The following is a 144,179-nucleotide window of genomic DNA, read 5'->3' as shown; positions in this document are numbered from 1 at the left end:
CAGTGCATTGATCATGCATGTTGTTACTCTCAGAGACTAAATTTAACTTGATATGCTCTTGTCGACAATACACTAGATAAGATCATTACATCTGGCTAGTATATTTGGGACACGGTGTGGAAAAATACATTATTTATCATAAGTAGCATGTGGAAAAAGCATATTAGTGTGGCTAGAGTTTGAGTCTCTTTTAACTCGTAGTGTCTGTAACCGCTTTAGGCTTAGATTTTATGTATCCCTGACTGATCAAATAAGATTTCTTTTTCATCGATTTTTTATTTTTTTTTTAAATTTCATTGAAATGGAGTAAAATTACAAAACATGATAATCTACCGTCTCAAGATGCTAGAAAGAGTTAGTACTTGGACAATTTCAGTTGATATTATTGGTCATAACACACTAAAAAACAAAAATACATAATAATAAGGTAGGGTGCGGCAATGAATGAAACTATGCCGAAATAAGAATCATAATAATGAACATGTGGTATGGCAATAAAGGAAATGATTCAAAATATGATTTTCCATACATTTACTGAGACAAGTGAAACTTCAATGTGGACTTCACGTTTAAAAATAAGTAAATTCTGTCATTTCTATCTGGATTTGTTCATGCAGAGATTCAAATTCTCATTTCTTTCTCATTCATCACGAGAATTTAGTATTTTATTAAAGATAATAGTTTATTATAAATAAAATTATACATCAATTTGTTTTTTTCCTTATATCTTCTTATGAACCCTAGCAGAGCGTCCAGCCGCCGTGGCCGTCGTTGTGAAAACTAGCCACCGCTACGCAGTGATTTCCGACGTCTTTTGGAGTGAATATGGCATACCAGACTTTAGTTTGGAATTGCAATGGGATTGCAAACAATGTTACTCGTCAAACCGTGCTAGATGTGGTCCGTAAAGAACGACCTAGACTGATTTTCCTTGCTGAAACCCTACGTACGTACTCAAGAGCAAATAGATATTTTGAAGACCAAAGTGGGTTTCGACCACGCTGTTTGTAGGGAGAAGGGAAAGTTTAGCCAGGGCTTGGCTCTTTTGTGGATGAATGATGTGCCGGTCCACCTATATCACTCTTCGGCCTGGCATATTGACGCATGGATTGGGACACCTGGAAATCTGGATTGGGGCACCTGGAAATCCGGATTATGGCATTTCACAGGCATATATGGTTATGCTTCGACTCAATGTCGAAACATCACATGGAATCTTATGCGGTATTTGCGTTCTGAATCTACGTTACCGTGGCTACTAGTGGGGGATTTTAATTAGATTCTTATTTCTTGGGAGAAAACAGGAGGAGTATCTCGGAGGATATCATATATGAATTAATTTAGGGTAGCTGTTTCAGACTGTTCTTTGACAGACATGGGTTTTTGGGACAGTTCATATACTTGGTGAGACAACCAGACTAAGGAGCGATTGGATAGGAGTTTGTAGACACTATCCCTTAGAGCGATGTTTCCTCATTCTCGTACCATCCATCTTATACCAGGTGACTCAGATCATGTACCTTTGCTGGTGGAGCTAGGTAGGATGCCATTCCTCCCAAGACAACAGTGGAAAAAGGGGTTTAGGTTTGAGGAGTTATGGTCAAGACATGGTGAGTGTGCTGACATAGTAACGAAAGGTTGGGCAGTTTCAGTAACGGATGATCCAATGCGACAAGTGTGTTTGAAGATACACTCAACCAGTAAGTTCTTACAGTCATGGCAAGTTAGTGTTTTTCAGCATTGCCATGAAGAAATGCAAGCAGTACGACAGCGCTTGCAGGTGCTGCTTAGTACTCCTTTTTCGGCGAACAGGTGGACAAAAAGAAAATGCTTGCTGCTCTGTTCTAGGAGCTACAGAATATGGAAGATATTTATTGGCGTCAAAAGAGTACGGTTGATTGCTTAAGAGATGGGTATAGGAATACTGCCTATTTCCATCATCGAGCTTCTAATAAAAAACATCGTAATGCCATTATAGGTCTAAATAATGAGGAAGGCCAGTGGGTTACGAATTCGGGTGATGTAGAAAGGGTTGTTACAAATTAGTACAATGATTTTTTCACCTCACAAGGAGTAAATAAGGAGGCTCTGAGTATCATTTTGGCCACTGTTCCACATCGGGTTACAGCTGCTATGAACTTGAAACTACGAGCAGGATATACGGATGAAGAGGTACATAAAGTTGTTTTCCAGATGCACCCATCTAAAGCCTCGGGCCAGATGACATGTCGCCTTTCTTCTACCATAAATATTGGAAGATAGTTAGTCCAGATGTCTGTTTTGCAGTAAGGGAGGCTTTAAAATCCAGCTCAATGCTTTGGGAGATAAATTATACACATGTTAGTCTCATTCCTAAAGTGGAGAATCCAGTGGATATGACTTAATTGAGGCCAATTTCTCTATGCAATGTTATATACAAAATTTCTTCCAAGGTCTTGGAAAATCGTTTAAAGAAAATTTTGGGGGATATTATCTCGCCTTTACAAAGCGCCTTTGTTCTGGGCCGACTTATTTCAAAGAACACCTTAATGGTCAATGAGGTGGCACATCAAATGCATATTAATAGAAGAGCGAGAGATGGTACTTTTTCATTCAAACTGGACATTAGTAAGGCTTATGACCAGCTTAAATGGGAATTTCTTAAACTCATGTTACTCAAGCTAGGTTTTGAAGAGTCTTGGGTGGAACTTGTGATGTCTTGCTTAACAACGTTCAGGTATTCGTTCAACCTCACTGGTGAAACTCGTGGATATGTTGTTCCTTCCAGGGGCATTAAACAGGGAAACCCCTCTCCCCATATCTATTTATTTTATGTGCAGAGGGACTCTCTTCATTAATATCACATTTTGTGCAGTAGAATTAGTTACAGGGAGTTCAGTTAGCTCCAACAACACCTAAATTGCATCATCTGCTATATGCTGATGATTCTTTTCTGTTTGGTATGGCTACATTGACTAAATGTCAACATATTCGAAATATTTTGTACACATATGAAGTTGCTTCAGCACAACAGGTGAACCTAGATAAAAGCAGTGTAGCTTTTTCTAAGAATGTTAGATTACATGAGCAAGAGCAATTGGCTAATCTGTTAGGGGTTAAACGAGTTGATAAGCATGACCACTATCTAGGGCTACCTACACATGTGGGGAGGTCTAAAACTGAAGCTTTTGAGTATTTGAAGGAGAAGCTATCCAAGAAACTTATAAGCTGGCGTTGTAAATTGCTTAGTAGAGGAGGCAAAGATATTCTTATTAAAGCAGTTGCACAAGCAGTACCTATGTAGATGATGAATTGCTATTTGTTATTGCAGGAGCTTTGTTCTAATCTTCATCAACTTTGTGCTCAATTTTGGTGGGGTGATACTGACACCAAAAAGAAAATACATTGGCAATCCTAGGTGAGGTTATGTATCCCAAAGAATAAAGGTAGTATGGGATTTAAAGATCTACATTTGTTCAATTTGGAAATGTTAGCCAAGCAAGGTTGGAGGCTGCTTCGAAACCCAACATCTCTTATTGCTAAGCAATAAAAGGCCTTATATTTTCCAAATAATTCATTTTGGGATGCAGAGTTAGGGTAGCAACCTTCCTTCCCTTGGAGAAGCATCCTTGAGGCAGGTGAAGTTTTACAAGTGGGAACTAGATGGATGGTAGGAAACGGAGCTGATATTAGAATTTGGGGACACAGATGGTTCCCTGCTGACCGCTATGCTCTTAAGCCTTGGTCGAGTTCGCCCATACAAGGTCTAGTTTTGTATCAGAGCTTATTCATCAAGGGACTGCTACATGGAATGAGGCATTGATCAATGACTTTTCTTCTCCTGCAGAAGCAAGTTTAATCAAGGCTATTCTTTTGAGTACCAGATTACCTCGGGACAAGCTTGCATGGCATCTAAATAAGAAAGGCTTATTCACAACCAATTCTGCTTATTTTGAATCTCGTGACATAGCCATGAACCAAGTTGTACACTGGCCTCCAATTGATGCATTTCAGCAGCTCTGGAAGACCATATGGAAAGCAACAGTACCCAAGAAAGTGGTCACTAGTGTTTGGCGTGCATGCCAGAACATCCTCCCTACCCGAGAGAGATTAGTGACTAAAGGATATGAAGGTGAGACATTGTGTTTGCTATGTGACTAACATGTTGAATCTGTAAGTCATATGTTAGCAAATTGTCAAGTGCGGGAGCTGTTGGGAATGGTGTCTTTACATATTACTTGTCCAATTACCCTCATCTTTGTGTTCAAAGAATGGATGTTGGAGTGTGCTTCTCAAGTATCATTGCAGCAGTTTGAGAAATTTATGATGTTTCTGTGGGCTCTCTAGAATAACAGAAACGCTGCATTCTGGGAGGAAAAGCCTAAGCTCCCAGCTGATATTGCTATTACCATGTTGGGTTGGTTTGAGGAGTATAAGTTGGTGCATGCTTTTGAGATTCCTGGTGTAAGAGTTATACAAATGTGGACTTGCCCCACTGATAATATGATAAAATGCAATGTTGATGGTTGTTTTAATTATACAAATATGAAGGGTGGTGTAAGCTGTGTTTTACGAAACCATGAAGGCAAGTTCTAGGCTGCGTTGACTCAGTATATAGGATAGTTTCGTCCGCCTTCCACGTTGAACTAATGGCACTTCAGACAGCGCTGCATTTTGCTATTTCTCTACATTATGAGCACGTTCTTTTCGAATCAGATTGCTTACAGTTAGTTCAGGCCATAAATGATACTAGTAAGGATGCTACTATATGTGGTAATGTCATAGATGAAGTCAGGTTAGTCTTTAGAAACTATCCACATTTTTCTTTATCACTTGTAAACCGTCAAGCAAATAGTGTATCTCACACTCTTGCTCAGACGGCTTTAATTTCTGAATTGTCTCATTTGTGGCTTTTGTATGCTCTCGATTTTATCCGGGATGCCCTTTTAAGCGATTCAAATCGCTAGTCCAATGAAATTTATGTTTTTGTCAAAAAAACAAAAAAAAATTGCATATCATGGCCGACCTATCTATTACAACGTAAGTAATATTTACATGTTTTTTTTTTTTTATCCTTTTTAATGTGGCGTATGTTTTCTCAAGATGACAACATTGTGGTAACCCAAATGCCTTATTGTTAAGAAGATAAGATAAGCATATGTCAAAAAGTCCAAATTTATTTCATATATTAACACTATACCACAAAGTTAAACAAATGACAGTTCATTAACTGTCGTCTGAATGAAAAAGCTAATGTTGTCTAGTAGTCTGTCGTCTGATTGACCTCATTCAGACGACAGTTAAAAACCATTGTCTGTTCAAAATTCACACAACATATATAGCTAAGTATGTGTCGTCTGAATATTTTCAAATTAAAATAATTATGTTTAACTATTGTCTGTTACAAACTCACACAACAGTTCTTTTATTAACTGTTGAGAAAAGTTATATTACCTCAATAGTTTTAGGAAAACTGTGTTGTGTGTGATGAATCTCAGACAACAGCAGCACAACTACATGATGTCTTAAATGAATTTCACACGACACAGTTATAATGACACTGTTGTCTGAAATGAATCTCCAACAAGCGTCATTGTTGTTTTAGTTGTGTCTTATGCAAATAAAACATCAGAAGATTTAGGAATCTATCGTCTGATAGAAACTCAGACAACAGTTAGTAATCTGTTTGTGTTGTAGGATTTGCATAAGGTATAACAGTCCACTGATGGGATATGTGGTCTAATAGGAACTCAGACCACAGTTTTTATTATATTTAGTTGTGGTTTATGAATCTTAGTCAATATATTATTGTTATATCTGTTGTCTGATTTAATATCAGACGACAGTAACTTTATTATACATGTTACCAGAATGGAGATCACACAACATCAATTTGTTATTTCTGTTGTCTGAAATCAAGTTCAGACAACATGTATTATTTGTTATTTTTAGATGTGATATGTAAGTGGATCTCAGACAATGGTTTTGTGAACCCTTCTATTGTGTTATACCTTTGGAAACTACAGTTATCTTTGCATAATGGTTGCAAATATGAATGTTCAATCATATCCTAAACAAATCCAAAATAAAACATTGTCATATATCAATTACATATGTTTCATACATTGTCAATCCAAAACATTTCCAAAAGTACATATCCATATCCATATATGATCAAATCCAGCAATCGTAACTAAAAACAACCTCAATCTAGCAAGTAATAATATTGTCTATCTTGTAAAATCCAGGTTACCAAAATAAGTCACCAACCACTAACTAGATGCGATACTACTGCTTACATATATGTTTTAACAACAAATTTTGCCTACTCATTTCCTACTTCATCAATGTGTTGCTGGGTACATGCCACTATGAATGCATATACTAGGCAATCCTCAATTAAGATATAGCCTCCAGGATACTGCTGCAAAAAAGTGAATAAATACCAAAAGCCACTCTTTTATCTGTTAATCATATAATGTTGCACCAATAAGAATAAATACCAAATTTATAGGTAAAGATGCTCACATCATGCCTTATAATTTTGTAAAGCACTATGCAGAAGGGCAGCTTAAGCATTATAAACTTACACCATATATAAGATCAATACACTATACAACATATAGTAATTTGATGGCTTGGTGCATATTGTACAAGAAATTCCAACTAAAGAGTGTGAAAATGCTATACAAGTGTTCATCTCATTATTAAAAAGGTGACATAATTGATTTAACTATTCAAGGTTATAGAAATGAGAATGAGTAAGATGGAACGTATTAACAGGGGGAGTTGAATGTGATGAACTCACTGATGGCAGGCACGTACCCTCTACTAACAAGGAAGACACTACGATCCATGGAGTAATTGAAACTGGTCAAGGCATCCTTGGGCTATTGAATTGCTGCACTGTACAAGTTATCTTCATGCCACAGTAGAAAGTGATGAACAAATTAGCCTTTTCACCTCTGATACAAATCTAGCACACCTTCAAAGCTATCAATGCCACTCAAACCTGGTTCCTCAGAGGGGTGCTTTACATGCATTTAAGTAGCAAGAACAAGAACAATTGTGATTCTTGAAATGGGCAGTATGGCTTACAACATTTTTTGAGCTTGGCACTGAGTTCTGATCAGATCTATTAACTTATAATAGAAAATGCCCATTGAAATTAAAAAACCAGACATTCAAGTCTAACTTGTAAACAACTTATAAGGGGAAGACTAGGAAATCAACCTTTATCAGAGAAACACACACATATATGGATAGGTCAATGCACTGCCGTAAATAGATTAAAAACTTTAATCTACAAGCTTAAAAATATATAGCAGCAAAAACAGACATGAAATAGGCAACGACTCTCGTCTAAGAAGTAGTAGAGCTCTTAAGTCTTAACTACTTAATCTGAAACAACGGAAATAAAATAAAAAAAAAAGGAGTGAACAAGGAACAAAGCAAGTATTTTATTTTACCTAATCCATTTGCAAACATGCCGACTGGGAGCAATGGCAAGCCTGCAATCCATCTTTCAAGCATCATTCTCACCACTAAGACTTCAAGTTATACCACCAATGCTGTGCGTATAGCCCGTAACTCTTGATCTACTAATAAGATCCCAATGGCCATATGCAAAGTTCAGCTACAGCTTTGTATATCAAAGCCTCAGAATTGTATGAACGTGTAGCCCAATTATGTAAGATGAAAAAAAAGGGGGGAACAAAGTGAAAGACGAAAAATCCTCGACCACCCAAAAGTCGATGGTTCAAAGTATATCACGGCTTAGCACAATTGCATCGACTCATTTTGACATAGTAGGTTTCAACCCCATGAATTCAAAAACAATAACTGATAAGGAAGAATATCACCTTATATTGGCTCAAACATACTCATTACACTTACAACAGTAAAAAATAAAATTGCTAAATGTTGCATCACACTTCTAACTATCAAACATAGACTAATAACACTGAGTCTACGATTCAACTTTCATTCAAACCAAAAGCTGAAAGATAAGCCATAAATATGCATAAAATGAAATGGTATCGAATCAAATTGTGTTCAGATCTAAATATGATGGTAGTGGCATTCAAGCTTACCCAGAAAAGCAAAACTGTGTGATCTTTTAAAAGCACTATAATGCTTGCGAAAGCGTTTGGTGTGTGCCTTTTGAGAGAAATATTTAAATTAGCTGGAGCCTGGATTTGCTGCCTACATAAAACACATTCAATCTAATTTAAATCAGAGAACACATTCAGCCCAGCACACTTTGCAACAATAATGAGCGCCTATATATACACTCAGAAACCAGTTCAATACATTCAATTCCAATTCCAACCAAGTGAACCTAGAAACTAATTCAACACACTCAATCGAACCAAATATTACAAATCACACAGACACCATCTTATATTATCAAATACCCAGCTATAAATCCTAAGCTTCAGATAGGCCTGGTTCAGTTTTGATGTAAAAACCTAAACAAATTTACCAAAATCTATATGAATCCACAATACCATATGGTCATACCTGAATTTTGTGATTAAAAATCACAATCTGAGTCGCTCATCTTTGTCCTCAACCAAACACACAAAGCCGGTGCACCCAACCCATGTCATGAAATCCGATAGCCCAAGAGAAGAACACGAGGAAGAGTTGAGAATTTTTGCAGTAGATTTTTGCAATAAACCTAATTATATCAGTAAACCCAATCACCCAATGAACAAAGGAAGAACTGAACTGAATCTGAAAGAGAACAACTTACAAGGAGAGAGAGATGGAGGCTGAAGAGTGAACCCATTGATCCTCAGAGAGAGAGAGAGAGAGAGAGAGAGAGAGAGAGAGAGAGAGAGAGAGAGAGAGAGAGAGAGAGAGAGAGAGAGAGAGAGAGAGAGAGAGAGAGAGAGAGAGAGAGAGAGATGGAGTCGCGACCAATAGAGACAGATGGAGAAAGAACTCATAGAGGAGAGACTGAAGGCGCGCATGACGGAGAGAGACGCGGTCGACGAGCCTAAGTGAGAGCGAGGCTGAGAGGCTCGACGAGGGTGAGGGGGAGAGAGGCTGAGAGCGAAGGAGGGAGAGTGACCTAATTTTTTTAGCCAAGGGAGGGAACACGGGCTAGGTTTGGAGTGTTTTGAGTGGAAAAAATAAATGTAAATTAATTATTATTTTTTTTCAGACAACATATGTTCTTGTTAGTGTTGTTTGAAATCTTTCAAATTTACCAAATGACGATGTGTTGGCTGAATAGAGATGAAACGACCGATTTAAAAAATCTGTCGTCTGACTAACTCAGACGACAGCAAAAACTCATGTGTCGTGTAATGAGTGTCGTATGATTAACTTTTTCTTGTAGTGTAAGTAGTTCTGATTTTCACATTTTATTGTGGGGTGAGGTCCCCGTAGTAAAATTTCTTAATTTTGAGAGTTGTGTATTAGGTTAGCCAACTGTTGATGTAGGTCATTCACTACATAATATCTTCTTTAAATGGTTTGACATGTACTAGTGGAGGGAAATATAAACAGCTAGCATGGATCTTTCATTTGGGGGGGAGAGAGGACCACATAGTTGGGCACTTGGGGGCAATGTGGTCTAAAATATGAACATCAAACGTTTAAGTGTCATTTGCAGAAAATGAGATAAACTGATTTATCAGTTCAGTATTGACCGAAAACACTGTTCATTTACTGATTTAAGAGAGAGAGAGAGAGAGAGAGAGAGAGAGAGAGAGGACCACATAGTTGGGCACTTGGGGGCAATGTGGTCTAAAATATGAACACCAAACGTTTAAGTATCATTTGCAGAAAATGAGATAAACTGATTTATCAGTTCAGTATTGACCGAAAACACTGTTCATTTGCTGATTTAACTACAGTTAGATGCTTAAATGAGATTACGAAGTTTTTTTTTTTTAGAGAAAGAGATTACGAAGTTACAGAGCGGAGGATTGGATGATCATGTAGTAAGCCCCACTTGTCCCCATTATTTTCTCAAAAATATGGACACCTGGTTTAAGGGTTTCCCCGTATGTATGTACATATAATAGCTATGTGACTGAAAGACTAAAAGCTTCAGTGAAAATTGAAGTTTTTTTTTTTATACTAAAAGACTATAATTAATTAAATATGGAAGCCTCTAGGGAAAATTGAAGTTTCAGAGCAAACTGTCCTCTATATATTGAACGCCCAGTTTCTCAACTTGGAGTCCACAGATGAAAAACTAAAACTTTCAGAAATATATACCACATCATGAAGAGTTTAAGTTATGCAATATCTATGGCAGCTGAGAAGCATAAAGTCTATATTGCAATGATCTTCATACAATTCGTGTATGCTGGCATGGCCTTGTTTTCTAAGGCAGCAGTTTCTAAAGGAATGAACCCTTTTGTCTTTGTGGTCTATCGCCAAGCTTTCGCCTTCCTTGCCTTGGCTCCATTTGCTTTCTTCTTTGAAAGGTTGAACATCAATATTCATTATAGGCTTTCATTTGAAGAACTTTATATCCTACTGTCTCAATTTATTAGAATTTAACTTAATTTTACTCAATTCTCAATCTGCAGTTCAAAAGAAGTTCCTCTTTCCTATACCTTACTCATCAAGATTTTCTTTATTTCCTTATTTGGGTAATGAACTTTTCTATGCTTCTCAGACCGACTGTATAATTTCAGTTCTAACTATATATGATTCAATGTTACAAATTTGTAGGATTACACTGAGTTTAAATCTGTACTATGTTGCAATCAACTACACCTCTGCAACTTTTGCTGCAGCCACCACCACTGCAATTCCTGCAATTACTTTTGTTATGGCAGTTTTATTAAGGTACTTGGTACTGATTTTATTTTGACATGGGTTGACTTAATTGTCAATCAATTTTAAGGACCATTGATTGTTCTTCTTTTTGTTCAAGCAGTGAATATGATACCTGAGTTTTCTTTTTGATTTTTTTAAGGATGGAAAGCATTTCGATAAAGCATTTGCATGGTGTGGCCAAGGTGTTGGGTTCTGTCACCAGCCTTTCAGGGGCTGTGGTATATGCTTTAATCAAGGGGCCTCCATTAAAGTTCATGAACTGGTTTCCAGAAAATCTAGACCACCAAATCCATCCAAAGAGTTCCCGCAGAGGGGAGTGGATTAAAGGTTCCCTCATTATGCTCTCAGCCAACACTGCTTGGTCTTTGTGGCTAATTTTGCAGGTTATAGTTCATCAAATTATACCATCTTTTAGTTTCTGCAATTTGATCAATGATTTTAATTTCACTTACCATTATTTATTTACAATGTTCTAGGGTCCAATTGTGAAGGAATATCCAGCAAAGTTGAGGCTTACTGCTCTGCAGTGCTTCTTTAGCTGCATGCAGTCTGCTTTCTGGACAATTGCGATTGAGAGAAGGCCTTCAGCTTGGAAGATTGGATGGGACATTCATCTTCTAGCTGTGGTCTACTGTGTGAGTCATTTGTATTTTTCGAGCCAGAAAATATTCTTTGCATACAACCGATGTATACAACATTCATCTCACAAGTTATTTCATCCGTCCGTTGTCTGCAAAACTATTCTCTATTGAAGAACAATTAGAAACTAGCAGCTTTGAAAGAAAGGAAGAAAGTGAAAATTTAATTTTCAATATTGTAAGGACCTTAATTTAATTTCAATTAACCATGTCTTTTAAGAAGCAAATAGGCCACTGATCATGTTGCAGACAGTTAGACAAATGAGATCTTCATGCCCTGCTAATATATGTCGGCTACAGGGACTGGTAATTATAAAGCCATTTAAGTTATTTGGAAATATGTATGGGGTGTTCATTTACATATATGGTGCCTATTCCCTCCAAAGAGATAGGATAATGACTCACTTTTTGACTTACTACTACAGTAGCTACAGACATAGTGTGTTGCATCTTCCAGTGAATATTATCAGATAGAGATCTACTATATTGCTCCTGCATCACATCATTGATCACACTACTTGATAGATTTCTTAGGTCTATGTAAATTCTACACTCGACGGTTAATTTGTATCTTATCTATATATCTAATGTATCGATTTGTATCACATATCATTAAATTGCATTGCACACTGGACACAAAAGAGAGAAATGTGCAAAAAAAATGTCCTTTTGCGGGAATCCAGTCAAACCCCGGGGCCGTATGTATGTGTATACAATTACAGTACAGATGCAAATAGGTACATGTTTTTCCTTGAAATGACTAATTTTTACCATATATGGGCCCTGGCAGGGTGTAATTGTAACCGGGATTACTTACTGGCTACAAGTTTGGGCCATACAGAAGAAAGGTCCAGTTTTCACAGCAATGTTCACTCCTTTAGCACTAATTATAACAGCAATATTCTCAGCAATCCTGTGGAAAGAAGCCATCTACTGGGGAAGGTCCATACTTATCCATACCTTCATCCATCATTTCTCTTACTTTTGCTACTCATACATCCCAACTTTTTCTTCAATTTTTTTGACCCATTTGTATGGTATATAGTATGCATACAACATTTATCGCATTACAAATACGAAAAATCATTCGTATATATGTATAGGCGGTATAGCATTGTTCGTTTTCGTTAACGACTTCATTTTGTTGCAGTATTGGTGGAGGCGTATTGCTGGTTGCTGGTCTCTATAGCGTGTTGTGGGGAAAGAAAAAGGAGGACCAGAAAAGTAGAGAAAATGAGCAAAAACAAGAAAACAAGGAGGAAGTACTCATCGTATAAGTGACGGAGCAGCTAGTAGTCAATAAAATGGATTAGTAATCCCACGATGAGATAAAGTTCACATGGAGACTAATTTTAGAGCGGCTAGTGACTGCCATCTCTCAGTGTGATCATAGTTAACTACTCTCTTTTCACATTTTTCTTTTGCGTTTTTGAGGTTTCTAAGTTTGCAGTGTAATTTTTGTATATATAGAAGGAAAATGATTGTTGGCCACGATGAGGCCTAAGATTTGTTACGTCAGTTTCAAATATCATGTCATGTCACATTGTCACCTACGTGCATCACATATTTGTCAAATTATGCCACATAATTCTTATACAAAAAAAAATAAAAAAAATTAAAACGTCATCCTCTATCTAAAATCTAATGAGTCTAAATTATTTTGAAAAAAAAAAAATTAATGCCTATTTCCTGTCACCTAATTCAATTTATTAATGCTATTTGAAAAGAAACTTATAGAAAATAATTTAATTAAATGAAGAAAAATATTAATTGGTGAAAGAATCTATAGACATCTCCCTTAAATTTTTTGAATCAAAGAAATATATCATTCTTCTCAAGCCAGAAAGGTCATTACATACATTTCCGCTGTCGGACACACAAGAAGATGTGTTAGTACCCACAATGGTACATAGGATTAGACCACTCATTAGACATTCAAATACATCGAAAAGCAAATCTCTTCTTCTAGTATTGCTCCAGAAAATTTGCTAAAAGGCACATAAAGTGCATAGCTCCCTAAAAAACTTAGGAAATTTATAGAAAGTAAACAAAGCTACTAACAAAATGCAAGCCTAAAACCACCAGGCCCAAGAGAGCAGCCCAAGGCCAGTCGGGCCCAAACCCGACTCAAGTCTCTATCCTCGTCGCAAGTTCAGCCGCCCAACGCCGTGAAACAATCCCGCACTGCAACAACCTCAAATCCACTGATCTCAAACGCCGTCAACGAAGCAAAACCCTAACCATAAGGCCAGCGCCGTCGCCACACTTCAGAATCAAAGCAATCAAACCACGAACCCAGGGAAGTGACACCAAAATCGTTGTCGAGGCACAATCTGCAGACTTCGAGCAAAAACCACACAAAAACTGCTGCACCAGAGCCTAACCTTAAATCACCTAGCAGCACCAAGATGCCAGCAGAGCAAGGAGGCCTGCTTGATATTGTGCGCCGTCGGACGTGCGTGAATTTGCAGATGTCCAGATGAAGCCAATACAGAAAGAGAAGTTCTCTACCGCTCTCTCTCTTCAGGGTTTTCTTATAATTGAATGACATCTCCCTTAAATTAATACATAATTAATAGTTGCTGCAACACGCAATATTTTTTTGTGTCACCCAATCAAATTCCATTAGTTTCATTGATTCACCCATTAAAAATCTAAAAGGAAACATAAAAGGGTAAAGTTATTTTCAAGGTTCTAAAAGTCGCTCTAGGCAGGTGCCACCTCGCCTAGGCACTAGAAGGTGCAAGACCACCCGGATTAATGCATAATCGTTGAGCAAATCGTTTTGGAATTTAGGCAGGTGCCTAGGCAGGTCAGACTGGTGCTAGGCACTCTGGGCGGCTACGCTCTCTTTTCCGGTGCCGATTGATGCCATTATAGTGTCAATGCCGAAGGTCCTCTCTCTCCTCGACTCTCATCTCCTTCTCATTTTTTTTTGTTTCTGGTTTTTTTTTATATTTGGGTTTACTTTTTATCTGGAGGAGAAGGGAAGAAATGACAAAGACAGGGGTCACTGCAATCTGAAAGAGAAGAATCACAGAGGAGACAGAAGAGAAACGCAGATAGAGGTTTGAGAAGACGAAGGTTATCCCATTGTTTTTGCTGTGGCATTATGTTGTTTGAATGTTGACCACATCCAACAATAATCAGTTTTTGAGGTAAGGTTTGGATCTTTGGGATAAGTTTTACGTAGATTCACAATTACCCATTCACATTATCATATTATTTAACATTGATTTTACTGTTTTACATATAATACACCAATAAATTATGATATTATTTAACTCATTGATTTGTATTTATGAAAAAACTATAAAAAAAAAAAAAAAACTTCTAAGCCCATACTTTGTGCAAAGACTCCAAAAAGATGTTTTGCCCAATTACTGAATCATCACTTTCTTCCATAGATTTTAATGTATATTTTAGGGTTTACGTTAGAGGAGAAGGTTTTCTCCAAGTTGAAGACTACATACTGTTCGTGGAGGTAAGAAGATAATTTTTTTTCTTCCTCTTTTGTGTCCTTATTGGTAATTTGACATGAGTTGACAAAGTCAACCATCATTTAGAAAAAGGAAGAGGTCCAAATGCCGATTATGGAGGTATGAATAGAAGCTCCCTTCTAAAAATCGCTAGGCGCTAGTCGAGCGGTGGCCAATAGCTTAGCGCCTAGGGGCCTAGGAGGGGACTTCTCCTCAAGCTTTGCAGCTCCTTCCTCTTCCTCCGCTCATCCTCTGTCTCCATTGGAAGCGAGCAAGTCCTCATCTTCTTTTTTTACTATCTTAATTACAAATCTGCTCTAAGAAGATCCAAGTAAATATCTCAAAGATCAACTGAGAAAATTTAATCCCTGCAAATTTACTGAAATATTTGATGTTGAAAAGTTGAGGTATTATGTGTTGCTTTTCAGCAAGAGGGAGAGGGAAAGGAAAAAAAAAAGAACTAAGGTATGCTTGCATAATAGAAAGTGAGTAACGGAGAGTGTCAGATAAGAAAACAAAACAGTAAAGATAGTAAAACCATTGGAAACATGTTTATGTTCTTAGTATAATTGGACTGATGCATTAATACTACATTCATATGTGAATTGTTTATGCTTTCTCGATTGTCATGGTTTCTACTTGAATTTTTTATTTTTTTTATATATGAAGAGTGCTCCAACAACCATGGGGAAAAGAGCCTAGATCATAAACTCTAGTCCACAAATACTATCATAAGTTGTGAAAAGCATTTGGAATAAAAACCCTAGACATTTGATTATGAAGATAGGGGGGAGGCGGAGGAAGTGGAGGAAGTAGATGATTGATTGAAAAATTCAAAGATTAGAGTGGCCTATGGGTATTGCCTAGAATTTTTCAGTTAATTTACCTTATCCATGAAAATCACTTTATTTCATTAGAAAACCTTTGAAATTTTTCTTTCTATCAAAGTTTATTTAGTTTCAATATAACAAATAGGCTTTTATTGATTTTATTGGACGAGGCGTATTATGGAAAAATTAGGAGGTGTAGATAGCAAATTGGTTATTTATAAAGATAAGTTTGAGGTCTATTAAGTGGAGAGGTCCAAATACCATTTAGAGGTATGAATAGAACCTCTCTTTTTAGAACCATGGTTATTTTCAAAAAAAAAAAAAAAAAAAGAGGGTAAAGTTAGTGTTGCGAGATTATGATTGACAGGACCCACCCCGAATTTCACCCTGAAACCCGAGGTGGCCCTGTGGGGCCCACCTTAGGAATAACTTTACCAAAAATTCGGCAGAGTCACCTCTAAAATGGACTACCCAAAAACCTGTAAAACACACTAAACACTTCAAGCAAACCAACCTTATGCTCCTGGAGCCACCCTGCTCCCAATTACCAACAACTCCACTTTCACAAAACACAAAACTCAAAAATACAAATCCCAAGGTTATGCAGAGCAATACTACTATACACAGGGATATAACAGAGGAGTAAAGGATCAAGTGATCCTACACTGTGGAAGTAGTGACAACTATGCCTCAAATGTCATGTACGCCCGACCTCCACTAATTCGCCTGCAAACTGGGCATTAGAAACCGAAAGGCCCAGGGGAAAGTAGACGAAAAACGTTAGCGTGAGTGGACAAAAATAAACAATTTAAAGGAAAAAGGATTTCATACTTTCCCACATTTATTCTCTTTAATAACCGATGCATGCAACAATTAGAAAAATACATTTAGCTTTAAATCCAAGAATTCCAAAACGATAAATCGACTAGCCTCGCTAGTCACCACATTCGAAAACTATATCGTAAAACCGAAATCTCATTTCTCAGAAAAATAAGACCAGCCCCGCTGGCTACAGTGAAAATCGGACTAGCCCCGCTAGTCAAGCAACGATAAAATATGGGGAAGAAGTTTCACCATACAAAAGAAGGGAGCCTTATTGGCTCGGGTCGGAGTGTCCCACACTCTAGAGCATCCCATGCTCTCCTCTACTCGCCTACGAACACATAGTAAGTAGGGAGGAGTACTAATAGGCTAGCCAGTAATATAATATGTATATATAACGACCCTGGGTATGGTGGTTAAAAAAACCGATAACTCAATAAAGCTTCCCCATGTCCCACGTATAAAGAAAACACGGGTACGATTCCCAACCGTACTCGGAAATACTCAAAGAGTCGTATAAATTAACAGCGTGTCCCACACGCTAAAGAAATAAGTAGATTGTCAATGAGGCATTCCCAATGCCAAAAATCGAATAAATAAACAAGAATTTATTCCATCGAAATCCCATTTCGAAAATCTTTCAGAAATCTCAAATCGACGATTATAAAGATAATATAAACAGTATAAATCTCGAAAATCACATCGAAAATCAATTCGTCGAAAATCAACATCATTTATAATTTCGAATCCGAGCATAACAACTTAATAACCGAAACTCACAACCGGTATAAATCATAATTACTCGTGAGAATCATTACTTAAAAGCAAATCCATGAGATAATTCGCAATCAACTTTATATGCTCGGAAAATATGTTAATAAAATAGAACATGCTTTAATAAATAAATGCATGCATCACTTATTTAAAACAAACGTCCACTCACAGTACTATTGGGCAACCACGCAAACGAGTTCTTTCATCTAGCCGTAGCTCGCGACATTGCCCTGTACACAATTATATTTTCATAAACGGTAATCCGATAAAATAATTACGAACTTAAACGAAATCCGAAAATCCCTATCTCCAATACTTCTCAAATTCAACCCAAATCTCTTCCACAATTCCAATTCCTCAATTTACATATTCCATAATGAAAACGAGGGAAATCCGACCGTCGGATTTCCCATAATTCCACCACAAAACTCCAAACTTCAACAATTCACAAACAATTCCAAACTCCTCCAAAATTCACCAAACTTCACATATATGCTCTATGATAATTATAGAATTTAACTAGCCAGAAATTGAAATTAAAAAGCTACCCTAGCCGCCGCTACCGCCGCCCACAGTGGCGGCGCCGCCGCCACCATCTCCGATGGCCACCAAAATTTGACAGTAGCACCTTCTCAACACACTGATTCAACTTCATAACTACAACAATTCCAAATAACAACTAGAAACAGTCGAAATCAATCCAAGAACACAAACCCAGAAAATTTCAAGAACCCTAATTCGATCCGGCCTCTACACTTCAAATCGCGTTACAAGACCATAGGGGAAATGATCAGTGGTAAAAACCAAACCTTCGACGAAGAAATGGGGACCGGAGGTGGCCGAAATCGCCGGGAATCGGCAAAAGTCCCAAACTGCAGCCGGAGTGGTTTAGGCTTCGATCCGTGGTTTTCCGGCCAAATCGTGGAAAACCAAGGCTGCTGGGGTGCTCAGAGGGAGGAGGCGCTCCTCTGGTGACCGGTGGCACGCCCTGTGGTGGCCGGAATCGCCGGAAATCGGAGGGGGGAGGAGGAGGCCGAACCGGAGAAGAGAGAGCTCGGGGGGGGGGGAGGAGAGAGAAAGAGCTGGGGTGGTTTCCGGAAATGGAAACCTACCCGGGTAACTTTCCATTTTTATCAAAAGTTACCATGAACAGTAACTTTACAATTTTGGTCATAACTCTCACATACGAAGTCCGATTTTTACGTACCACATATGCACGCGCTCGGTTAAACGTCTTCTACAACTTCCATGAAGAACATTTTCTCAAATTTTGACCCGAACAAAAAGTCAACTTTTAGGGCCACTAAAAGTACTAAACCGAAAGTAAAAGTGAAAGTAAATGTCGTTTACCGTCCAAATGACTAGTAAACACATGGATTTAGGTTCGGGACGTTACAATCTCCCCTCCTTATAATAATTTCGTCCTCGAAATTTCATACTGTTAAAGTAGAGGTAGCACACATGTACTAATCTGCAATGCAACATCCTCAACGAAGGTAGTACTCAGATCATAACAAAGTGGGGATGATATCGCACGATCGATATGCAAGTCTGCTCAACTCATGCAGAAACTAACTTTAGATCTAGTCCAAGAGGTGGCCAAATAAAATAAGGGAATCGACATATAAAAAGGAACAGTCCTCAAGTAGAAATATGACCAGTCACTGTAATCTTGAATACTGCATAAGGAATAATCGTCTCGCCCGTCAAGAAAACCAAGATGTGGAAATAACGATATAACCCACAACCAGAATGAACTTCTTTTCATAGTCTCCCAAAAGACTAATCAAAACAATATCTCATCCAATGTTTCCAAAACCTTGAAGCTTGTCGACTTATCCTTGGTCAAATTTTTCTCTTACAATCACAAGTCAACTACTTTGACAACCCCAAAGATTTTCCTATAATTCCAACTACTCAAGCAAATCAAAACATGCTTATAGTTCAGATAGCACGAGGTATTGACATCACTAACCATTCGATCGAAATAGTAGCATTCGTAACCTCTTCAATTACGTCACACAGTGAAGATCCACCCCGTTCTCCAATAATATTGTGATAGTATATCAATTCCATACTTAATACCTTTCCCTTCGTACGTGCGTTCATGGGGGTAACCCAACCGCTACTAATATGCCACAAAATAGTCACTGTTAACCAACAAGTCCAAAACAATTAACTTAGCTACCCCAAAACAACACTTCCTCTTTTGCCTGTTGTGCACAGATTATTGATCAAATATCATTCACATAAAGATCCCACAATTGTCAAATATAACAAAGGTAGCTTCGAACAACCTATAAGTTCTTAATCATGTAGTTATGGGGCCACTACACATCCACTGCGTTACCCTGATACCTGACTAAAAATCATTGATCCAGCCTTGAATTTATGTTCCAAGTCGACTACGAAAACTCAATTGATAGTTGCCCTGCTGGCCACACCTATAGTATCTCAAACTGGTTAACTAACATTGTCTCTTGAAAACTTCTTATAAAAATAATGTGGTGGAAAACTTTTCTGACTCAATGTGTTTCAAGGAATCTACTAATTACCAACGTCCCCAATCAAAACTGCTAAAATTCCTCACATGATAGTACTTACGGTACGCAACGAGTACCCAGTCGTTCGAAACTCGGTGCAAAGCAAAAACCATTACTACTCACTCTACTCCAGCCCAAAAACTCAAATCCAGGAGGAGATGCATCACTAAAATTGTTCTTAACAAAGGATACACTTCTTTAATAATCATATGTCAGAAATCTGATTAAATTCATTTCGTTCTCACTGTCCTCTAATGCCACAATTGATAATTCTACTTCATATGCCAATGTAATTCTCACAACCAAAACACCACAATCTGTATTATAAGATACTTCACTAGAATTCTGATTAAACTTAAGTAAAATAGGATCCTTAGATAACTAGAAAAACTCTCTCTCATAATTGCTCCACCTGATCCAAGTAGAACATTTCCAACCATCTGTCCGACATCACCTCATAACAATTCTACTTCAGGTATGACATTATAGAAAAGTTCTAAATTCTGTATGTGTCAAATCCTCTAATGGACACATACCTCTAATGGACTATCCAACAACACTAGAAATTTCTCCAAATCTGATCCAAATCTTGACCAACAGGAAAAGAAATTCAACATTTAAAAAGGAAAAATCCTCAGGCTGGAATCTAGTCAAAGGCAACAATCCCAACAAAATTCACAGCATCCCTTGTTGACTCAATAGTTTTAAAGTATAGATATGCCCTCAAGCATTACCAAAAACTCTTAGCCACTGCTAAGCAAAAATTCGTAAAAACTCTTTTGCTCAAAACAACCTGGAGAGAAAGTCGAATAAGAGCCCAAATAGAAAAAACTCAAAGTCACTTAATTAAACAAATAACACTTTGTGTACCACAGAAACGGAGTCTACTTCTCAAGATAGGAAAATATGATATCGAAGAGGTTCATTGTCTGATGTTACAAGAATCAATGGAAATCAGTTATGTCAAACCACGTTGAACTTGCAAGTACTAGAATATAGCCAACTCCTTTTATTTAACTTAAGGCCAAAACTGATAAACAACAATTGCCCTTACCAAAAAGAGGATAAGATAACCACAAATCCACTCCTCAATCGACACTTGACTTCTAAAATTTTAGTTACAACAAGGATCTCAATGACTTTCTTGTGCTAACCAAAATTGTACCAAAAACTTTCCAAATCTTTTCACCAAGAATTAATTCAATAACATAACCATAGTAGCTCAACAATTAGTACTTAAATATCTATTGAACCCTTGATAGAACATAAGCCCAATCAATTTATTTCAACTCACCTCCTACTTCCTGTTCAAGTTGTCTTAACTTTAGATAAGTAGTGACCGGATTTCACTCATACCAACAACTTCCTATACATTTCCAATTAAAGGTCACCAGGGTGGCAAAGTTCGCTCAATTCCTCCAAAGAAATCCCTTACACATAATCGATTCAAGCAATAATCAATCCCCCAAGGTAGCTAACACAATTCACAAGATCTTTCCTTTATATAATTCATAGGACACCCGTCCAACATCTTGTAGCACACCAAGCGATATCCGGATCCGAACGTGGTCCCACCACAATAATGATCCAATTTCCTCAAAGTAATCATCACTGAAGTACATCACTTAAAACAGACTACAATACCTTCCACCCAAGATAACAAGAGTCTTGGTCAAGCCTTAACTTAAAATATTTCCAGAGCCAACAGAAAACTTATTTCCTTTAAGTTATTCCACCATCCACTAATATCATATCACAACCCATTCGTCCGGCAAACTTCCACTAAGAGTCTATCACAATTCAACCTTCAAGGCTCCGTGATTTAAAATTCGAATCAGATTCCGTATCACAAAGTAATTCCGTTTGAACTTCTAAGAACACCGAACTATGTCACTATCACTATTCCCCAGATTACGTACAACCGTTTCACTCATAAATGGATAAACAAAGGAATCCGTTTGAATAATACCACATACGAAGAGTTGATTCCAACTCTCCCAATTATTTTCCGACCAAAGTCGTAACTCTATTATAAAACCTTAAGCATTCTTCCGATTCTTGCACTTCAAGCACATATCAACTGTAAAAGCCCATTCTTGTTAATCTCCCTACTCGTTACCATCCAAGACTCAGGTAGACAAAACTAAAAGTCATGGTATCAAAAATCAATCTCTTTTATTCCGAGCAAAACTATGCTCATACACCTTGGTTAGGTCAACGACCCAAATCGACAATTGTTAAAAAATCTCATTCTACTTACAAGTCTCATTTACTATTATCACTTCTCACTTACCAACATCAGTGACCATAGCCGCTTGAAAACACAACCTCTAGACATAACAACCCAGAATAATTATTTAATTTTCTCTATAAATGGTTTCCAACACTGAGGTTCCCAAAGAACCACCAAAAATTTCCAATAATATTTCAAATGCTACTTAACAACCAATCACATCACAAAACATCTTTCCCGAAACTTGGTTCAAAGTCAGAACCACCATTATTACCAAGTCCATTTCCACCCACAATCCTGATTTCCGAAGCAATCATATCATCTAGAGACAGCCCAAAGCTATTGTCGCTCGTCTCAAACACTCAAACACAACTCTAACTCTGATTTCCGCACCTTAATCCCTGCCCCAACAAACTTGTTGGCATCAAAGAAAAGACAACCACAACATTTTCCTCAAATCACATTTCGTAGCACAATTCGAAACTGTAGAGTAGTTTTACTCTACCATCACCAGGGATAGGCGCAAGATAGTTAACCAATTGAATACGCAAAGAAAGTCCTAGGAGGTCGGCGTACAAGAGGCATAGCACCAGAAGAAAACCAACTGACTTTGTACCTTACACACTTGATGAATACCACAGCACCGAAGAGTACATGATGGGGAACCGCTGCAGTCGGGCCATCACTCGAGAGGTACTGGGCAACACCAAGCATATAAGGTAACAGAATAGAAACGAGTCTACAGAACCTAACAACCTAATGCTCTGATACCAAATTGACAGGACCCACCCCGAATTTCACCCTGAAACCCGAGGTGGCCCTGTGGGGCCCACCTTAGGAATAACTCTACCAAAAATTCGGCAGAGTCACCTCTAAAATGGACTACCCAAAAACCTGTAAAACACACTAAACACTTCAAGCAAACCAACCTTATGCTCCTGGAGCCACCCTGCTCCCAATTACCAACAACTCCACTTTCACAAAACACAAAACTCAAAAATACAAATCCCAAGGTTATGCAGAGCAATACTACTATACACAGGGATATAACAGAGGAGTAAAGGATCAAGTGATCCTACACTGCGGAAGTAGTGACAACTATGCCTCAAATGTCATGTACGCCCGACCTCCACTAATTCGCCTGCAAACTGGGCATTAGAAACCGAAAGGCCCAGGGGAAAGTAGACGAAAAACGTTAGCGTGAGTGGACAAAAATAAACAATTTAAAGGAAAAAGGATTTCATACTTTCCCACATTTATTCTCTTTAATAACCGATGCATGCAACAATTAGAAAAATACATTTAGCTTTAAATCCAAGAATTCCAAAACGATAAATCGACTAGCCTCGCTAGTCACCACATTCGAAAACAATATCGTAAAACCGAAATCTCATTTCTCAGAAAAATAAGACCAGCCCCGCTGGCTACAGTGAAAATCGGACTAGCCCCGCTAGTCAAGCAACGATAAAATATGGGGAAGAAGTTTCACCATACAAAAGAAGGGAGCCTTATTGGCTCGGGTCGGAGTGTCCCACACTCTAGAGCATCCCATGCTCTCCTCTACTCGCCTACGAACACATAGTAAGTAGGGAGGAGTACTAATAGGCTAGCCAGTAATATAATATGTATATATAACGACCCTGGGTATGGTGGTTAAAAAAACCGATAACTCAATAAAGCTTCCCCATGTCCCACGTATAAAGAAAACACGGGTACGATTCCCAACCGTACTCGGAAATACTCAAAGAGTCGTATAAATTAACAGCGTGTCCCACACGCTAAAGAAATAAGTAGATTGTCAATGAGGCATTCCCAATGCCAAAAATCGAATAAATAAACAAGAATTTATTCCATCGAAATCCCATTTCGAAAATCTTTCAGAAATCTCAAATCGACGATTATAAAGATAATATAAACAGTATAAATCTCGAAAATCACATCGAAAATCAATTCGTCGAAAATCAACATCATTTATAATTTCGAATCCGAGCATAACAACTTAATAACCGAAACTCACAACCGGTATAAATCATAATTACTCGTGAGAATCATTACTTAAAAGCAAATCCATGAGATAATTCGCAATCAACTTTATATGCTCGGAAAATATGTTAATAAAATAGAACATGCTTTAATAAATAAATGCATGCATCACTTATTTAAAACAAACGTCCACTCACAGTACTATTGGGCAACCACGCAAACGAGTTCCTTCATCTAGCCGTAGCTCGCGACATTGCCCTGTACACAATTATATTTTCATAAACGGTAATCCGATAAAATAATTACGAACTTAAACGAAATCCGAAAATCCCTATCTCCAATACTTCTCAAATTCAACCCAAATCTCTTCCACAATTCCAATTCCTCAATTTACATATTCCATAATGAAAACGAGGGAAATCCGACCGTCGGATTTCCCATAATTCCACCACAAAACTCCAAACTTCAACAATTCACAAACAATTCCAAACTCCTCCAAAATTCACCAAACTTCACATATATGCTCTATGATAATTATAGAATTTAACTAGCCAGAAATTGAAATTAAAAAGCTACCCTAGCCGCCGCTACCGCCGCCCACAGTGGCGGCGCCGCCGCCACCATCTCCGATGGCCACCAAAATTTGACAGTAGCACCTTCTCAACACACTGATTCAACTTCATAACTACAACAATTCCAAATAACAACTAGAAACAGTCGAAATCAATCCAAGAACACAAACCCAGAAAATTTCAAGAACCCTAATTCGATCCGGCCTCTACACTTCAAATCGCGTTACAAGACCATAGGGGAAATGATCAGTGGTAAAAACCAAACCTTCGACGAAGAAATGGGGACCGGAGGTGGCCGAAATCGCCGGGAATCGGCAAAAGTCCCAAACTGCAGCCGGAGTGGTTTAGGCTTCGATCCGTGGTTTTCCGGCCAAATCGTAGAAAACCAAGGCTGCTGGGGTGCTCAGAGGGAGGAGGCGCTCCTCTGGTGACCGGTGGCACGCCCTGTGGTGGCCGGAATCGCCGGAAATCGGAGGGGGGGAGGAGGAGGCCGAACCGGAGAAGAGAGAGCTCGGGGGGGGGGAGGAGAGAGAAAGAGCTGGGGTGGTTTCCGGAAATGGAAACCTACCCGGGTAACTTTCCATTTTTATCAAAAGTTACCATGAACAGTAACTTTACAATTTTGGTCATAACTCTCACATACGAAGTCCGATTTTTACGTACCACATATGCACGCGCTCGGTTAAACGTCTTCTACAACTTCCATGAAGAACATTTTCTCAAATTTTGACCCGAACAAAAAGTCAACTTTTAGGGCCACTAAAAGTACTAAACCGAAAGTAAAAGTGAAAGTAAATGTCGTTTACCGTCCAAATGACTAGTAAACACATGGATTTAGGTTCGGGACGTTACAATGATGTGGCAAGATATATTGTGTTGAATTGAAAATAAAATTTGTATTTGCTTACATGACATGAAACCTAGGATTTAAGGCCTCGTGATAGGACCTACCTCAGATTTCACCTGAAATACGAGGTGACTCTGTGGGATGCACTTTAGGAATAACTCTACCAAAACTTCAGCAGAATCACCCTTAAAGATATACTACCCAAAACCTATAGAAAACAACTTACACTTCTAAAATCATCCACCATCCTCAACTCTTGAAGTCTACATATTCCCCAAAATCATGATTAACTTCACAACACACCAACTCCATAACAAGTATGACAAGTCCAACACTTCCATAGTAGTCAACTGAATACCCGATATCTAACATATCTCCAAATACACAAATATAATCTCAAACTTAAACGCATTAATTCCACAGGCTATCAAAGAAATCTAGAGGAAGAAAATGAAATCAAAGTACACATAGGTCAAATAAGTAATCTACAATCAAAAATACAACAGCGGCTGATGTTATGCCTCAACTCCTACCATGCCGAACCAACTAATTTGCAGATTGGGCATTGAAACTGAAGAGCCCCAGTGGAAAGTAATTAAAATTGTTAGCGTGAGTTGACGAAAATAAATAATGGGAATAAAACGAAAACAAGAAGTTAATACTCTCCCACTTATACGTTTATAAATTCAACGATACATTCAAGTGTTTAAGAAAATATTCGAAAGAATAATACTGACTTAGCCCCGCTAGTCAGAAACAGCAAAGCATAAATAGGGGAAGACAACAGCCATACAAGTGAGCCTCTCAGGCTAAAAGTACTCCCATACCTTTACCCTTACAGAGGTGGATGGGACATTGGCCTTTCGTGAAACCACCACTAAGGCAGTACCACATCACCACAAAAGCGAAAAGAGCTTTAGTTACTCTACCACGAAGGTAGTAATATCGCCTAAAAAGGCGGGACTAGTACAACATGCTAGTATGGTAATAATATCACAACAAGTATGACAAAGAAAAACATATGAAACCGAAATCAGTAAACCTTCCCCAAAATCTCTCAACAAGTAATAATCGCAATCAATTACCTGAGTACGGTTCCCAACCGCACTCGAGAATTCTTAAGTGAGATCAATCTCATAAAAGATAGCAAAGAAAACTGCGATTAAGAAATATAACACGGTCTCCCAAATCATTAAATAAGAAAACGTGAGATTAACGAATATCATAAATTAAGCAATAACAGGTTTTAGAATTCTCTCTAGAAATCACAATGTAATCACAAGTAATAGAGTAAGACCATTTTTAAAAATCATAAACATTATCCAAAAACAATAGCAATCTCAAATCATTTTTTGAAATAAAGTCATAATTTGAAATCATATTATAACCTCAATAACAAAAACGATATTATGAAAAATCATGCATGCATATTTATTTACAAAAACAAAATGTCCACTCATAGTATAAGGCTAATGTAGCCAAGCATAGGGGTTCTCGTCGAGCAATGGCTCCATACGTCGTCTTATAAACAATTATAATTCGTAAACAATAATCCGAAGATTCGAAGGTTAAATACGATTCTAGAATGAAACCCGAAAACCCCTCACACAAAATAATTTGTTGAACATCTGAAATCACATCAGATTTGACTCAAACTTCAAGAGTTTTTTTCATCGTAATTATTTTAACATCCTAATGAAAAATAAAGAAGATCTAACGGTCAGATTTCCTCGAATCATAACCTGAAAATCCAAAACATTGAAATTTTTGATAGATTTCAAAATTTCTCCAAACACAACAAGAATCATATCGACACGTTCGTATCACCAAACTCTATATAAGAGCCAAGATAGAAGACCAGAAGTGGCCTCACGCACCCCCACGATCCTTCACAATTGGCTGCACGTGGGCCCACTCATCGCCAACTCTGACCCTAAATTGAGTCATGAAAATGCATCACCGTGTTTCTCTCATCAACCCTAACAACTTTCTCAACTAACACAAAGTCAGAAACTTAACCATTTAGCCGGAATTTTCTCGAAAAGAAATTGGGGTCGAATTCAATAAACTCTTGATTCTCCCTCCGCGCTATGAATCGTCCAAAGCAGTTTGAAGTGCGTCTCGTGCGCTTCAAAACCAAACTGGTCTCACCGGAAATGGTGGCTGGAATCACAAGTTTTGACTAGGTAACCAAAACTGATTTGCTGATGTTGACTTTGGCTTGCTACTCTTCCCACACCTCAAATCGTACCACACCACCTCTACATATCGAAAGAGGGAGGGAAGAGGGTTCGAATGGGACTGGTAGAGTTCGATTTGGTCGTTGGCCGGCAGAGTTCTGGCAGCATAAAGATTTCGGGTCGGGTCAAATAGCCAGGTCCCGGCGAGAGAGAATTGAATCAGGGTTTTGGGTTTTCTAAAATGGAAATCACCCAAAATGGTAAGTTTCCCTATCTATACCCAAGTTTGGAAATGGTAACTTGGGATTTTTAGATCATAACTTTCGCATATGAACTCTAATTTGAGCGCGCCACATGTCCATAGATTCAGTTTAACGTCCTCTACAACTTTTGCGAATGAAATTTTCTCAAAATATGAACGAAATAAAAATTCAACTTTTTAATCCACTAAAAGTTCGAAACATAAGTAAAAAGTAATGATAGTTGTCGTTTACTGTCCAAATGACTAGTAAACCGGTAAATTAAAATATATGACGTAACACCCCCTATCATTTACCTATATACCAATGCTTTGCCAAAGTTCATTTATGTAATTTAATTGATTCAAGCTAAACTTTGCGAATAGATTTGGGCTTGTAAAGAGTTACCCACTTTCTATGGTCGATTTTTCGTTTGCTTCTCATGCCCCACACTTATTTTATGTTCTTGTCATTTGCAGGGGAAAAAAATTAAATTATTTGTAATGAAAATTTTATTCACAAATGATAAACCAATTTAGAAACCTTTTTAAAAATAAAAAATAAAAATAGTTGGTGCAGCTGTCCTCAAGTCTAATTAAACTAATGAATATAATGTGGGGGACGCATAACCTAAACCCCAAACAATTTGTAACAAGAACATCCCGAAAAATAATAAGAGCATCCACTAATCATATGTATGTATTCAAACATGTGCCAACTATCAAGGGTTAACATACCAGACATCTGAACAACTCTATTTGCTTCACAATGATGGCATATCGAAAAGAAAAAACTCATGTCAAGCCATAAAATGATTAAACTTGCTTTCCCACTATGCTGCCAAGACCATAACAACCTCTGGAGACACTTCATTTTATCCTACCACTAGGAGGTTGCATCCATTTGATTTTGTCTCGTGACGAGGTTTTCTCAAGGATAGACAAGACACTTTGAATGCACACATAGACATTCAGCTTGACTCTTCCTACAATAACTTGATAGGGCTTTGTTCACGGCCTAAGACTACTAATTCCCAAACATTAAGGTAAAAACAAAAACAAAGCAACAAACTGGCCAGCAGAATCCTAAAAAGCTTAGCCCAGATCCAAAGACCCCTAATCCATTAAGGAAGCCAAACGAAAACAAAAAGTCAGACCAACACTGTTGCGATCTCCTTAGTATTGTTGCACCACCATCCACCCACTAGCCATGGAACCTAGCTCTCGCTATCTATTAGGCTGCAATCCAAGCTCCATTTTTGCTCCATAACCATATCGAGGAAGACTCGATTAGATCTGGGTCAACTACACATGGCGGCCTTTGTAGCCAACATGGATTTAAGGCGAAATCTTGCCTAAGCAACAGTTAACTATAAGAAAATCTAGCCTCCTTCCCAGGAATGATAGCACCGTACCTTTAACCCTGCAACCATAGAAGATATCTCTTCCCGCCACCTATTACCAGTCATTGTTCCTCCTCCTGATGACCTTGCCCAACCGAAAAATGCCCAGTAAGAACCATGGCCACCAAACTCACCCGTTTCCTCATTTGGTCTCAACTCTGCTCCAGAGCCCAGTCACTGATGGACTTGTCCGATGACGATGTTCTAAAGACGTGTTGCCGGACGAAAGGGAGATCTCACTTAGACTGTAAGTGCGTAAGGCTCATTCTCTTATGTTTTTTTTTCTTCTTCTCTTTTTATGGTTAAATGTTTGATTTATAAACTTTAACGGCACAATTGTCAATCCACTAAAGATAAATACAAGGTGATTGATATCGGGAGAAGAAAAAATTAGTATTGTGTGCTTCTCTCTTTTGTTTTGTTATGATTTGATCCCAAGTGCCTTTTTAAGGAAAATCTTTGGGTTAAATTCATTTCACCTTGATCTTTAGATTTTACACCAAAAATTATTTGTCCTTGGAGTTCTGATTTGATCATCTCTTGATTTTGTCGATCATAACCATCAGCCAACTAATTCGTCAATTTTTTTAGGAATTGTTGATGTAGCGAGTTCACTTGGAACAATTTTTTAACATTAATTATGTAAATTGGGTGTTTCTTGGGTAAGACATGGTCTAAGTGGATTCATCACATTAATAATTCATTAAGAAATTGATGGATTAAATAAAAGATGGTAATGATTGATCAAATTTGAGAGTACAAGAGCATATTTGATCAAAATACAAGTTCAGGGCACAAATGATTTTAAGTGTAATATTTAGAGAGGTAAACAGAATTTAGCTTTAAAAAATTTTAGAGGGTAAAATTCATTTCTTCTTTGGCCTTTACACCCTAAATCACTTGCGCCCATGCACTTCTAATTTTATCTCGGACTTGCTAATTTCAATAGGTCTTGACAAATCTTTTGCTTTTTTACCAATTATCTTGTGATATATTTTGAAATTTTTGTCACTTATGGTATAATTTGGCATATCATGTAGTGAATCATTATCATATTTTCAAAATATATTTTCAATTTACAAAATATTTTGCGAAGAAAACTAATAATAAAATAGTATTTACATACTTTTCTTGTCACAAGTGTGAAGCTTGGATCTCTAAGCTCCATAACTCTCTTCCTCCTTTCCCCTTCCCTTTCCTCCTTCATCCTACCTTCTGCATGTTACCTTTTTTGGACCTAATCCATAATCGACCCCCAAATATTTATTCCTCTCATCTTGATCTACTCAACCTTATAGTTTTTCTCCTTTGGTTAACTTCCAACCCATAATTTGCACCTGCTACACTAACCATGCAAAACGTCATGATGATTTCTCATGCTCCATTGTTTAATTTCTTGGATTTCTTATGTCTCTAGCTTAATCTGTTATCAATTTGGTGCTCTGCGTCACCTATCTCTACTTTCTCTTGACTAAAGTACTTGGCTTCCATTAGAAGACTGTTTTGGACATCTGTCTTCTCCTACTCTCATGCAACCATCGATCTTTTCTTCCTGTTTCTAATTGTCTCAATTTCTCGATTATCCTCACGACGCTAGCATTCATCGCTAGTCCCTTCAGGTTCCCTAGAACTACTAGGCACAGTATATGGCCCTATCTATTTGTCTCTTTTATTTGTCTGCCCTTCTACCCTTCTGTGAGCCCCAGAAAAGTCTAACGAGCTAAATTGAGATCGTTCGATAAACTACTTAACGATCTCTGTAATCATCAAAGTGCTCGAGAATATTTTTAAAAATTTTCACAAAATGAAATCCTCGATTTAAGGATTGAGTAATAAAGTACACGACACGACAAGTTCGTGGGACATTTCATTGAATTTTTCCGATATCGGAACTAATTTTTACGAATTTCGGAAGTTCGGAAACATTGAAATAATTATGGAAAAAGAAAAGACATTCTACGATGCGATCTGGACCGTTGATCAAGCACCGCTTCATCCTAGCCCTTGAAATAGGAAGGAGTTTAGGGTATTTATACCCCTTGATCAGATGAAGGCTCTAGATTGCTTTAGAGCAACCAACAAGCTCGAGTTCTCTCAGCCCGAGAGAGAGAAACTCGACGACCGCAAGGCAATCTGGCCACAACTCTGGCGTCCGGCCACCGATCGACGACGCAAGACCACCAATCTCAATCTCTTCCTCTCATTGTCACCGTCACGCCTGTGGCCTCAGATCTCCATGCACCCGACGAGGAAGAAGAACCGACGGTGAGAAGGCCCGACTGTTCCGGCGAGTTTCTGCAAATTTAGGTGACCGATTGGACTATATGTGGTATGAAAATCGCTCATCTCGTTATGCTCTCCAAGTCTGTGTAATTAGTTTTTCAATTTGATCAAGTTTTGACAAATTGATTTCTGCGTCGTTTTGGGTTCGACGTCATTGTTGTCGCCGGCGACTTTTCCGGCTTTCCTTGGTTTAGTTTCTGTCTTGGCTGCGACTGTAGATGAAGACAGTTGACACTTGGAGTTGAAATTCAGAAGCTTGCTGAGTAGACCACAGTTCGTCGTTGATGGAGTTTTGAGGAGAGTTTCGGGAAACTGTTGCTGAGCTGGGTTAGAGGGTTGGGTTTTCCACTTGCAAATAATACTACTGAAGGTAAAAATCGAAGTTCTACCCTTTGGGTGCTTTTGACAGATTGGATGAATTGTGGAGTTGTGATTGAAATGGCATTACCTTGGTTGGTTGTGTGTTTAAGTTTATTAAGTTGTTGTGAGTTGATAATCTGAATATTCCTGCCAAGGAAACTGGTCGTGGAAATTAGAAAGAGAATTGGAATTATGTTGGGTGCCCTTAGTAATTTGTTCACACCTTGTGTGAAATGGTAGTGTAAAGAAAGGAAAATAACATATTGGGTGGCCTTAGTAAATTTAGGGTACACCAAATATGTTTGAAATTAAGTCATTGCTTGATTTACTTATTGTAATTTCAAGTAAAGGTTCGGTAATTTGGGTTAATTATTGAACCAGTATCGAATGGTCAAACGTTGGTCAATCCTTGTCAAACCAGGAAAGGTCGGTCAAACCTTGGTCAAATTAGGAAAAGTTGGTTTGGACGATTTATTAATTGTCGAAATTTCATATAATTGCTCAATGAGATATTAACCGTCGAAATGTTCGCGATTCTCGGAGTACGTGAGAGAGAGCATCGAAATCCAGGTAGGGATTGAGGACTCTCCTCGGTTAGTGATTTTCTTATATATTGTTATTAAAATGGAACATGTTAAGTGGTATGATTTGGTTATGTTAAAGTGCAATGCATACTAACCAAATCGTGAGAAATGTGATGGCTTGAGAGCGAAAGGGGGCACTGACTTTCTTGGGTTCGATTCCCTAAACCTTCATAGGGTTAGCTATGCCAGTTGTCCGAGTATCTGCTATCACGGACTCGGTACATGTGTGTAGTTAGGTAGTGGACGCTCTCGCTACGCTTATCTGGTGATAAATTCATTTGAGGTAAGGTCGTGTAGTGGGTCTATGAGATCGACCATCAGGTAATACTTGGATTTGGCGCCATATTTATTAAAGCATCATGCATCGGTTTTTAAGTTATAAAATCTTATAAAGTTTGTCGTTCCTTGGCATCTTTGGTTTAAGCATGTTTTCATACTGGGATCCCAATTATATATTTACTGGTTTCAAACCTACTCGTGGTAGAGTTCCTGTAAAGCAGCAAGTATGAAAGCTCACCCCTACAACAGTGTGGATGCAAGTACTGTGCATTGGTGATGAGACAATGACAGACAGAGTTGGGTGTGCGGAACAAGTTTGGTAAACCGTCTTCTAGGTTTTATTCTGATTTCTATTTCTCGAACCTTGTGTCCCGGAACTTGTGTGAAACTATTCTTGGTTCAAACCTAGTTAAATTATTATTCCTTGAATTTTGTACCTCCCGAGTGAGCATTCATTTCAAGTCGAGGAGAAAAAATTGAATTTAGTGATTCAAGGATTTTCACCTCAAAATTATTTGTAGTTTCCGCTGTGTTGATACAAAAAGTTTTCAAACAAAATGCCTAGCGGTTCTCTAGAATGAAATCAAGCGTTCGTTTTATGTTTTAGAGACTTGAGGCACTGTGATGTACTTAAACTGGTGAGGTGCAACTTGGGGCGTTACACCTTCTCTCTTTATAAACCACATGATTCCTTATTATTCCTCTTCTCAACTTCACTACCTTCTGTCTCACCTCGCACTCTCAGTTTACTCTTTCATTATGTCCAACATACAATCCTCAAACCCTTTTGCTCTTTTGAGTTCCTTCCTTGAATATATTGATCATCCACTCTCTCTTTACCCCAATTCTCTCCACATGGAAGGCACAAGCTCAAGACGCCGATATATTGCCTCCCCTAACCTTAATTTTACTACTCCTATTCCTCGAATGATTCTCAAAGGTAAAGATCAAATTTCTATTGCCTCGAATCCAGTTGAAGTCAAGCTTGATGATCCACTTACCCATGCATATGTTGCTGAAAATATTCAAATCTGTCTTGATGGGAAAATTTTTGGTGCACCTGTATCTCTTCATCATATTCTTCAAAGACTCAAGTCAAGTTGGGCAAAGCTAAGCGGAGGCTTCAAACTGCATATTGCTGGCTTCAAGTGGTTCAAAATTACATTTTCTAAGAAAGAAGATCTCATGCATGTGTTGGAAAATAGACTGTGGTATGTTCAAGGTCAGACTTTTGCTATTAGAAGATAGGCTTCTAGTTTTCATTCTACTCATACAAGACTTGATTATCTGATTGTATGGATTATATTACCTTTCTTACCTTTCATCTCTGCAATAATCCATGCATCACTAACATGGCTAATCATATTGGGCAATGTGATCAAATTGATAAAGCTACCCTAGATTGTTACAAGTACATCTTTGCTCGAGTCTATGTGAAAATATCCTTGAAAAAAGCTTGGGCTAGAATGTTGCATGTTTTTGCTGACCCAACTAATGATGTGTCCACCCATATTCACTTGCACACTATGAAACATACATGATATTTTTACTTGACATTCAAACTTGGTTCATATTGTCAAGGTGGTTTACCATGAGTTTATGACACTATGTATATCTAGAAGTGTTGACACTATTATCAAGATTAGAAGAGACACCACTAAGATCAAGATCAGGGCGTTCCTCTAGAATCAATTTATCAAGGGAATCATTATCTAAGAGGAAATAAGGGTTTTGACTTCTTGAAATTCAGAATTTTTCTATTCTTTCCAACCCAACAGGAGAGGCGATCGGTCCCTACTTACTGTGCGATCAACATTTGAGCCATTGTGATATCTTGGTTCTTCTGGTCCTCTGATGATCGATCGTTTGTATTTATGCAATCGATCATTTGTCTAATGTGGTCTTTAGAACCTTATGAGTCGGAGGATGAAAGCACTTAAATATAGCCTAACCCACAGTCCCAAGACCAGAACTTGGCTTTAATACCAAGTCAATTATTATGAAAATATAATTTGATAGAATAAAATTCTGATTTGTATTCTTCTCAAAAGAATGACAAATATATATATATATATATATATATATATAGATGGGCTAAATATTATTTAGTATCCTGTGGTTTGGGTCCAAAATCAATTCGGTCCCTAGACTTTCAATTTCATCAAAAACACCCTAAGACTATCATTTCTCATCCAATAAATCCCTCTGTCATGATTCAGTCAAATAGAGCCGTTAAGTAGCTGATGTGGCATGCTAACTTGGCACTGGTGGGGCCCACATGGTAGGCAAAGTCCTAAAATAAAATTTCAGAAAAAGTACTAAAATTGATTCTCTCTCTCTCTCTGTGAATTCATTTCACTTTGGTGATCGAACTATTTTTCGTTCAACACTTTAGTCACTCAACTATATCACCATACATCACTTTGGTCTCTCCGTCTATTTTCTCTGTTTAAATGTGGCAATTGAACCTCACGCGCCTAATAAGAGGGAATATATTCGTCAACCCATTTCAAAAAAAGTCTTGAAGGGTTCGAGCTCTCTCTATATCAGATTTCAAGACAAACTCTGTTTTCCACAATTGATTCGTCTCATTGTGGAAACAATTTCAAAACTTGAATCAAATATAAGAGATACATGTTCCTAATCCTCTGCTACATGTGATTCTATCATTGAATATTAATGTCCAAAACCTTGGAGCTGCTCATAGCTTTAGGAATAGTGATATACAAAACCCCATCTATAACCTCAACCTTAATCTTCTTGAACTGAACCTTCTCAAGCAATTCTACTATTTTACCTTCCATAATTCTTAGCTAACCATTCTTCACCTTCTTCTTCCTTGATTCATGTACCATCTTTCTTCTTAGCGGCCTTCTCACCTTGACGACCAGCATTTTCTCCTCCACCCAAACCTTGACATCCTCTTTGGTCATTCCGAGCATGTCGAACCTCTCCCACAGTGTCCTTCCCCTGTTGTAGCTGCTAATCTCCGTTGGCAACGGCGGAGCCCACCCCGGCTGATTGACCTGACTAGACAAACGGGTCATCCATCATCCTCTCCATGGTCTCTAGGACATCATCTAGATCCGCTGAACTATCCTTGCAGTTGGAAACCCGTTCCATAGTCCTGCAAAATTGAAACTCGAAAGATTAATCATTCGTCCAATAAGTTAGTAACTTTTGAGGTGGGAAGTTGGGTTTGGTGAGGGATTGAGTAACTACGGGAGGGGTAGGGGTGACTCTTCTTGGGTTGGCTTTGTTATTGTTGTTGGTGGTGGTGATGGACTCTAGGTGGCTCTCTGCAAGTGGTCAAGATTGTCTCTTGCTTCGTTTGTCATGGCCTTCAAGCTAAAACGTCCACCATTAATTAGAGTTAATAGAGAAATCACATTCAAATGGTAAAACTAGACGGAGAGACCAAATTAATATACAGTGAGTGACATAGTTGAATAATCAAAGTGAAGTTTTAAGAAGTAGAGTGACCAAAGTTAGGTGGTTGACCGAAGTCTTTTAAATACATTTGAACAGAGAGGCAAATTTCCTTGCAGATTCTTCAGTGTCATTCACTACATTTAGCAAGTTGGACAAGAATGCTTCCTACCGGGACCGGGATGGCGACCACGATAGGGACCGAGACGGGGATCGGGACCGATACTCCCGAAGTGATTGAGATCGCGACTGAGAGAGAGACCGGGAGCGTGAATTGGAGCGGCGCAACCGTGACCGTGACAACCGTGAGAGGGAGCTTAGGGATGGCGTGGAGGAGGCTGCGGAGCTATATGATACTATTGATATGAGAGTGGATCGGCATTGGACTGATAAGAAGCTGGAGGAGATGACTGAGAGGGACTGGAGGATATTCCGAGAGGACTTTAATATATCCTACAAAGGGTCTAGGATTCCTCGCCCTATGAGGAGTTGGGTTGAGTACGGAGCTGCTCAAGGCTGTGGAGAGGGCTGGTTATAAGAAGCCTTCTCCGATTCAGATGGCGGCCATTCCTCTGGGCCTGCAACAGCGTGATGTTATCGGCATTGCGGAGACAGGTTCTGGTAAGACTGCTGCCTTTGTTCTTCCTATGTTGACATATATTTCTAGGTTGCCTCCTATTAGTGAAGAGAATGAGGCTGAAGGGCCATTTGCTGTTGTTATGGCACCTACTCGTGAGCTTGCGCAGCAGAGTGAGGAAGAGACCGTGAAGTTTGCGCATTACTAGGGTATTAAAGTGGTTTCTATTGTTGGTGGGCAGTCAATTGAAGAACAGGGTTTTAAGATTAGGCAAGGATGTGAGGTTGTTATTGCTACGCCGGGGCGGTTGATTGATTGTTTGGAGAGGCGTTATGCTGTTTTGAATCAGTGCAATTATGTTGTTCTTGATGAGGCTGATAGGATGATTGAGCCGCAGGTTGTAGGTGTTTTGGATGCAATGCCTTCCAACAATTTCAAACCTGAGAATGAGGATGAAGAGCTTGATGACAAGAAGATTTACAGAACCACTTATATGTTTAGTGCCACCATGCCTCCTGCGGTGGAGCGACTTGCTCGTAAGTATTTGAGGAATCCTGTTATGGTTACAATTGGCATAGCTGGAAAGACCACTGATTTGATCACTCAGAATGTGGTCTGAAGTAAGGATGCAGAGAAGTTTGAGAGGCTAAAGAGATTGCTTGACGAACTTGGTGATAAGACTGCTATTGTGTTTGTTAACACCAAGAAAACTGCTAATTATGTAGCCAAGAGTTTGGATAAGAATGGATATCGTGTGACCACTTTGCATGGGGGGAAATCACAAGACCAGAGAGAAATTAGCCTTGAAGGTTTTAGGACCAGGAGATACAATGTCCTTGTTGCAACGGATGTTGCAGGACGTGGTATTGATATACCTGATGTGGCCCATGTAATTAATTATGATATGCCCTCAAGTATTGAAACATACACCCATCGTATTGGACGTACTGGACGTGCAGGGAACACTGGTGTAGCCACATCATTGTTGACAATTCACGACACTGATGTCTTCTATGATCTCAAGCAGATGCTCATTCAGAGTAACAGTCATGTTCCTCCTGAACTGGCAAAACATGAAGCCTTGAAGTTCAAGCCTGGTTCTATTCCTGATAGGCCACCTAGACGTAATGACACTATCTTTATGCATTGAGAAATTTGGAGTTCAACAGACTTCTTAAAGGAATGTCCAACGTACTGTTTCTTGTGATGGTGGTTTAGTGGCGCAGACATCTTAGCTTCTGCTGGAACTAAGGAAGTGAGTTTCTTTGAATAGGATTATGCTCATCTAAAATTTAATAGGGATCCTGCTACACTGAACAATTGATATTTTTACTTTCCTCTTCTTTTTTTTTGTTTCTAAATATTGTTCTTAGTCCTGCAGTTCATTTATAGTTAGTAAGATGTTCATGATGATATTAGTTTGGAATGTTTATTTGGCCTGTTCATTGGTTTTGCAAGATTTTTTTTTTTTTTGGCTCTGTGTTAGAACATGTCTATTATATCAGATATTAATGCAGAAATAGAGTATTAAAGCTACTGCTGCATACTTTTATATATTCTATCTATATTGACATACAGTGTCTTTGGGTCACCTCCATCATAGTGGTTCAGGTAACAGAGCTCTGCTTGACCACCTTGCCAGGCAGCAGTGCAGCATCAATGAAACATCTCTGAGAAAGAGTTGATTAGGACGATTGATAATGAAATGCCGTTTACTCTATGGTAGCTTAGTTGCTCTTTTTATTCTTCTTTATTTTCATATTTCTGTTTAATTACTGAGACAATTATTGATGAGAACTGTTATTTCGTTTGATTTTCATGTGATTCGGTCCCTATGTGGTCAACTGAGGAAGGGGAGATGCCAAAGTGATTTTCAGGTGAACCCGCACATGTTATTGCTTATGTCTCTGTTTTTTTTTTTTAAATTAAAATAGAGGATTAGGCGATATTAGCCCCTCTTTAGCGGTCATTGCGCAAGGCGCCTACCCTCCCTATAATAGAGAGGGGACCACTACACACGGGAACCCACCCCCCGTCCCTCTATTTTATTTTATTAGAATATTAAAAAAAAAAACAAAATACAAGACGGAAGAGGGGACATAAACCAAAACCTCTCCTAATATCAAGAAACAATACAACTGGACTGAAATTCGAACATTAAATATAACAAACTGTCCTATCTGTAAAGAAGGTAAAAACTTGAGTACTAATAAGGACCCCCAAAAGAACAACCCAAGAGCAGCAACTAACATCTACTATGCAAACCGGAAATTAGGAAGGCCTGCCAAATCACGGGAATATGCCGCAAGTGCACAAGGAGGACAAGAGTCCCACCAATGAACACCAACCTGATTTTCCCCAAAAGTAGCTAAAGAATCTGCTACCTGATTGCCTTCGCGATAGATATGAGAAACCTTCACGGACATAGATGCTAGCATTACCCGACAGTTAAACCAATTTGTAGAGTATCGCCATGGTACATCACTCTGAAGAGAAGACAGAAAATGAACCACCAAAGCCGAGTCACTTTCAATCCATAGGGAATGCCAACCTTTCTGAGATGCAATATGAATAACATGAATCACTGCCTGAAGCTCAGCCTCCAAAGCATAGGCCACCCCAAGAGCCCCCGCAAAACAACCAAGCACTCGACCCAAATGATCACGAAAAATGCCCCCGAAACCTGCTGGACCTGGAGTGCCTCTAGCTGCGCCATCAGTGTTAACCTTAACTTGCAAAATAGTGTTGATTTTCTGTTTCTGTGGGTTATGGCTAGTGAAGGAAAATGCTTCAAAGGCATGTATGAATTTACGCTTTCTTTGGAAAGATTTTCAAATTATAAAGAAGATAAATTGAATTGTGACTGATCATCACAATTCAAATTTCAAAAAGGATCTCAGATATAGGAAGCAGCTGGACAGTTATATTGGTGAAGTATTGTGTTGCTTCACAAGCACCAATCTGTTGTTTAAATTAAGCAAACGTTGTTAACTTGTTAACTTCTACTGGTGACTTCTTGGGATATTAATTACATGCTTTAATCATCATCTTTCTTATATGAAAGGTTGCCACCCTTACGAAAGGGTTATCCCAATTAATTGAAGAGGCATATACATCCCTATATAAAGGGGTGATACCTGCAGATTAAAAAGATAACTTAATTCCTATATCTTGAGATACTCTCTGCTTTATTCTTTCAGTTCCTCCAATCCATTACTTCCCTGCTTTACAAAACAAATCTGGAAACTATAAACTGCAGTTTTAGTTCCAGAAACCTTGAGCCTCTTGTAACTTTCAATTGAGTGTTTGGTTGATCTTCGTAAGTGCAAGACGTCGATCAACAATAGCAGGACTGCTAGGCTTCATTGTATCCTAAAGGCTTATTTGATCAAACCCCTTTGCACACTTGTTGTGGGGCAAATAAAGTATAGAGGAAAGCGTAAATTCATACGTGCCTTTGAAGCATTTTCCTTCACTAGCCATAACCCACAGAAACAGAAACTCAACAAATAGAAGGAGCATGCCACATAACCTCTATAATCTTTGGAGCTTTAGGGGGTCTTCCAAGAATACCAATCCGACGCAGAATGCAAAGCTCAGCAACTGAATTCCTCATAGTTCCCTTACTTAGGGAGTCAATCTCAAAAAGTTGAAGCCGAATAGAATTATGTAATGTCCTCACCGACAGCATGGAATTCTGAAAACGAATAGCGTTTCTTGCATGCCAAATAGCATAAAAACGAGCTCCAATCATACCCCACCATAAAATACTCAATTGGGAACCAAAACCATGGCGAATTGGATAAGGAAAAAAAGAATAAGTATCAACGAAAAGAGTAGTCACCTGAAACAAGTCCAATATATTCCCCCAAATGGCAGCAGCGAATGGGCAATCAAAAAAGAGAACCTGTTAAGATACCTAGATACCTAAGTGCAATAAATTCAATCAATGACATTTATGACCCACATGATATTCGTTTACAAATATAACAGCTCTGCATTTACTACAGATAGTAAATTTACAAAGCTCAAGTGGATCAGAGTTGTGCATTAGCTTTAAATGGTTCTTGTAATTTCAATTTTGAAATAGTTTTTGGCATCGTCATCAAAGAACTTCACTAAGAATACAATTTATCAGTTTGTTGGACTGTATTTAGTAGTGTGTTTTTTATCCCCTTATTTACTCCAATTGTTTTGAATATTTGAGTTTAGTGTCAATTTGGTCATGTGTTTCTGAAACCTGTATTCTGTCACCCTTTCCTTTTACAATAGCTGATATAAGATTAAGATGGTAGCAGGATATAGAAGCTGAACATATTAGAATTATAACTGGTAGGATGCCAAACTTGATTATACTATTATAGAAGAGGTTTTGTTTAGCAGATAGGATGATCAATAGAAACTTACAGATTAATTGCTAAATATGGTAGACCCAACAGCCCTAAGCAATTTCTGGACTTATAATCTTCATCCTCCATTGCAGTGAGCTCTATGTTTCCCCTCCTCTTTGCAAGATTTGCTGGCATCTGATTCTTTCACTTGTAATGAGTGATTTTCACCTTTGCAACATCTGCTTGCCTCTGATTGTTTCACCTGTAATGGGTGATTTGCATCCTTGCAAGATTTGCTATCCTCTGATTGTTTCACTTGTAATGGGTGATTTGCACCTTTTCAAGAGTTTTCTGATGTGATTGGTAAAGTCTTGGGCATGCATGCAGTCGAAGCTCTACGGTGTTTGAGCCCAATTGTAGATCTCAGTTTGGTCTGCTTAGCACATCAATTTTTAAAGCTGAGGCTTATGCCACGGGAAGACGAGTTTTATTTGGAGTCTACAGTGGCCTCAGTTGTTGTTCGTCAGAGGCGGTAACTATCGAATCTAGAAGGAGGGAGTTAGTTGATAATGATTATTATCTTCTCTTAGGGTTTAGGCACTCAGTAAGATTTCAGGCCGATATTTACAGTGGGCGAGGTTTGTTTTCGCAATTTGAAGTCAAAGATACTGTTGTGGCATGATGCCATTTTTATTATTGTTCTATGGTGCATTGGAAATGGAGATGCAGTTACATATTTTAACTTGGTTTCAGTGTCCTCTGAGGCCAAGCATTGCTTATGAGTAATTTGAATTTAATAAGAATATGAACTTGTGACCAGCGAATATCATGGTACAGTTGAGCTGGATTTGTCCTTCTAAAGGGTGGTGTAAATTAAAAACTGATTGTAGTCTTAGAAGTGTAAGTGACAGGTGTTAAGAGTTCTGATGCAGGGCTTTTTCTGCCAATCTGGGTTCTGCGTAGGGAATTGATGCTGAAGTGTGGGTTCTTTTGAGGGGCTTACAATGGTTTGGAATTCTGGTGGCAGACTTCTCAAGGTTGAGTTGGATTTCCAGTCTTGCTGTTAACTTAATCTTGAACTCTATCAATAGATCGTGCCCCTGTTTGGTTTAGTTTGTTGTTGCAAAGAGTTGATGAGCAGAAATGAACTGTTTCTCTAAAGCATGTGTGCAGGAAGAAAGTTGCAATGGCTAACAGGTTAAATACGTCTGTACTCTTTCTGTCAGTGAAGTTGATATCATGGGTGTTTCTCACTTAGGTCTGTTTACCTAGGATTCTTCAGTAAAGGGTTGAGCTTTATCAGTGAGCCTTGGTCTGTCATTATTATTCTGGCATTTCCCGTTAATGAAGTTAGAATGTCATGATTATTGGTTTTGCCCAAGGCTTCTAGAGGGGGATGGTAATCACTAATCAGTAATTGGTAAATCTTGCTGTGATGAAATGAATAAAAACTAAAATTGATTGCTGGTTTTGATTAGAACCCAACGCAGTCTTCTATTTATGTTTTTTTTTTGTCAGTTGGGAGAAATTGGTGTTCTAATTGAACCAATTTTTAACGTTACTGTATGTGATCTTTAGAAGACTTATTTTAAAGTTCAACCACATGCGTGGAACTTTTACAAGAACTACTTTATTATTCTCCTTTGTTTTTCCAATTAGCAAAAAGTCTTGTACAGGCTGCATGTTCTTCAGCTGTGGACTTGAAATATCATTTTATCGAAGGTATGAAGAGTGTCACTAGGAATCTGATCTTCTTCTTGAATATAAGTTATTTTTTAGCAGAAGGTTACCTTTGTTATCCACCACCGTGGTGCATCATCATCATATCTTTATATATGTCCACGTATTCTTGTCAGTTACTGTCTTTAGGGTCATATCTTCATCTTCAGAAGTTTGATCTGATATCAACTTGTTTGGATGTTTTTCTATTCAAAGTTTCCTAACTTCCCATAGCTCTGAAATATATTAGTATGTGCCAAGGGTAATGGATGCTGTCTGGACAGGATCTGAGTTTTCCTATTGGCGTTTATTTATTTTGAACTTTCAACTGGTTTCTATATGTTCAGATAATTTGAAGTTTCTTTTTAGGTGATTATTGGTTGATCTATGTATATGTTTGTATCCCTGTCACCGTTCTAGGAACTGAGTGTTGTCTGTCTGTAGCATTTGTCCCCCAAAACTCACCCAATCAGCCAACGAATGAAAAACTATATACAGGATAAAGTTTCATTTTGGTTGATCTGGGTGCAATTATTTTCTGATTCTCGTATTGATCTGATGGGAGTGTTTTGATAGATTGTGGTTATATATCTCATCTCTATTGCCTGCACAGTTGAAGGATGCAGAAAAGGAATGCCGAATGCCTAAGTGAAATTAGTCGAATGTTGGTGATTGTGTAGTCTTAAATAAAAAATAAAAAATAAAAACAGTTTCTTCAAGATTTTATTGGAAATTATGTACCTTGAATTAAGGTAGTTGAAAATATACGTGAATTTGGTAATGGGGTGATGAGTTTTAGTGTGTTAACTGGGGACCATAATCTTCTGTTTCTACAGAGTGGCTTGCCTGTGTTAAATATATTTTAAATAATTAACTTCAATGATGCTTTGTGAGCATTTGCGGCAATTTTGACGTCTTCGTGCTCATTCTCTAGCCGTATCGCGCAATCAAATTTTTCAGAAAATGTTTAATCATTTAATTAAAAACCTATTTTTTCGGATTACATTTATTTACATATTTTCATTGACTATATAATTTATATAGACATGGTTAAGAGGATCTGGATTGTGCCATTCGCAGGACTGTTTCAAACAAGGATCTGCCTATTATGCTATAGACATGATTGTGGGTAGATACTATTTCTGGGTTCGACTCTATGAAGCATGGATACGGCAAAATTCTGACTATGGTGTATCGTATCTGTATCGGATACGGATACGGATACGATACGCACTGGGTGCGTATCTAAGACCCTCAAAACGTATCATTGACAATGTAGCATCGGTTGACTTTGTTGATACGTCTTGGATACGGTTTGACCTGATTTTGGATACGCACAACTCCTCTTCTATCAGTTCTCTCTTCGCGTCTCTAACTCTCTGTTCGTTGCTTATTCGCGACTTCGCAGCTCGATCAGTTGATTCAGTTCTCTCTTCGCCTCTCTGACTCTGTACGTTGCTTCTTCGCGGCGTCTTTCTCTGTGCATTGCTTCTTCACGACGGAGATGGATATGATCTGATTGGAAAGCTTGAAGGTTGAAGCGGTGTGGCCGTGTGGGTTGTTTGTTGAATGCTTGAAGCCTTGAAGGCCGTTCTGGGCTATTAATCTATTATGTCCAGATTGAAAAAATCATCTTATATCAATTATAGATTTATAGTGAGTGGGGTTGGAATCAAATGTATGTCCATTGTCCAGGTTGAAAGAATCAACTAATTATATCAATTATAGTGGGTGGGGTTGAGTGGGGTTGGAATCAATTACGGGTTGCCAGCAATTATCCTTATATGTCCAAATTGACACCTATGGCAGATCGGCAGCAAGCCAGCAACCATCTATTTTTATTTTAAATTGTTATATAAATTGGTTATTGTTAAATATATTTATTAACACCATGTATAATTATATATATATATATATATTATATATTATTTTAAAAAACGTATCGTACCCTATTATTTTGAAAAAAAACGTATCCGCTTGTCGTATCGTATCGCACCCCGCACTCCGTATCCGTGTCAGTGCATCATAGGTTCGACTGCTTTCAGTAAGGTTAACACATGAGTTGATGTTTGCCTAAAGATCAATAAAAATGACAGATTTTTTTTACAAGAGTTTAGATGGGATTAAACTTTTTAAGCTTGTAAATTCGTATGATCCTGCAGATTGATGAAGCCAACATTTCTTGAATTATGATACTACTTTATTACATATAAAATTCAAGAAGAAAAAAAAACCTCTAGCATCACGTTGTTGAATAAAAGATGAAACCTGTACGGTGCGATTCCTAGGAAAATTACCATATTGGGTTGCAAATTACTGTAACAGCCACATTGTCCAATAGGAAATCTGAAACATGCATATTTAATTGGCATGGTTCTTAGTGGGATCATATGTTTACAAGATATCTTCACAAATGGTGTATGAAATATGGATGATTATACACTTTGGTGTATGAACTTTGAAAACTATCAGAATGGTATATCAACTTTGCATGTCAACAACACTTTGGTATATCAGACTAACACCGTTAAATTTTACCGTTAAGTTCTACAATTTAGAAGTTTTGCAAAAATTTAAAAGACATTATGCAGATGAACCAAAACCTTCCTAATTGAGAACTAGCCTTCAACATGCCACAAATTCACCTAAGACCTCTTGTCGGTTACTAACAGGGCGGAATCACTGCTGCCTTAATGATGAAGAATTATGGTAAATGCAAGATATTTTAAAAATGTTTGCAGGCCTTCTAATCATATATAAAGATTAATTTATAAGAAAGAACAAATATTTTTTGTGACAATATAATGGGCACACACCAGAATTTATTTATTTATTTAAACATAAATACATACTAAAAACCCAGAGCCTCACTCTCGTGTAAACAGCTAAATGCCGTTTAGTTACTCATAGCTGAGTTTACAAGTACTTACTTGGAAGAAAAGCACACTCCACACTGGAGCTTACAGGAAGAGAAGAGTACACTGCTATTAATTACTACGATTTTAGCTTTCTTACTCTTTGAGAAAAAATTATTTTGCTCAATTTTCTGATGCCTCTACAAACTGACACTAAGGCTTCTTATATAGGGAGCGGAACTCAAACTAGAATTCAAAACATAAAAATGTACATGACAACTCCATTATTTTCTGTTTTTCTGAGTGCTCCAAATAATTGAGGTCGATCGAGGAAAAGCAGATTCCTTTAGGTGAAATGTTTTTCACCTTCTTCTTTTTGAAAAGCAAAAGAATCTTTCAGAGAGAAAGCCAAAGTTGCTTTTGGTGCTTTTTACACCTGTTGTTTCACATGTTTTCATCTATTTCAGAATTGTGGCCTAGGACAAAAGAGTTGCTTTCCATCCTGGCTTTAGTTTCATTTTATTCCATGTCTGTATTTTCATACATCTTGTACTGGTTGTCATTTTCAATTTTTTCGATCTATTGAAAACATGCTAACATGGAGTCGATCTTTTTTCTTTTAATTAGAGATAGAAAAAGGTCACTGCTAATAAGTAATAACCTCAGAACGGTCATATGCAGTAACAATAAATTGTTCTCCTGCTGCGAGGAATGTATTTTCTGTATCTTCTTTGATGATCTTTTTGATATATTCTAGAGACATAGCCTTCATCCAGGAAATACTAGAATTTGGTTGGCCATTGTATCCAACGCATGCAGGATGAAGATACTTCCCTCGAATGATTCTCACATAATGGTATGGAGAAATATAGTCAACCTTTCTATTTTTCTTCTGAATCCATTCTGCTGGAGTAGATCTGGACTTCAACCTAAGAATGCAGTCATTTTTTTGAACATTATTTATTGTATATATTAACTATGATGGGAGGTAGTCCTTTAAGATCATCTTTGCTTTTAGTCCAAAGGTTATGGACAAACCATTTTCAACATGTCAGAGCTTGTGTTCTTGAGGATGTTCACTCTAAACATTAACCACATATCTTTTGACATAAGGTCCAGGGACAATGAAGAGGGTTGGAGGAACACATGAGTCAAAATTATGATTTCCAATAAGGTTATGAAAGTCGAACCAATCTCATTCTTTTAGTGCTAAAACATGAACCTTAGCACTCTTAAGATCTTCAAGATACTGGATTTTTTTCACTCTAGACAACACTCTGCTATGTATTTTCATGAAGTTCTTCAAACTGTGGTCTAGCATTTTCATGGAGTTCTTCAGCTAGGGCAAATAAAGCTGGGAACATGACTCCATTGTTTCTTTCCTGAAAAGCATCCAAAAGATTATCTAAATTAGCTTTCTGGTGATATGCTAATCTTTTACCAATTCTGAATGCAGGTTCTTCGAAGGTTTTTAATTCATAATTAAAAACATTTATTACTCCAAATGGAGTTGGTTTGCTTTTTGGCAAAGCAACAACCTTAAACTGTCTTGATGAGCTTTTACCGTCTGCCATTTGAGATGGGCTAGCCAATCCTTTACCCTGGGATTGATCAGTTGTGGCTAGTCCTTTTGGACCTAGCAAAAATCTCTTGAGCATTTTTTCTTTGGATTCCTTAGCATGTTCAGGTTCTTTTCCTGTTCTTCTGTTTCTAGGATTGCGACCTTCATCGCCTTCTCTTCGGGTGAACATTGTCATTTCTCTGGTTAGGGCGTCTGGAATATAATTCTTGTTTCCTGCAATTAATTCAACATTATAATCATATTGGTTAAGAAATAATTGCCAATTTGCTAATCTTCCTCTATCAGCAGCTTTATCAAGTTTAAAATTTTTAAAATTCTTTACTCTAGCACAATCGGTGCGTACAGTAAAGGGTCATCCTAGAAAAGCTTGAGAATTTAAAATTGTTTTCTTGACAGCCAAGATTTCTTTTTCTCCTGTAGGATAATTTTGTTCTGCAAGGCTGAACTTGCCACTACAAAATTTACAGATCTTTTCAATGTTACTTCTAGGCGTTTTTAACAGAACAACACCAGACCAGTAATTATCACCAGCATCAGTTTGGAGTAGGATTTCATCACTCTCTTCTAGTTGTTGTAGAGGAGGGAGATTTTTGCAGAGGGATTTTATCTGCTTCACAATTTTTTCATCATCTTCTGTGAAATTCCATTTTCTTTTGGAACTTGTTTTAGGGGATAACATTGATGTTATTCCTTAGATTTTGGGAATGAAATCCCTTCCATAGTTGATGAATCCTAAGAATCTTTCTAGACTTTTAGCATCAGGAATTCTGTCTGGAAATTTCCAGATTTTCTCAAGGATATGAGGTTGGAGTTTTATTACTCCATTTTTTATGTTTATTCCAAGGAAATCGACTTCATCTTGAATAAAAAAGACTTTCTTCTCTCTTAAGATGATTCCATGCTGAATTATCAGTTTAACAACCTCATGAAGGTGTTTTATGTGTTCTTCTCTGTTTTTGGAGAAGATGAGGATGTCATTAATATAGACGACACAAAATTCAGCAACATGTTTGAAGATGTCATCCATCTTTCTTTTGAAGATTGGAGGGGCTTGTTTTAAGCCAAAAGGCATTACTAACCATTCATAATGACCTTGTGGTGTTCCAAATGCAATGAGAGGAACACTATCTGGATGCATCATGACTTGCCAAAAACCCGACTTTGCATCGAATTTTGAAAAGACTTTAGCTCATTTGAGCTGATTGATCAAGACTCTTGCTTGAGTTATTTAATAACCGTCTTTAACGGTCTTCTTATTGACATCTCTGTAGTCAATCACCGTTCTTGCTTTTCCTCGAACATTTTCTGCATGGTTTCTCACGTAGAAAGCTGGAGCATAATGAAGGCTAGTAGATGATCGAATTATTCTCTTGTTCAGGAGATCTTCTATGTCTTTTCTGAATTCTTTTTTATCTGCCTCTTTGCATTGAGGAATAGATTTGACATGACATATAACATTCATATCATGTAGTCGTAATTCACAGACCACTGGGTCTTTTTCCCAATATTTCTGCTGGTCGACATCTATATTTTATTCAAGCATTTTCTTAATCTTGTCAGGATTTGGAATTTTCTGAGATTCAAGCTTATTTTGAAAATGTTTAAGGTTATGCTCATGGATGAAACTAGCTTTTTCATCCTCACTAATTTCTTCTTCCTCTTCTTCTTCTTCTTCAGAAGAATCTTCAATAAGCAATTCTAGCTTTTTGTTGCTTAATTTGAAGCACAGGTTCAAATCTGGGCTTATATGGCTTATGGTCACCACTATTTCGTTGCGATCTCTGATATTGAGTAGTAAAGTTTGGACTTACCACACTTTTTTCTTGGGTAAGTCTATCAGCCCAAAACAGTCGGTCTCCTTTTCTGAAGCTCATACCTTCTTCATCTTGAACACTCTCTGTTGGAGAAAGAAATCATTTCCCAAAAAGAAATCTAACCCTTAGCCTTCTGATGCCAAAGAGTGTTGATGATAAATTAATGTTCCTCCACCAATGGTGATGCGAACATCTCTAGTTTCATTTTTCATGGTTAAATGGTTTCCATCAAACTGGACACCAGTAGCTATTTTTTTATTATCTTCTTTCTAGAGTTTTTTGGAATTGCAAATCTTTTTGCAACTGTGAATCCTGATCCATTCTCTACAAATGCATGTAGATGATACTTTCTGTGATCAAGGAATTTTAATCCAATCTCTATGTAGTTGCATTATTTACTAGTAGAGATGATTTTCGATTGTTGAAGCTCATTTTCTTGAGCTTGTTCTTGTGGTATGAATGTTTTACATTCTTCCAGATTGTTTTCTAGTTCAACAGTTTCTATGTTTTCATCTACTTGTTATTCTACCTTTTCTTCTTTTAGAGATGAAAGAACAGTTTATGCCAAATCTAGAACTTCTGAATCTTTCTTTTCACAGAAATATTCTTCATATTCTTGTTCTACTAATTGGCTAATAGTTCTATTCTTGGATTTTCTTCTCACTTCAGCTATGAAGCATTCTTTGTGATAAGTCCTTTTGACTCTTCACAAAACATAGGAAGCTCATTCCTTTCATGACATAGGCAGTAGTCACAATTGAATGTACCAGGGTTAACCTGATAAGAAGACATTATTGTTTCTGTCCTACTTTCTTCCCAGTTTTTTACTTTAAGAACATTCATTTGTCTAGATTCTAAGTACTCTATTTTAGGATCTAATTTAGAATCACATGAGGATTCTTCTTCTTCAGACCAGGCAGAATAGACAGACCTACCATCGTCTTCATCATCGGAATAAGCTATTTCATAGCCTTTCATATTCGCTATTTCTACTATTGGCTCATAATTTTCAAATAGAGTTTTTGTAGATCTTTTATTTTTCTCTGGGCATTTATTGGCATAATGTCTTTCAGCTTTGCATAACCAGCATCTGCAAGCTTTCTTACCTAGTTGTTTGTTCTGATGGTTGGTTTGGTGATTTTTCTTTTTCTTGAAGAATTTTTTTCTTTGGATCTCCATCTTGTTTCCTGAAGTTGGAGCTTTTCTTAAACTTCCAATCTTTTTTGTTTTCGTTTTGAGTAATATTTTTCTTTTCTTTTCTTATGGAATTTGGATTCATAGCATCCCCATTTGCATAACCAGCATCTGCAAGCTTTCTTACCTAGTTGTTTGTTCTGATGGTTGGTTTGGTGATTTTTCTTTTTCTTGAAGAATTTTTTCTTTGGATCTCCATCTTGTTTCCTGAAGTTGGAGCTTTTCTTAAACTTCCAATCTTTTTTGTTTTCGTTTTGAGTAATATTTTTCTTTTCTTTTCTTATGGAATTTGGATTCATAGCATCTCCATTTGGTAGGCATATCCAGTATTCCATAACAAAAGTTTTCAACTCCTTTGAGCTGTTTCTTGGCCATTTTGGCTCTAAGATTCACTTTGCACTGTTCTTTCAGTAATTGCCTGATTCTGTCTGCAATTCCTCCAATTGAAAATCTTTCAATTGGTTTTTCAGCCATGCTTTCTCTCACAGCTGTTCTCCAAGGTTCAGGAAGTTTCATGTGTAACAGGTTTACTAGATTAGTGTTTTCCGGTTCACCTATTGTACAATAGTATTCTTGTAATTCATTTAGATATTCTTCAAAATATCTAATGTCATAGATTTTGAGAGCATAAATGTTTGATTTGGCCGCTTCTTTGGCCTTTTCACTTAGGTTTGAGAGATCTCCACAGAATTGATCGTATAGGGGTACTGCAAAATCATATGGTGATTTCTAGTTTTTTATTTCTTCTAACCAATCTCTTCCTCTGGAAGTTTCTTTGAAAGACAAGTAATATTTCTTGGCTCTCCAGTAAGGGTACTTTGAAAATATACTTGAAGATCTGGTGCTTCAAATTTTCTGAGGGTGAGAGCAGCAGCCATCATAAGGCTATCTACCCATTGGTCAATAGCTTTTCTTTTATCTAGAGTTTTGTCTAGATTTAGCCATATTCCATAATTTGTGATTGGTACCGTAGGCATATTGTCTTCTGGGACAAATTTTTAAGAATTTCTTTCTTCTTTTTTGCCTGTAGGGGCTTTCTGTACAGGGAGTTTTAGTTTTCCATCTTCTCTGATGATAAAAGTTTTAGAATTGGAGCTTTCTCCGTCTTCCATTTCTATATCTTGATAAGGAATGACCTAATTTCTTACATTTCCTATTTTGAAAATTTTCATTTATTTGATTAGTTGTTCCAATCGTTCAGTATTTTTGCAAGATTCTGCTTCATCATAGAGTCCATAGAGCTGTTTTGCTCTAAGCATATTTACTGGTCTATTTAGATTAGCTTCTAGTTCTTCTTCAGTGATAGGATATGTTGGTTCCTCTACAACAAATTTAGTGCCACTAGTACTTGCTTCTCTAGTACTGTTGCATCTTCTGAAATTTATGTTTATCCTGATATTCTCAGGACAGACATCACTTTTCCTGTGATCATCAAATTTTAGACTGATAATCCTAGTCTTTCTACTTTCATAAATTGTCGCTTTAGCACTTTCTTGTGGGTTCTTTGGACCAGATAATTTCCATTCGATAGGAAAAGTTACTTCATTCCAAGTAACCTTGTGAATTTGTTGTGAATGGTTCTTCTGACCAGTGAGAAATCCAGTAGTAAGACCTAGCATATTTGATATCATTGTCTTTGGTTCTACGGTGGTACTCATTAGTTTATAGTATATTTTGTATACTATTGGAAGTTCTTGCATATTTTCTTTCATTGATATGTCATCTGTCTTGACTCTTAGTCTCAGACAATGAGCAGCATCTTTCAAGCTTGTAGAGAAGTTTGGGAAACAGTTGAAATACGCCACTTGATTGCATAAAGATGCTTTAAGTGTTCCCAACAGACTGACTTGAAAATCTGTTAGTCTTTTATCTTGTAAGACACATAAGACTGAACGGTTTATGCCTTCTTGGGCAAGAAGTTTTATGTCAACTTGGACTGCTCCAATGTGTATAAATTGATAATTTTTTGCCTTTGCACTGGCAACTTCTTGAGGAATGATCATTAAAAGATATGTTTCTCCTGTTGTGGAAGGAGTGGTAAATTCTAATAATTTGAAATGATGGCTATCCATCAATTCAAACTTTCCTCTTTTATAGATTTGTTTGAAATCTAATTTTGGAATTGCGGAGTTTTCCACCCCCTGTTCTATTTCATTGTATTCAAATTCTTCTGTATTTAGGAGTTGTACTCCTTTCTTTTTTCCAAAGATGCTCATCATCTTGAAATCTCTTGCTACCAAGTGTTTTGGCTTTCCGTATTTGATACTAGTTAGATTAGTAGAGGGTTCTAGAAAAATCATATTTGGAGTAGGATTCTTTTCAGGCTTTTCTAATGGTTTAAATCCATTAGCTTTCTTGGATTTAACTGGAGGCTTTTTCTTATCCTTCAATAAATTTTTCATAGAATCCAGCATTTCTTGCTGTTCACTGATTTTATAGCCGACACTTGTTAGTCGTTCTTCTTCCTTTTTAGGAATTTCTTTGATATAATCTAGTTTGTACTCCAATTTTTCCAACTAAGAGATTATATCTGGTACTTTTTTAGATGATCTTGACATTTAGATTATTCTTTTACAAGATTCTGATATTTCTCATCATAAGATTTTAATAGAGAATTCAACTTCTTTAATATTAATTCAGACATTGTCCCCATTGGGAATTCCACTTTTGAGCTTTTTCAACAAGCTCTGATACCAGTGAAACTTCGGATCTAACCAATGCTCAAATAATCAAGCGGTTTTTGTTCCTCTTCAAGAGTATCTTTAAGATCTCTAATATTTTTCTCAACTTTGTGAATTCTTTTCTGTACTATATATAAAGATAATATCCCAGTAATCGAGAGTTTCTCTTATAAGCCTTGATCTATAATTTTTTAATTTTCTGAACTTTTCTCTTTCCTCAGCTAACTCTTTACTGGTTATTTTGCAAATAACAATTAAATCTAATCTGAAAAGGATAGAAATTATGAATAGTGATGTACTTACATGAGTATTTGCCCAAGCATAATTAGCTATAATGAGCCACGCTCATACTGCCGGCATTGGTACCAACAACCATCGAGCGTGTGACCTACGGAAACACAGCCAAACAGGCTATCACCTGAGCCCCAGCTCATCCCTAGATCACCGCTGACGAGCTGCCATGCGCCGTGCCAAGATTACCTCCCTAAAACATCAGAAGCTGGGAACTGAAGCATATCAATCCCACATCGAAAACAAGGAAGAGATCAGTCTCTCCCCTACCTATAAAAGGTCTAATCTTTTCTCCTCATTAATTACGCATTTACTACTTACCTAACGTTATTCTGTCAACATAAATACATTGACTAACTTAAGCATCGGAGAAGAGAAAACCGCCAACCGCGGTCTCTCTCTGACGCCCCATTTGACAAATAGCGGAAACAACAAGAACATCACAAGTAGAGGTTCGCCCCTCGAACCAGCGTTAACCGAGATTTAGCTATCGCTGAATCTTAGACATTAACAAGTGAAAATTAATTGCTTACCTTCGAGTGTAGATGATAGATCTATAGCTGCAATATGTCAAACAAATAAACTTAAAAATATGGGCCCATTACGCTTTGTCAGCTCTTTTTTTTTTTTTTTGGTAATGGAAATATAACAGAAAAACTAATTGCGTACACTAAAATGAAAGAGTGGAGCAAACTTGGTATATTAATGTACGTGATAGTTATGAAAGTTGATATACTAAAGTGTAGAAATGCTTAAATTGATGCATGGGTTGTGATGTTCTCCCTATGTTTACTATGTTATTTTTTGAATGAACCAAAATAAAAGTGAAAATCGATGTGGCTTCATCATACTATCTTTGTGCTAAACCTTTCCATATGTACAGTTAACTGCATGCATTTGGTTGACATTATCGGCTGGCTGTGAATAACAAGGAGAATACCATGACTTCTACAGTTGTTAAAGGTGGATGATTTGCTGCACTTCGATGTGTTTCGTTTTCCGATACATATTTTATTCTTTTTGCAAAAAGAAAATATGATTATCTCTGATTTATGTATGCATGAAAAAGAATCTATTACATTAAGATATTGGAAGCAATTAAAATTTCGTACTAGGGACGGAACTTAAGAGTATGTCATCTGCATTAAAGGTACCAAAAAATCAAAGCCAGTACCAAAAACAAAAACATGCAATTAGCAAGTAGATGATTTTAAGGCTTAATTACCTCATCAACTTCAGACTACCATTTCAGTGTCTGCACATGTGATTCCTGGCGGGAAAATATACGCGAACAGTAGTAAAACAATCAAGGGAATGAAGACTACGTTAATCCAGAAATTTACCAATTTGATCCTCCACATCGTTTGTTCTTATAAGAAATAGATCCTCCACATCCTTGAACGGATATGATACAATAGAAAATGTTATTTAATATAATAAAGTATTCTGGGAAAGGAAAAGTAGAATAACCATAAAAGCAAATTGGTAAGAATTGGATTACCAATTATTCGGTTTTCAGTGAAGTGTGACAAATAGAAGGATGTAAACTGCTTACAAATCTCTCTCTCTCTCTCTCACACACACCACACACACACACACACACACAAAAACAACAACAACAAAAAAAACATAACCAAACCTCTATAGACTATAGCAGAACATTGAACATCAATCCCCCAGCAAAAGCTGATTACCTCGAAAGTTCTACGATGAAAGCAAAATCCCACATATGCCAGCATGTCTACTGTGCAGGATAAAACAGAACTTGTAGCTATAGCCTATAGTGATACAATAAAAGTACTTGTTACCATTTCACACAAAACAAGCACAACTAACTAGCTAGCTAGAGCTACAGGTCTAATGTTTACATTGTTGCCAAGATCTATAGGTAATTATCTGAGACAAATGCCTCCCACTCTTCATGTAGTTCATCAATTTTTCCTTGCATGTAACTGGTCTATTTTTTCCCTCCCCGCTGATACGAAGGAAAAAAAGTTATAAATAAATAATGTACATCAGTCTATATATAGTCACTCTTAACACATAAGATAATATCCATATAAAAAAATAATAATAAAGAAACAGTGATTATTACCTTGGTTAGAACACATTGATCTTTTAATTAGGTCCCTCAGAAACCGCATAACATTGTAAACACACTTGTGCTTGTAGGTTATTTTGGAGCACCCTAGAAATTAGTTAAAAATATTTAGTTTGCAGCTGATAGAACTACATTAACACAAAATTGATTTTTTTTTTTTTCAAGCAATTAACAAGCTATATTAACTTAACACACCGTCATTTTTCCAGGTCCTGACTTATTTCTTCAATGATTGAAAACTTTTATAGCAGCACTTCATTTTTTTTATTTTTTTTATTTTTAGGTGAAGGAGGTCAGACTTTATTTATAACTACGAAAACTTCAGGTAGTACAAAATTCAGAGACTATGACATCTTGAATAAAAGAAGAAACATTAGACCAGGAATACTACTTACCATTAGTATTTGCATAAGATGCCATCAAATTAGCAGCCTTATTAGCTTCTCTTTTGACATGAACAACTCAAATACTGGGGACTAGCTCCATAGCTTGAAAGCTGTCTTCTAAAGTCGACCCAAAACCGAACTGTTAGAGCGAGAGAACTGATTAAGTTGATGTTGCAACACAGCACAATCTGTTTCAATAATAGCACTATAGCAAAATGACAAGCATGAATCACAATCCTCCTATATATATTACATATATCAATACTGAGATGTCATGTTTCTAACAGTTAGAAGAAACTCACTTGTTCACAGCATGCTTCCTTTAATCTTCGTTTCTATGCTCTGATTAATGGACTCCACGAATTATATCGTCTCTTTTACTGGATGCACAATCGTTAACATCCCAATGATAGCTGCATAACATGCCAATCCCAACAAGTAAATATCATATGGCTGACTAAAAGTGAAAGAAACAAAAAAGCAAGAGATACATCTAAATTAGGCATCTGACAAGGTATGCATTCAATTAAACTACTTAATTACCCAGAATTGTTAAGGGACAAAAAACATTTGAACATTCCGTGATTTACACAACTTGTCCCGCACCATGAAGCAGTAATAAGAACAGGATCAACGAAACTAATCAGGCTAGCTTATTTAGCATGCTTGATTTCTCCAACACATAAAGAGAGCCATTCTGCAACTCGGAATACTTTTTAACAAGCCAGCTATTTAAAGGTCAGCATTAGCTTACTGCAGTTTCTTTTTCACTATTGGCCTACCCTTGCTCCCTCTGCTTTACTATACAAGTTATTGATATTGACCTGCAGAAGATATTCAAGAAAGAAAAGCCAAAGAAAAACTAAGATAGTATTTGCAGTAGTGATATATATATATATATATATATATATATATATATATATATATATAGGGCCCTTCTAGTGAGGGGTCTCTTTTTTTGGTCATTTTAAGGGATAACTTATTAAACCCACTTTTCAATCACATATCTACATCTCATCCATTCAGTTTTTAGGTATATATGAGTAGATCATCTCTGCAAATTTTTAGCCAAATTGATAATCGTTAGGACATTCATAACTGCGATTTACAATTATGGACACGAATGGTTCAGGTTGGACAGATTCGGTTCGTCCATTGATTTAATCTTGTTCGATACCTTAACAAACATCAATTTGGCTGAAAATTTGCATAAGTGATCTATACATTAGGACCTAAACACTGCACGGTCGAGATGCCGAAATGTGATGGAAAAGTGGGTCCCACAAGAGATTCACACGCATACACACAGTCCTTCTTGGCTAAGGACGTCCTTACCTAAGCTTAGATACGGATTTCCAGTTTTTGGCCACTTTTTTTTATCACATATTCACATCTTAACCGTTCAGTTTTTAGGTCCTCATGTATAGATCATCTTTGCAAAATTTCAGCCAAATTAATGATTGTTAAGGCATTCAAAACTGTAATTTACACGAACGAACCGAATCTGTCGAACTGGAACCTTTTGTGTACATTGTTATAAATTGCAGTTTTAGATACCTTAACAATCATCAATTTGGCTGAAATTTTGCAGAGATGATCTATACACTAGAACCTAAAAACTAAACGGTTAAGATGTGCATATGTGATCAAAATATGGCCAAAAACTTGAAATCCGTTCCATAAGCTTAGGTAAGGATATCCTTACCTGAGAAAGTGTGTGTGTGTGTGGCCAAAAACTTGAAATCCGTTCCATAAGCTTAGGTGAGAAAGTGTGTGTGTGTGTGTGTGTGTGTGGAGGGTCCTTCTACTAAGGGATCCTTTTTTTGGTCTTTTCTAGAAATAGGGCATTAGACCAACTTTTTGATTACATTTCATAATCTCAACCGTTCAGTTTTTAGGCCCTAATGTATAGATCACCTCTGCAAATTTTCAGTCAAATCGGTTATCGTTATGGTATTGAACTAGATTAAATCAATGGATGAACCGAATCTGTCCAATCTGAACCATTCATATATAATTGTAAATCGCAGTTTTGAATGCCTTAACAATAATCAATTTGACTGAAAATTTGCATAAGTGATCTACATATTAGGACCTAAAAATAGAACGGTTGAGATGCCAAAATATGATAGAAAAGTTGGTCTAATGGCCTATCCCTAAAAAAGACCCAAAAAATGGATCTCTCACTAGAAGAGCTCTGTGTGTGTGTGTGTGTGTGTGTGTATTTATTAACCAACCAACAAAACTACTTGTTACAAATAACATCTTGTTGTTTCAAACATATAAATGTTGACTAATCTGACTAACATTGAACTTGGTAAAATGAAATGGTTGAATAATTGAAAAATGAGATTATTCAGGAATAAACATTGAATGTCAAGATTAAGCATTGAATTTCTGGTAATTTTTTTAGTAATTTTTTATTATTTTTTAATTAAATTTAAATGATTATATTATTATTATTCCTTTTTTATAAAGAGGATCAAATGATTTCACTCCTACCCCCATAGTGACTCGAACCCATGACCTCAATCTTAGGTAGTGGGTGCTCTAACCACTGAGATAACACTATTATTATTATTAATTATTATATTATTACAACATAGTTACAACCGGTTTTTCAAATCGGAAGAAATCTTTTTTCTCTTTAAATATTTGTAACTTCGAATTTTCTTGTTCTTGATTCTCATCCAGATAATAAGTGGTGTGTGTGTGGACGGCCCTTCCACTAAGAGATCCCTTTTTTTGATAATTTTGAGGGATAGTTTATTAGACCCACTTTTTAATCGCATTTCGGTATCTCGATCGTTCAGTTTTTAGGTCCTAATATATAGATCACTTCTGCAAATTTTCAACCAAATTGATGATCGTTAAGGTATCAAACTAGATTAAATCTGGACGAACCGAATCTGTCCAACCTAAACCGTTGTTCATGATTGTATATCGCAGTTATGAATCCCTAACAATTATCAATTTGACTGAAAATTTGCGGAGGTGATCTACTCATATATGACTAAAAACTGAAAGGATGAGATGTGGATACGTGATCGAAAAGTAGGTTTAATAAGTTATCGCATAAAATGACTGGAAAAAAAAAATCCCTTGCTAGAAGGCCTTATATATATATATATATAATAAAGCAAGTGCAACTCATTTTTTTTACCTGAGAAATGATTATTCTCGGAAATGAATGCCATTAGCAGGTCTTCCTCTTTCGAGGATTTGCAGGAGGTTCGGAATGATGTTCTTCATCATCTTTATAGGAGAAGTGCACATCTTCCAAGTCTTCAATATTGCCAACATTGTCATAATCATTATGTTCATTCCTCATAGCTGCAGATGTACCAATATCTTCAAGGACTTCCTGTTCAGAGGTCGTGTATTCATCATGATATGGTGTTACTAGGTGGACCCCAAAGCTTTTGAAACGCATAGAACTTGTGCTACTATAGTCAACACTAACTCGACAGTAGACATATTTTACAGCAGGCGCAACAAAATCGTGATGACCCCATAAATGTGCCCAAGAATATCGATCAATGAATGTAGAGAAGGGGATGTATTGCAACCACATTTCATCTGACTCTATCTCTGTTGAATGAAGACTTACCGTATCCTCAAAGTCATTGATACGAATTTCGACTGTCAAATGACGTGTACCAGATATATTCTCTGTATATTCGACAGCACCACAGACAGCCAATCCTGAGTTAAACCAGTCGAGATTTTTAGAGATTGGAATAAAAAACTTATGCATCCCAGAAGCAATGCATGTTGGATAATCCTCCCCAAAGGGGGAGGAATATTTATATGAGAGTTCGATATCCTTCAAATCTTTTCTATAGTGGAAACATTTTGGAACTTCACTTCCTGTAAACACAAATCTGAATCTAAGTCTAGACCGATGATGAGTGAGAAAAAGAGAGCAAAAAGACTCCACCGGATTTTGTATGATACTTTTCTTCTTTGCCACATCATGAGCCAGAGTGCTATACAGTCTATGACAGTTGGACAAGTCCATTCGACAAATCGTATGTAACTCCTTGTGTTCCAAAATGTTTGATAACTGTGAAAATCTTTCTAGTGATACACAGCCCCTAGCATTGACCAACTCCACCTTTGGTGGAAGTTCTGGAATTTCTCGAAGCCTGTCACAACCACTCAAGTTAAGCTCTCGCAAGTTGACAAATTTGCTTAAACATGCAGGAAGACTAACAAAACTGTTTCTTGACAAATCAAGTAGTAATAATGCGGACACACAACCAAGACTGGCAAGGAATTCACTTTCTGCTAAACTACATCCTCCCAATTCAATTAGCATTAGCTTGGGAAGCGCCGGAAGAAACGATTCTGCACTCCAAGAAACCTCTGGAGTCACTTTAATTGGGAAGTCAACAAGTTTTGGGCATTCAGAGAAAGACACAAACTCAAGATGTCGCAACTCATAAATGCTGCATGGCAAGTTTGTAAGGTTTTCACATCCTTTTAAGTACAGATCTTCAAGGCCAATGAGATTTCCAATTGATGATGGCAATTCTCTGATACCAGAGCCGGATAGAATCATGAAAGTTAAGAATTCCATCTTGTCCACAATTTCAGGAAAATGCTTCAAGCTTCTGCAATCTTGAAGATTTATCTTTTGCATAGATTTCCAGCTGGCTCTCCTAGGAAACATTGCAAGTTTGTAGCATCCCACAAGACTCAAGTCAACAAGCTTATTAAGGGATCCAACCGAAGGATCAACCTCAACTAAACTTGTACAGTACTTTAGATTCAAGTTCTCTAAGTTTGGAAGTCCCTCAAAGTTGACCACTTTTGTTAGGAATTTGCAGCCTTCCAAATTCATAGTTTTCAAATTTTGCAAGTTCTGTGAAGGAAAAAGAAAGAAAGAATGAGATCCAAAAGTTATTGTACACTCCTATGCACCTGAGTGACTATAAATAGGGTATCTCATTTGGTACATTAATGTGCTTGATACATGCTGCTAATCTTCATGCACATTAATATACCAAATGAGATACCCTATTTATAGTAGTGGCAAATGTAATGGCAGACCAAGTCCTTGTAGTGGTAGATAAAGGAAGGTTGGTCTACCACTACAAGATGCTAATCTACCACTGCAATGATCCGGTCTACCGTTGATCTATCCAGAAATAATACATGACGGACTTTAATTGGATCACAACAACTTTCTTTATGAGATACTTTTGTCCGGTATGTAGTTTGGACACACCCTCTCCATACTCTATATCTCTCGTTACATATTGTTGTGTAATGATTCGGATCTTGATGGCACAACTATATGTAATGAGAAATACAGAGAGTTTGGACATCAACATAATGAAATGAGAAATATGTAAAGTTTGGAGGTAATGTGTGTCCATACTACAGCTTCTTGTTTGGACATGCATTTCCATCAATAACTCCCTTAAAAAAACTCAAAACATTATTATCAATAAATAAATCTCTTGACATAAAATTGGACGAATTAAATTCAAGTCACAGACCTTAAATCCATGTCCGAGTTGTGACATGCAGCTGTAAGGCATGTTGAGTTTTATAAGTTTCCTTGGATTGAAATTAGATGGCAGGGATTTCAATGGACATTTTGGCCAATCAAGGAACCTCAACTCGTTTGGAAGATACTCGACTTCCCCAGTAAAGGATGCATTGCAATTTATGAAAATTTGAAGATTTTTCATCTTTGAGAAGCTTTCAGCATTCAAGTGTATCTCATATGGTTCAGCCAACTTCACGATGATACCTTTAATTTTGTTTGTACCCTGTAAAATGAACAAGCAATAGTATTAACAAGGAAAATTTTTTGTCAAATGAAAATGAAAGTCTACTGAAAATAAAATTATATACTTTCTCAACAATTAATCGATTTGTAATCTTAATAAGGTCTGGATTATATTCAGGCTAATTGGTGAGGAAGATTCAAAAGGGATCTCTTCCCACATAGAGAAGAAAAATACCGCTGGTCTTTCTGAGAATATATGAATTTAAATAGATGCTAAACGGATAGCAGCATCCTTATAACCAATTTTGGTTAAAACAATGGACTTTTGGAAAAATGATGTAATCGTTAGAATAATCAAATTCAAAAAGATGCCCAAAATAGATACCAAACTTTTTTTCAAAATAATAATGATGATGATGATGAAGAAGAAGAAGAAGAAAAGAGATCCCTCTTGTAAAGTATCACTTACTGTGTTTTCAGTTAGAACATGATGTACATCCTCTTCAAACCATAATCTGCTACGCTCGCCAGGCTCTCTTGGTGATTCTTGGCGAACTATATCTTTACCCATTTCTTCCAGCAAGTCATGCATCCATATATGATTTTTGTTATCAATATTTAGGAGGGCCTTTTCTGCGAGTACTTCAATACCATAAAAAGGGTTGAGGTCACAACCTTCCAGTATTTGTACCACATAGCTCTTGTCTTTACCTTTGAAGAAACATGCAATGTCTAGGAAAACTTCTTTCACCAGAACATCTAGTTCATCATAACTGATTTTGAAAATTCCTTGAATCTCTTGGTTGGGAACTCTTTTGTAACTATCCAATGCTGCTTGCCATTGATTTGTACTTCTACCACATAGATGTGAACCTAAAATTATCAAAGCTAATGGAAGACCTTGACCATATTGTACTACAGTACTTGCTAGTTCCACATAATCATATGCCGGCATATTTCTGGTGAAAGCATTCCAACTGAAAAGCTCTAAAGCTTCATGATGATCTAATTCCTTGACCTTGTAGATTAGATGAACATGATGAGCAGTTAGCAAATGCTTATCTCTTGTTGTTATGATAATTCTACTGCCCGAGCCAAACCAATCACGCTCTCCAACCAATTTGTCTAACTGGTTTAATTGATTCACATCATCAAGAATCAAAAGGATCCTTTTGTGGCGCAACCTTTGCTTTATCACACTAATCCCACTATCAACATTGGTCACCTTCAATTCTTTCCACCCTAAAATCGTAGAAAGAAGACAATTTTGTAGTTCCACTAGGCCTCCATAAGGAATTGATCTTTCTCTAACACTTTCCAAAAAGCACCCACCTTCAAACTTATGAATGATTGAATTGTACACAGCTTTAACAATTGTGGTCTTACCTATACCACCAGTTCCCCATACCCCTATCATGCGAATATCAGTCTCCCCTACACATAAGAGCTCATTCATATCTTGCAAACGAGACTGTATTCCAACTGGGTATTTCGCCACATTCAAATATGTACAATTTACTACTTGTAGTGAAACCACTTCAACGATATCATGAATAAATTTATATTCATGCCTGCAAGTGTTAAAGCATATCAAACATTTAGTGAAATAGAATTTTACCATATGTAAATACAGTATAAACTTAAAAGACCTAAGTACACTTTCTAGTTGATGACTAGGTAGACCTTCTTATTGGTCAGGTGATGCTAACTATATAACCAGTGGGTGCTATGGTTTATCCTTTCTGTCTCAAATTTCTGGCAAATGTCATTCCCAGTGCTTCAAGTTTATACAAATAATAAATAACCACATTTATTAGTTTAATCAAAATGACTACAGGACTTACATTAATATTTAATCAAAGTTATAAAAAACAACAGATAGGTACAAACTAAACCACAACTAATAGAGTTACCTAAGACTCTAGAGTTAATACCACCATCAATACAAGATTAAGCACTCAACAAAAGGCAAATAAAGAAAGAAGTTGCAGGGAATACAATATCCTCATTCCAAATGGAGGAGCTATCAGTTGCATTGCAGTAGCAGAAACTGCATTCAATGTCGCTTAAGAAGCCACTCAATAAGTTGTTTGTCTTGGCAAGTTTGTTTGCGAACTTTTAAGTATCTCCAACAATCTGTTCACCAATATAGGGCAAAAAATTGGGCACTAGTTCATTTAGAATTTTATGTGACAATATTATATTTAGAAATAAGGACTCCTATTCTATACGTTAATCCATAGGTTCTAAGATGTTGGATGATCAATTTAGAATTGACTATCCTGTGAGGCAATGTACTTCACATCTGGGATAGAACATTGGTCAACAATAGGAAATGAAGCATGAAAGGTTCTAAGACGTTGGATAGTCAATTTAGCATTGACTATCCTGTGAGGCAATGTACATCACATCTGGGATAGAACATTGGTCAACAATAGGAGATGAAGCATGAAAGCTTACCATGTTTCAGGTGTCATCATCTTCTTATTGTAAAGGTGCCAATAGTTTAGGTATCACAAGATATATTGTGTGAGGAAAGACGGACTTTGACTATGTCTCAAGGTCTAGCATCTTCTGTATGTAGGGTAATAACTCTATAGTCATTGCTCAGGTCCTAGAGACTCACACAAAAGTATATGAACGTATAACAACGAATCTATACCTTTCGGTCAATGAAACTAGATATCCTTATGAGTCACAGATGACCTATATATCTCTGAAATTTTTTGCCAAAGTATCTATTGATCAAGCAAGGATTCTAGAGAACCGGCTTCCACTTATAGAGTTCAATCCTTGAGTAATCTCCCAATCAAACCCTCTAAGTGTTCTCTAAGGAATAAGGCTGATCTGCTTTAGTTGCTTCCCAAACAATCGATCAAAGCTTCTAGATTGTGGTGTCCTCAAAATTAATCAAGCATCTTTTTACCGGGAGCAAAGAGATCAATCAAGAAGGAGACATCACAATAATGACTCTAAAGTTGTGTTCAAGCAAGCAGGGGACAAGGACAAAAAGACTTGGTTTCTGATTCTTGCAGATTGTGTTCGAGTTCTTTGGAGCTTGTTTGTGATCAGAGAGTTCCAAGATTGGAACTTCAAATGATATTGTACTCGATTATTCAAGGATCTTGACAGACCTTCAGTTACATTCTATTCATTAAATATATAGTTGGATCTTCGGTTGTATTGTACGAACAGCCACATGCTATTGGTGATTGGATAATTCTACTGAGATCTAGGCATCACACAGTTAAAGATCATATATGCATGCTCAATATATATTAAGAAAAATAATCTGGGTCTTCTATAAATTCTGCATTCTAGAATCCAAACAAACAGAGAGAGGGGGCCAAAACATGTTGATAGCATCAAATAATCCAGTTCTGTAATATATGATTGGAACCGTACCTGTCAGCTAAGGTCCACCCAGACAGATTGGCTGCTTCCCTTAGAGCTTTCTTCCATCTCAACACCTTCTCCATATTATTCTTGAATCTGCATTCATGGTAAGCAAATGCCTCACCAAAGCAACCAGTTTGGTTCCGTACATCGGACGGCTCCACTTTGTAAAAAATTGGCCAAACCATTTGTTGCTTTGATTCTTTGCATTGGAGGATCTTAACCAGTTCGTCCAAGCACCAAGTCGATGATGCATAATTTTGTGAGATTACAATGATAGAACTCCTCGACTGTTCAATGGCTTTGAGAAGCGCCAATGATATATCTTCTCCTCTTCTAAGGTCATCATCTATGAAGGTCGTAATTCCCTTCTGAACCAAATTGTTGTACAGATGATCTGTAAAGTTGTGGCGTGTATCTTCACCCCTGAAACTCAGGAAGACATCATATTCCGATGAGATGGTGGAAGAAGAAGAGGAAGAGGAAGAGGCTCCTTGAGTAATGATCAAAGAACACATATTGATTGGGTGCACGAGAGTTGAGAGTTGAGAGTTGAGAGTGGAGAGTTGGACACCTTGTTTATATAGTCGAAGCAGCTCGTTGCTCCCAAAGCATTTCCCGGTACTTTCATTCTTTCAATGCATAGTCGCATACTAATGTGGAAAAGTCATAGAAGATGCGAATGAACCCGCTTGCTCTTTCTTTTTTTGTTTTTTGCGGTTTTTTGTACTCTCCTATTTGGGCGGTTACCTTCCCAAGTAAAGTGATTATATGGACCAAAACGTCCAGAAGTATCCCTAAGATTAAAGTTTCGCTCTTGGTACCCTTTCTTAGGGGCATGACTATAATTGGATTTCGGAATATGCTCTGTTTCCACGGATCTCGAATTCTAGTTCTTCACAAGGATATTGTCATGCTTTTCAGGGACATTCATATTTCCAATAAGCTCATGAAACCTTGTGATCCGTCCTGCAGTACCATCGATTCGATAGTTCTTAGCAACCATCAATGCAGAAACTGGGAAGGTAGAAAGTCTTCTCAATCAACATCGCATCTGTGATCTCTTTACCACAGAATTCCATTAAGGATTTAATGCAAATTGCTTCCGAGTTGTAGTATCACAGTAGCAGAGGCTATGTCATCTCACTTCTAGGTCAAGAAGCAGGGAGTCACAGACGTTGCCAAATCTTTCTTCGAGTGAGACCCACAGTCTTCTGGAGTCTTCTTCATTCATACACTCGTACTAGAGCGAATCATCCATAAGACGAGTCATTAGGATGATGGCTTTCGCCTTATTTGCCTCTAAGGCTGCTCTATTTGCTTCCAAAGGTTGAGCTTACTCAACAGTTAGCACGTCCTGGTTAGGCTCAAGAATCGTATCCAGAATTCCATCGGCCTTGAGATGCTGGCGGACATCACGAACCCACCTATGATATCCAGAGCCAGATGTTCTCAATGGAGCAAAGTCCAATTTGTTCAGGTTACTCATCCTGAAAGAGAACAAGAAAAATGATCAGTTTCGGAGAGGAAAAGGCTACCACGAAAACATATAAAATTTATGAGCATAATCGCTCCCAAGAAATTAGGAATTTCTTAGCGTAATCTCTTCCAAGAAATTCAATTCCAAGAGGTATTGGATTAGATCGAAACAATGATGTAAGTGGTCGATCATAAATTCTCTACAAACTCTAAGTTTGGAGATCTCAACAAGCTCAAAGCTTAGAGTGAGCACGAACCCCCACAGTTTGGCTTAATTGGTCTCCTCTATGATGAAGAAAGGGGGGTAGAAGAAGGGAGTTTGCAAGTCCCCGAGAAAAAGAAGAGAAATTGAATAAAAACTAAAAAAATGGAACTTTTAGTAAAAAATACCTTAAAATGGGTCGCCAGAAAATTTGGCCTGAAAAAGTCATTGGAAAATGGTATGAAAAGTCGCTGGAAAATAGTCGAAAAAGTCGCCAGCGGTGACCTGTCGCGGGAGCTAACGTGGCAGGGATGACGTAGCTGATGTGGCAGGCTGACATGGCTGAGATGACGTCAGCGGCTTGGGCTCCTCCCTTTTTTTTTTTTCTTCTTCTTCTTTTCTTCTCTCTACCGGTTAAAGTTGCAGCAGCAGTCAGGTGGCTGGTTCACCTGCTTTTAGGCAGGTTCTGCAGAAAATTTTTTCGGTTCTCGGATTCTGGGATCTAAGAGCTGCTGCTAACAAAATTTGGTAGCAATCGTCCGAAAAGTGATGAACCGGTAGAGAATTTGCTGCAGGTGGTTTGGAGTTTCCCGTGGTCGGTTCGGTAGGTTTCCGGCCAGTTTTGGTAGTTCTGCCGCCGCTTCAGAATTCTTGGGGTCGAGGCCTTTAAGTTGTGTGGCGGAGGCAGAAAATGTTTCAAGGTTTTGTAGTCAAATTTTGGGTTTTAACTATTTTTTTCAGGGTTAGGGCTTCGTGCTGATAACGTGTTTAAGGAAAACTAAATTGGAGAGAGAATTGAGTCGTACTTTCATTGATAATATGAGCCTCCTTATATAGAGAATTACAAGACATAGAATCAGAGTTGTACAAGGAAATGTAATCGTACAATTAATTTGATATCTATGAATATTTCTAATTCAAAACTCTATTATAACTAGGTCAAGTAACCTAGAGTTTTGGTCAGACACATATTCAAGATTTATTTACTTGAACACCAATTAAATTTTTTTTCTTTTCTTGAAGAAGGGTCTTTTATTGAAAGTTTCTGCATTATTGGGCCTCCTCTTACGCTGCCGCCCATTACACTCATAGCCCAACCTCCAAAAAAAAAAAAAACTAAAAAGAGGTCTCTGATGCAGTCCAATATAAGCAATCAAACTCGAAAACCTAAACCCTTGCCATCGCCTCCAACCTCTAATCCCTGACTCGGCCGCAGAGAGAGCAACCATGGTTGCCGTGAAGAAAACGAAGAAGACCCATGAGAGCATCAACAACAGGCTCGCTCTCGTCATGAAGAGTGGCAAATACACTCTCGGTTACAAAACCGTCATCGACTCTCTTCGCAGCTCCAAGGGTATTTACTTCTCCCATATGATTTGATTTGATTTTGGGTGATTTCAAGTTGTATATAATTGGGCTCAAATCAAATGCAGGGAAGCTGATCATAATCTCCAACAACTGCCCCCCTCTCCGCAAGTCCGAGATCGAATACTACGCCATGCTTGCCAAGGTTGGGGTCCACCACTACAATGGAAGTAAGTCCTCTTATCCCCCATAATATTTAGGTTCGCATCAGATTCACATGTTATTGGTACTAATTTTGTGTAACTTTATTTGCACTGCCTATAGGATTTATTATCAGGCTACACATCTCCGCTTAATTTCTTTCACTAGAAAACATATACTCGCCGAAATATGTACTTTTGGGTTCATATTTGTTTCACTGGCGTGATTTAGGAAGATAATATTTTTTACCACGAGAAATTGCTTTCTTGTAATAGGACTACTTAGCTTGCATGACATATATGGGTCAGTATCAGGTCACATCTCTCCACACATTGCTATGCATGAGATCTGTTAATTCTCTGCTAGTGAACTCCACCCACTGTACTAAAACTTGCTGCCAGGCAGCAAGGTTGTGTTGCTCATAACATTGACTTGTTTTTAGCACATTTTTTCTGCATCGGCTCATCTCACAAGCTCATTAGTGTAGGGAGGTAATTATGGTCTGTTTTTAAGTGCTAGTTATGTTGGTTTGAAGAAATCGGGAAACTAAAAGTTCTGCACACTGGAAGTTATTGCATTGTAACAACTTCTCCCCAAATTCTTCCCTAGCAGGCTGGTTTGCCTGGAAAAATTTTGCGCCTGGTTTAGTGGCCAAAAAATATTTCCCAGCCAACCTTATGATTTCCCTTTTTCTTTCTGCTTCCTCTCATTTTGTCTTTTAGCTGACATAAAATTATTCATATAAGCTGCATAGATAGTTACCTACTATATTTGTTTTCCATTTCTTTTTCAAAGATGTCACACCACTAATCAAATGCTTTGATTTCTATTCTCTTATTTTTTTTCCTTTTCTTTTTTTTATTAACTGTTCTGTTGTATTTTCAGACAATGTTGATCTGGGGACAGCATGTGGAAAGTACTTCCGTGTTTCATGCCTCAGCATTATTGATCCAGGTACTCTAAATGTTTATTCTAATTTTAAAGATATCATGTGTAACCTATGAGATATGACCAAATAGATGACTTGTCAAATGTTGTAATAATGTTCAGGTGATTCGGATATTATCAAGTCGCTGCCTGGTGATCAGTGAGAGGTGCTTTGGATATTGCTTCTAAATTAAGAGTAGTATTATTGTATCTCTAGGCTTCGTATCTCTATTTACCGAGGATGAAATACTTTTCTTTCTTTATAAGTTTCCAGATTCTTTTGATCTTATTTATTATGCGACTTGATGCATGGTGTTACCAGAACTCATTTGAAGTGGGGACAATTGCATTTTGGTTCCATTGTCTTTAAATTTTGCTATTCCTTCATTCAGAGATGTCCCTGGTTGCTTTAATATTAAATTATCAGTGGTTCTTCTGTTAGTTGTGAAAACCAAACTCCACTCTTACCTTATTGAAGAATACAATAGAGTAAATTGTTCTCCTCCCAAATAACCAGTTCCTTGATTTTGGTTATGATAGGTCATCTAAGCAACTCCTGTGACAATCAGCCTGTCCTATCTGCTGTGCTAAAATTTGTGGTTATGTTATTAGTCATCTGGGATTGGGTTTTCGCAAAGCTATATTTGAAGATAGGTTTCTCTGGTATTGTACATGACAAGTTGGTCATCGTAGAGTTGCCTAATACTGCTTTTCTTTATCCAGCTGCTATCCAGGTATTAGGAAGAAACTGATATTGAATCTAAAGAGAGGGTCGAATTTGAGTGCTGTGGATAGAATTTCACGAGACTGTCTCAATGATATTCATCCCAACTCTCTTTTTTGGTCATTGTTTTTAATTTTTCAGGTTCTTATTTTATTTTAGGCAAGAGTGAACTTCATTCAGAATCTCACCGAAAAGTGGAGCAGTTCTCTTCAAAGCAACTTGATCTTCAATAATAGTTCACGAGCCCTATAAATTATTGTGGCTCACTATTAGTAAGCTTACAATCAAAAAGCATGTTTAACTTAACAATGCTATCTTTTTTTCTTTTTTTTTGTAAGTTTTAGCTAGAGTAGTTTTAGTAGGTCATCAAACTTGAGTTGATACAAGTAAGGTAGATACAAAGAGAGGTGAGAGTTTCTCGGATCTATGTTTAGGGTTTCGAATTTTTTGCATCTCAACACTGCAAAGTGGTAGCGGCGGCAACACTTCCAGCGCAAAGGTGACGGTTCCAACCATTATCAGGCAACTGGTGTTATAATCCTAGGTTTCAAATCCCTTCATGACAACGCCCTCATCTTTTACGTTTATGTTGCCCGGTATATCTGCATAAGAACTTGCCATGCACCATCGATTCTGAAAATCTGTGATGGCCAGTGCACTGGTCAAGGAAGCAGTGGCTCTTGCCTGCAGTGCTCTAACAGAAACGCCGGCGCTGGCCGGTACCAAGAGATTAGCATTTATGGCCCTGAAAACGTACAGTAAAAAATCGAAGGCTGTGGTTTTGATCTTGAAGACTCAATCTATTTTTTTGGACTTCAACCCTACATTGGAACTCCCTCACCATGTAGGGCGGGGAAGTTGTTGGTCTCCCCTCTGAAAAAGAGGAAGGTTTGGCGGCCTGTTGGGGCTAAAAATAAGCATCAGGTGGTAGATGATAACCCATGGAAGCTCGAATATGCGGCATCGAAGAAGGTGAAGAGGCGCAAGTTCTCTAATGTGCAATGGTCTCCGGATATGGATGACGAGCTAGCTGGTCTTCTCTGGTGGCGGGTGACTTGGCAATGGTGATTGCTAGTGAGGATCTTGGGGAAGCCCCCTCTGCGTAAAGTGGTCCTAGGATTGTTTGAATAAGTTAGGGTGAACCAAACATTGTTTTGTTGATTACTTTCATGGTCAACAATACAGTAATTTCATCTAGGTTACTTTAGGGTGGTCTTTAATGGCTCAATTATGACGTAGCCGTAGAGGGTGAGTTATCATATGTGGTTACCTACTTTTTCATAATAATGAATTAACAATCATTCCCTTCAAAAGAAAAAAGTTTTAGCCAAAATTTTAATAAAAATAATAGAGTATCATTTCGCTCTCTCTATTTAAGTATTGAAGAGCCACCTAGAAGTCTATTTGCTAAAATGAATAGAAAACTCAATATACTCTCTCATTTAAGAATCAAGATTTAAAGACTAGCTAGGAGTAAGAAACACAAGACTAATAACTAAAAATGCTCTCTTCTCGGACTCTCGTACGAGAGGCTTCTCCGCGGCGGTTGGTTTCGACTGGTGGCGGCTTTGCTCCTTTGACAGGGAAAGGGGTCCTTGCTCCTCTCTCTCATCTAATTTGCGGTGGTGGCGGCGGGTTTATTCGTCGGTATCCCCTAAACGTGGGCTTTGGCCTTTTTCTCATTGCTATAGTTGTTGGATATGATGGCAGTGATAGGTGTGTGGCTGATCGGATCTGGGATCGGAGGTGCTTTGGAATGAGGGCAGGGGTCGTCACGCCCTATAGTGGTGGCTGCTTTGGTAGCAAAGACGACTGGTTTGGCATTCAGCGGTTGTCTGGGGATTTACCATTTGATGGATGTGATGGAGATCCAGGGGTTGATTTAGGGCTGGTTTGGCCTGAGATTGGAAGCTATCGTGTTGGGACGATTACTCTCTCGTCCAGCACAGCCAGATTTGATAGAAGTGGGATATTGGGCTCGGTGATGCCAGCTGAACAACGTTGCTCGTGGATGGCTTCGGCGACGAAACTTCTGGGCGGGGTTGTTGGTCGCTTTTGCTTTGGTGGCAGTAAAGGTGGCATGGCCATCGGCGACACCTTTGACGGGGATAGAGGCAGTGTAGGTGGAGTCGGCGGCGGGTCTTTGGCGGCGACAGAGATGGTGCTCCTAGGGCGAACTGGAGCTCTTGTTGGGGCTGGACTCAGTTGGGGTTGGGCCTGGTGTGCTAGGGTTCCTCGATTTTGGGCCTTGGTAGTGTGGGCCTGGCCTGATTGGTTTCATAGAAATGTTAGTTCTCTATTTTTCAAGATAGGTTTGAGTTCGCATCTTTTCTCACGAAAAGATGATGGGCTTTATTTTTTCTTTTTTTGAGAGAAGAGATCGCAAAAATTTAGTAACTCTGAGGGACGTTTTATTCAAGCTTCGGAGTACTAGGTTTTTGTTAGAATAAATGTGCGTGAACTTTCTAAAAGGTGGGTGTACTAGGGGTATGCTGGGTTCCTATTCTGTGTTAGAGTAGGATTTTAGGGTGTTCTAAGGAACGATTCTTTTTGTCGACTCCTTAGAGGTGTTTCGTTTTTGTACTGCTTGCTGAATCTATATAATAGGCTGAGCTCTTTTCATCAAAAAAAGAATCAAGATTTAAAAAATCTGCTAAAAATGCTTCAATGTGATAAATTATACAATAACTAAAATTTGAGAAATCGTCTGATGATTGTAACAATATTAATTGTTATCTTCCTGAATACGTCTGCATCCACTCGGATATTTTTTTGTTTTTCTCTCAAATATCAACTTGGTCTTCACTGTTTGAGTCTTTAAAAAAAAAATAGTGAATTATTATGAGTGTACGTGACGAAAGTCAAATAATATGTATAAGAACCATCACTTGCATTAATATAAACCATACTCAGAGGTCGACTATTGAGTGGCCACATGTGGATCAAATTCTAGTACAGGTGACATTCTTTTATTGTCTATTTAATTCCTTTCAGAATAGGAGAGGAAGAAGGAAAAGACTAAACAAATTGTTTACCAAGTAATCTAAAGTTGATATCACATTAGGTGTGGTTGATGATGACCCTAGACAAACATTGAGCCAATGCACGAAGTAGAAGCGAAGCTAAGGCAAACCCTTTGTTTCATTTCTTATTGGTAATGGGGGAATTGTGATGCATGATTGAAGCTATAATTAGGACTTATCTTTTGTGCTATATGATCCCCTTTTTCTAACAACTGTATTTTTAGTCATGCTTCATGCGTTGCATGGATTTTTAATGCTTCCCACTTGTAATGTTTACAACCTGCCTAGTTTAAGATAAATACAAAACAAATAACCAACGCATAAATATTTTTCCCTCTTGGAGGATCGGCAATGTCCATGCCACTCTTGGCTGGTGTCAATTATTATTATTGTGATTTTGTCAGAAACTTTAATGGAGATTAAACCCTTGACTTGACTTAATTTTAATTCAATTTTATACACTTCCCACCACGTAACCACCTAGAGTACAGCTGTTAATTTTGACACGACCCGATAACACGACTCGAAATTCGTGCGGATAAAACGGATTGAACCTGCATGATTAAAAAGCGGGTTAGTCGTGGGTCAACTCGTCATGACCCATTTAATATACGGGTCGGCCGCTGGCAACCAGTCAACACGAAGTGAATCCATATAACCCGACTATGCTATATTTCTTCTTGAAATTTTGGATGTTGAGAGTATTTGATTCTATGATTGAACGGTAGGAAATATTTTCTTTCATCATTATTCGATTTAATTGTTTACGAATTATATATAATTATTTATATTCTTCATCCACAAATTTTTAGTGAATTTAATCAATTAATGCATTTTTTTTCAGTTAAATGTCCAACATGACATGATCTATTTATTAAATGAGTTAAGCTGGTTGGAAAAGGGTAACCTGTTTAATAAATAACTTGGGTTTGGATTTAAATTTTCGACACTATTATTAAATGGGTTAAATTTGAGTTTGTCTTATGTGACATGATAAATACCTTGATCTGACATGAACCCAACACGACACGACCTATTGACATGATCACAATATGAAGAGTATCGCCAAAAAGAGAATTACATAACCAAAATATTCCTTAGAACAATAAACTAGGGTAACCAAAATACTAAATTTTCAAAGCAATACTTTATTGGTTTTTTTGGATAAGAGAACAAAAAGAACATAGTGCATCAATAAGGTTCAACTTCATATTCTCATATTCCCAATATTGATAGTACCCTTAATCATCCTGTATTCCCAATATTGGAAGCTTAATTAAAAAGATTATGTCTTTAGGATTCTGCATAATTTTTGTTATAATAATGAGTATTTCTATATTGAAAACTAAGAAGTATTCTTGATATTTTTTAATTAAAAAAATAATATATTATTTTTTGAGTATAAAATGTCATCCATTCATTATAATTTAGCAAGCAAGCAGTACACAAACGACATACCCCTAGCGGTCATCATAAAACGTCTAGAAACCAAAACAAGAAGCCAAATACCCCAAGTACACCCACCTTTTAATGCTATTCTAGAAAAATAATATATTATTGATAACGTAATATTTAATTATTATAAAAACAATCCAAGTCATTAATGAATCGGATTAAACTAAATCTATATTTGGTCCGTTAAATAAACGAATTAACCAATGATCATTAATGGATCAAATTTTTAATTCAAGCTCATTCAATAACCACAGATTAAAAAAGAATAAAGATTAAATTTCGATCAATTTAAAAATCTAAATATGAAATTCAGGCATTATTTCTCTCAGCTTGTATTCATCAGTTCTATTAATTGAGACATGAAGACAACCGTGTTGTCATGAGACATAGTGGTGGAGTTTTATCGGATTTCAAGTTCAAACAATTATTTATCTTGTCGCTAAACTCAAACGTACGTAAACCTCTCAATTTTTCAATTATTCTGTCTGTCCTCGTTGAGAGTCTTAGCGCCTAAATTAAACACAATTTGGCTTGATATTTAACATTTAAAAATTCATTTAATTGGAATTTTAGCTCGTGACAGGTATTCTCTGGAGTCCAGATTACGCAATCATTATTTTGTTTCTCTGGTCTCGCATTTACATTCCCTGCTGCCGGAAACACCAAAACACACATGAGCCCCCATGCACAACAACCCCCACGTGGCAGCACACGATCGAAGCATCCTCGTAGAGTCCCCCAACTACAAGGGACACACAAGTCCACACCGCAACCCACCATGTCTAAAATTGTCATTTCCATTTCCAACAAGCTTCCATCATAACAGCGTGCCTCTATGTCATAATCTCTCCACCCCCCACACTCCGTCCCGAATCCCCACCTTCTACCATATCAACGGCCCCAATCAGCGCCACGTCTGCACCCACACCATAACGCGGTGCAACCGCAGAGCAGCGTATCCGACTTCCCGCGGCTTTGCGTTGGAATCTCGCGATAATAAACGCGGTTGGTCGGGTAACGGAAGGAGGGGGAGTTGAGCGGAAGCGGTTTAAAGTCAACCGTCAGGGGCGTAATCGTCATTTCGGTCCGGCTCAAGTGGGTGTTTAAAAGAAAATTAGACGAGGAGTAGATGCATTAAATAATGTGGGATTAAGTTAAGTTAATAAAGCGATTAGTTCGTGAAGTGGATTGAATAAAGAGTTCAAGTCCGGGTCTTCTCTCACAGTGCTAGGAAAGGAGAGAGAAAAAAGAGAAACACCACACCAGAAGAAGAAGAATCTTCCTTCGAGCTGGGTCTGGTCTTAATCTTAAGGCCGTGTTTGGATCGCGGCTTTTCTACTCTGGTAGTCTCAAGTTTTGTGAAGTTCCGGGCTTTTTTTTTGGGATTGGCTTATCTGATTGGTGAGTTTTCTGGGGTTCTTACTTTGCTGCTGTAAAGGGTCTTAGAAGGTGCGGTTCTTGAAGGGTTTAATGGGTTGTGTTTAGTTTCTGGATTTGAATTGTTGGTGGGTGATATATGAGTTTTTGCAAAGAATGTTTTCCATTTCTTAAGAAGATAAGGAGATCTAAATTGTTTTCATTTCGTTTTGTTACGCCACTTTGTTTCATGTATTTTTGATATTTGTGATTGGGGGACGGAAAAGAATTGAACTTTTTCTGGTGGGTTTTCTACTTAGTTTTCAGGATTTGGGGACTGAATATATTGACTTGTTAACATTTCTAACATTCAGGTAAATATATTTGCAGGATTTTCATCAGAAGGCTGTCCATCCTTGCTGTTGGTCACCGATCTCTGTAGGCCTCAGTGGTGAAGCAATGTTTCATCGACTCTAATCTCTTGTTTTCAGAGAGAGAGATTATTGATTGATTGGAGGATAGAAGAGCCAACGTAAATTTTTACAACGTACTTTTATTGAGGTTGCATTCATAGTTCAAAAAGAAAGGAAAAGAAAGAAAGAAAGTAATTTTGGCTTTTATTGACAATCCTTTTGTCTTTAGAGGCTTTTGAATAACAAATTTTAGAGTAACAACTTATAGACATTCTAAAATCAATTGCTTGAGGATTACATTTCTATCAGGGTATCTTTTTTTGAAGGGTTCTCATTGTAAATCCTACAGGATAAGAATTTTAGTTTGAACTTATTGTAGTCTGGCTGGTCCTTCAGCTTTAAAATCCAGCAAAAGATGTATCGAGATAAAGTCTGATACTTTAGGCTGCTTTAGGTCCATGGGTGAGAGTGAGGCTGTCTTTAACAAGAATCTCTTTTCTTGCCTTGTTCTTTTTCTTAATCAGTCTTCTTCCTTTTTTCATTCTTGGTTATTAAGCGTTGGAACATGAATTTGAATCCAGTTTTGTTGATCTGCAGCTGCACCCAGTGGATTATAACTTATGCTCCTGTATTGAAGCCATATTTAACATCTGGGGATATTTGCATGCCAGAGTAAATGTCGTTTCGCAGTATAGTTCGGGATGTAAGAGATGGGTTTGGAAGTTTATCGAGACGAAGTTTTGAGGTGAGACTGCCTGGCCATCACAGGGGAAAATCACATGGTTCAGTCCATGAGCTGCATGATCACCCTCTTGTAATCCAGAATAGCCGCTGGGCTAGCCTCCCACCTGAACTACTTCGGGATGTAATAAAAAGGTTGGAGGCTAGTGAGGGTACGTGGCCTGCTCGCAAGCATGTTGTTGCTTGTGCTTCTGTATGCAGGTCATGGAGGGAAATGTGCAAAGAAATTGTCAAAAGTCCTGAATTTTCTGGGAAGATTACTTTCCCAGTCTCCCTGAAGCAGGTGAGAGTATGGTCTTGTTTATGATGCACTTGAGAGAGAGAGAAAAAAAAAAGAAACCAAAATGAACCTTCATTTGTCTTTTAATGTCATGACTTGTTTCTACCATTTGCGTTATATGTATAATTCTGTATGCACTTAATTGTTTCTTTTTAAATGAGAGATGGCTTTGATTTATATGGGTAGCTGACAAATTGTTGTATTACTGTCTTTTACAGCCAGGATCTCGGGATGGAACAATCCAGTGCTTTATCAAAAGGGACAAGTCTAATTTAACCTACCACCTTTACCTGTGCCTTAGCCCTGGTAAATCTCCAAGACAATTGTATTGGCACTCGAATTTTTAAGCTCAATGAGATATATCGATTGGTAGGACTTTTTAAGTATAATAATGATCTGGCAGGTTACTGTGAACACTGTTGAGTTGTGTTTAATTTCTCACATTCTATTAAGACCAATTTTATTGGTCAGATGTAGCCTCTATAGAGTCCAGCTGGGTAGATTTGATATCCAGCTCACGTATTCCATGGTTGCCAACTGTGCTAACTTGCCAATACCATTCCTGCTATGTATTTGTACTTGTGTCTGTTCTTGCAAACCTTTTTTTTTTTTTTTTTTGTGCCTAGTGCACCCGGCTCAGCTGGTGACTAGTGCACCCAGCTCATCAGCTGGATAGGCCTAGTTGGATTGGGAATTGCTAGTTTGGTCCTGTCAAGTGCCAACCATACCTGCCCAGTATTGGACCTGTAGTTAATTTCTGCCGTCTTTGCATGAATCCAGTTGTATGACAAAAACTGTACTGCATAAGATTTTATTTTAGGATCTCCTGTTGATCACTGGCATACTCTTGCAGCTTTGCTTGTTGAAAATGGAAAATTTCTTCTGTCTGCTAAGCGAACACGAAGAACTACTTGCACAGAGTATGTGATCTCGATGGATGCAGATAATATATCAAGATCAAGTAACACTTACATTGGGAAACTGAGGTGGGTTCTGTCAATTTTCTTTTATACGTGATTATATTCTATGCTGAAATTCATATATTAGTGACGCCAGAAAAGGCGACAATAACTGTAATGAAATATTGAAACATGTGCCATTCTGCAATCATTAATTGCAATCTACATGAACCTGTAATGAAAATATATGGGGGGCTTAGACTATGAAATTACTTCTTTTCTTTGTCACCCTTTATCCAAGGTGACTTACCAGTCAATAGTGTTACTAGGCTTGGTTTTAGAAGTTGTCCTGTAAAATATAATAAATAGGATGCTCATCAGTTTGATCTTTGTACTTGTCAGTTTATGTCTTTTTTGTTGTTGAAGGATCTGAAGGATATGCTTGGCTTTTGCTATTAATATTAATTGCTGGAACCTGTGTCTGCTAGTGAATTTTGATACTTAATGCTATTGGAAACTCAGCTAAACAAGTTTAATTTATAGATATGCAGTATTTCACCATACTTGAGTTGGTTTCATTCAGAGTTTATATAGTTTCCATCTGGTTTATACTAACCTGTATAAATCATTCCTCTTTGCTTCAGATCCAATTTTCTGGGCACCAAGTTCATTATTTATGATACCCAGCCTCCCTACAACAGTTCTCAGCTTTCCCCACCTGGCCGAAGTCGTCGGTTTAACTCAAAAAAGGTTTCTCCTAAGGTCCCTACTGGCAGCTACAACATTGCTCAAGTGACATATGAGTTAAATGTGCTCGGCACTAGGGGGCCACGCAGGATGCACTGCAGCATGCACTCAATCCCTGTCTCATCCCTTGAGCCTGGTGGCTCTGTCCCTGGCCAGCCCGAGCTTCTCCAGCGCTCCCTTGAGGACTCATTCCGGAGCATTTCCTTCTCAAAATCAATTGATAATTCAACTGAGTTTAGCAGTGCTCGATTCTCTGATATTGTTGGGGGGTCATCCCGTTATGAAGAGGAGGGAAAGGAGAGGCCTCTGGTTCTTCGGAACAAGGCACCGAGATGGCATGAGCAGTTGCAGTGTTGGTGCCTAAATTTCCGGGGGCGGGTGACTGTTGCCTCCGTTAAAAACTTTCAGTTGATAGCTGCTACGACGCAATCTGCTGCTGGTGCACCAACGCCTTCACAGCCTCCGCAGCCAGCCCCATCAGACCATGACAAGATCATACTACAGTTTGGTAAAGTTGGCAAGGATATGTTTACTATGGATTACCGGTATCCTTTGTCTGCATTTCAGGCCTTTGCCATCTGCCTGAGTAGCTTTGACACCAAATTAGCATGTGAATAGAAGAGATTATGGCAAGAAGTAGAAAGTGTAGTCCATCGGTTTCTTTTTCATCTTTTCTAGGACCTTCATCATATAGGTTGTGTTTGTTGTATCAAGTCACTGCAGAACAAAATCAGTGCACACTAGTGGAGGGGCCTGTTTCTCTCCCTCTATTTTTTTTTTTTTCTTAATTTCTTATTTTTATTTTTTTAATTCCTCTCTTCTGTTAAGACGTTATTGTTCTGTTATGTGTGCTTTGAAAGCAATAATCTAAAACTTTGTAGACCCTAGGATTAGCTGATTAGGGAAACAGATTGGACTCTTTTTTCTTTCCCTTTTTTTTTATTTTTTTGGAATTCGTGGAATTTTTATCTTTGTGAGACGGGAAATTAAATTTTGGGAAAAACATACAAACAGTACCCAATCTATGGTCGACTCTGAATTTCTGTACCCAAATTTTCAAAACTATCACTTTGGTACTTGAAGTTCGGACCCCGACACAACTTTAGTACCTGAAGCCGTTAACTCAGTAACGGCGTCTGATAGGTGACATATATTGAAGGGTAATTTCATCTTTTCATATTTAATTCATTATTTATATATTGTTTTTTTTTTTACGTTCTTCTTCTCTCTGTCTCTCTGTCTCTCTAACCATTATCAACGACCAAAAAAAAAAAAAATCTTCCAGCAGCCCCGCGCCTCCTCTCCAGCCCAGCGCCCCCCCCCCCCCCCTCCTCACCGCAACCCCTGCCGCGAAGCCCCACAGCCGGCCAGACCAGCACACCAGGTCGAGCGTTGCCCAGCCTCGCCTTGTGCATCGCCTAGCCCTACCCTCTGCGCGTACATCTCCCTCCGCGCTATTGCCCCAGCATCAGCAGCCCGCGCTTGCACAGCCCGCCCAGCGCAGCAAGCCAACAGCCTGCCCACCAGCGCCCACCCTCGATCTACCAGCAGGCGAAGGAAGAAGAAGAGAGAAAAGAAAAAAGGAAGAAGAGAGAAAGAGTGGAAAAAAAGAAAAAGAAAAAAAAAATTGTGACCCAGCCCAAAGAAAAGAAAAAAAGAGAGAAAGATGGGTGATGCCTGATCAAATCCAAGAAATGAAGTTAATTTGCCCCAATTCTGGGTTTCATTCTTTTGCCAATGGTCTGGAGAAGATGATGACAGAGTTAGGAGGAAGAAGAAGATGAAGAGAGCTTGAGGAAGAAGAAGAAATTTAGTGAAAGGACGAAAATACCCCTCAAAGTTTGATAGTTGACTAACTCCGTAACGGCCAACAGTGTTCTAGGTACTAAAGTTGGGTCGGGGTCCGAACTTCAGGTACCAAAGTGATAGTTTTGAAAATTTGGGTACAAAAATTCAGAGTCGGGCATAGGTTGGGTACTGTTTGTATTTTTTTCCCTTAAATTTTTCTTTAAATAATTTTTTATTCTAATGTTTGATAATATAAGAAAAGTTATCAGGAGCGGCAAAAAGAATAAACAAGTCTCTCTCTCTCTCGGAGAAACCCAAAAGGTTGGCGGTAGCTTTAATTAAAGGGGTTTTGTCCGTATGCCAAAAAACACTGTATTTTTTCCAAACAGACCAACAAGTTGGTATTGTGCTCATTTACACAAATCTTATAGGAAAATACTTTAAAATGTATTCATTTTTGGGATAGTGCCTAATATATCATATGTTGACTTTTTAATTAAAATTTTCATTTTTCTTGGAAAAACCTTTTTCTTGTTTTAGGGAAACGATATTTGAGAGAGAATTGCTGTATATTCTCATTGATAATAAAGGTCTCTTTATATAGAAGATTACAATGCATAGAATCTGAATCGTACAAAGAAAGGTAATCATTCAATGAATGGATATCTCTAAGATATTCTCCGAGATTATCTCTAATTAAAATTCTATTACCACCTAAACCTAGAGTTTGGGCTAGACACAATTTGGATTTAAGGGTTTTTGTCCATTTACCCCGTTTTTAGATATTTTTTTCCCATTTACCCCAGTAAGTTTTTTTAATTCTCTTTTACCCAAAACACTCTAAGGAGGTATTCCTTAATACCCCATTAAGATTTTGTTTTTTGTTTTTTATTTTTTTAATACCATTTTGCCCTTACCTCTTTGTTACTTAGAGAGAGAGAGAAAAAAAAACCATAGGAGACTTCGCCGATTGCTGTATTCCAGTTACCGGTCGCCGAAATCCGATCAACTTTCTCCAGATTCCGGTCACCGGCCGCCGCCCACCGGACTTTTCTAAAAACCTCATGGGAAAAGTTTATTGCCCCCAATAGACATCTATTGCCACCCAATAGAGGAGCAATAGACCTCTATTGCTCCCCAATAGACGTCTATTGCCCACCGGTAGACATCTACTGCCCTCCAATAGATGTCTATTATCCCCAATAAAACTTTCGGTTGCCAGAATATGAACTAATCTCCCTAAATTTAGACAAATAAAACTTTGTTCAAAGAAAAAAACGAAGAGATTATATCAATTTAAAAACGTCTATTACCCTCCAATAGACGCCCATTGCTCCCCAATAGACATTCAATTTTTTTTTCATTCCTTCTGTCCCATTACTTTAAAAAAATAAAATAATAAATAATAATAAGATAAAAAAATATAAAAAATTTGGGCACCTAGAAAATGCTCTAGGCACCCAAGTTAATAGCCGGACCACCTCCGCCCTGATCTTCTCCTCTGCCACAACCCCCAGCTTCTCCAAAACGCATCCTCGTCGTCCCTGTATCCAAAATAGCTAGTGTCAATCCTCTTGTAAATGTAACAGTGTCAATTCACTATAAGACAATGTGTGGCAATTCATTTCTTGGCCTTCCCATCCTCAAAGAGGTACATTCACACAGCAAAATAAAGTAACCGCAATATCATGGGTAAATACTACAGGCTTGTAAATCCACCGCAAAGAGCTTAAGCAAACTATAGACACTAATGTCAATTATGCACATTTCCCACAAAGAGCTTAAGCAAACTATAGGCACTACTATGCATCCATCGAACTTGCAATCACGAAATGTTTCAGAATTCGGTAGATTTACCTTGAGAGATAGAAAGAGTAAAATAAATGCATTGAGTACAAAATTTGCCAGCAGCGCAACAGTGGCATAGGAACCCAAAAGCAGATCAACAACATGGCCAACATTGGCCGCCGGAATCAAATTCTCGCAAGTAGCCCATTCGATTTTAGCTTAATAGGCGCCATCAGATCCAACCAAAACCGTCGCCAAAGCCTCAGGTGACTGGTTGCAGATCCAGGTGGCGGCAGTCCTCCGTCGCTTCCCGGCGGTCAGGCGGGTTAGAGTTCGAGCAGTCAGAGAGAGAGAGAGAGAGAGAGGAAGAGGAGCCGGTGTGCCATTGAGTAATTTTTAAATTTTTTGGGGGTAGATTCGTCTTTTGAGTCTGTAGTTGGGTTAGTTGGAATAAAAATCTCTTACTAGGGTAAGTGAAATAATTTTTACTCATTTTAGTGCTTTTGGTCAAAGCCCCTTACTTAAACACTACCCCTTGTGTCGCCCAAACGCGGTGCTTCTCTCGTTGTCTAGTTAAAAACCTTGCCGAGTAACAAAAACCCTGTGGGACAAAAATAACCTCGGTTGAAGGGGAAAAAGAGCACAACACACCTTTCACGTTTCGAGACCATACATGTAGACATCTCCCCCTGATGTCTGCATCTGCATCTCCCCCTCATGATTACGGTCATAGGAGTTCGGATAACTTCCTCAAACGATGCTACCAACATGTTTCTCGAAAGTGGAATTTAGGCAATGACTTAGTGAGCAAGTTTGCCACACTGTCCTCAGATCGAACCTAGTTCACTTTGATCTTGTTGAGAGTCTGTTGTTGCTGATTATCCTTGGTACTATCGCTTTTGATGTAGCATTGCTTCATTTGTTCAAAACAAGCAGCATTATCCTAAATGCTTGTAGGCTCATCTGTGGTAGACTTCAAACCACAATTGTTTGAACATGCGTAATTATGGATCCAATCCATATACATTCTCGAACCACTTCGTGAAGAGCAATAAACTCTGCATTGTTCGAAGATACAGCTACTAGGGTCTATTATGTAGACCTCCAAGATTGTCTTTACCTATGGTGAACACTTAACCAGTTTGGGAATGACCTTTGTGTGTGTCAGAGATATACCCAACATCACCAAAACCTTCCAAAACACATGTCGTTTTGGGATGAGGATAGTGAACGCAGGCCATTGTTGGCGGTGTTCTTGGTGTGTGATGGGTCCGAATCCATCATCTCTCTGTAGGGATAGAACAAGCACATATTAATCGTACATCTCAAGTACCGAAAGATATATTTTACACCAATCCAATGGCGTCGCATCGGCGTAGAGCCATATCTTAGCTAACAAGTTCACTATAAATGAGATGTCCGGTCTTGTGCATTGAGCTAAGTATAATAATGCGCCTATTGTACTTAAGTAGGGCACTCCTTCCTCTAGCACATCTTCGTCATCATCCTTTGGATGAAGGGACGAAGAGGATCCTTTTTAGGATCAAGACTACGGACGATCATTGGGGGGGGGGGGGTGCTTGAAGGTTTGACCTTGTCAAAATACCTAAGCATCTATCAACACGATGCTCAAGTTCCAAACTGAGACATAATCGTGTTCTCCCAAAATCTTTCATCTCAAACTCAGATTTTAAGTGTTCAGTGGTTTCCCTTAACTCTAAGGGCTTCCAATGCAGATCATGTCCAACATGAATAGAATCTGAAACTTGTTATGAAAACGCGCGGGCATTTTCCTTCCCAATCAAGTGGTCACTTTAGTGAGCATTTCAATCTTATTGTAAACGTGCTCCGTGGTCTAGAGCCACTTGACTTGGGTAAATGAAGTTCACCATGAACCTTCATGTATATTCCTATCTAGATCCCCATATAGATACGTAGTGACCACATTTGTAAGCTACATATTCAGTTATTCGGAAACTACCAAACTGACAGGGTAGTGGAGTGCAATGACATCCATTACGAGAGAATATGTCTCATTATAGTCGATTCCAAGGCATTTTGTGAGAAGCCTTGCACCATAAGGCGAGATTGCCATCACTTTTTCGCATCACGCTTTCTAATGAAGACCCATTAGTCAATAGGTTTTATGTTATGAGGTGTTGGCATCATTGGCTCAAAAACCTTCTTCTTCGTTAGAAAATCCATCTTAATCTGGATCGCATCTTTCCATTTAGGCCAAATTACTCTATGTTGGCATTCACTCATCAACGGAGCGTGGTTCGATGTCATCAGACTCAACAAACTCATGCGCAACTACATCATCAATTATGATGAAGTTTCTATCCCATGTCTCATGTACACTAGTGTAATTTTCAAAGGGATTCTCAGGAATAGGCTCTGACGTTGAGGCATCTTCCAATGATAACCATAATCTGGAAGATACTTATGAGACGGATTTTGAGTGTCGATGATCCAAGGATTGAGTTGTCCCAAAGTATCTTTCGAACCCACGGGCCTCCCACGCATCCTAGCTGGGGCCATGGCCTGTAACGCCAGAGTGAAACTCTCTTTGGCATTGGCGCCATGCCTACCTCCGTGTAGGGTGGCGCTACATCCTCTCATAGGGACGTCCTTCCTTGCAGGCATATTTGCAGCAGATGTGTGATCTTGTCACTTTAACAGGGATTGAGATAAGACATAGTGGGTACAGGCCATGACAATTACTGTCGTTCCTGCTGAACATTCTTGTTCTTATCTCCCCCTAACAACGGGAAGATTATCTCATCAAAGTGACATCCACATATTTAGCGGTAAGGCGATCGCTTAGCAAGGGCATTAAGTGACGGACGTTTGTTGGAATCTCAAATTCAACGTAGTTGCCCATTCGTCTGTACGGACCCATCATAGAGCGCTGTGGGGGACAATTGGTACATAAATGGCACACTCAAATATGCGTAAGTACGATACTTGTACCCAGTCACTAGCTGTAACGCAGAGGTAGATTGAGTGGCAGTGGGTCGTAGACGAATTAGCCTAGCTGCATGTGATATTGCATCACCCCAAGCGGATATAAGGAGATTGGTGCGCATTACCAATGTCCTGACTACCATCGTAGTCGTTTTCGCCAGATCATTTGGGTGTGTATATAAGAATATGATGTCTAACATCAGTCCTATTACAATAACCATCGAAAGTCTTCGATGTAAACTCTCTAGCATAGTCAAATCCAATTGACTTAATAGGATGATTTGGGGAGTGAGCCCGTTGTCATATGATATGTGCTAGGAGTGTAGCATAAGCAGCATTACAAGTGGACAATGGCACAACACGTGACCAGCGTGTTTGCGTGTCAACCAACATTATGAAATATTTAAACGTCCGCAAGCTGGTTGAATCAGTCCATAGATTCCCCATGGATTCTATGTAAGACATTCATTCTATGTAAGAACAAAATGAGTATTTTCATATCATTTGCATAGGACGGTCTCAGTCCTAATTTCCCAAAGGAACGGGCTTTCTAAAACGAGCGAGAGGCCTTAGAATCAACCAATGAAGATTTTGGTTGGGCCTAAGCGTTTGAAATGCTATTTGAAGCAAAGTTGGTGATTGCAACATCACCTGGGGCATCATCACCATGATGTACGCTATCCATGGCGTCATGGATAAGGATTATGCTAGCCCTAGGCTGGTAGTGGACGGCAGCGGCTCCAGAGGCAGCGGCGGCGGTCATACTTAGTCCAGGAATTAACTTTTGATTCATGCTTCGTTTCGCTCGAAAGAAAGAATGTTCATGTGAAGGCTTTAGTAGACGGATCATCATATCATGACCAGGATGACCTATCCTGTCGTGACAAAGCCAATATGTGTCTAAATCCAAGAGATATTCTCTCATGACTTTATTGGATTTAATAGCTTGAATAGTGACATAGAGTCCACTAAAGAGACACATAAACTTCTCTAAGATGCGCCTTTGTTCGCAATCGTTAGAGGTATTGCAAAGGAACTCATTTATGTTCTCTACATGAGTTTTCGCATGGAATCCGTTAGCTATTCATAGGTGCGATTTTCCCTAGAAGCATATAGAGTTTTGTGACAGTAATCAAGGTGCCATTTGGCAGGGGGAACTTGGGCTATTCTATGTCCTTGAATTAATACTGATGAGCCAGCCATCGTAGTCACAAAGTAATATGCTCAGAATCAAAATGGAGTCATAATGAAAAGAACTTGAAATTTTATTCATAAGCCAACGAAGTTACATCATTGTCTCTTTGACCAAAGAAAATTTAATCCAAAATGTTAGCTAATGCAAAACAATGGTAGTCGTCTAACTTCTTTCGGTAGTCCAAAATAAATGTGACCAAGTGAGTAGAGAGATGTCGGTGGAGTAAGGCTCGCTTAAGTACCACTAATGTCAGAACCATCCTAGACATCACACTTACTTTGAGTGAGCCTACTTTGAAGAAAGACTAAACCATTGGCATCTACTACAAAAATATATGGCAATTGCCTATTACATATCTTGGAAAATAAAAAGACTTAATCAAAATCGCCAGTCTCCGGATCTTGGCCTTTGAAGTCTTCAACCCTTAGAGTGAGATCGTCATCTTGATCTTCTTGCTCCATGTAATTTGCTTCCCTTGCTTCATGATACATCTTGTACGCTTTAGCAACATTCTGGTGTGAATTACATGCTTTAGCCCAATGTCCGGACGCTCCACACCGAAGACAAGCATCATCATGGTCAGGCTCCCTTGGTCGAGGCTCGCCTAGAGCGCGTTGGGGACGGCTATGATCCTTGGTGGCGCCACTACCATAGCCGGAGGCTTTGCCTCTCTCTTTCTCTTCACACGTTGACCTCTACGGTTCCGTGCACGCCTATCTTGGCTATTTCCTTCCTCTTTGGGGCGAGAATATGGACCAGAACATCCAAAATAATCCATTTCCTTAGGGTTTGGCTCCTGGCTCCCTCCCTTAGGGGCGCGACTATAATTAGACTCCGAAATTGGCTTTTCTCCCACGGGTCTAGAGTTATAGTTCTTCATAAGTATGTTGTCGTGCTTTTCAGCTACGTTCATGGCTCCAATAAGCTCATGAAATCTTGTGATGTGTTCAGCATTGATTTCAATATGATAGTTCTTGGCTACCGTCAATGCAGAGACGGGGAAGGTAGAGAGAGTCTTCTCGATCAACATCGTATCAGTGATTTTCTGCCCACAGAATTCCATCAAAGACTTGATACAGAGTGCTTCTGAATTGTAGTCAAGTACAGACTTGAAATCACAAAGCGGAGGCTATGCCATCTCACTTCTAAATCATGAAGCAGGGAGTCACGAACGTTGCCAAAACGCTGCTCGAGTTCTACCCATAGTCTGGAGAGCGTCATTCATGTGCCTTGTAATGAGAATTATGGCTTTAGCTTCATTGGCCTCTCTCGTAGCTCTATTCCCTTCAAAAGCGGCAGCTTGTTGAGGAGTAAGCACGTTCTGACTTGGCTCTTGGATCATACTCAGGATCCCATTAGCCTTAACATGCTAGCGCACATCACGGACCCACTTGTGTTATCCTGCGCCTATTGTCTCTAGTGGAGCGAAGCTCAACTTGTTCAGGTTACTCATCTTGAAAAACAACAAACGATTAGGGTTAGTTTCAGAGCGAAAAGGCTACCACGAAAATAATAGAATTTATGAGCGTAGTCACTTCTAAGAAATTCGATTCCAAGAGGTGTTAGAGTAGATCGAAACAATGATGTGAGTGGTCGATCATAAATTCTCTACAAACTCTAAGTTTGGAGATCTCAACAATCTTCAAGCTTGGAGTGAGCACGAACCCCCACAGTTTGGCTTAATTATGTCTCTCCTATGATGAAGAAAGGGTGGTCGAAGAAGGGAGTTTGCAAGTCCCCGAGGAAAAGAAATAAAAACTTCAAAAACTGGAACTTTTAGTAAAAATTACCTCGAAATAGGTCGCCGGAAAATTTGGCCAGAAAAGTGGTTAGAAAAGTCGTCCGAAAACTGACCGGAAAAAGTAGTTGGAAAGTTGGCCGGAGCTGACATGGCACCAGCTGCTGACGTGGCAATCGGACGATGACGTGGATCAGGCTTATGGGCTGATATCAGTGGGCTTCAGGCCTGCTTCTTTGTTTCTAGGCCGAGGGTTGCTTCTTTGCTTCTGGGCCGAGGGTTGGGCTGATAGGGACAGAGAGAGAAACTGCAAGGATGAAGGTTAGGCAGCGGTCCAGGCGCAGAAATTTCTGGTGGGAGGCTCAGATATTTTTAGGCCTGTTCCAAGAAAGATTTTTCCGTTTCTCGGAATCTGGGATCGAGGCGCTGTTGTTGGTGGCGTATGGTTGTTGGAGGCGGAGGAGAAAGCCTTGAACCTGGCAGAGGAACTTTTGTCACTTCAGGAGGCCGGTTCGGTGTTTTTCCTGCCGATTCTAGGGGTGGCGCCGCCAGTTTTGGACTCTTGGAGTTGAGAGCTTCAAGGTGGGCGACGGAGGTTTCTGGGATTTGAAGGCTACGAATTTAGGGTTCCAGGGTTAGGGCTTCATGCTGATAACGTGTTTTATGGAAACGATATTTGAGAGAGAATTGCTGTATATTCTCATTGATAATAGGGCCCTCTTTATATAGAGGATTAGAATACATACAATCTGATTGATCTCTTCGACTTCTATATTATTTTATAACATCATCTTTGTTCGCGTTTAAACATATGCAAGCATTATGGAAGATTGGAAATAAGGGAGCCTCCTTTGGTTCCTGATTCTTTGTCGATAGAGGCACAAGGTTTCATCCATCAATGCCCACAAGTTGATCCAAACAATTGCCCCAGTGCTGCTCAGCTCATAGATCATCCCTTTGTGAATAGGTCCCATGGAAATTATTAGATGGTGTGTTTGAGTGAGGTAAAAATGATGGAATTTAATTGAAATGAAGGACTTTCTAATTTGTAGAAGCCAATTCCCCTCATTGGCATTCTTGGGTTAAACATTTTAAACTTCCCTGTAAAAAAATAAAATAAAATAATAAATAAATAAATAAATATATTATTTGTTGAATTCTTCACTTCAGTTCTCACTAAAATAGGTGTCATCTCAAAAACATAGGAAGATTATGTTGAACTTTCAACAAATGGACAAAGGGAAATTGAAAATCCCATAACATAACTTGAGAATTGAAAATCCTATATGAAATAGAAGGGTATGATGAACTTTATGTAACAGCAAAAGGCCTTTAATAGAATAGTGGAAGATTTGATTATGAAAAACAAATTGCAAATATACACGTCCACAGGTATATATCTCTCTTAAATATTGTTCTAATAATGTTCAATTCACCATACAAGTGTGGAAAATTTTATGGTACATTAATATATCGATACATCAAGTAGACTAGATTTGATACAGAAATACAAGAGTGTGGTATCTTGACAACTGTTGCTAATGGTATCTGTAACGTCCCGAACCCAAATTCACCGGTTTACTAGTCATTTGGACAGTAAACGACAATTTGTTTTACTTTTACTCTTTTCGGTAACTTTAGTGGCCCTAAAAGTTAACTTTTTGTTTGGATCAGAATTTGGGGAAGTTTTCTTCAAGGAAGTTGTAGAGGACGTTAAACCAAGCGCGTGCATGTGAGGATCGTAAAAATCGGAGCTTGTATGCGAAAGTTATAAGCGAAAATGTGAAATTTACTGTTCATGGTAACTTTCTATAAATATAGGAAGTTACTGTGGTAAGTTCTATTTTTGGAAACCTACCGGTTTCTCTCTCCTCTCCCCTGACCCTTTCTTCCTCTTCGGTCCGGTTTCTTCTTCCTCCGATTTCTCCCTTCTCCGGCTGACCCACGACGGAATCCGGGCACCGGCAAGCTCGTCTCCTCCTCCTTGTCATGCCTGTGGTGGTGTTTTGCGGTGGCTCGGCCGGAAGAGCCCGGATTTGAGCCGTGAAGCTCACTGTAGCAATTCGGAAGTTTCGTCGATTTCCGGCAATTCCGACCGTCTTCAGCCACCAAATCGTCTTCGAAGGTGCGGTTTTCGCCAAGGATCATTTTCCCCCTAACCTTGAGCCACGATTTGCAGTGTAGAGGGAGAATCGATCAAAAACCTGATCCTAGGGTTCTTGAAATTTCTGGGTTTTCTTCACCAGCCGATTTTGTGCACTTAAAGGTAAAATTGGATTGTGTTGTGGTTGAGAAAAATGTTGGGTCTGTTGAGTAGGTGGTGCTGCCAAAATTTGGTGGCCATCGGAGGTGGTGGCCGCCGGCGCGTGGAGCCCACGCGCTGCCACTGTTGGTGGCGCGTGGAGGCATGTAAGGCAGTGTTTTAATTTCAGTTTTTAGCCCATTAAATTGTATAAATGTTATAGAGCTTGTATGTGAAGTTTGGTGAATTTTGGAGGAGTTTGGAATTGTTTGTGATTTTCCGAAGTTCAGAGTTTTGTGATTGAATTGTGGGAAATCTGACCGCCGGATTTCCCTCGTTTTCGTTGTGGAATATGTAAATAGAGGAATTGGTGTTATGGGTGCGATTTGAGTTGAATCCGAGAAGAAATAGAGAGATGATTTATGAGGATTTGATTTTGGGAATGGTATTTAATTGTTGAATGGTTATTCACGGAAAATAATTGTGTACAGGGCGACGTACCGAGTTATTGCTCGACGAAGGAACTCGTTTGCGTGATCGCCTGAATAGTACTGTGAGTGGACTTTTGTTTTTTAAGAAATGATGCATGCATTTATTTTTCCCGAAATAATAATTTGTTTATCATTTTATTTATCGAGCATAACATTTGCCTTGGATTATAATTTTGGCATTGTTTTTCCATATGAATTTCTGATACAAAGCTATTATGCTCGGATTTGGAATTAAGATTTATTTTTGAGAATATGATTAAATTTTTCAGAGATTAATTAAGATTTATTTTCAATTATGATTCGGAAATTGATTTTGAGTCTTCCATAAGTATTCACGATATATGATTTTTACTTGAAATAACGATTTAAGTGATTTTACGACGAATTATTTTCCGAGGTGATTTCCGGAAATTTATAATACATTTCTATTCGTCGAATTGAGATTTCTGGAATAATTTTTCGAAAATGGGATTTTCGATGGAATTATATTTATTGTTTATTCTCGCCTAATGGTTTATGATTTCGAGAATATTTTGACTTGCGGGGTCACGTCATTGGAGTATATATATTTTCATGAGAGTTTCCGAGTATGGATGGGATTCATACTCGTGTTTTTGTTACGAGGTTGGGGAAGCCTTATGGATTTTTCGAGTTTTCGTGTGGTTTTTAAACCACCATACCTGGGTCGTCATATTTATTGCTAGCTAGCCTATTAGTACTCCTCCCTGCTTACTATGTGTTCGTGGGTGAGTAGAGCAGAGCATGGGATGCTCCAGAGTGTGGCACTCCGACCCGAGCCTGGGAGGCTCCCTTATTTGTATGGTGAGAACTTCTTCCCCATATTTGATTGATATCTTCAGCTAGCGGGGCTAGCTCGATTTCTTTTTACCAGCGGGGCTGGAATGTTTTCACGAATTTTTGTAGTGCGAGAAATATGTTTTATATACGTTGCATGCATCAAGGCTTTTAAAGGAATAGATGTGGGAAAGTATTAAAGCTTTACTTTCATTTTATTTATCCCATTTATTTATTTTTTGTCCACTTACTCTAACGTATTTTTCAATACTTTCCCCTGGGCCCTTCGGTTTCAAATGCCTAGTTTGCAGGCAAATTAGTGGAGGTCGGGCGTACACGAAATATGAGGCATAATTGTCACTAATTCCACACTGTAGGATTCCTTGATCCTTTACTCTTTTTTTTTTATATCCCTGTGTATTAGTATTGCTCTGATAACCTTTGGGATTAGTATTGTTAAGTTTTGTGTTTTGTGAAAGTGGAGTTGATGGTAATTGGGAGCAGGGTGGCTCCAGGAGTATAAGATTGGTTTGCTTGAAGTGTTTTGTGTGTTTTACAGGTTGTGGGTAGTTCATTTTTGGGGGAAATTCCGCCAAATTTTTGGTAGAATTTCTTCTAAGGTGGGCCCCGCAGGGCCTCTTTGGGTTTCAGGGTGAAACCTGGGGCAGGTCCTGTCAGTATCAGTGAAGTTGAAGGAGTGAAAACTCAAGACCAGTTTGACGACGAAGACGATGAAGGTAGCTCTCAAATCTCAAATCCTACAGAAGCATGGATCAAGTGTTAATCCATTATGAAGGCATATGACATGAAAATCGGGCAAGACATAACTCTACCACTGCAAAGACTTAATGCAGACTTCCAGAATCTCATGCGTCTGTTGCCCAACCCCTTGATCGATCAACGCACCAAGTATGTGCTTCTTGGGGAGTGATAAAGGGGTATGAGACCAGCACAAAGCTTATGGGATCATGACAAGCTAAATGCCCTAGAGAAAAGAGGTGGTACCTGTATCAGTCTTTTTCATCTTATTAGAACAAACCTGCAGGGTAATGGCTCATAGAAGTTAGGCATGATCTAAAATCATTCTAACCTAGCTATCTTTGTTCTCTGTAATACTAATTCTCTTTCATTTTTTTTGTTTCGAAAGATGTCATATATCTCTACCACTATAAAGCAGGCCCTCTTTTGATGTCAAAGGCTTCACCAAAAGAGACATAAATCACCCATCCCGAAGGAAGAGACAAAATAAAAATAGGTGAACCAAGCAATACAAAGAGCACATATGGTTGGAAAAATTCAATTCGGTTAAGACCTTAACCTTGATCGAATAAGAAATAGATTATACATCTTAATTTGGTAAATCATTGATTCGATGATTAGCTTGATATTGTAAATTTCTTCATCTGCATCATCTTTCTCTTCATCTTGCACTCCAGAGGTCTCAAAAACATTGATTCTCATTATTTTCACATTGATATGGGAAATGAAACTTAACCTGGTAATTAGCTAGAAATAAATAGCTTGTAAGCACAAATGGTCCCTTTTATAGACCGAGTTGGATGATTCTAGAGATGGTTTTGAAAACAAAAACAATGGGTTATGCCGTGGTTTTTGAAAACAATGGGCACTCATGTGGTTTTAAGAATAATGGGTTGTGCCGTGGTGTTGGAAAACAATGGGCGATCACGTGGTTTTCTAGTCAAAATTAACATTTTCTTAAAGTTAAAAGAAAACATATCACGCTAGGATATTATGAATATATTTTCGCACAACTTTAGCTACAAATAATTCTTCCTTTTTATATGTTAATGTCCATTTACTGGTGGATAGAGTAAAAAAAAAAAACTTTATTATATAATATGTCAATAACTTTTGCTTTACTATCGTATATGTTTCATTACATATATTGCCTATATAAAATTGGTATTAAGTTTAGGGATTTCAGTAAAAAAAAAAAAAGGGGCCGTGACCACTTACACAATTTTAGCCCAAAAATTGCCTACTTACTCCACCAAGAGTTTTTTAACCCCATTTACCCAATCTAACAGTGTTTGACAGTATTGCCCTCATTTTAATTAACAAATTACACTCATATGTCTCTCTCCTCCCCCTCTCATCAATCTCTCTCTCTCTCTCTCTCTCTCTCTCTCTCTCTCTCTCTCTCTCTCTCTCTCTCTCTCTCTCTCTCTCTCTCTCTCTCTCTCTCTCTCTCTCTCTCTCTCTCTCTCTCTCTCTCTCTAAGCCACCACGCCCACCACTCCACTGTCGATCTCGGCCTCCACCGCCGCCGCTCTGTCCCACCGTCGGACTACCAGAAGATGACGCCATCCAACTCCACGATCCCAACCCCTCTGGGCTTCGCCGGTTTTGTTCGTCAGATGTCCGGGAAACTCCGAAGCTCCACGCCGGAATCGAGTATGGGCTTCGCTTGCAGGTCTTGGACGACGTCAAAACTGTGGTCTATTGGGGGGCAATAGACAGATGATTGCCCCCCAATAATTTCTTAAGTGTGGTTAATTAATCACTGAAATTAGAGTTTTGATAAGTCTTATGTTGTTTTGAGTTTATTAAAGTACAATAATCTGTCAATGATAGAAACTGGTGATTTTTGGGGTGGTCTATTGGGAGGCAATAGACAGATTATTGCTCCGCAATGATGTCTTAACTGTGGTTCATTTATTACAGGTCATTTCAACAAAATGTTGCTAGATTCATTAACCAACATAATTAGGTTTATTGGGGGTCGTAAAAAGTTTATTGCCCCCCAATAATTTTTTTATAGATGGTCAGAAGTAACTCAGTTTGGTTTTAAATTAGTTTACAAAAGTACAGGTATTTAAATTCAATACTTGGTGAATTTAAGTCCACAACGAATTGGCTTTTTTTTTCACACTCTCCACTTCACTTAAACCGCTTCACCCTAGGCCTCCCGGGTGGCCTCTTAACAAGAATAAATGCATCTAACAACAAAAGGATCACCCATATTCATGCAAAAAATAACAAAACAAATATATTATTGCCCCGCAATAAACAGATTATTGCCGCCCAATAATATATCAGAAATACCAAAACACATTAGAAGCAGTCTTTAACACAAAGGAAAATATTACTGAACACAATTATAGAGACTTTATAACAATTAAGACACATTATTGCCCCCCAATAATCTCGACTCCAGTTGACAATTTTGCCCACAATTCCAGTCGTTTTGCAACAATTCCGATTGACCGTTTGCCTTCACACTGATTTGACTATGATTGCAACGACTCCGGTTGCAGCCCGGGACCGGAGATACAATCAAGTTGCGATTTCCGTGATGATCAGTCGCCGGTGAGAGAGACAGAAACAAATCGAAGACGTACCCGATTCTACTAGCGGTCGTCGATTCCTTCAGAAGGTCCAACCCGGCCTCACCGAGCTTCTCAGCGATGAGGACCGTCGGCTTGGCGTCGAGCCTGGCCGCAGAGAGCACGACGACGAGTTTCGGCGCGGCGATGACGAGAGCCGGCGTCGTGGGCGACCTGCTAGAGGGATGGAGGGAGGGAGAGAGAGAGATCCGACGTCGTCTGGAGAGAGAGACTCTCTCTCTCTAAGTGGGAAAGGAGAGGGCAAAAAAGTCCCCCAAAAAATAAAAAAAGAATTAATTGGGTATTAGGGAAATAATCCCTTAAAGTGTTTTGAGAAATGAGGTTAAAAAAATGTTAGTGGAGCAAGTGGGCAATTTGGTGCCTAAAATTGGGTAAATGATCATTTCCCAAAAAAAAAAAGCATAGGAAGTGAAATTTACACTTCTTATTTTACAATCCACACTACATCTTTATTTTTTTTTGAGTAACTTAAATTTTATTTTATTGATTATTGAAACAAATATTACAAACTAGTTATTTCATAGTCCAAAGTTTCTCGGCCTGATTTGGATTTTTTTGGCTTCACAGATTTTATCATGCAGGATTGGCTTGGTTGGATTTTGCCCCATTAGGTTCAGAGTTGCTAGAATTTGGCCTCCTCAAATTGTTTGTTGAGGAGGTGGTCGACCATCGCTTTGCCATATGGGTTGTCAGGATGTTTAGTTTTAAATTTTTTTTTTTTTTTAAGCAATGGCTGAATTCATTTTGGTTCCTAATTTTTTTAAAGCCAAGAGAATCCACAAATGTTGAAAAATGAAACGACTCCTATCGAGGGGGCAAGGAGCTGGTCTCTTGGTGGGCTTCTTCTGCTTGGGCATGAGGTTAGCGGTGGTAGGATCGCGGTGAATCTTAACAAAGTTGTGCTTACTGTGGCTTCAACTAGGGTTTGGTCGATCAGTTTGGGCCTTCTAGGCTATTGGCCTCATATTTTCTTGGGCTGGATTGGTTTGGGTTAATTAGGACCCTAGAGTTTCAATTTTTCAGAAAGAAGGTGCTATGGGAGATGCAACCGAGATGGTGGAGGGTGAAAATCATTCCTCTACCTCTACCTGTAGTACCATTTAATTTCAGTTTTGGTCGTATGAACTTAGGGCTTTGTTGAGTATTTTAGTCTACTTCAGAATTTTAGGTTTGTGTTTCTGAGCTTATTTTCAAAAGGTGGGTGTACTAGGGAGGGGGTGCTGAGTAGTTTGTTCTACTTATTAAATTGGTGTACTTTGTAAACATCTCTTTCTGACGACCCTTAGGGGTGTGTCGTTTCTTGTACTACTTGCTGAACTTCATTAATAGATGACCTCTTTTAATTAAACAAAGAAATTCAATTTACTATCGTGTACTTTATATCTAAAATTACTTTAGTCCCTACTTTTTTTTTTTTTGAAAACAAGGTTTGCTGCAGCCGCCCTCAAACCTTCATTAATGAAACTTAGGCTGAATGCAATGAGGAGGACGTAAAGTCTAAACGCCGAATTACATAAGTACCAGAGGACATTCCAAATAATAATAGGAGCCTCCATTAATCTTATGTATTCAAACATGCACTAACTAGCAATGGTTGACATACTAGATATCTAGCCAATACCATTTGCTTCACACTGGTGACATATCGAAAAGATAAAGCTCATATAAAGCCATAGAACCATTAAATCTGCTTTCCCATTATGCTGACCAAAACTATAACTGGCGACACTACAACATTTCATTTTGCCACTAGGATATTGCATCAATTTGATAACAGCTCAAGGCTGGGTCCCAAAAAATCCCGCCGCTTTTGAATAATACAGACATCAAACCTTTATGGAGAAACACGTCAAAGCACGTCACCCTATGGCCGTCGAAGCACGCCGGACCGCCATGGCTGTCAGATTCCAGCTGAATTTGGAATTCATCCCGGATCTAGTACTGCGCCCTTTACCAGGCTTCCATATTACCATGCTTCGCGGGAAAAGGGGGCTACAGGCTTCAGTGGCCCAAATTGGTGGTTGCAGACGTCTACACCAAAAACCACTGCTCCACCATGGCTCCTCTTGGTCCCAATCGTGATTCTGACTCCGACCTTCATTAATGGACTAATAGAACATACATGTCTGATGATGACGTCTCAAGGACACACCGCTCGATGAGATATGGAAGCAAGAACCGCTCTCAAACTTTTCTTCTACTCTCCTAAAAACTCAAAGGAAACGCGCAAGATCGCTTAAATTAATTATAAATTTTTAATTTCATTAAAAACACCTTTACACTTTTCAGTTTAATCAAATTGGTCAATTCACTAGCTAATCCAATAATTTAACTTAACTTGCTGACATGACTTTAATAGGACCCACTTTTTTTTTTTGAAAATAAATTTCATTGAATCAATTATCTATTACAATCGTTTCGAATGACATTTCTTATAAATTCGGGAGCTATGACAAACCAAGTTTGACTATCACTATTTCTTAAGGCATGAGAAGAGACATGGCACTAACATCAATTCCCCAATCATTTTAGGTGTTGACGTGGCAATAATGAACCTAGCTTGCTGTCTTGACATTTTAGCAGTCCTCAAATTAGATCCAGCTCAAGATCAAGTTTGTCAAATGATATTTCTCTTCAAATCTAAATGAGATTCCAGATTCAAATTATAATTCTTTAGGATATAAAAAATAAATAATTAAATTGAAAAAAAAAAAAAAAAAAAAAAGTGACTCACCACCCACTTTAAAACTCCTAAAACCTCACCACCTGCTGAAACTGAAAGTCTGAAAGCCTGAAACCCCGATTGTTGGTAGCCGTTATTCCAACAGTTAACACATTCCCGCCACTCAAAACCCTTCGCAATTTGCAGAAAACCAGAGATAAAGAGATGTTGAAGGCCAAGAGTTTGAGCAAAGTAGCGGTGCCGCCTTCACTCATACACAATCCTTCTCCTGCTAACATCCAATCCACTCGCCTCGCTCTCCATGTAAATCCCCCCTCCAATTACTATATTCCTTACTCTCCTCCACCTCTTCCTAAACCCTAACCCTAACGCTTCTGCTTTCTCCGATTCTCTTCGATTCTTCGCCAGGTTAGCGAGGATGGCTCTTCTTGTTGGCTCTACATCGCCTCCGGTTGCCAAATCTACAAGCTACAGGTACTGGTATCCCCATTTCTTTGACATTCAAGTTCCCCGAATGTACGAAATTGATGCATAATGTCAGAGTTGAGCTCATGGTTAATTGATTAAGTGTTTAGTGTAGTCTTACTGGTGTACTGCCATATGAGTTTTAGTGGAAATCTGTTAGAACTACATCGATTACTGGCTCTATGTGATTTTGCTGGTTTCGATTCGCTGAGATATTAAGGGATGTCTAGATTAGGATTTTAAAAAAATCGAAGGAAAAATGAATTGGATTAGCTATGTTCGAGTGCAAAACATTTGCTTTATGCCAGTGGTTTGCAACTTTCCAAAACACAGAAACAAAATTGTAGTTTAGAAAACAAGAATAAATATTGCTCGAGCATTTATCAAAATGTATTTGTGCTATTCTCTGCTGATGTTAATGGTCAAAGTGTATGGTGGTGAAGCTAGGATCTTGTTTAATATTTTCTTTGTGTTTATAAATTAAGGTTGCGTTGGATGATTCTCTGGTCAGTGAAGGGAAAGATAGCCTTCTGATCCCTGTACACAGGCAGGTATGTGATCTAATGAAATGAAATCATGGCTGTTCACTAACCAGTACATTCTGTGTTAATTCTGTCGTCATCGATTTCTTGAAGGTTATGAACTCATTTATGGTTAATCGGTGCCCACATCGTTCAGAAATTCAGAGTATGGTGCTTGCTGAAACTGAGAGTGAGTGTATTCTGGACTCATTTATGGTTAACCTCTACAGGATTAACTTATTACATGTTGTATTGTTTTTCATACTATCATTGTCAAATATTGGGTGCTAGGGCTTGTGTACATCTTATATACTATCATTGTCAAATATTGTTTTCCATACCATGCATGGTACATTTCCAAAGTATGGTATGAAGGGAAAGAGGAAGGGTGGAAAATGGAAGTCGATTGTACCATGGCCCAAATATAGATCGGAAAATACGTTCAAATAGGAATGAGGCTGAGAGAAATTGTGTAAAGAAGAAAATGGCAAGAGAAAGATGCTAGGGAAACATGCAATTTGAAGGGGCATTCTGTACTTTCTTCTCATCTCAATTGAAGGAAGACTAGGGATAAATTTTCGTTCAGTAATGTTTTAGGAATGTATCATCAAATTTCAAATTGAATGATGGAGTCCTCAACATGTTTTATCATAATTCAGAAAAGTCTTTTAATGCAGGAGTTTTCATTTAGAGGCTGACTATCTCATTTCAGATAATGTAGAGAATTCTTAAGAAAATGCATGAAAATCATTTTTGGATATGCATGTAATTTACTTGTAATTCAGTATCTATCGTTTCAAAAAAAGCTTATCGGTTTGGATACACAATGCAGGCACTTGCAATTCAATGTTGGGAACTGTGGATTCTTATGGTCACCTTATTGTATCTAAACTGGACACTAATGGTGAAGGTAAGGTTTTCTTTTAGTTTTGCTATTTTGTGCTATCCTTGTTCTGGATAATGTGGTAAGATTTTGCAGAATTTATGTATATAAATAGAAAGGAAGATGACATTGGTGACCCTTCTTCACAGATGTTTCCAGGGAGTTGAATTATTCTGAGTCATATTCAACTAAATCTTTGCCTTTTAAGTTTTGCATTTTTTAGATACAGGCTTTTCCTTGCATGAAAAATGTAGAGGTTATTGCGTTTCTTCTAGTTTTCTTTCTTTCTTCCTTCATTTTCCTTTTATAGAGAAAAAGGACAGTGCAGAAATAAATTATCCACACACATCAATTCTTCATCTTTCTTGGAATCTCTGTTCAATTTTCTGGTTTGCCTTTAACAAGACAACCTTCTTAGTCTAAATTTTTCAACCCCTTCTTTTTTTGTAAATATTTATTATAATTTTTTTTTTCACAACAAATAATACAATTAAAGAGGACAACACATCCAGAACAGAGTGAAACAACAGCAAAATCCAGAAACTACACCAAACTTATAAGCTGCAGACAAAACATTCTAAGACAACCTTAGACTACAACTGCCTTCCTGTCAAACAAAACATAAGAAAGACTACAGTCTGAAATGTACCAAGACAGAAGCCCATAGAGCTGAAAAAACTTTACTCTATTCCAAAGTATTCTTAGTCCAATCCCTTCATCTACATCCCATTTAGAAGGTTCTAGCAGACCGATCTGTAAACTAATTTCAAAATTGTACTGAGGATGCTTCAGGTACTTTAAGCAGTAAGAAACATTATTCAGAATACTGCTACTATCAGCTTAAAGTCAAGTTGCTTGCTGAGTTTTTAGTATACAGTTCTGTTTATATTGAGGGTGTTGTGGGGTTCTGTGAATTGGTAGAAGACTGAAGTATAAATAGACCACTCTAACTCTCAGGCTGCGGTATATTAGTTGTCATTTGGGGGATTTGTATTAAAAGAAATAGAAGGATTTTAAAGATTATACTGGTGCTGGGATTGAAGAGCTTTGGGTTAGAGTGAAGCCTTTGGCTGCTTTGTGGGCTTCTGTTTCAGCAGATCAGAAATTGTAGACTATACAATATATTGCTTGACTTGAGGGCAGTAATCTAAGCATATGGTCTCTAAGGTGCTTGTCTTCGGCTCACTAATTGTACTTGGTGTAGAATTCGGGTCTATACTGTTTGTTTCTCTTTGATGTCCACTGTTATTATCAATTTGTCATTCACTGTGATCAATAAAATTTGTTTATTTTCAAAAACAAAAAAGAAAAGAAAAAACACTTTCTTTTGCTCCATTATCTCATATTGGAATTAGGAATTATGAAGACTCTCAACTACACTAAACTACTCTTGAAAAACTCTGCTTCATTTCCTATTATTCTACAAATTAACTGTGAAACAACTGGCACTGAAAAACCATAAGTAACTATGGTGTAGTAACTACATATTTCAGGGGAAAAGATCTTTCCATCAAACATCTAATCTCCCTTCCCCACTCATGCATAAATACCTAGCTTTTTAGCCAAAAAAAAACAAAATGAATATCTACCGATTTATATGTTTTATCTTGAGATTGAGTGTCATGCAAACCTGGAGCATGTCAAGAGGCTTGTATGCATAATTTTCAATGGTCCATGGAGTGCTGTACACAGCTATTAGTAAGCTAGCATGCTTTGCCAAATGCATCAGATTTTCCACCCATGTATTCATTAGACAGATTTGATCCATCACCTTACCATCTGCAATAGGCATGATTGCCAATAATTTAAGGCAAAATGTTTGAAGTTTGGGTATATCACCTTCTTCCTTTTTGCTCTGTTTTGTATTGGCCATTTTAATTGTTGAGGTAACCTAATAAATTGTCAGATGTAGAGAGGCTTACTTATTCAGTATTGCCTCGTGATTGCGGCATTGGAGAGAGTGGGTGGGCAGGTCTTTGCTTCAATCCAATACAATTGTCCACGGTAAGATTTACTTTTCCTTTTGACACTAATCTGGTTTTTGCATTCTGGTTCATCTGTGAGAAAATCAGCTGAAAATATGGAATCTGGACAAATTTGGGAAACTATAACATCGAGTGGTCTGTCTTCCATTCTTAATGAGTAAAAAAAAAAAAAAAATTTGCTTACACCCACATGTCATGGCTTCTTTAACTAAGCATTAGAGTGAGGCCACAAATTTACTTGTCAACTGTCAAGACTCAAGTAGCATTTTAAATCCTGCAATTACGTTAATAGATTACTTGGGACTTTTTGTACAACATGGGATAAGTGAAAATGTTGGGACACCTTGGCAATGTATCAGCAGTGCTGGGTTTAGGGTTCAGGACAGATGGGACATTTTGAAAGCAAATTTGATGTATGGGGAGTTTAAAAGGAATTTATAACTAATAATGTTATCCATGAAGTATATGTTTGTTTAATCCCAAAATATTAAGAAGCTACAGAAGTGGGGGTTTTTGGCCTATCAGCTTAATTTGAAGCTTGCAGAAAATTATTTTTTAAAGTATTGTTTCAAGATTTAGGGAAGTGTTGGAAGGTACTATTTTAGATATGATTTTAATTGAAAACGAGGTTGTAGGAAATTACAAAAAAGAAAGAAGAAGGATTAGCTTTCAGAATTGATTTTGAGAAGACCATGACCATGTAGATGGAGATTTCTTGGCTTGTGCTTTGGAACAGAAGTTCTTGGTGTTGTTTGGAAACTTAGGTAAGGGGATGTGTGAATTCAGCTAGCTTTTTAATTTTAAGTCAAGGTGTTCTACTTTTGCCTTTCTTCTTTGCTGTAGTGGTTTGGCTTGAGATGTTGCTGGAAACAACCAATGAGATACATATGCTAAAGAGAGTATGGTTCTTGGGAGGGATGAAGAGGAATCGCTTGCATGCAGTTTTCTGAGGACAGAAGTTTTCCTATCAGATGGAGATCCAAAATCTAAGAAGTTTGCTATTGATCTTAGAAGTTTTCACTACTGTCTCAGGATTGAAGATTAATAGTGGTAAACGGCTAAACACTCAATTGCAGGATAAATTCCCAAGGAACGGTTGAGGAGTTACCAGTGTTTTGGGGGTAATCCAAGTGCAAGGAATTTCTGGGATCCCGTGTGGAAAATTCGGAGAAACTATTAGATGGTTGGAGAAAATGTTTTTATCTAGAGGGGTAGGACTAACTCTCATCCAATCAGTTCTATGAAGCATGCTTATCAACTATCTCCCCCGCCTATTGGGATTCCCAAAGATGATTGGAAATTTGATGAGGACATTTACATGGGAAGGCATGTTGGAAGGCGACGGCAAAGGAGACCATTAGGTTAAATGGGAATTGTTGTTACAGGTGAAGGAAATAAATTATATGCTGGAATTTGGTAAAGAGAAACGAAAATCTACTAGCCATGGAGATTTCATTGGGAGAATGAGCCTCTTTGGATTGCTGTCATTAGAATTGCGGATTGCATGAAAATGGGTGGGATTCCAACATAGTGACTAGATGTCCAAAACCAATTTCCTTGGAAAGATATCTCTCAAGGAATTCCTTCTTTTGCTTCTTATTGTCAGTTTGAAATAGGAAATGGAGAGAGTGAAGGTTTGAGAAGAGTATTGGGTGGGTGAAACAAGGTTTGAAATATCTGCTGCTTTATCCTTTATTCCAGGGGTGTATATTTCCTCTTTTCCCAGCAATCAGCACACAGATGCACACCCACACACACACCAGATATATCTGTCATTAAGACCCAGTAAATAGCACACACAGGCGCACACATACACACACCAGATATATCTGTCATTAAGACCCAGGAAATATCTGTCGTAGCTGGTATATTAAACCCTTTGGTGAAACAGCTATCTGTGGTGTTTTGCTAGCATATACAGAATATTTCATTTTCATGAGAGCCATATTGCAAACATGTGAGTAGATCCATCTTCTCCGTTGAGTTGGAACTTTGGATCTCATTAAAATTTAAATGATCTGGAAGTGGGGAAGCTCACAGGATTGTTGGCTGCTTTGGCATTGTTATGTTGGTTCCTAATTAGCCAGTTAAAGCATTGTGGAAATTGGAGTTTTCATACAATTCTCTTTAAAATCTTATTCAATTGAATTTCTGGCTTTTCTTTCTCATTTTGGCCTCTCTCGTGCAATTTGGAAGGCTGAAGTACCTCCAAAGATAAAGTGTTAGCCAGGATTGTAGTTCATGGAGGGATGGATGCTTGTTATATGGTTCGATACTTCTTTCTTGGTGTCTCTCTCGCCAAGGTACATGATGTGTAAACAAGGTGCTAAAAGTTCAGATCACTTGCTGTATCTCTGTGGGAAGATTGTTTAGGGAGACCCAAGTCTACAGGAACAAGCCACATTTGCCTTATTCAGTTAAATTAGTTTTTTGGTGGAGGAAAGAGGGATTATGGTTCTAAGGAGATGTGCTGTGTTTGCAATGGGTGGTGTGGATGCATAGGAGTATGGGAATTTTTTTTTTGTGAGCAATAAATAGGAGGTTTTAAGGAAACAAGCAATGAAGAAGTGGGTTTTTATTGGATAAAGTCCGATACTGGGGCTCCCTTGGGCATTTATTCTTTTCTTACAAGTTTCTTTTCTATTGCAGTGCTGTAGTGTTTAGTTTCTCTTTAATTATTTTTGTTTTAGGTAGCTGGTAGCTGTAGAGTTACTCTAATTTTTTCCCAGGACTTGCACCCTGTATTGTATTGGTTCTCTTGTTCATTTTGATGAAAGTTCGTTTCCTACCGAAAAAGATAAATCTATGAAAAGCATTGCTTGGAGGGTGCAAAACGTAATTATCCCCAAGTGTATTTTTTATTTTTTTGGTTGTTTGACATTTACTATCAATTTGATAATCAGATAATTAAGGTTTTCTTCGAATAATTTCTATGCAAATGAAACCTTGTATTTGAAAGTATACTGTGTAATCAGTTAATCAGTAACATTTCATTTTCTTAATACCTTTTTGGTCAGGAGGGTTTTTTATTGTTCTTTCACGTCAATAAATTTTCTTTGTTTTTTTTTTTTCAGACTTCCCCTATCATTATGCTCTTTGAGGTACATGCCCAAATCAGTATAGAATTTAAAGTTACAATAATTAAAAAAAAAAAAAAAAAAAAAAAACAGATGTGGAATTGTAGGCCCAAGTCCCCACTATTGTTCAGAGAAGCTGGGTATACAAGAGAACAAATGAAGAGCTGAATACTAGTAGAAAATTACATAGTACATAAAACATGAAAAGATTTATGTTTATTAGTGCTGTGGAGATGTCGTTGTTCTTGTATTAAGAATGAATCAGCAGAACAGATGTGCTTCCTTCTGCCCATCCTTTCTGAGCATTTAATTCAATGAGAGTTGGGAGACTATGATTTGTTCTCCAGTTAGTTATCCTACCCTATATTTCAGTATCTCACTTATGGTGTTTTTTTGCAGGCAGCTGTTGCACGTAGCTTCTGCAAAACCATTGATGTTTATGACCAGGATATCCACGTTAGGACATTATGTACGTAAGTGTTACATGTTACTTGTGGTGCCTGAATAGTTCATTTTTTATTTCTTGAGGAAATTACCATCAGTTTGTAAAATTTAAATTTTATTTGCTTTACTGTAATCTGTAATAGTCAAAACCTGGAAAATTTATACAAATCACTTAAAAATTGTAAATGTCATTTTTTGAGGCAGTTCAAAACTTCAGTGCAAGGCATATCATCTCACAACAAAATGGTACCCTGATCCCTGCTCGTCGATCACCTAATTTTATATGATTTTATTCAGCACAATGCAATACGAACTAATCAACAAATAGCGATATCTATATGATCAGTACTGTATTGGTATAATCTATGACAAAATATTAATGGGTGTCTTTCTCACTGCATAATGTTTCCTTAGTGATAAAACATTTAAATTTTAAAATTAGCTACAAACTTCACTGTAATCACTGTGATGGTTTAATTTGCTTCCTTATGCATTTGTTATCTCGTTTGCTTTTATCCTCAATCTTTTCGTTCTCTGGGATCTATTGAGACAATTATTCTCCAGAAACTACTAAATGCAGAGATTGCTGTCAATGACATTCATCTTCTTAATTTTTCTTCTCCAATTGGTCTATCAGTCTTCCATGACCATTAAATAAAGATGTTTCTTAGTTGATTGCATATGTGATTTTTTTTTTCTTTTTTTTTTCTTTTGTACTTTCCCACAAATATCAATCTACGTTAAGGGTTGACTGGTGAAAGCTATATTCAACTTATGTTTTGCAGCTATTCAGAAAACCTATATGTGCCACTCAAGATTTTTATTGAGTTTTCAGTAAAGTTGTCTGGCACTACATATATGTGATACTGTGAAACTATTTCTGAAACCTTCTGTTGCTAACGTTGCAATCTTACAGACTCCTGTATCCAACATCACTGAGCTTCATGCAAAGTTCGCGTTATGGAAATGAAAGTTCTATATTAGCTGTCACTGAAGGTTGCCAGGTTGAGCCTACTTTAATCGTATACTATTACAAAACTTTATTCTTCACTTATTTACTTAAATTCCTCAGCTTTGTCTGTGGAATAACTGTAGCTGAGCATATGGGACTTGAGAATGAAAGAAAATGGCGGCTGTCTACAACGAATATGTGGTTCCCTTGGTGATGTCTTCTACACTGTATGCAGTTCCTCAACTGGAAATATTGCAGTCGGTGGAGCTGATCGTACAGTGACAATCTATGATCCTCGCAGGTTGGTATCATTTGGTTCAATAATCATGTCTGGGTCATCATACGTACTTTTGTTAGTCTGTGATTCTCTTTCGTTATGTTAAAGATATGGAATGCAATTATACTCTGATCTTTAGGATTTGATGATTTTCTTTGGCTACATTTGGTATTCAGAAGTTGAGGAAACTAGTTATTTCTTTATTTATTTATTTTTGTTTTCAACTTGACTATGCAAAGTGAGAACTAAACCTGGTATCTGATATTTGATGCAGATGGGCATCACTATCAAGATGGGTGAACTGCTCGAAATATGAGGTCAGTGTTAAAACACAATCACTTGTCTTTGTTTATGCTCCTTTCTTCAGTCAACTACTTCCTCCTTAGAAACTCTTATACTGCTTTAAAAAAGTTTGAAGCATAATTAAAGTTATTTTCAGCACCATTTAAAACTGATTCGTCTGGCATTTTATGTTGTGAAACCACAAAACTCTGTTCATTCTTTCTCTTACTGTCTTTGAATGGCAATCGGTTGCACTATCATGTTAGTTTATGTGCATTGACATTTCAATATCTGGCTTGCAACTACAAAAATTAAGACTCAGATTTTTGTTTTCTACCAAGAAAAAGATCCCAGACCCCAGCCATTCACCTGCCGAATTGTTGCTATGTGGAAAGCCTCTACGTGCAACCTGAATAAGCTGATTTTGCAGTAAAAAAGAATGTTGATTCTTGCAAGAGATTTAGGCCGCGTTTGTTTCAACGGATAAAGAGTTTGGATAGGAAAATTTAAATCCAATCTGGGAAGTAATCATGTTTGGAAGCCCAGATAGTTTTCAGCTGGATTTCTTAATTCTTTTCAGGTATGGATAACCAATCTTGTTAGAAAGGTAAGATATAATTTATCTGACTAAAACGCCTCAAGTTCTGCATTTTGGTTTCCAACCACGACGAGAACTGAACATTTGCCTCCAACTCATCTGGTTCTCATCGCAACCTCTCATCATGTTCCTCCTCTTCTTTTTCTTCAATTTACTTCTTTCTGGTAGTTCTCCACTGATTTCTCCAGTATCTGGTGCATCTCCGCCGATATGCAGATGGTGAATTCGGCCTCTGCTATTTTTGTTTCCGGCAAGAAGTCAAGAACTCGTCAGCTAAAATCCAGCAATCTCCGGGCAATATTCAGCCATCTCCGACCTCCATTACATCTGTATTCTTCCTCCCCTTGCATCTGTGTTCTTCATCTCCAGCCGTCAATGCGAAGCTCGCACTCTGTTACTGTGGAATTCCATTAAGAATTTAAGATGCAGCCTCCCTCAACTGCAATTCAATTGATCTTTTCATTAATGGAATTGCAAACCCCAAACAATCCCAATTCTTCGGAGCTATCAATCTCTCACGCTTTTTCTCTTCTCACTGTTTTTTTTTTGCTTTGGTTTTCAGGAAAAGGAAGTATTCCATTCCAACTCAAAATCCACTCTAACAAACAAAGTGTAAGGTTATGGAGTCCTTTTCCAATCTAATCTGATTTCAATCCAATCCTATTCTGTATCTCATTCCAATGCAATCTGTGTAGCCAAACGTGGCCTCAGGGTTTGTTTGAGCTATCATATGTCATTTTGCAATCAGTTTTGCCACAGCACCTGCTGCACAAAACAGACTGTTTATTTTGTATTTGAAGTTGATAATGATAATGACTGACGTCTAGAACTTTTGAAACTACTTATTCTTCATCTGTAAATGTCATTAATGGTCTTGCCTATAGACCTTACTACAGGTCTCTGACTACCACCTCGTGCTTTAGAGATCTCCCAGGTTCATTACCATGTTATCTGACAATCTCATTTATGAAACTGATATAATCACTATTTCAGGGTGAAGTGTGTCATAAAAATGTCAAAACAAAGTTAATAAGCGGAAGTTAATAGTTGGCAACATGCTTAAATAATAAATATAGTGAACTACCATTGTTTTTGTTCAACCTACTGAGTTTTCTTTGTTGTTTCATTCTTTGTGCAGATAACTGGACTTGCTTTCTCTTCAGTTGACTCCAACCATATCTATATACAAGGGGTTGATTACGAGGTGATTGCCTCTGTTTTTTTCTTTAACTTGTAAGGTCTTAGTGATGATGTCCTTTTTCGCTTGATTACTTGTTTTAAATGGTAACTTCATTTTTTAGGCAATTTTCTTCTCATAACAACCCATTTGATACATGGAGGTTAAATTATTTTCAGTGGAAAACTTTCTTTCTTACTTTGTTCTGAACATGACTAACTTTCAAACTGCTGGTCCTATGGTTCTTATAGCCTCACAAGGGGAATCATATTTCATATCACAACATTATAAGGTGGATCAACATAAGGCAGTGATTTTTTTCTGTTGTTGTCCGTACATCCATCCAAGTAATAGATGCTATATCGTTTATTCTTGGGGATTTGAGGATACCATTAGCTTGCTCTGCCTTCCTAAATTGACCTCAAAGAAGTTGCTTATTCTGCAGCATTGATTCTGGCTGTCTAGCTCAGTTTAGTATGTATTTATGTGATATCTCTATTGAACCATTGTCTAGAAAAGTAAGAGATCCTGTCAGTAACAGATAGAAAATCTGTCGATTTTAGTTTGGTACTTCACCTTTTAGATAAAATGATAACAGTAATTAAAATACTTATAGGATGCACTAAAAGTTTGATTTCCTAGGCTATTCCATTAACAAGATGGATCCGTGTTACTGAAGGGTGTTTTCTTTGCCAAGTGAAAGGCATAGAGCTTTTTGGGGAGGAAGATGGCTAAAGTGCTTCATAGGTGTGGTGCAGCTTTCTTGCTGTCATATGGGAACAAGAGAATCTTTGAATATTATTGTGAAGGGGGTGAAGGAATTGCGGGTTAAAGTTTAATCTTGGTCAGCTTTTTTGGGCTTCTATATCTCGGGAACTTGATGAGGGTTCTCTGACACCTAAATTATTAAACTGGAGAATAGTTGTTAGCTAGTTTTGTCATTCCAGGTGTTTAGTAGGGAGTTATCTTGTTGTTATCCTATATGTGACAATGTAGGCTTTAGATGGCCATATCTTGTCCACTGTTGTATGAAGAAAATTTTATTCTAGAAGAGAAAGGAAAGTTGGGAGACACAACCAACCTCAGCATCAAGTCCTCCTAGGTTTGGACTTTCTAAGGGTGCCAAGTGAATGACCCCAAGGGAGCCCTTAGATTTGCTTCAATAGTATGAATGTAGCTGACATGTTCAGTTTTCTTCTAATGACAAATACTTGTGGGTTTGGGAGAGGCCCAAATATTTCAAGTAGGTGGGATGAAAAGTGTTGGATAATGGGAGAAAGGAAACCTAGGTCTTATGCTTGGGGAAAAACTGGCCGCAATTATATGGGAATTCACCCTTGAGGACAACAGCATAGTTTACCATTCCTGCTGTCATAACTGAACCTTTTACATTTGTATTACCTAACCAACATGGTTGTACACCTATCAGAAGCACATATTAACCTTAAAAGTCGAGATTATGAGGTAACTCTGTGTGACACATCACTATAGTGTCACAGTGGCCTTTTTGCACAGTATTTGTGAAGGTTGCCTTATAAGATCCATCAGATTATGATTAAGGAAGTCAATATCAAGCTATTACAGATTAGTTAGTATTAGTAATTGCAATGGAAATAGGGTTGAAGAAACTGAAGAGTGGAACATTTTAGAGCTTTGTGATAGCATAAGATTGATAACAAGGTAATCGTTCTAAAATGCTCCCACTCGGTAGTTAATTTACTGTTCAAGAGGCTGCCTAGAGGAAATAGTGTAATCTTGTCTAACAATTTCCCTCTTATTAATAAGCCTGCTGTAATATTGGTCGTGTCAAAATTACCTCATGCAATTGCTCATCCGTGCTCAGCAGTGTCATGACTCATAGCAGGTTCTGCAATTATAAAAAGTATGTACTGATAATAACAGGTATGGTAGGAAATCAACACCTGGCCCCAGTTGCCTATGAAACTAAATCTGTTCTGTGCAGTTTGATTGCTACAAGCTATAAGTTCATGTAACATTAGCAACAATACATTTTTATGATAAGCATTGCTCTTCAAAGTTTTATTAGCTTTTTAGCAGATGCTTTTAAACTTAATAGAAGCATGACTGATGTTACTCTGGCTCTCTTGTTGTACTGATTTACAATTATCCTCATAAAACACCCTTTTTTTGGTTCTTGACTTGTTACTCTCGATTCTCATTGCTTCACCTTAAGGCCATGTTTGCAGGTCTTCTGTGGAGACTGGAAAAGAAACAGCAAGGTATTTTCCTTTAGAGGAGATTCAAATTGGCTTGGTTTTAGCAAGGTAATACTTCTATAATATGCAAGATATTTATAGGCTGCTCTCTCTTAGTCTAATTTTGTTGTCCTTTCAATCAAATGGCAAAATTGGCTCAATGAATTATGTTTTATCTCTGGTTGAACATCTCATGTGGTCTAATGAAACAAATCAATTTCGATGGAATTGGTTTCTACTTGCGATTAATGGTCAGCCTTGTTATTTCTATTTCTGTTATTTTAATTTAGACACTACTAACAGTTGGATATGAGATTTGAGTTTCTGTTTACAAAGAGAGAGAATCTACATAGTATTTGAAGGCTGTATAAGTATAGAGCAAAGTGCAGATTATTAAAATTTAAGTTTTTGGACCTTAGCAAACCAAGATGTTTCTTTTAACTTAGCTAGGTGCTCTTCTATTCTATACAGTGACAGCTTGACAAATTGAAAATACATAATTGCCAGAGCAAATCACTAACGTCTTCATGTTGTTGCAGTGCCAGAACAGTGATGTTGTCGGTGGATGGTGTGACTCGGGTAGCATCTTTGTGGCTAATGTTGTAGCTGAAGAGGGTGAAACAACCATGTAGAAATGTTTCGCTGATGAATTTCCCTAGTGCTTGTTCAAGCATCTCTCATCATGTAAGATAAATTTTACTACTATGCAGTATTACACTTCAAAACTCTTTGTCTAATACTTTGACATGATAATAACAGATTGGATATTTTGAGTCTTATGGGAGTACTACTTTGTTCTTGACCCAGGGAGGCATCATATAATCATTATATGGGTCTTCCTGTGGTCTCATCTTGATTTTCTTTTGGAGTAAAATGGTGATTGCTAGATTCTTAACTTTTGTATTGGTGGGGACTAAAGCCCCATATCTACAAGCTTGGAGCTACTTATGCATTAAGATTTGGGTTTTTGTTTGTTTGGCAAGTTAAGAGCTGCTGGCTACTGGCAAAGGAACGTGTGGTGTTATCCCTACTTTGATGTCTTAAGAACTTGATCTGGAAGTCAAGGGTCGAGATATCTGGCAGGGACGCAAGGTTAATTGTTATAGTATGGCTAGTTGACCCTGCTGTTGTCTGGTTGGGGAGCTTCTGGGTATGGTTGGTGTGGCCGTTTGGGTTAGTTAGGAGAGAGACCTGCCTAAAAAGCCAATTCCAAATTGAACGATTTTAAATGGGATCTGCTATTTTGTTTTCTCGAAGTTGTGGATAAGTTTAAGATGCCTATCTTTGTATTGTTTTCGATTACAAAATAAAAAATAAGGCTATAAACAGTCTCTGCTATAACAACCTACACCCTAAACTATCCCAAAGATGAGCTTGAAATGCTTGTATTGCCTCCATGCAACCAACTTGAAGCATTCAAAGAATGACAAATATTAGGTAGAGTATCCGCCAAAAAATGACTATTGTATCAAAAATGAACATCTTTGGAAAAGTCTAAAGAAAATGAACATTTTTGGATGAGTGTGATTTGGTCTATGCACTTTTACACACATTTTAACACGCAAGTATTTGATGTGCCATATCAATACAAGATTCTAGACACATTTACAAGAAACTCACTGAATAGAGAACTCTCCCCGTGAAGTAGATGTCATCTTCTGCAGTTCAACCAAGTCCTTCCGGATCTATCATTATAGAATAGAAGCAGTCAAACTCACAAAATAAACGTTTGGTTTAGTAGCATTAGTATCTCTTCTGTAAGTAAGAGATGGCGAATCGAACTCTCAAATTTCTAAATCACTAGCTGTAGTTGTAGATTGAAAACCTTTATTACAAATGGACACTACCTACTTGTCTTGACAAACTTCACATCCATCTTTCTAAATAAATGACAAATGAATGATATAATCAAGAAATAATTCAAGTGAATGGCATCATCAAGAATTTTTAATCAAAATAAGATGAAGAAGTGTACATTGTCAGACTAAGAGAGACTCATTCTTCCTTTAGCAAGCCAATAGTAACAGGAAGAGTTGAAGAAGACTGCTTCAATCATATATATAATTTTGACTTGGTTTGTCGGTTCGTCCTTAAGCAACAGTAGCACCACATACGTCCCCATCTCTCTCTCTCTCTCTCCCGCACGCATCCAGTGAATTAAATCCAAAATTATCCGAAGACCACTTCTATAATTTCTAATGGAATCAATCTTAGAGTCTGGAACGTCTTGACGTGACCCTAACATAGAAGATGAAAGTTGCAAGTTATCTTTGTTTTTCTTTTTGTGCTTTAACATGTGCGTAAATTCCTCCATCAAACCATTTATTAAATGAGAATACATGGTGGCTTTCTTTTTGATGCGAGGTGGCTTATGGCTTTTGGTCCTCAGTTTTGATGCATTTCTTCCTGTGGTTTGTTTGGTGTCTGGTTCATTTGGTGGAGGGATAACCTTGAATTTCTTGCCTAGAGTCGAAGCTATTGAGAAGGAATTTTGCAAGAACAAGAATTGCACTCACTTGCCTAAGCTATCACTTGTGTAGATGTCGTCCTTGAAGTGCTCATTTTTTATAATCAATTTTCACACTATGAATTTTGGGTAATATGTGTAACTACTGTTTTAAATATTAAATATTTGGGGCCGTGACCACTTATTCGATTTTTGGCTAAAATTTACCCACTTACTCCACTAAGAGTTTTTTAATCTCATTTACCCAATCTAACATTCATTGACAGTTTTGCCCATATTTTAATTAATAAATTACATCTCTCTCTCTCAGACTCTCTGTTTTCGATCCATTTTCTCTCTCCTCCTCCCTCATCGATCTCTCCCTCCCTCCCTCCCACCTCCGGCCGGCGATATGTTGACCACAGACCCTATCTCTCTCTCTCTCTCTCTCTCTCTCTCTCTCTCTCTCTCTCTCTCTCTCTCTCTCTCGGCTCAGACGGCACTGGACGGCTGCAGAAGCTGCCGCCATGGGAGAAGAAGATGGACACCTTCACCATGCTCGTGGAGGCGCACCGCTACATTCGATTCCTCCAGCCTCAGGTCGCCGGCGTCCGTGCCATGCCCATCGTTGCCTCCAGCTCCGTGCCCGTCTTGAAACAGCGGCGAGACGAGAGAACACGCCTGCGAGATTGGCGCAACCTCCACTTCGCCGGTCTCTGATTTCACTGCTGCCTCCAGCTCCTTGAATGCCTCTGCAATTTTCCTCAGCGGCTTCTCGTTCGCCATTGCAAACTTTCTCTCTCTTCTCTCTCTCTTCTTCTTCTTGTTCTTCTTCTGTGAAATTCTCTCAAGTTCTTTTTTGGTAAATTTGGCAGAAGGATTATAAGGAAAGAAGAAAGAAGAATGAAAAAAAAAGGTTTTATTGAGTAGTTATACATGTCTATTGCGGGGCAATAATATGATTATTGGGAGGCAATAATATGAGTATTGGGGGGCAATAATATGCATATAAATTGATTAATTGTGCCTGTAGTGTATTCATTTTGGTTTTGGGAGTTTATACAATTCACTAGACGACAATAATATGATTTTGGGAGGCAATAATATGATTATTGGGGGGCAATAATATGCATATAAATTGATCAATTGTGCCTGTAATGTATTCATTTTGGTTTTGGGAATTTATACAATTCAATGGACGGCAATAATATGATTTTGGGAGGCAATAATATGAGTATTGGGGGGGCAATAATATGATTACTGGGGGAAATAATATGGTTACTGGGTATTAATAAATTTAGACGTCGGAATCCGGTCACTAGTCTGGTAGTCGGATTCCTGTTATCGGTTGCCAGATTCTGGTGACAGGTTGCCGGATTCCGGTCATCGGTCGCGGGAGTCCCGTCACCGGTCGCCAGAGACCGCGGCCGGCCATTGGTCACCGGAGCATAGCAAGGTGGAGGATGACTTCTCTCTCTAAGTGAGAAAGAAGGAGAGGGCAAAAAAGTCTCAAAAATAAATAAAAAGAATGAAAAAGAATTAATTGGGTATTAGGGAAATAATCCCTTAGAGTGTTTTGGGTAAATGGGGTTAAAAAACAGTTGGTGGAGCAAGTGGGCAATTTTTAAGCTGAAATTAGGTAAATGATCATTTCCCCTAAATATTTAAGTTTTGTTCAGGATCATTATTTGTGCAAGAAATGTTCATCTATTGCACTTTCACCTTTTGCATTTGGCTTCTTGTTTCACACCTCATCCATTTTTAGTTTTTTGTTCTAGTCAACAAGCATTTCGGGGGTTTGTCCTGAATGATTTGTTGGTTGTTGTACTTTGATTGTATGTTAATAAATAATCAATCGACTTTCGCAAAAAAAATAAAAAATAAAAAGCACACAAAAATAAGAGATTTCAAAAGACGTACTTTTGTGAATCGAGAAAATGAGATATGCAACCCACTTTCTACATAAAATTTACAACAAAATGAGCTATTTTTTGCGCCACTACATTAGTTGTTTTAAGCTCATTTACACTTCATGTAAATTCTTGCCAACAAATGAGTAAAGGAAGCACATTGAATTTATAGAGCTACAAGTGTAATTTTTGAGAGAATCTTTAGTGTTGTTGGACTATTAGATTTGTCTTATCATCCAATCATATGATGAAGTATGTAATGAGTAAAAAAAAAATATTGAATCTTTACAACTAAGAGTATAATTTTTGAGAAAATCTGTAGCGTGGTTAACATATTAGATTTTTCTAACTATTTAATTATATGATGACGCATGTATAAATTTAAAATTATAATTCACGGTTGATTCTTAAATAATAATCGAGCATATTGACATGCTAGAAATCTAACGTCGTCTTAAGGAGACTTCGTCACAAACCTCAAGATCGATGCTGCATACATGACACTAGTGTAAGATCTCGTCACCATGATGATATTGTGGACGAAACCAAAAGACAGCTTGTCGTACTACGGTTGAGAGAGATATCTCATCTTTTATGTGTACAATTCTCGTCTTGTTCGGCATGAATAATCATCTATCGATGGAAATCAATTCTCCTATCCTCTTTCTTCTACATCATCGATTTGATTCATACCCTTTTTCTTTGTACAAAAGGATGGTTCATTGGTTCTAAGGAAAGAGACACATCCCAGATTTATTATGAAAGACAGATGTGTGAGAGGAGCCAAGTATGTAGATATCACATCAGTCCCCACGTAGCAGTATAATAAACCTATCGATCTATGCAATATATTTGTAGTCTCTGTGCAAATTGCGATTTCAAGAATAACACGTTGGCATGGGAGATGAGCAATTTAATGAAATGGTCCACAACTTGTGGCTGCGTCAGATGTATCGATCATTAGGTCCACACTAGCATGTCATCTCATATCATGGAATCAATCCTCCTCTACGTTTACACGTTAATTTCCATAATTAAGAGGATAATTGTGTCATCAAAGAACGAGTCATCAAGTATACCAAATTAGCAATTTTAAATTCAGGGTAAATTGTAGTTTAGTACTAGTCAAGTTTTTAAAACAAAATGTGAGAGATTCACTTAGGAGGAAGAATTTAATACCTAAATTATGTCACCATTTAGATAATTTGATAGGGTGTTCTTCTTCTGTTATCAATATTACGAATATTCAAGTGTTCTAAAAAAAAAAACAAAAGGTTTCTATGAGTAGCATGGAAACATTAATAGTTTCACTTTGCAACTAGAAATAATAAGGTAATATACCTCGCTTCTCTCGTACCCTAAAATTTTGCTCATTAACTATGAAAACAAAATTGATGTATCTTTCATTAAAAAAGGTTTAGACAATCTTCAATAATGATATTCATTTATGTCATTCGTGAACCCCTCATATTAAGGATGTAAATAATCCAATTCGAAGCACAAAAAACCATCTAGGGATGTAGCTTCCCATCAGCTCTTCATTTCCTTTTTAGCATTCTTGCTTTTTAGCAGTAGTCACTATATATCTCACTTGGCTAGCTACCTAGTGTCGTTGATGTCTTAAGGGTCGTTGTAGTCTTAAGGGTATGAAGTTAAGACGATTGTTGATCACATTTGGTTCATGGACGGTGTCATTTCCAACTCTTACGTTATAAATGAACTGTTTGATTACACGACCACTTAATATCTTTCAATTAAATTCATGTTTTCTTGCTTATTGCTACCTCATGCTACTAAATTAAATAACCGTGAATAATAAAATAATTATTAACTTATCAATTCTAACGGACTTCATCTGCTTGCGCGCACAAAATATATATATATATATATATGTCTCTACACTGTAAATATTATTATTGGGCAAAAATTTGATGTGCATGTCAAATTGCTTTGTAAATTAACAACAATATGATGTTGTGCAAGTCATTTAGAATCATGTTTTTTGCAGGGTTTGACTTCAACTGTCACCATCCAACAGAAAATGGTGGGAGAAACAAAACACTTTGAAATATCCAAAGCCTGCCAAGTGGCAAGAGCCAGCCAAAAATAATCAGTTTCCCAAAGAAAAAAACAGAAAAAAAAAAAATTTCACAATTAATGTCTAAGATATAATTAAAATGGGATAATTGTCGCTGATAAGAAATAAATGTTTGCTTAGAGATTCCATGTCTCTGGACAATTGATAATTGAATAATAAATAGGATTTTGCGGTGTCCCCCCTTTTCCCTCAATTTTGGAAAATTATTACATTCCCCGTCTTCCTCTTCTTCTGACCATCGGATGATTCAACCAGGAGACCCGGTCAGATTCATCAACAGCTCCTACTCCCTCTCCTTGGGGAATGGGGAGCAACACCACACGTGATCCCCAATTTTTTTTTTTTTTCCTTCTAACCAATGGAGGGATAACAATTTACTGTGTTTGTCCAATCCTTTCTTCCAAAGAATTTATCAAGAGTAGGTCCCTAAGCGTTACAGTACTATTTGTTTTATCCAAAAAATTTGAATAAATAAGTGGAACAGAACCGGACTCTTGTCCATTTTGCGACCAATCTCGAGGTAACAATGATCCATCTGCTCTACTCTCTTGAGTTTCTGTTCACTACTACCTAAAGAGCGAACAATGATCTGTTGTGCTCGATTCAACAACAAAGGGACCTTAGTTGAGTTGTTGTTCTCTATTGCTAAAGACCAAATAATGATCGATTGTGCTCTACTCAGCAACCAAAAACTTAGTTGAGTCACTACTCCCTGTTGCTAAAGAGCTAACAATGATCGTTGTAGTATACTCGACAAAACATTACTAAGTTACATTTGTGCATAAATAGAAAATTTTCTTTTCTCCTCAAAATAAATCCGATCAATTTGGATTGTTTCGTCTTTTCTCTCTCCTTAATATCAATTTCAAAAGAAAAAAAAATTATGTCACTACTATCAGTTTAATACTTGAGTTTCTATCACCACTAGGGTAAAAAATTTCTTACACCAAATAAAATGATACCCATCTTTCAAAAGTTATCAAAATGATATATAAATTTTTAAAAACAAATCAACTTGATATCCAACTTTCATAAGTTATCAAAATGATACCTAAAGTTTTAAAAACAAATCAACTTGATATCTCGGTTTATTTTTTATAACTTTTTGTTAAAATTGATCACGCGTGGTGTGGTGTTTTGTGGGATTATAATAATATTTTACATAAAAACTGTTTTTCAATTATTTTTTATTTTACTTTGTTAATTCTCTTCTTTTTCCATCTCTACCTCTCTCTCTGTCTCTCTCTCTCTCTCTTGTTTCTTTAGAAGTTGGAAAACATTTGAATTTTATTTGTTTCTACAATCGATGGTAGAAACTGAAATTGAATAGAAGATTTTTTTAATTCTATAGAAGAAGAAGATTGAGTTATAGATGGTTGAATATTTTCAAAATTTGAGTGTCATTTTATACGATGTAAGAAAATTTTAACCCTAATAGTGATAAAAATTCTCAATACTTCAACTTCAGTTGGAGTCAGTACCGTAAAATAGAACTTGAACCCAAAAGGGTAACTTCAAGCCCCCGCAGCAGTGGGTCCCACGACTGTTTAAAGCTGCGGATGCGATGCACGCAGGAATTGACAGTTTCTTCTTCCTTCTCCCTTCTTTCTTCTTCTTCTCTTCAGGGGCAATTCCGTACATTCAGTCAAGCAGCTGAACTCCCTCGCTCTCTCTCGCCTTTCTAGAAGCCACTCGGCGACTGGACTCCAATTCTACGCGCCAACGAAGACCCAGCTGTACCGTCCACGTGTACTCTCCCAGCACCCAAGACTCCGTCTCTCCCCCTCCACGTGTCCTCACCTCACCCCCCTCCGCGCCCCTCACCCTAACAAAACCCACAAACCTGAAACCGAAGCTCGCCCTCATTTCCCAGCCGTGTTCTGTCCGTGTTCCTGGCGCGTAGTAAAACTTAAATCCCCCGCGGTTAACTTTCGCTAAACCCGGTAACTTTCCTTTCCATCCTCGTTTCTTTCCCAAAACCTCCATATAACCCAAAGCCCACCTTCTCTCTCCCACCACTACTCTCTCTCTCTCTCTCTAAACTCCAACCCTCTCTCCCACTCCCTCTTCCTCTCTTACCTATTGGGGTGGCTTGATGTGAAGAGAATGCCCGCGACGGAATTCCAAAGGTCGTCGGCAGCTGGGTTCAACCAATTCGGGCGCTCCTCCGTCTTCAGCCTCAGACGCCGCCCCACCACCACCACCACCACAACCTCGTCAATCCAGTCATGGACGGCGCCAAAGCTCTCGACCTCGACACCTTCCAGACCCACGTCGCCGATTGCTTCCAACACCTCTCCTCCCCCTCCCAAGACCTCCTCTCCCTCTCCTGGCTCCGCGACCTCCTCGACGGCTTCCTCCGCATTCACCACCAGTTCAAGCTCCTCCTCCTCTCCACCCCAAAATCCAACGTCAGCAGCAGGCCCGCCGTCGACCGCCTCCTCTCCGATTACTTCGAGCGCAGCGTCAAGGCCCTCGACGTCTGCAATGCGATTCGCGACGGGATTGAGCAGATGAGGCAGTGGCAGAAGCTCTTGGAGATTGTGCTCTGCGCTCTCGACCGGGACCGGACTCTCGGCGAAGGCCAGTTCCGGCGAGCCAAGAAGGCCCTGATAGATTTGGCTATTGCAATGCTAGACGACAAGGACAGCTCCAACAACAACACCCTCGCCCACCGCAACCGGTCCTTTGGCCGGAGCAACGCCCCGGCCAAAGACTACCGGTCAATGGGCCACTTCCGATCTCTGTCGTGGAGCGTCTCGCGGTCGTGGTCGGCGGCGAGGCAGCTGCAGGCGATTGGGAACAACCTCTGCGCGCCGAGGCCCAATGAAGTCGTGGCGACCAATGGGCTGGCGTCGGCTGTGTTCACCATCAATTCTGTTCTACTGTTCGTAATGTGGGCGCTGGTGGCGGCGATTCCGTGCCAGGACCGCGGCCTCCAGGTCCACTTCACGATTCCGAGGACCTTCGGGTGGGCGGCGCCGCTGCTTTCGCTGCACGAGAGGATAATGGAGGAGTCGAAGCGGCGGGACCGGAGGAACGCCTGTGCGCTCTTGAAGGAGATTCATCAGATCGAGAAATGTTCCCGGGTCATAAGCGAATTGGCTGATTCGGTTCAGTTTCCGTTGAGTGAGGAGAAAGAAGGGGAGGTCAGGCAGAGAGTTCAGGAGCTTTCGCAGCTCTGCGAGGGGATAAAGGAGGGCTTGGACCCTCTGGAAAGACAGGTCAGGGAGGTCTTCCATGGAATTGTGCGGAGCAGAACAGAGGGGATGGACTCTTTGGGAAAGACCAATGAATAACCCCAAAAACCCAGATGATCAATTTTATTCGTGAATTATTGCCCAGCAAGACCCAAGTGCTTGTTCATCAAGATGATCAATTTTGAAGGGCGTCTGCAAAAATTGGGTAAGGGAGGAGATATGACCCTTTCTTGTATTTAATCAGTCAATCACCATATATGTGTAAAGAAGAAATTAGGATGTGCAAAGCATGGACCTCCTGGTCTATCTTGCTCTTTTTTTTTTTTTTCCTCGCTTTTGCCTTTTTGTTGGGTATCTATTTTGTATAATGGAAGTTCTCAGCAAGCTTCTGGCTGCTGCTTTTGATCTTGTGTTTCAACATTTCAAAGTTTTCTTGTCTGTGATCGCTGACCATGCCACAAACTTACCATATAGAAGTTAGAAATTAGAAGGGTTTGTAATTGTGTTTGAATCCCAATACCAATGTATACTGATCGAAGTCATCCAGATGATTGATTGAAAAAGCTGTGATTTTTCTCGAGTTCTTGGGGTTCATCCTTGACTATAGTGTATGATAATGACTCACTGTCTTTTCATCCAGAATCCCCAGATAAACATATAATGGGATTGGGAAAATTTTCTAAACTTAGAAACTAAGATCCATAATTGAGGGAAAAGCCATTCCATCCTGCCGTCTCTGAGGAGAGCAACCCTTTTCTTTCTCATCATTGTATTACAATTGCTTATAGTCTAAGTCATCAATCATGCAAAGTGAAAAGACAAAAGAAAGTGATGCTAGATTGCTAATTGTTCTTGGCATTTTCTGCTTGCCTGTATACTGCAATTGCTATCTTCTACCGTATTATCAAGGTTCAACTTACTCTAAACGGAGTGCTTGTTGTCAGATTACAGTTACAAACAAATCAAAACTGATGGTAATTGTTCTTGGAATTTTCTGCCTGCAATATTACAATATCTAGCTCACAACAAAGAGTCAAAGCTTCGACTTATCAAGACTGCTTGCTTCCTGATTTTAGGCTTCATGTATTCTGACCCAAAAATGATGCAGTTTCCAGTACAGCTACTTAAGATTCATGAGTTTGTATTATTTTTGCTAGGGCTCCCATGCTTTTATTGCAGGAAAACTATGATTTGCCCCCAAAAGGTGAGAAATTTAAAAAGTTCAAACCTCTCTCAGCCTTCAAATGATACAAGAATCATTAGTTTATAATGTTTCTTTCAGTCTTAGCAGTCTTCTGATATGTGAAGGTTTGCCTTCCCTGTCTTTGCTTTATTGTTCTTCCATTGCCTTTTTCCTCTGTATTTCATTTATCTCTTTTTCCTTTTTCGAAAATAGGCTGTTCCTACTGATGTTACTTAATGTAGATGGTTCTATCTGATTTCTGCCTACAGATATTGTGCAGACTGTGGTCCAGGGCAGGAGTAGGAGGTAAAGAACTTCCTAAACCATAATTCACCTCACCACAGCTTTAATACTTTGAAGCAGTCATTCTAAAGCAGCTGTAAACATATCTGGTGTCTCTAATAACTGGTATGCCACTTACTCTGAATTCAATAGATATCAATGACTAGTCTTGTGCATGTTCTGAGCCTTTTGGAATTGGTCAATGAAGATTTGCTCTAGCTTTGTTTAACATGTCTGTTAGATATACAATGGGATTTTCGGTTCATCCATCACTTTCTTATCCTCAGTTTGGTGAATAATACAGTTGGTAGCTTATAACATCAGTAGTACTGCTTAGCCTTCGCCCTACAACCTACCTCGTAAAAATGTGAGGCTGCCATGGAAGTTGACCCGTTCCCCCCATTGTAAAACTCACTGTTAGCTGTTGATAAATGTGGACTATAAATCCCAAAAGCTGTTTTTGTCCTTTTCCGGATGGATTTACTGTGCAACGTGATTGTATTGAACGATATTTGTGCAAGGGAGGGTTGATATTTATGAATATGTGGTACAGATCAAGTCGAATGTAAATCTACCCTACAAATAGTACACTACTGGCTACCAGAGGCGCAGAGCTAGTTGCTTCCTTCATGACTACTCCTTTATTAGCTGTTTTGCTGTTAATACTGATAGCTCTACGCAGCCTCAAGGCCCTCAACAGTGGACTCATTCAGTCATTCCATCAAGGCCTCTGTTTTCCATTTATCAGGTTTGGTGGAAGGGTTTTGATCTGTTACAGCTAGGTTTACTTCCCAGCAAAAGCAGAAAAATTGTAATAGCTCTACTTTTGCCTTTCATTGGTTGGACCCAGAATAATAAGTGTGTATATTTATGCTTGGAACGGTGACGGACCTCAGCTATGCATAAATAATAAGCTGACAATCTAATAATTCTGGGTTTACAGGAACTCTTTCAGATGAATGCATTAGAGTGCTGTTGATCAGATAGCATCAAAGTGATGACCTATTCAAGTTCTAAGCCATTTTCCCATTTTCCTCGCCACTTGAACCAACTCTAGGCAAAGTGTTGCATCTTGAGAATAGAATAGAGCTTGAAGCTCAGGGGTTCTGTGCCATGAAACTAGACCTCTTTTGATTTATAATAGACCTTATTTTCGATTTATCATCGTCTTTCACACTTCATTTACCAAAATGAATCGTTACTCAATTTCTAGGGCATGAGCAAGTAGTAAACAGTTTTGTGGGGTTACGTGTCGCAGAAATTTATTGAGGAAAAGCCGCAAAACCGGTCATACTTGGCATTATTTTCCTTTTACTAGTATACCGTTTTGTCCTCTAAACTGAGAAGTCAAGAACCCCTAGAAGAGCAACTTACATGCTTCTACACGAAGTTATCTTTAGTACGGATGGAACCTCAAGTCCATCCCATACTATGACTTTTTAACATTTCCCCTTCTAGAAGCATACTCAGTTCTTCAAGTCAATCATGTGGCCCGCAACCGTTTGAATTTGAGTGAAATTGAGCGAAGATGCAGTTTCATTCGCATTTATTCTAAAGTTCGACATCATTAAAAATAAACAAGAGATGTTCGATGAAATGTCTCAAAAAAAGCATATACATAATGAGATAAAAGCACCCCTACAACGACAATTGCAGGAGGGAAATCTACTTGCATTGCTTTTAGGCCATCTCGAAAGATGTTGCACATGGACACTTACCCTTAGAAAATGGTACGCCGATCTCTGCCTGTCTGTTGTTGTGGACTGCAACTATAGGCAAAAAGTTGTTTCTGACCAAATACAAGACTCCATAAATTAGAGTTTTAGAGATGAATCGGACCGGAGATTGGAGACGTTCCAGAGCTGGAAAAGATTCGTCTCTCATCTCTAAATTCCAACTCTCTCTCTCTCTTGTGTGTCAAGTAACGATTTGTTATTGGTTTATTCAGGATGATTATTGCATATGGTGAAACTGTTATTACATCTCCAAAAGAGTTCGGTTGAGATTCACCCATCTACTGCGGTTGGCTTAGAATTTAGGAACTCATTGATTGCAAAACAATTAAGAGGTCTCCCAAGTGAGGTAGCGATTGAATCCCTTGAATTTTTGACAAAGTTTTCAAAGCACGTGCTCTTATTATGCGGGACTTCTATGGAGAAAATAAAATATCTCCATGAATTGAACGTTTTGTGGTCCTTACCTAGCCTGAAACTAAGAGACTGAAAGTCTTTAGAATGTAACTGCAATCATGGCACCGGTTGTCCCTTTCTTCACTTATTCTAAAGGAGCAAATTCGTATAGTCAAAACCATCAAAGGAGCAAATTCACCATATTGTACGCTTATACTCCGAGTTCTTTCAACTGCATTGGACTGGTTGACGATGGAAGGCCGGAACAATGCAATATTCTCAATGACAAGGCGATTGCATGGGACTGTATTGAACACAGCAGTTCCTCATTTGACAAAGGAAATCCCTCAGGATTTTGACCATTTCAATATTGCAAGTCCCAGAAGTAAAATTCCAGAGTGGTTCAATAATCAAAGTGCGGGAGATTCACTAATTGTGGAGAGGAGGTTCTTTTTCTCAAATGGGTGTTGACCCTATTGGTATATGAGTGGTGGTAGTGTTGGCGCCGGCGGAATTATTTCCCCTCGTTAGCTGTGATAAATCATAAATGAATGGTGGTGGCCACTTGCTTTTCGTGCAATTGGTTCGAAATGTTTCCGATTTTGTTCTGCTTTTGGTGCAACTCAAAACCATGATTCTGGTACCGGTAGACATTAGTTTCAACAGAACTGTGGTTGTATTTTGACGAAACTCGTCACCCCAGCTGAACACACGGGCCGGTGGTGTCAAGGGAGTTAGGCTACTGATCATTCTTTTTTATAGGTGAAATAATTTGAAAAGCTTGTCCAAAGTAGCTGAAGTTGGATCTGGTTTCTCTAAAGTGAGGAATCTGTAAATTTACTTGAATTTCATAATTTAGCTAATCTAAGGGCTCTGAAAAGTAACACATCATTCTTGGATTAGTTTTTGGTTTTCTACACTAACTCTGGTTAAGGTGACGTTAGTTGTCGTTAACTCCAGCTCAAAAAAAAAACTCTCCTCTGCGTTAAAGACTCTGATTTTTCTTCTATGCGTGACTTGCTGCGTTGTTCTTTCTCTGCGCTTCTATGGAAAATCATCCATGGTTACAAGAAGGCATGAATACAATTAGGTTCCTCTTTTTGAAACGGCCTCTTGATTCTTTATTTGATATATGAACTAATTGTTATGTCCATTGATTTATGAAGTACATAATTTATTGGTTTCTAAAAGTCAAATAGTTCTACTTAGAATGAATTAGGTTAAACTCTCTAGTTCGTCAATCCATATACTTTTATTTGTACAGGAACTAGGTTAAAATCTAGTTAAAATTGAAACTTCATAGTTAATAATCCTTGAGGTCGAGAACTACATCAGTTTGAAAACTTCATAGATCTTCCTGTGAGTTAGGCCAAATACTCTAATCTATTAATAGGCTCCTTTCTCTGTTCTTTGACATACACACTAAACCGATAGTCTTGCTTTCAATGACTCCCCAAGCCATGACCTATTTGATCCTTCAGAACCAGCTTTAGCATTGAGTAAAGAAAAGAAGTATTCACTATTGGATCCTTCAGTCGTGTGGACCTATATATATATATATATATATATATATATATATATATATATATATATATATATATATATATATATATATAGTATCTAGAACTATATCAGTTTGGTTTCTTTATCAGTTTATCTGCTTAATGTAAAGTCTATGAACAAAGTGCATATTTGGACAAGAGAGAAAAATTTGGATTGCTATTCCATTAAAACAATATTACTCATATTTAAACAATATATATAACAGATCGAAATTGCAAAAACTCATCTATAGCTTGCTGTCAATCTTAAGGATCCCTTAACTTGTCACCTGAAGAAAGCTTGGAATGGATAATCTACATCAGATGCCCATCTTCTTATGTATCACTACCACCTTCTCCATGGAAGCATGATGTGTTTTTGAATTTTATGGGTGAAGACAGGGTTTTGTATCTCATTTATACCACGAATTGTAACATGTTCAACAGATTAAAACATTCATTTATGAACAAAGGCGTGAAAGAGGGACACAAATATTGCTCCAGAGCTCTCCAGGGCAATCCAAGAGTCAAGGTTTGCATGTTGTTCTCTCGCCAAACTATGCTTATCGGCAGGGTGCGTGGATGAACTTCTATTGATTTTAGAATGCTCTCGAAGATTGAACACCACTGTTATACCCATTTTTTACCATATAGATCCCTTGGATATACCAAGGCAAAGTGGGTATTTTGATTGGGGCTCGGAAAACTTAGAGACGATGCTAAGATGGAAAGAAGCTTTAACAATAGTGTCCGATATATCTGGGTGGGTGTTGGACAAATATGAGTAAGCACAAATGAACAAAGAAACCATTTCTTAACAAGAACTATACTTTGATGTTATGCTTCACCTTGTTTGGTGCCTTTGATTACACTATCTTGTTATATTGGAGTTTAATTGCTTGACTGATCGATGACTATTTGACCTTTCTTCCTCATAGCTAGGTGTGAACGAGAACTTATTGAACACATTGTTTCTGAGGTTTTCTCAGAGATCGCCAGCCAAAGAACGAAAAACTAGGTATGAAGGGAATAGTCACTCATTTGAGACCATCACTCAAACAGGTACTCTGGAAAGGTTTGCTCTTAGCATTAATTCTATTGCTAATGACGTTCGGGGAATCCTTGATCTAATGGAGAAAAGGGAGAGAGAGAGAGAGTAAGGATGCAATCATGGGGACGCCAAACTTGGATAGCCTTGTTTGTTATAAGGCGATTGAGTCCCTTGATACCAAATAAGAAAGGTATGTGTTTAAGAAATAAGAACATGTCACCGGAAGAGCACTCAAACTGGGTTGGATTGAGCATGGTTATTTTGACGTGATACATTTCCGTTGGACTAATGATGATGCTCATCTCAGAATTCTTGCGAGTGAGTCACCATCTCTCTCCCAGTAGCACCCTATATAACATTATTTTTTCTCTTTTTTTTTTTTTCCCTTTTGTTTCTTCTTTCTGTTGAGCTTCACAATCTTTGAGTGGAATAAGGATGTCCGTGCTTTCAGTTTCCATGGATAGAAAAAGAGGACAGATTTGCCTGTGGCAATCCGATATCAGCAGTGGAGCCAACATTATCTATGGCATTGGTGATCTGGAGTTCCATTACCACGCCAAATTACAGTATAAATTAGTAGGAGCATGTGCAAATGTGTGAAAGGCAGTTTTTAGTGATAGTCTTTTGTGTAGATATTAACAAAGCACATATAGTGCTCCCTAATTTGGTATTGTACATATATGTTATATATTACAATTGCTAGCTCCAAAGAGGTTGACAAATTGTTATCTTGTTTTCTTTCCTTGGGTAATTGAACAAAATAAATAAACAAACAACACAATATCTGATGTGAACTCTTCCTTCTGCTTGCAATATCACAATAGATAGCTTCAACTACAACATCAGGCTTCAGCTTTCTCTAAACAGAATGATAGTTATCTAGTGTGCTGCTTATGCTTTTCAGTTTGAGGCTTTACATATTTGATCTTTGGTAAATGCTGCAGTTTTTGGTACAGCTGAGATTTTGATGATTTTATTTATGCAAATCCCCACACTTTGATTGCAGGAACTTCACTATGATTTGACTAAGGCTAAGAAATGTGAGACAAGAATTTGAATGTTCTTTAACTCAGGCTTCGTTTGTCAATTTGTTGTTGAATTTCAAATTGTTTGCTCAGGACAATAAACTTAATTATTGTTTTGAAACTAACTTTTTTCCCTTTAATGGAAAGAAGTATACATATAAAGTTGTCCAAGATGCTTTGCCTACTTATTTGCATCAGTGTTGTATAAATTAATTAAACTCTATTGTTTTCAGCAGCATCCATCCACTAACTTCATGAGTTTATAATGTCTGCCTGCTTACCCTTCTCTCTTTCCTCTTGCTTTTCTATTGCTTTGGTCTTCTGTTTTTTCCTTTATCTGTCTCAGCATTGTTGAAATGATAGTCTGTTCCTACTGATATAAGTGATATTACATTGTGTGGATTTTCCATGTGATTTCTACCTTACAAATATTAAGCACAGATTGTGATCCATAGCAGGTTGTGGCGGGTAATGAATTTCCTATTGAAAATTGAACGCAAGGGCATAGGTAATGCAGCTTTAATACTTATCAACAGTCATTCTGAGGCAGCTGATAAACCTAGCAGGTACCTTTCATAACTGGTATGCCACTTATTACTAGCTAGAATAGATTGAAGGTGAAGATGATGCCTCTGCAAAATTGGGTAAAGACTAGCGAGTAGATATGCTTCTTTTTTGTTTTTAATCAATCAATCACCAATCACCATATATTCTGTACGAAGAAATTAGGATAAGCAAGCATGGACCTTCCTGCCTTCCTGGTCTATCTTGCTCTATTTTTAACCTTCTTTCTATTTTTGTTGGGTATATATCTTGTATGCAAATGATTACAAGCTCCTGGCCGGTGCTTTTGATTTTTGATTGATCATTACATAATTTCTTCTTTGATCCTTAACCATCTTATCCCTTACCATATAGGAATTGGGAAATATTAGGATGCATTGTAATAGTGTTTGAATCCCAATATCAATATACCAAACGAAGTCATGCTGTGATTTTACTTCAGTTCTTCTAGTTCATCATATGGTAATGAGACACTGTCTTTTCATCCGGGTCCCCAGATAATTGTGATGGGGATTATGCAAATCATCTAAACTAAGAAATAACACCCATAATTAGTGAAAATAGCCATTTTAAGGAGTCACTTCATCTAATCACTCATTCCCAGGAGAGCAATCCGTTTCTTGCTCATCCTTTTATTAAGATTTATTAAATTCTCAAGATTCATGAGTGTGTATGATTCTTGCTAGCTCCCACACCTTTATTGTAGGCAAATATGCTTTGACCAAAAAGTGAGAGAAATCTATAGTGTTTGAATCTTTCTGACCCTTCAAATGAATCTAGAAAGTTTAAATTTTAATTTTGTCCGTTTCTCTTTTCTTTGTTGGTTTTATTCCATTGCCATTTTCCTCTGTAAATCTCTCTTTTGTCTTTATTGAAAAAATAGACTTGTCCTACTTGTTAAACAACCTAATTAATCCTCCTTTCTGTCCAGGTTCAATGTATTTCCTAATTGCTTGATCTTATGATGGCAGATTCGGTCCGAAAGATGAACAGAGATGGAACGAATTGAACACGATGAGCACCAGAAACAAGGTATTGGCAGATATAGTGATAATCGAGCTCAATACAACTAATGGTACTTGGTCTAGATGGTTCTACATTTTCTACCTATAGATATTAAGCCAGATTATGTCCAGGGCAGGTGTGGGAGGTAAAGAACTTCCTAATTCTAATTCAACTCAAGGGCTTATTTGGTAATGCAGCTTTAGTACTTTGAAGCAGTCATTCTGAAGGAGCTGATAAACAGAGAAGGTATTTCTTCGAACTAGTATGGCACTTGCTCTGACTTCAGTGGATATGAATGACTATTCTTGTGCATGACTTGTGCCTATTGAAATTGGCCACTGAAGATTTTCTCTATCTTTGTTTAACATGTCTGTTAGATATACAATGAGATTGTTGGTTCATCCTTTTCTCTCTTTATCCTCAGTTTTGTGAATAATACAGTTGGTAGCAGATGAGTCTTCAGCCTACTACCTCTCTTAGAAATGTGAAGCTACCATGAAAAGTTGACCCCATCCCCACGTAAAACTCATTCTCAGCTGTTGTTAAATGTGGACTATGAATCTAAGAGGGTTCTCTTTATAAATATTAAGCGGAGAATACGTATTTAGCTTGTGATGTACATAACCTCATGATTTGTTCTGTTGAACATGTTCATCTTCAATACGAGGAAGCATGCATATCTAATTACTTCAAAACATGTTTTACCAGTGGAAATTGGTCAAGTCTTATATATGCAATGGTAATACAACAGAATACACACTAAAAGTTGTGTTCAAATTATAAAAAGAAATGTGTGTCTTGCTTCTAGGACTATATTTTCCCTTCTGTAGTTGGCTACTTTTTTATAAATCTGTTTTAGACCTTCATTTATATTTGGATCTTCTGGAGTGGTTGGTTCTCCATTCTTACTAATGACGGTGGTATTACCTTAGTTTCCAGTAGCTCTTACTGCCTTCGTTGGTTGGAACTAAGGAGTGGCATATGTATGTTTTGTAAGTGATAACTGTACTAGAAATGTGCTTCAAAATAATGGCGGATCCAGGATTGAAACCTTAAGGGGGCTTGGATTTCTTAAACGAAAAAAGAAAAAAAATTCTAGAGAATCTCGACGGTGCGAGAGAATTTCATTAATTAAAAAAAAGATACACCTAGCATATCAATACAAAACTAAAAAACACAATCAACAACAAAATAAACGTGCAATGCAATACAAGGACATAAACTAACTAAATCTCTACTAGTCCCACTAGCTTCAAACTCTTGGATCACCGACTCATTGTCAATAGATTCAGCATATTCCTTCTCAACGTGAAGGGCCATACAATCACCAAGAAACTGATCTTCCATCTTGTTTCTAAGTTTATTCTTGATGATGTTCATAGCTGAAAATGCTCTTTCAGCGGTCGCCGTAGAAGCATAAATAGTCAAAACTAGACAACCTTACACTTTCTATTGATTTTGATTGAAAAACTATTTCAAAGATTGTCTTCCACATCTTTCAAAGATTTTGACTGAAAAAATGTTTCAATTTGTTTGGTAGGATTTCTTAATAAATCCCATTTGTGCATTGCAGCATGATGGGGAGAATTAAGGCCTCCTACGTGCTTCATCAACATATTATCAACACCACAAACCCTCTTCCAATTTTTAAACCCATCAACGGTGAATGCATGATGGCGAGAATTTTCAGTGTCAAATAGAAAACAAGGGAAGCAATATGCCCTATCAAGAGAAATTGAATATTCTAGCCATGGATTATCCTTGAACCAAGAAAACTGAAATTTACGTTGTTGACTCCCTTGTTTGATGAATGGAAATGTTAACTTGGGTTGAAATGGACCCAACAAGACATAGGCTTTTCGAATACTATCACGCTCATTCACTGGATATTTCCATATGGCACAACGTAATCCAGGATCACGTTCAAGAGCATTGATATTATTTTGTGGTTTAGGAATGGAAGGTGGAGGTTCAACATCAATATTTGGTTCAGGAATGGAAAGTGGAAGTTCAAGATCAATATTTGGAGAGGATATGGAAGGTTCAGAAACCACATTTGAACTTGAAGACTCAACATTCATTCTTTGAAACCATGTATGTATGAATTTTGATCGCTTCGGTTTCGGCTCATGATTTGACATTATACTCTAACAGCAGCTACATTAAGAAATTAACTTTGAATTAAATATTTTTCATAACAACTAATTTAACATAAACAAAAGCCACAATATAAGGCACAATTTTATATGCACAATGAAGAGAAAAGAAAAAAGTACCTTCGAAAGCAGTAGATTTCAGCTATTCTAACAATGGACTCGAACATTTGTTCTCATCAACATCATTATATATTAAATATTGGGATCCAGGTTGAGCATTTGAACCGTGCCTATAACATTTGAGATAATTTAACTATAATCACATAAACAAATATAGAAACGCAAAAACAAACATTCGGTTCCAGACTTGCAGTTCATACTTCATACAATCATACTTCATTGTGCCCATTACTCATTCACAATTAAACATTTAAACAAAAATAAAGAAAGAAGCAGAGAAGTAAATGGTAGACTTAATTACAGAAAGAAACAGAAAGAAGCCAAGAAACAAACAGAAAGAAGCAAAGAAACAAACAGAGTTACTCAATTACAGAAAGAAAGAAGCAGAGAAGCAAAGAAACATTTAAACCCAATTAAGGATGTAGTTTGAGATCAATCTTTAACACTAAAAATTGCCCCAAATTGGATTGATTGAATTAAACAAAATTGAAATTATACTTACATTCAATTGAATCAATTATGGCACTTCGAGTTAATCAGAGATTCAGAGGAATGAGAGAGGCAAGCATGAACCATGGTTTCGCAGCTTTCGCTGGGGGAAGAGGAGGACTTGAGGAGGCTACCGAAAGAACTCAAAGAAGAAAGGTTGGGCAGCTGGGGTCCGAGTGTATGCTACCACATTTTGAATACAACTCAAATGCTTTCAAAGCTGGGCTCGGGAGAAGAGGTTACCGAAAGAACTCAAAAGAAGAAAGGTTGGGTTGGGCAGCTGGGGTAGGGTGGGCTTGAGTTAATTGTATACCCAACCTTTTCTTGTTTTGGGTTGGGCTTAAATCTGGGCTGGGGTCGGGTGGTCGGTTCCACTCCTGTTAATTGCTGGAATTACCAGAGAGCACAGGACTGGAACAGGCTTCAACGCTGAAGTTGATTTTTGTTTCCACATCCTTTTCTTTCTCCATCTCAGTTGATTTACTTATCAACTTCATTCTTTTCTTTGTCATCGTGTTCATGGTTTTCTGCTTCTTGAGTTTCAATTGCTATTCCATGACTTTTTCACTTTTTTTCTTGTTGATGACTAGCAGGACTTCAATTTCTTGCTTTTGTAGTTAAAGAGCCATGCCTACGATTCTTGCTGCAGTTTTTGATGATTCAGTGCTCTCTGGTCTACTATGGACCTGTTCCTTGAGCCTTTTTTTTGGCATTTTCTCGTTCTACTTGATAATTTTGTGTTCTTTCAAGTTGGGAAGCGCAGAACCTTGGGTTCGTGATGTGAGGTTTAGTTAGCTGAGTTTCTTGTAATGGTGAAGGCTTGATGAGTTTAGTACTTTTATCAGATGAATTTGGTCCTGTGTGAGTGTGTCCAGTGTTAAGAAGTCTGACTTGAGTAAAATTCCAAATATTGAAGGGTCTTGGGTTCAGCTGGAAAATGTAGAGGTTTTAGGAATTAGGAACCAGAAAATGTCTGTGAAAGAGACTAGCTAAGAGATGTGTACAGTGTGTTCGAGTCTAAGATGATTAATTGAGCTGTTGTATTGCTGGAGAGCTGTTCTGTTTCTACATGCTATATTGCTATATCTGCCTTTATAATGCAATCTATCTAGTGTTTATAAGCCATTTCACAGTTAATATACTCATCAGTGATCAGTCATTGCTGACAGCAGCTGTCTCTAAGGAGAGAAATCCTTTCTTTCTAGTAAATATTAAAAGAAACTTGAATACTTGATTATTCTCTCTCTCTCTCTCTCTCTCTTGAAGGAAGACTGTCCATAAAATTGCAGTAGAACAAAGTCCAACAAACAATTGATTTTTCAGTATCGGCAAAGCAGAATTGCTTTAGGGATTCCTGTGGTTTATGATGTATATCTTAACGCAATAGTTTCAGGGAACAAAATCTACGGATGAGTGCTGATAATGGGAGCACTTGCATCAAACTTTGGAGAACCGAGAAAGACTTTTGAGCCAATTGAATGGAGACAACATTGGGTTAACTGAGCAACCTTTCTCTATTATATCCTGCAATAGTTGAGAATGACTTGGAAACCACATGGTGAAAATTGGTGCAGTAAAAATTGGCTTTTGTTATCGGGGTTTTTGGAGACAGTGTTGTAGCATCTATCTCACAGTTCGGCCAGCTTTTCATGAGAACCATAGTGACTCTCCACCAATGTTTTAAAACGTTGAGGCGTACTCAAGGCGTTTTTGGGAGAGCCTTACTAAGGCGTAAGCCTTACGATATAAAATGTGTATATATATATATATAGCACGCTAATAATAGAGAAAATACTTGTTCATTATCGTTTTTTTTTTTTTTTTTTGAGAAAATAGATAACTTTATTACTTATCCATGACCAGAAAGCACGTACATCATAAGTTATCTCATACCAAAAGTTCTAAATGGCATAAGTTGCCAAACATATGACATGTGACCCTCATTGTAAACAAATGCGCACAATTAGACAAGCGACAAACAAGAGAAAATCGTAACCTAGTGAAAGATACATGACTCGAAACAACTGAACAACAAGTAAGTTCACCTAGAGACCTCAATTGGTGTACGAAAATACTAGTAGATTGCAAAGAGTTTCCCACAAATGTAAGATCCAGCAGGTTACAAGATATGGTTTGTTGAAAACAAGTCCACGCCACCAGTCCACTGTCCTGAGCCTGCACTTGAGTAAACCACCATATTCGAACTAAGGCCCAAACGATGCAAACTCGATCCTCTCCTCCTCGCCCTTGAATATGACTGGAGATTACTCTCCCGGAGTCGGAACACCACCAAAATCCGGCAAGACAAATGGGCAGATCATTAATTTCTGGGTCCCAAACCCAGATCTTCCATAAATCTCGTGAGTACCCCATCACACTGATCTGGACACCCAAGAACAAGGCACCCAGACTCAATGCTTGATCCATCCCGTCGCCGCCGTCGATCTGCACCCACAACAGCCACAGAATCATGACCTTCCACCAAAGCAAGGCTCCATTCTGCAATGACTCTGCGGTTATTGACTCTGGACCACCATCGTTGGCGACCATCCCTGGCTACTTCAATGACGACGCCGCCAGCATCAATCCCAAACAGATCAAGACCCAGCCGCCGCTTTGCACCAGCGCAACCAACAATCCAGTTCTGCCATCGAAAATTCACCGGTCCCTGTAGGAAGGAAGTCTCTGCCCGAGCCCAAACCCGGATCTCCTCCCCTGACCTCGGAAGCATCCCTGCCATGGTCTCAGTCCGAAATTGAGCCAATCAAAGAGCGTTTCCAAGCAAACGCACAAACCGCGATCCATCTAAGCGAGGAATGAAATGATTAGCCGCTTGGCACGATCATCGAGATGAGAATGGTGGAGGTGACGGGAACCTCCCTAAAAGCCGCCCACAGGAGACAACGCTAGGGTTTTGAGAGAGAGCGCTCTCCTAGTGGCTACTCTATTATTTTGAATTGATTATAAACTATTTGTAATACTTGTTCATTATCGTTAATGAAAGGTTGATGATTATTATTGATTGAGAATGGTGTATATAACTATATAATTAGTTATATTTATGAGATATATATTTGTACACAAGTAGAAGATAAAATCTAAAATATATAGCTGTACCAAGGCCTGCTCACCTAATGGACAGTTTTTAAGGGACTGTGAGGGATAAGTGAATCTGATGGCTGAAAATAAATGCATAGTTTTAAGTTGTTATAATTTCTGTTTTTATATTTAACACATGTGGTTGAGATGCATTTGTCCCTCACAGTCCCTTAGGTCAGCAAATCTATAGTTGTATCAGATAAAGATGAAAACTAAAACTTTTAAACTATGGATTATGGATTCAATTGAAGAATAGTCCTTATCATCAGAAGATAAAGATAAGGATTTTTTTTTTTGAGGAAAATGGAATATATTCCAATGATGGAAAAGATCATAACAACTGTACAAGGTCAATCTAGGGGATCCGGAGATCACCCATTACATTCATTGCTCAACTGACTGCACAAGTAGTCAGACTAAAACCCGAAAGGGAATGCAAGAACTAAAAACCAAGAAGGAAAATGCAAAACTAAAAACCAGAAGGAAAATGCCAAAACTAACTAAATTTATCATCAGAAGATAAAGATAAGGACTTTTGTTTAACTGAACTCATAATAATTCATATAAACCAGGTTTCATTTTGTGAAGGAGAGACCTATCATCTTACTTCTTGCTGCTTCTCATTATGTTCCCATCCTTGTACGTTAGTTTCAAGACTGGAGCTTTCCTCTCCCATCTGTTCATCACCACAGTATATAGGATTCAAATTTGATCAACACTTTTATTTTATGGTGATATCACCACCCTATTAAAACTTGCCACGTCATATAAAATTAATTGAATACTTAAAATATAATTTTTTAATAAAACATCATGATAAACTATAATTATGTTTTATAACACGTGGCAGTTTTGTATTGAGTGGTGGTATCACCACCAAAGACCCCAAATCCTGAGAAAACCATGTATTTCTGCCCTATTAGCCTTTGCAACAACTCCTACAAAATTCTCTCCAAGCTACCGGCTAATAAACTGAAAGCTGTCCTCCCCCAGATCATCTCAGCAAATCAGAATGCTTTTATCCCTGAACGTCAGATACAAGACAACATCATGCTTGCCCATGAAACTTATCATTACGTTCGTCTTAAATGAGAAGGTGGCAATCATGAATTTGGCCTCAAGCTAGAGATGAACAAAGCTTATGACAGAGTTGAATGGGATTTCTTAGAGGCAGCGTTACTTTGTTTCGGCTTCTCCCGGACTTGGGTTACGCTGGTGATGAGTTGTGTAACTATAGTGCCTTTCTCAATTGTGTTGAATGGAAGTCTTGGATCTTTTTTCAAGCCTAGCGGGGGTCTCAAGCAGGGAGACCTCATTTTAGCCTACCTTTTTCTCATTATCAGTGAAGTTATTTCACTAAGGATTACTAGGGCTGTATCTATTGGAATGATAAAAGGTGTTAAACTGAGCAGAGGGTGTAGATACTAAAGAGTTCAAACAAGGGGAATTTCCAGATTATCTATTCTTCTCACGACGGAGGCAAATATAAATAACATAATTACAAAATAAATCAACTAATCCTAATAGGAAACTAATTACACCTCAAGCCCTCAAATCACGTCTGATAGGAGCATTTTAATGCGACGTTTTAAGTGTTATTTCCTCATATTTACTTAGTTATTTCCTTAAATAAATCTTTCTTGTTTAGGAAAGTTACTATGTGTTATTTCCTCATCATTCTTCCCCTTCGCCTCGCTATATTCTAGGCTCGAGACGCGCTTCATGGCAGTAGCCTGTTCGTGGATAACAATCCCCCCGCCGCGACCACCACTTGCAGCATTGGTTTGTGATCTCGCTGCTTTCTTCGCCTGCATATCGGGGACGATTTTCTCCGGATCAATCCAACTAGCGGTGATACCATCACGGATCAAGTGCAGGGCCCCATCCAAGAAGGCCTTATTTATTTTCTCCTGAAAGTTGGACGACAGAAGATAATGATCCACTGCTTTTGCCACGCCATCTAGCTTGGCCTTCTGGAGCTTGTCAAAATACGCCTCGGTAGCGACAGGCTGTCGAATGCACTTATCAGTGAAGGCACTAGCCCGAGTTTAATGCTCACCCAACTCCTTCCTCAATCGTTCTAGCTCTGCCTCCCTCTCGCCAGCCTGGCACTCAATGACCCTCAGGCGATCAATTTCTCCTTGCAAAGTACCAACTTGCCTCTCCTACTCCACAACTCAATCAGGATAAAGAGCCAAACTCTCCAAAGCTGTGGCACGAAGCTCTAACTAGGCATCGTGCTCCTGGACCTGCCTCTCCAACTCTTGCAGATGCTCCTCAACAACGCCAACCCAGGTCCTGACCTCCTCCAAGGCCTTCAAACCAACTTCGGCCTGCTGCAGCTTACCGGTCAGGTCCAGGTTTGACTCCCTCAGTGGGCCAATAGCATCTTCAACCTCCTGCCGACGAGACTTCTCCACCTCGAGCGATCGCTTCAATTCCATCCTTCTCACAATCCCATCGTAATCGCCTACCTCATCTCCTCGCGTTCCACTTGGCCGCGATCCAACGCATCCTGAAGCTCGCGTACCTGTTCCCTCTTGGCATTTAGCTCCACTTGCAGTCAGGCTATCTCCCGATCAAAATGCGCAAGCAACTTGACGGAGACTTGATAATTCATGTTCACCACCTACATCGTGTTGGTATGCATATACCTCCCAAGCACAAGCATCGGAAGCACAAGACTCGTATTGCAAATGCGAAAGTAAGGAAAGCTCCCAGCTGAGGGTCCCGATACCCCTCGGGGCAGTATTGGGAACCCCAAATGTCCCACACATAAAGAAATGGAACCAAGCTCCCACAAATCTGCTACATTAAGGTCGTCTCCAATAACCTAAAGAGGTAACTGTTTACTATCGCTTTCCATTATCGTTCTCTTATAACGTTACTGACTTAGGCATTGGAGAGTTGAAGGTCGACACACCTGGTCTTCCCACTGTCCTTCGTTGTTTTACAGATAACCGAGACCGATAGTGATAGTTGTTACGTCCCGAACCTAAATTTACTGATTTACTAATCATTAGGACGGTAAACGCCATTTACTTTCACTTTTACTATCGTTTCAGTACTATTAGGGGCCCTAAAATATGACTTTTTGTTCAGGTCAAAATTTGAGAAAATTTTCTTCATGAAAGTTGTAGAGGACGTTAAACCGAGCGCGTGCATATGTGGTACGTAAAAATCGGAGTTCATATGAGAAAGTTATGGCCAAAATACTAAAGTTACTGTTCATGATAATTTTCTATAAATAGCCGAGTTACTGTGGTAAGTTTCCATTTTCGGAAACTTACCGAGCCCTCCCGATTCTCTCTTCCTCTCCGACCTCTTCACCTTCTTCCGGCCATAACTCCTCCATCCGGCGACGGATTTTGACGTATAAGATGTCGTTGGAAAGCTCTCTTCCTTCCCTTCATTTCTGGGTTTGTTTCGTAGCTTAATATGAACTATGGAAGATGCAGCAACGAGAAGAAGAGGACGGTCACTGTAGCAGTTTTGAGTCAACGCCGATATTTTCCGATTCCGGAAATCTCCGGCCACCAAATTGGCGTCGAAGGTTCGGTTTTTGACATAGATCATTTCCCCTAAGGTCTTTCATTTCAATTTGCAGTGTAGAGGTCGAATTAACAATTTCAATTTTTAGGGTTCTTGGAATTTCTGGAAATTTTTCACCGGCCAAATTGGAGCTCTTCCAGGTAAAATTGAAACTTGTTGTAGTTGAGAAAGAGGTTGGATTTGTTGAGTAGATGGTGCTGCCAAATTTTGGTGGCCATCGGAGGTGGTTGCCGGTGGCGCGTTGGGCCCACGCGCTGCCACTGTTGGTGGCGCGTGGAGGCGTGTAGGGCAGTGCTTTAATTTTGGTTTTTAGCCCATTAAATTGTATATATGTTGTAGAGCTTGTATGTGAAGTTTGGTGAATTATGGAGGAGTTTGGAATTATTTGTGAATTTTCGAAGTTTGAAGTTTTGTGATTGAATTGTTGGAAATTCGGCCGTCGGATTTCCCTCGTTTTAGTTTTGGAATATGTTAATTGAGGAATTGGTATTGTGGGAGAGATTTGGGTTGAATTTGAGAAGTAATGGAGATAGGGATTTTCAGGTTTCGTTTAGATTCGTAATTATTTTATCGAATTGCCGTTTACGGAAATATAATTGTGTACAGGGTAATGCCGCGAGCTACGGTTAAATGAAGGAACTCGTTTGAGTGGTCGCCCAATAGTACTGTGAGTGGACTCTTGTTTTAAATAATGATGCATGCGTTTATTTTCTTGAATTAATGCTTTATTTAATTAACATATTATTTTCCGAGCATATGAATTGATTTCGGAATTTGATTTCGATTTATCTCGTGGATTTGCTTTCATTAATGATTTTCATGAAGTAATTATGATTTATACCGCTTGTGAATTTCGGATATTAATTTGTTATGCTCGGATTCAAGTTTATAATTTATGTTGAATTTCGACGAATTATTTTTCCGAGGTGATTTCCGGAATTATACTATTTATATTATATTGCTATTCGTCGATTTGAGATTTTATAAGAGATTTTCGAAATGAGATTTCGATGAAGTTAGTTTTCATATTTATTTATCGACCTTCGGTTTTGGCATTGGGAATGCCTTGATGATGATCTATTTATTCTTTTAGCGTGTGGGACACGCTGTCGATTTTTGTGGCTTTCTACGAGAATTTCCGGGTACGGTTGGGAATCGTACTCGTGTTTTCTTTATTCGCGGGACTTATGGGGAAGCCTTACTGATTTTCGATTTTCGTATGATTTTAACCCACCATACCTGGGTCGTCATATTTATTGCTAGCTAGCCTATTAGTACTCCTCCCTGCGTACTATGTGTTCGTGGGTGAGTAAGAGCAGAGCATGGGATGCTCCAGAGTGTGGGACACTCCGACCTGAGCCTGGGAGGCTCCCTTCTTTCGTATGGTGAAACTTCTTCCCCATATTTTTTTTCGTTGCTTGACTAGCGGGGCTAGTCCGATTTTCACTGTAGCCAGCGGGGCTGGTCTTATCTTCTTGAGAAACGAGATTTCGGTTTTACGATGAATTTTTCGAATGTGGTGGCTAGCGAGGCTAGTCGATTTATCGTTTTGGAATTCTTGGATTTAAAGCTAAATGTGTTTTTCTAATTGTTGCATGCATCGGTTTTTAATGAAATAAATGTGGGAAAGTATGAAATCCTTTTTCTTTTAAATTGTTTATTTTGTCCACTCACGCTAACGTTTTTCGTCTACTTTCCCCTGGGCCTTTCGGTTTCTAATGCCCAGTTTGCAGGCGAATTAGTGGAGGTCGGGCGTATATGACATTTGAGGCATAGTTGTCACTACTTCCGCAGCGTAGGATCGCTTGATCCTTTACTCTTCTTTTTATATCCTTGTGTATAGTAGTATTGCTCTGATAACCTTTGGGATTAGTATTTTTGAGTTTTGTGTTTTGTGAAAGTGGAGTGTTTGGTAATTGGGAGCAGGGTGGCTCCAGGAGTATAAGGTTGGTTTGCTTGAAGTGTTTTTGTGTGTTTTACAGGTTTTTGGGTAGTCCATTTTAGAGGTGACTCTGCCGAATTTTTGGTAGAGTTATCCCTAAGGTGGGCCCCACAGGGCCACCTCGGATTTTAGGGTGAAATTCGGGGTGGGTCCTGTCAATAGTAGCAGACCAAGACATCTCGTGATTTAGCTGGATCAGACCCCTTCCGAGACAGCTGAAACATATCGCATACCAAACTTCAGAACATTCCCAAAATACAATGCAAAAGAAATGGAATGCATGCAAAGAAATCTCGATACGTACCCTCATTAACCTTTCCTGAGCTTCCCGATACCCAAGACGAGGATCCTTAGCTCTCACGCGATTGCGGTCACGATGGCAATTGCGCAAATCAACAACCATGTGTAGAATGGCACCATTTATAATCCCAATCTCGCTAAGAGTGCGTGCAAGAGCCCCAGCAGCCTCATCCCGAGAACCTTGAGAACCTCCATTTGTAGACCTCAAGCGCGTTGCATCATCAACCCGAGACCTCTTGCCTTTGCGATTATTGACACTAACACCCACCGAGGGACTCCCAAGATGAAGCTGCAAGGCAGCCCTCTTCCTCAACCCAGCTCCGTTGGTACGAGAGCAAGTATCTGACACTCGGGTCCCATCAACCTCACCAGCCGGGGCATGGGTCTCCGTCTCAGTAACTTTACCCCTGACGTCGCCCTCTCCAACCTCCTATCGAGCCTTCGGAACCTCAGCAGCTGGAGTCACATCACCAACGGCTTGGCTAGTCACCTTAGCACTGCCGCTGTCGACAGTAATAACTTCTCGCAATACAGGACCACCGATATCGTCACTAAAAACAGCATCCAGCTGCTCTAACACAACATCTTGTACCAGGCAAGCCCTGGCAATAGTATCGCTCTGGCGCCGTTTAGCTTATTCAAAAGCTCTCCGACTACTCGTTCACAGCACCACGTTCCACCCCTCTTGCTGAGACTCGGGGGGACTGCCTTACATCTACCTAAATCTCGGGGGACTGGCACCTGCCTAGCAAGTACTTGGGGATGTTGACCAGCCTCATCTGTCTGCTCCCGAGAATAAGCTGCCTCCTCGATACTCAGCCCTTGGTGGCCCCTAGCACTTGCCCTTTAACACCCGCCTGCTCTTCGGTTCGCTGGTTAAGGTACTCCAACACACTCTCGGGAAACCTCAGGTATACTTCATCGGGCAGTTGCATGTTCACCCGATGATCGGTCACACGCACGTCCTTGTTGGGAAGTTCAACGTCACATCGCCTCACCGTCTCCGACTCGCACAACAGCTCCTTGATTATGACATCAGTGCCAATCTCGGCATATGGAGCATCGCTCTTGCTAGCGGCTTCGCTAGGCATATCCCTACAAAACGAACAATGTCAGCAAAATTAAAAATGAATGAACGATAGCATATCGTAAACAATAATGAAAAAAAAACAACCCCTCACCCAGACACTTCCCCAACTCAAACTTCTCATATATCAAAAGCCTACACAGGCGATAAAAACCCCTCTTCCCCTTTGGGAACGCACCTAAAACCCTTGCAACACGCTTCTGCTCTAGTATGTCTAGGACAGTCTCTTGTCTCACTATGATACAAAGACACACTGTTAGCACACACCAAAGGTAAAATTTACCAAAAACGCAATCACGATACTCACAGATAGGCTGGAAGTGAGTCAGGGCCTGATGCACCATGTTTGGGTTCTGCCAAAGGCCTCTAACCAGGCAAGGCCTGCTCCTCCAGCGAGCATAATGTTAGACGGAAGGTCCTCGATGATCGCACGGCCGCATGCCCTGAAATTCACACAACCGTTGTCCCCAGCCTTCATCAAATACTGCATCTTGAACAATGAATTAAACTAGCCGATGCTGGGACATTGCTGCCTGCTAAGCTTCCACAACACCAAAACTCCCATCAATTGCCTCAGCGCGTTAGGCGACAATTGCCTCACCGAAATGTTAAGACACGACAACAAATACTGCAACTCCTCCGATATCGGGAACGTCAACCCACACTTGAGCTAATACGAGTAAAAGCATGCCTACCCCATCTCTGGGTGACTAAAGCGCTCGCCACCTCTCAAGGGGCGTAATAGTACATTATTCGAAATACCCCAAGTCGTCCTCATATCGGTGATTTGCTCTTCTGTCATACTTGGACCCGGTTGGTCAATGGACATATCACCAAGGAGCAGCCGCCCACCTAGCGAATGAGGAATCTCCAACACCTCGACATTTCCCACCTCAGGAACCTCAGACCCCACAACATCCGCGGGATGCCCAACCCTACTCAGGATCCCATGGGACGAACCCTCACCACCATGAGAAACGCCCTTACCTCTGCGAGAAGTGCCGACGCCACCACGAGAAACACCCTCACCTCCACAAGAAGCACCCTCACCTCCGCGAGAAGCGCCAACACCACCGCGAGAAACACCCTCACCACCTCTACTAGAGGAACCCTTGCCTCCACCACGACGAGAAGAACCCTCTCACCTACTGCAACCACGATGCTCTCGAGCCATACTGCGAACGACACCCAAGATAAGTCAATTAATCCTTGCTTATCGCCTTCCTCGACCTGCCCTACAAAAATTCAAAATCCAACAGATCTGTTTGGAACCACAACACGGAATCTGGCTAAACCTACAATTCACCCTCCCTAAAGCCTAACCGGACCCACGGCGGCCCAAAATCTACTGACAACCCTCAATCCCAGCCCATGAACTCTCAATGGAGGCGGGATGGATGAGTGAGTAGGAGATGCCCTGTGTTTAGATTTCTCAATCCAATCACTAAAGATTTTGAACTTTGAAGAATCTATGTTAGCCCTTAATTTCTCCAAGAAACAATCAATCATTTGGAGAATTTCCTCAACCATGTAGTTTGTCGAACCATATAGCTGTTGTAGATGTCTCACACAACATTCTCTCTGGTAATATACCGAGTTCAATTGGACTCGCAGGTGATCAATTTGGTATATTGAAGATGAACAACAATAACTTTGGAGGAGAAATTCCTTTTTTCTTGAAAAATTGCTCTCGAGTGACGCACGTTGATCTTGGAAGCAACAAACTCACTGGAAAGCTGCCTTTATGGATAGGATCAGAGCTACATGAATTGCAAATTCTACAATTACGATCCAACTCTTTAAGCGGACATATCCCAAAACACTTGTGCAATCTTCAGAACCTAGACCTTGGCCATAACAACTTTTCTGGGATTATTCCCTTGTGTTTCAACAATTTGAGTTCTCTTGCCTCTGATGGGAAAGGTTGGATAGAATATGATGCACAGCGAGGAAACAACAATTATCTCAAAAGGAACAGAACTTGAGTATAGCGTGGATAATGATCTGTATGTTCTTTCGCATGTAAGAAGCATTGATCTTTCATCGAATAACTTGGAAGGTGAAGTGCCTGAAGAAATATGCAGTCGATCTCATTGGATTGGTTAGCTTGAACTTGTCCTGGAATCAATTAACTGGCAAGATTCCATCAAAGATCGGAAACTTAACCAAGTTGGAAAGTATTGATCTCTCACACAACCTCCTTTCCGGGGAAATTCCCCAAAGCATTTCTTCCTTAAACTGGCTCGCTTGAACATGTCTTATAACAACTTGAGCGGGAAAATTCCATTGGGCAACCAACTCCAAACACTCGATGATGCATCTATTTACAAGGGAATCCCTCCCTTTGTGGGTTTCCTCTAAACAAGTGTCCTCGAGATGACATG

General features: G+C 38.4%; 6 protein-coding genes, 1 long non-coding RNA gene, 1 other non-coding gene and 2 pseudogenes across 21 annotated transcripts; 6 read left to right on the top strand and 4 right to left on the bottom strand.

Annotated features, from left to right (window-relative positions):
- Window positions 1-10,124: 10,124 nt before the first annotated feature.
- LOC112173676 (WAT1-related protein At1g43650) lies at window positions 10,125-12,949 on the top strand. 2 transcript variants are annotated; one of them, XM_024311358.2, is made up of 7 exons: window positions 10,126-10,427; window positions 10,533-10,595; window positions 10,678-10,794; window positions 10,925-11,168; window positions 11,262-11,420; window positions 12,214-12,365; window positions 12,574-12,949. In XM_024311358.2, the coding sequence occupies exons 1-7, from the start codon at window positions 10,222-10,224 to the stop codon at window positions 12,698-12,700; spliced, it is 1,068 nt and encodes a 355-aa protein (XP_024167126.1). In that variant the 5' UTR covers window positions 10,126-10,221; the 3' UTR covers window positions 12,701-12,949. The 2 variants fall into 2 exon arrangements, with proteins under 2 accessions (XP_024167127.1, XP_024167126.1); XM_024311359.2 differs by lacking the exon at window positions 10,533-10,595 and having other exon boundaries at window positions 10,125-10,427.
- A 22,550-nt stretch (window positions 12,950-35,499) lies between these two features.
- LOC112171271 lies at window positions 35,500-36,396 on the bottom strand (annotated as a pseudogene).
- A 203-nt stretch (window positions 36,397-36,599) lies between these two features.
- LOC112173677 lies at window positions 36,600-38,730 on the top strand (annotated as a pseudogene).
- A 16,134-nt stretch (window positions 38,731-54,864) lies between these two features.
- Window positions 54,865-79,557, top strand: LOC112171993 (tubby-like F-box protein 8). 5 transcript variants are annotated; one of them, XM_040507939.1, is made up of 6 exons: window positions 54,865-54,882; window positions 76,098-76,136; window positions 76,615-77,041; window positions 77,257-77,344; window positions 77,892-78,024; window positions 78,582-79,557. In XM_040507939.1, the coding sequence occupies exons 3-6, from the start codon at window positions 76,694-76,696 to the stop codon at window positions 79,300-79,302; spliced, it is 1,290 nt and encodes a 429-aa protein (XP_040363873.1). In that variant the 5' UTR covers window positions 54,865-54,882; window positions 76,098-76,136; window positions 76,615-76,693; the 3' UTR covers window positions 79,303-79,557. The 5 variants fall into 5 exon arrangements, with proteins under 5 accessions (XP_040363873.1, XP_040363872.1, XP_024164913.1 ...); XM_040507938.1 differs by lacking the exons at window positions 54,865-54,882; window positions 76,098-76,136 and adding exons at window positions 75,397-75,649; window positions 75,995-76,095 and having other exon boundaries at window positions 76,614-77,041; XM_024309145.2 differs by lacking the exon at window positions 54,865-54,882 and adding an exon at window positions 75,397-75,649 and having other exon boundaries at window positions 75,995-76,136.
- Window positions 55,094-65,487, bottom strand: LOC112171270 (TMV resistance protein N-like). Of its 4 annotated transcripts, none has more exons than XM_040507932.1 (9): window positions 64,942-65,487; window positions 62,006-63,107; window positions 61,301-61,576; window positions 58,957-60,660; window positions 56,337-56,617; window positions 56,096-56,206; window positions 55,803-55,998; window positions 55,402-55,494; window positions 55,094-55,281 (listed from the first exon to the last, which is right to left on the bottom strand). In XM_040507932.1, the coding sequence occupies exons 1-4, from the start codon at window positions 65,448-65,450 to the stop codon at window positions 58,990-58,992; spliced, it is 3,558 nt and encodes a 1,185-aa protein (XP_040363866.1). In that variant the 5' UTR covers window positions 65,451-65,487; the 3' UTR covers window positions 55,094-55,281; window positions 55,402-55,494; window positions 55,803-55,998; window positions 56,096-56,206; window positions 56,337-56,617; window positions 58,957-58,989. The 4 variants fall into 4 exon arrangements, with proteins under 4 accessions (XP_040363866.1, XP_040363867.1, XP_040363868.1 ...); XM_040507933.1 differs by having other exon boundaries at window positions 55,803-55,932; XM_040507934.1 differs by lacking the exon at window positions 56,337-56,617.
- LOC112169054 (60S ribosomal protein L30) lies at window positions 67,773-69,433 on the top strand. Its single transcript, XM_024305997.2, has 4 exons — window positions 67,773-67,967; window positions 68,047-68,148; window positions 69,005-69,073; window positions 69,170-69,433. Exons 1-4 carry the CDS (start codon window positions 67,841-67,843, stop codon window positions 69,208-69,210), a joined length of 339 nt encoding a protein of 112 aa, XP_024161765.1. The 5' UTR covers window positions 67,773-67,840; the 3' UTR covers window positions 69,211-69,433.
- Window positions 79,558-81,897: 2,340 nt separating the features above from the next.
- LOC121050250 lies at window positions 81,898-82,485 on the bottom strand. The gene is made up of 2 exons (XR_005802468.1): window positions 82,330-82,485; window positions 81,898-82,016 (listed from the first exon to the last, which is right to left on the bottom strand). It is a non-coding gene; the product is annotated as an uncharacterized LOC121050250 (long non-coding RNA).
- A 15,296-nt stretch (window positions 82,486-97,781) lies between these two features.
- Window positions 97,782-111,937, top strand: LOC112174499. Of its 6 annotated transcripts, none has more exons than XR_005802363.1 (14): window positions 97,783-98,042; window positions 98,148-98,213; window positions 98,690-98,755; window positions 98,840-98,915; window positions 99,558-99,635; window positions 101,515-101,612; window positions 105,070-105,143; window positions 106,031-106,118; window positions 106,210-106,367; window positions 106,618-106,660; window positions 108,362-108,427; window positions 110,608-110,685; window positions 111,156-111,300; window positions 111,605-111,937. XR_005802363.1 is itself a non-coding variant. In XM_024312278.2 (13 exons), the coding sequence occupies exons 1-13, from the start codon at window positions 97,944-97,946 to the stop codon at window positions 111,246-111,248; spliced, it is 1,077 nt and encodes a 358-aa protein (XP_024168046.1). In that variant the 5' UTR covers window positions 97,782-97,943; the 3' UTR covers window positions 111,249-111,393. The 6 variants fall into 6 exon arrangements, 3 of the variants coding, with proteins under 3 accessions (XP_024168046.1, XP_040365583.1, XP_024168045.1); XR_005802361.1 differs by lacking the exon at window positions 111,605-111,937 and adding an exon at window positions 111,424-111,572; XR_005802362.1 differs by lacking the exon at window positions 111,605-111,937 and adding an exon at window positions 111,376-111,572.
- Window positions 111,938-119,060: 7,123 nt separating this feature from the next.
- Window positions 119,061-120,723, top strand: LOC112174498 (protein ROH1). The gene has a single exon (XM_024312273.2). The coding sequence runs from the start codon at window positions 119,299-119,301 to the stop codon at window positions 120,367-120,369; it is 1,071 nt and encodes a 356-aa protein (XP_024168041.1). The 5' UTR covers window positions 119,061-119,298; the 3' UTR covers window positions 120,370-120,723.
- A 9,423-nt stretch (window positions 120,724-130,146) lies between these two features.
- LOC112171269 lies at window positions 130,147-132,104 on the bottom strand. Its single transcript, XR_005801127.1, has 3 exons — window positions 131,829-132,104; window positions 131,327-131,436; window positions 130,147-131,207 (listed from the first exon to the last, which is right to left on the bottom strand). It is a non-coding gene; the product is annotated as an uncharacterized LOC112171269 (transcript).
- Window positions 132,105-144,179: the final 12,075 nt, after the last annotated feature.

This window comes from Rosa chinensis, chromosome 6 (assembly GCF_002994745.2).
Source record: "Rosa chinensis cultivar Old Blush chromosome 6, RchiOBHm-V2, whole genome shotgun sequence".
Classification (NCBI taxonomy): domain Eukaryota; kingdom Viridiplantae; phylum Streptophyta; class Magnoliopsida; order Rosales; family Rosaceae; genus Rosa; species Rosa chinensis.
This window is presented reverse-complemented; position numbering and strand designations above follow the sequence as displayed.

Coding starts and splice junctions, on each gene's coding strand:
- LOC112173676 (XM_024311358.2), top strand. CDS start 10,222: ATGAAGAGTTTAAGTTATGCAATATCTATGGCAGCTGAGAAGCATAAA. Junction 10,428..10,532: donor TTTGCTTTCTTCTTTGAAAG/GTTGAACATCAA, acceptor CTCAATCTGCAG/TTCAAAAGAAGTTCCTCTTT. Junction 11,421..12,213: donor TTCTAGCTGTGGTCTACTGT/GTGAGTCATTTG, acceptor GGGCCCTGGCAG/GGTGTAATTGTAACCGGGAT.
- LOC112171270 (XM_040507932.1), bottom strand. CDS start 65,450: ATGTGTTCTTTGATCATTACTCAAGGAGCCTCTTCCTCTTCCTCTTCT. Junction 63,108..64,941: donor GGGTGGACCTTAGCTGACAG/GTACGGTTCCAA, acceptor TAACACTTGCAG/GCATGAATATAAATTTATTC. Junction 61,577..62,005: donor ATGTTCTAACTGAAAACACA/GTAAGTGATACT, acceptor TTCATTTTACAG/GGTACAAACAAAATTAAAGG.
- LOC112169054 (XM_024305997.2), top strand. CDS start 67,841: ATGGTTGCCGTGAAGAAAACGAAGAAGACCCATGAGAGCATCAACAAC. Junction 68,149..69,004: donor GGTCCACCACTACAATGGAA/GTAAGTCCTCTT, acceptor TTGTATTTTCAG/ACAATGTTGATCTGGGGACA. Junction 69,074..69,169: donor CCTCAGCATTATTGATCCAG/GTACTCTAAATG, acceptor AATAATGTTCAG/GTGATTCGGATATTATCAAG.
- LOC112171993 (XM_040507939.1), top strand. CDS start 76,694: ATGTCGTTTCGCAGTATAGTTCGGGATGTAAGAGATGGGTTTGGAAGT. Junction 77,345..77,891: donor TTACCTGTGCCTTAGCCCTG/GTAAATCTCCAA, acceptor ATACTCTTGCAG/CTTTGCTTGTTGAAAATGGA. Junction 78,025..78,581: donor ACTTACATTGGGAAACTGAG/GTGGGTTCTGTC, acceptor TCTTTGCTTCAG/ATCCAATTTTCTGGGCACCA.
- LOC112174499 (XM_024312277.2), top strand. CDS start 97,944: ATGTTGAAGGCCAAGAGTTTGAGCAAAGTAGCGGTGCCGCCTTCACTC. Junction 99,636..101,514: donor ACTGGACACTAATGGTGAAG/GTAAGGTTTTCT, acceptor ATAAATTGTCAG/ATGTAGAGAGGCTTACTTAT. Junction 108,428..110,607: donor TACAAGGGGTTGATTACGAG/GTGATTGCCTCT, acceptor CCATGTTTGCAG/GTCTTCTGTGGAGACTGGAA.
- LOC112174498 (XM_024312273.2), top strand. CDS start 119,299: ATGGACGGCGCCAAAGCTCTCGACCTCGACACCTTCCAGACCCACGTC.